Here is a 144179-nt window from a genome sequence, read left to right as displayed (position 1 = left end):
ATCCTCTTTAGAAAATACTTACCTTGGGTATTTTGTTACAGCCACAGGAAACTAATACAGAACTAACATGTTTCTGTCTTACAAGGAAGAAAACTTAGGACCAGAAAAACTGTGAATTGCTCACATTCACACAATAATAAGTGTGCATTCAAATTTAATTCCATCTCCAGCTTGAAGAGCTTAATGAATGTGCTGAGGGCCTATCAATGCATTGAGTTCCAAAGACGTTGAGAGCTTCCTTTCTCTCATGGGTTGAGCCTTACTTTCTACAAGGGAGTGTGAATGGTGACAGTTGGGAATATCAACTTCTTCATCTCATCTTCAAAATCCATTGATCTCTGTTTTGAGCCAATCTCCTGACACTTCCTGCCATCACTCTAATTTCTCTCTTTATTGCTCTGGTTATTGTACTATGAAATGATCACTAATTAAATCTTCCAAGACAGGGAGTGAATAGTGAGGAAATGACTTTCCAGGTGTTGAATGAAACTTCATACGTTGTCAACAGCTGACAAGAGGAAAAAAGGGGTGAATTGATCACTGGGCTTACGAATGCAAACCTTACTCTGCGGTTTGATTTTAAGCCTTTTCTCTCAGCAGAAGCATCTCAAGGATCAACAGTTGGATGCAGAATCCTTACCAAGTTATGCGTGTTGAAGTTATATTGCAACTTGCAGTCTAGAAAACCAAATGCAGAATCTGGAAGATGCCAGTCCTTTGCTGTCTCTGCTGGTGCTCTGCCTCTGTCTACTGACATAAACCCACCCAACCTACCCCAGATGGTAGCCACGGGGTCACTGTTGTTGCTTTTGAACACTTACATATTGCTCTTGATGAAATGTTTGTTGTTTTATCTATAATTGCAGTGAGTACTGTAATTGTCTTATCTCGCTTATTAGACTGTGAGCTCTTGGAAAGCTAGGTCTGTTTCTGAGCCAACTATGTATCTCCAGTGCATAGTACAAGGCCCAGCATTTGGCACCTGCTCCAAAGTTGGGAGACAGGGATTGAATTAGGAAAAACTGTGTTATTACAAGTGCCTAATTGTGCTGATGGATATGCTTTCTCTTCTAGGATCATGCCTTTTCACTCCCTATAGCTTCCCTTTCTATTGACTTTCAGATAAAAGAACAGGTATGCCTAGGAAAAGGAAGATGCCTCCTCAGTGTCTGTTAGTCTCTCTCTTGCTCAGGGGCCCAGACACTTGGGCCATTATCCTCTGTGTTTCCTTGGATGTTAGTACAGAGCTGGATTAGAAGTAGGTTGGCTGGAACGTGAATAGGTGTTCATTCATACTACATTGCTGGTAGTATCTTACATGTTACACCACAATGCCGGCCACTTCCGTGGATTCTTGCTCTGGGAAATATCTCAGAGCTCATCACATGACCTCCAATTAGGTGAAGAAATGCCATAAGTAATTTTATGGCTTTGGGCTAGACTATTTGAAATTTTTAAGATATTATCATGATTCCCAGTGATGTGGTGGACTAAGCGTTTGAGAAAGACTTTGAGTTTCTCCTCCTGTCTTCTTTCCTCAGCTTGGCATCACACTACACCTGTCCCCATAGGCTTGCTGACAGAGAAACTCCATTTAACATGGCTCCGTGGTGTGGTGAAAAATCATGGCCTTTGAAATTAGATTAAGGGCAAACTGTAACTCAGCTACTTAGGAATGTCGCTCTGATCATCAGTTTTACAATCTGTAAAATGGAGGGTAAACTATGGCCTATGGTTATGCAGTGGGTTAATATGTCATAAGTGACTGACAAAATCCAGTTAGTGTTCAGTTGATAAGAGTTTTCTTTCTCCTAATTAGAACTATTATTGTTCATTAGATACAATGTAGTAAATGCATTTTTACAGTTAAATGGTAGAATTTATATGTTCCAGTACAGTGAGAAGGATCTATTTGTGTGTAATGCAAACTCTTTAGAAATTTTAGTTTATCTTATGTAGAGTGTTTTAAATGTTTTATGCACTTGGTTATGGGTGATGTAAACCCAGGAATATGCTGTTTTTTCTTAGATAAAAACCAAGTTCCCTGTTTTAGCATAGTTTAGATTATTTTAAAATATTTTAAAGAATGATGATATTTTTAAAAAATTATTCATCTATTTAATTGCAAAGTCAGATATACAGAGAGGAGGAGAGACAAAGAGGAAGATCTTCTGCACAAAGATTTACTCCCCAAGTGGCTGTAGCAGTTGGAGCTGAGTCAATCCGAAGCCAGGAACCTGGAGCTTCTTCTAGGTTTCCCACACATGTGCAGGGTCCCAAGGCTTTGAGCTGTCATCTACTGCTTTTCCAGGCCACAAGCAGGGAGCTGGATGGGAACCGGGGCTGCTGTGATTAGAATCAGCACCCATTGGGATATTGGCACGTTCAAGGTGAGGACTTTAACCACTAGGCCACCGCGCCGGGCCCAAGGATGATGATCTTTTAAAAATATGTGTTTATTTAAAAGGCAGAATCAATCTCTCTCTCTCTCTCTCTCTCTCTCTCTCACACACACACACACACACACACACACACACACACAGGTCTGATGTCTGCTGGTTCCCTCCTGAATTGGCTGCAACAGCTACCTCTGAGCCAGGCAAAAGCAAAGAGCTAGGAACTTCATCCAGGTCTCCCATATGAATGGCAGCGGTTCAAGTACTTGGGTTGTCTTCTATTGCCTTCTCAGGTGCATCAGCAGGGTACTAGATTGGAAGCAGAGCAGTTGGAACTTGAACCAGCTTAACTCACCGTGCCATAACACCAGGCCCTTTATCATCATTTCTATCTTTTAAGTCTCATTAGTTTGTTTTCCAGATTAGTATGTTCAATCAGTACACCTAACATTTAAGAAGCGTAGTGAAGACCAATGTTTCCGGTAAATGAGTGGAAAAAGTCATCACTTCAGATGCCACATCCCATATTGGAATGTCTGGTTTGAGCAATATCTTCTTCACTTCTAGTCCTGCTTCCTATGATGTGAACCCTGGGAGGAAGCTCAGGTACGTAGGCCCCTGAAATTCACCTGGAAGTTTCAGATTGAATCTTGGACTATTGTCTTTGGCTTGGTCCAGCACTGGTTGTTGCAGGCATTTCAGAAATGATTCAGATGGCAGAAAATATCTGTCTTCCAAATAAAGAGGAAAATAAATAAATATAAAACTGTAGGAATAATGACCCAGCAGGTTAAGCAACTACTGGGTATACCCACCTCTCCTATCAGAGTTCCTGGTTTGAGTTCCAGCTACTACATACTTCTGATCCAGCAGCCTTGTAATGTGTCTGGGAGGCAGTGGATGATGTCTGAAGTCTGAAGAGCCCTGACGTGTGGAAGGCAGCAGATTCCTTGTTATTATTTGCATGTCCAAATACTCCTGATGCTGTTCTCCTTATCCTATGTGCTCCTGGAGCAGATCTCGGAGCTGCATATTCATGGAGAAGTTGTAAGCAGATGAACACTATCTTTAGTTGGCTTCCTGGGCTCAAAACAAAACAAAACAATCGACAAACAAACAAACAACAAACAAACAAAATCTCTCCTTGAGCAGCCAATCAGTATTCTGTGCTGGCCATCGTGACTCGCTCACTGACTTTTGTCCTAGTCTTGTCCTCACTGACAGTGCAGGGCCCTGAATGTTTGCTTATGGAAAAAATTCTCCCGGAAGTGACTCCTGTTACTTTTGGGGCCTTAACTTTGGCTGGTGAGGGAAGAATGTGGAGGTTCTGTACCTCTGAATCCATCATCTTGGAGCCAACCACACTTTCAGGGGCAATTGTAGGAACCCCCCTGGAATTTAGTCGCGGTGGTGACTTTCACTTTTTTTCCCTATGGGGAGCTCAAGGATCTGCATGAATATGGTCATTTCTGTGTGTGTTTCTGATATAGTCCTCGAGCCTGTAGCTGGGAGGGAGGGAGGGAGGGAGTGAGGGATGAAGGCAGGGAGGGTTAAGAACATGAAACAGAACCTGTCACTTTCAATACCCATAGTAATTGAGAGCCAGAGTGCATTTTGTACTTGAGACCCATTTGATATTTGAGAGATTTTGGAATATAAATGATTTCCAGCTCTTTGTCTTGACAGACTGGGATGATTAATGATACGTGATGTCTAAGGAGATAAAGTGAACAGGCTACAAAGTGTGTAGTTTTTCTGACAAGAGAGTGTTAGAGCTGAGAAGCATGACTATGTTTCTTTAACTGACACTTTGGAGTTTTGTCTTTTACCCCGACTGACAAATGGAAGACCTCCTCTTTGCACCTAAGCATTCTCCTGGGGATATACCGATGGCAGGTTTTAATGGCTGTAGATTCAGATTAAGACTCAGTTTCCTTTTCAATCAAGGGGAGCTTTAGTTTCAGTTCTTTCTCTGTGCAAACTGAAAAATTGTGTTTGGAAAAAGATTTTTCCTCTGCTATTTAAATGCCCCCCTTTCCTTAAGAGTTAACCTTATTATTTTGGAAAGAAATGGTTTGTAAGCCTCATAAAAAGAATTCTGATGTCTGCAACTCTGGGACAGACTTACAGGAGATGAGCATCTAATTTGCAGGGAAGGTTCATTAACTGAGGCAGCCATCTTAATAGAAAGTATGTGAGGCACATACTGAGCTTATGTTTGTCAACAAATGTGTTCCTTTTAGGGGATTGTCATCGTCTTAGAGTGTCACCGAAAAGGTGAACAACAGCGCTTGCTAATTTGGGGGTTACCCCCATTACAGACCAGGCTATTGCTCTTGAGTTAGGGAGAGCCTTCTAATGTCCTGTTTTAACTTGATGCCTCTGGGTCGGTGAGATTCTTAAGTCATTGTTTGTCATGTCTTTTGGATATATTAGTTATCTCACTTTGCCCGTTCCCCAATCCCATGAATGCATTTGTGATATTTTTTTTCCCCAGAAAAATTGTGATTTACTTAGTGCTGGGGAAGGAAACGGGAACTAGTCACAGAAATGCTGTTAAATCACTTGCAAAAACAAACCCCCCTCGCAAGCTAGCAGGGGACATTCCTCTGCTGCCGCTAAAGATATCATACTTACATGGCCTTTCATCAATCACTCAATTAATGCTTTTTTGATTGAGTTGACTAGAAAAAATTGAGCTGTCATTGTGTTTGATTCATCCTTGTTTCCGATGTAGAACCTGACTCAGAATGACCAAGCCACACGCCCAGGTTAACACCGACCAAGTCTAAGATTCTGATTCCAAGTCCAGCGTTTCTGCCTTCAAATCAAGTGGCGCTTCCTGATTTTCATATTCCAGATCTGTAACCTGCCTTCACTCACTGGCTTCCCTTGAGGACTTGGACAACCCCTCATATCACCTTCGAAGTTAGGGACTCTGCATTGAGTTAACAAAGAGATCACATTTTCCTTTTGTGGCTTCATAGAGTCTCATTTCCAATACATGACAATTTCCCATTTACATTTTTTTTGATCTTAGATTTTGTTCTAAAATGGAGCTGGCTAGAAGATTGAAAATGTCAGTTTCAGGGCCTGTCAGCCTAGCTACTAAAACCTATTTTAACAGTGTGCAGACATTGTGATTGGGACAGAAGTGTAGAGAGGAAGGGAAGAGCAAGCACTCAAGACTGACTTCACCAACTTTTTCTTTTAATTAAACACTAAGCTAAAATTCTTTCTGGCTTGAAATAAATCTTTTTCTATTTAGTGGTTGTGGCTGAATTCTCCAACTTATTTTTCTTGCAGGCATCATAGACAGATACTAGACTAATGGGTGTGAAATAGAGTTCTGGTGACCAAAAATTTAGGACCATGTTACAGAATATGTGAAGTGTGTTTCCCTAAATGTAGCACCAAAGTCTGCATTTTTAAACACACAAGACAGTTCCAGAAACAATTTGCAGAAATAGAAAGGGGGAAACATTAAATATTCTGATCTCTAAGGCTGTCTCCAGTGGCGCGAAAGCAGAACTTAAAATGAACACATTAAATCCCATACAACCTTTCAATTTGGCAAGTTAACATTATAAGAGCTACTTTTCTTTCATTGTGATAAGAAAGTGATTGGTCAAATGGGAGGATTGGGGTATTCAGGAAATGTTATTGAATTATTGGCTAATCAGGCTGTTGCATCTTTCCATCGTATCTCAGACTGTCCCCACAATCAGGGGTTTGGGTCTGAGTATGCACTTGGAGAAAGGGGCACTACTCCTTGGACAAGGCTCTTCCTTGTTCATTCCACTTCCACTTACCCACTCTGTTCCTCTCCTGTACTCTTTTTTTGGATGTTTCCCAGATGAGCAGAGTGAGCCTGCCCTGGGTAAGGAAGGTGAAGCAAAGGTCAAAGATGGACATGTGCACTCTGACTTTGCAGCCCTGGGAGGAATCCAGCAGGCGAGATCTCAGGAGATGACAGTCACAGCCCAGTGGCCTAGTTTCCCGATAGGTGATGATGCTGAGATCCTGCACAGAAACACTCAGACATGTAACTGTGGACAAAAGTAACAAAGCTGAGAATTTAATTATAATGGACTTCACATAGCACAAATATAGACAAAACTAGATAAACATCAAAAAGTGAGTTATCTCGTGGTAAGTATTCAAGCACTGATTGATTAGATATTTAGATATAGTAGCTTTTGTACCATGTGCACCAGAGAGGACACACTTGTAGAAGCCTTTGAATGTTTAGGAAAGCAGGAATTAGGGAAAAACCTGTTTCTATGGTCCTCACCATCCTTGCCACCACACAAATGTGTGAGTCTCTTAATAACATTGATTCCCAATTTCCTCTGGAGTAGAAGGGGCTGAACTAACTCTAAAAGGCCCTCAGCTCTCATATTCCAAGATTCAAATTTGTTGCGACAGTTCTCTTCACCTCATAAAGAGAAAGATAATAATTCACGTCTTTCCATATTCATGATGATTTATGTCATAACAGTGCTCAGTCTTCACATTCATTCTTCTTATAAATTGCAACCCCAGAACTTGTGCTGTGCTGTATTCATGGAAAAACAAATGACTTTCATGCATAATGAGACTCCTCTCTTGCTAATCTGTCTTGTATAAACTGAGTTCCTAAGGTGTAACAATCATTCTTCTCTACACATTTGTTTAGAATTTTTGACATGAAACTGTAGTCATTTAAAAACAGGGGGCTTATGCTTTTATAATTCTGGAATAAGACATTGATTTCTTCTTATTACTTTTTCGGAAATGATTCCATCTATTTGCAACACCACAGTTGAACTGAATCACCTTACATAATATAAATAGGCACAATGAATGAGGTAAACATTCAACTGGCCCTTAAAGCATGCATTATTTTCTAGTAAATTTATGTTTAGATGCCAGTTAAGATAGAGGTCAAAATTTATTCCATATCTCCCAAAAAGAGCCAAGGAATTGTCAAGCTAGGAGGTTCAAACTGCAAAAGATAAGCTTTGACAACGAAATGCAACTTCCTCCTCACCGTTCCGGTCTCCATTGCACTCTCCATGGGGGAGGAAATGAAAGCCCCGAGTCCCAGCCAGTCCTGTGGAGGCTGCATCACAGGACATTTCTGAGGAGATTTTAACTGTGAGCCGCGAAATTGGATCCATAACAAAGCAGGTCACTGAGGAGGCAGCAAAAATCAGAGATTTATAGAGTGAACTAAAGTGCCTGAAAATGATTCGTGGAGGGAAAAGATTTCACGGGGTTGAATGAAACAAGAAGTAAGAGTGGACCAAGCAAAAAGTCTGAAGTAAGATGCCAGTTAAGATGCTTACATCTTATGTTAAAGAACTTGAATTTGAGTTCCAGGTTTGGTTCTTGATTCCAGCTTCCTGTTCATGGAAGAAGTCAGCTGGCAATGGCTAAAGTACATGGGAGAGCTGAGTTGAGTTCCTGACTCCTGGCTTAATTCAGCCTTGTCCAGCTTCAGCTGTGGGTGTGGGAGTCTGAGAAGTGAAGCAGCAGATATGGGTGCATGCTTTGTGTCTCTCTGCCTTTCAAAAGGACGATAAAAGAAGGCAAAACAAGCAAAAACACAAGTGTACTTAGAAAAGTTGGAAAGGGGATAGCATTGTGGTACAGTTGTTCAAACCACTGCCTGCAAAAGCCCTGGATACTGCACTGCTGTTCCGGCATTTCTGCTAGTGCATCTGGGAAAACAGTGAAAGATGCCCCAGCTTGTTACAGTCTAGGCTGTGGTACATGCTAGTGATTGCCAGGACAGGGGGTCGGCCATGTCAGCTTGTGAAGCAGCACCTGCTGGCACATGTAAGATCTCATGTTGCCAGGAAAGGAGCAGGTTGGGGAACTTGGGGAATTTTCCTGCCAGGCCATAGCTATTTCTGGTGGACATGAGAGCCAGGGTTGGGAGCAGGCCAGACCAGGCTCGGTTATAGCACCTGTTGAGATACATGTGAGCCAGATTTGGGGGCAGGCCATGTAGAGTCAGTCCATAGCACTCACTGGCACAAGTGAGAGCCAGGATGGGGTTCAGGCCAGGCCAGGTTGGACTGCAATACCCACCAGTTCACATGAGGACTAGGGGTGGACTAAGCTGCACAATGTACTACATCCACCTTTAAGAGCTGGCACTGGGGATGGGCTCAGCTAAGTCAGGCTGTAACACCTGTTAGTGATTGCTGAGACTGGGGGTCCACCATCTCAGACTGCCACAGCACTTGTTGGCACACACAAGACTCATGTTAGGAGCTGGCGTGGCCATGGGAGCTTTGGGGACTCTCTTCTACTGTTTCCAATAGTGAGTGTGAGAGCTGGGACTGGGTTAGGCCAGGCAGGGGGTGGACCAATCTGGGCTAGTCTGCTCACCAGCTGGCACGTGTGAGTTCCAGAATGGGAGTAGACCAGCCAAGCTAAGCCTCAGAAGCAGGTGGCAAGCACCAGGACTGGGTGCAAGTATGTCAGGTTAGATCTAGTACCTCTTGGTAGGCAAAACATCCAAGGCTTGGACCATGCTAGGCTGTGCCTATTGCTAGTGAGCATAGGAACCAGGGCTGGAGGTAAGCCAGGCTATTCAAGGCAGTGGCACCTGTTAGCAGATGTGAGGTCTGGGCCTGGGACTAGGTTGGGCTGAGCTAAGCCGCAGCACCCATGAGTGTGCACAGGAGCCAGATGAGATGCAGGTTGGGCTGGGTTAGGCTGCAGTTGAGGCTGGCATGATCAAAAACCAGGGCTGGGGACAGGTATGGCTGGGGTTCCTGGGGGTTGCCCCAACTAGGTTGTGATCCCTGCTGGTGTGCATGAGGACTGGGCCTGTAATCAATTTGTTTTAATGCACTTGGAAGAAATTGTCCTGGGTGGGTCTGACCTAATCAGGTCAGCCCTTTCAAAGAGGTCTTCCCTGGGAGCAGAGCCTCTGATGACCGCTGGACCTGAAATTGCTCTTCCTCCATTCTGGATCCTGGGGCTACAGCCTACCTGTTATCCTTGCTTCCTCTGTCTGGGACCAGGACTCAGCCTGTGCACTGGGGAACCAGCTTGCTCACTTCCTCTCTTTCTGATGATCTGCCTCATGGACCTCAGCCTCCTATTGATTCTGCTTTCCTGGTTGGATTCTGACTCGTAGAGGTGACATCTGATTCCTTCTCTTGTATCCCCAGTGATACTACTTGAGTTCTCCCTAAACCTTGGCTGCAAGATCCCTGCAATCTTTAGCGTCTAAAATGGACTCTACCTGAAGTACAGCCCTGCAGAAAGTTAATGGAGAATCCAATACAAGATGAGTTCATTTTGGCTCAAAAATATTTTTGAAATTCATTCATATGAGGGATTTTAAAATGTTTTTGAATTCCATGAAGAATATTTTCATAAGATATGTTTCAATAGTCTTTTGAAGATCCCTTGTTGGGTACACGGGTTTCCAAACTTTTTTTTTTTTTTTGCACCAAATAAACTAATCTTTTAATTCCATTTTCTATGAACATTTCTAAGTGCACGTGTATAACTTGGATAACCACACAGACTCCGAATAAACCAGTGAACCTTGGGAGTTCAAGATTTTCTTTTTTCATTTCAAATGTTTTTTTTTTCCCCCTTGCTTTAAAAAATGTTTTCACTTTTATTTTGATGAAGGAAAAATAGCTAACACATTTTGAGCATATTTGTTCTAATTTCTCTTTCATGCACCAAAATTCAGTGAGCCAAGAGATTAAAAATGACCCCAGAAAGCACAATTCGGCTGGAGCCCGGCACAGCAGCTACCCAGCCAGTGACAGATGCGCTGGGGTCAAAGGTTGGCCTTAGCAGTGGATACTGAGCTGGGAGGATGTTTGTCACACACTCCCATCTTTAGGGGGTTGTCACTGTTGGCTCCAGCCTGCCCATTTGACTTGTGTGGGCTCAGGAATAGATGGTGTTTATCAAGGTCACTGAACTGGAATGGAGTGAAACATAAGATGCTATGGCCTAAGCTGGAGATATGGAGGAGTTATGACCTGTCTGTCCGCCTTGTTTCCTTCATTTTGCTCTTTTTGCCCCATTTCTCCTTTCCCTGCCTTCTTTTCTCTCCCCTCACACTTATCCCTGTCTTACAGCAGGTATGTTGAGAGAAGTTGGTGAAGAAATGCTTGTCAATGGCCGGGTAGCACAGACTTGTGCAAGGCCAATCAAAGATGGATGGGAATGGGGCTTGGGTTTGACTTGTATTAAAGAATGATTTTGAGGAACAGTGTGCTGGAGAGATTTCAGAGATTAGTAAAAATGTTCTTTGGCTATAGCAGAGGCTTGCAACACTTTAAAATCACTCCCAAGAAAACAAAAGGATGTGTTACCAGGTAGCATTGTGTGAAATACTATCCAGGAGGATATCTTAATATGAATCTATATTTTGCTTCCAGGAACATCAAATGACTAAATGATTGTATTATGCACCCCGAATTTATAGTTTGTCGTAAAAGAGTCACATGCTCCATTGCTCTACAAGAGAAATTTTATTTGAATTATAAGGCATTTCTAAAGCTTTTGAATGATTTGTAAGAGATCTAGTCTTTTGTAACACAAAGGCTGCTGACTAAAATTGCAGTTCCATTAATAGGCATGTAAGTGACATAATTTTATTTCAACAGTCATATCCTAAGGGCAAATGGGTCATAGAGAGTGATTAAACTGAAAACATGAACCTCGTAATAGTCACTATATATGCATCCTCCATGCATGACCTCACTATTTTTTCCTCAGGACTTCGGTGTTCTTAGACGTTTTCCATTATATTAAGATATACTGATAATAATTATAATAAAATGATTGAATATACCATTGAATTTTTTTTTTACTACAAAGTATTTTCAGCATAAGGCAATGCATATTGATATTCTTTTCTAAATTGAAATATTATATAGAGGGCAAAAGGATTAGATAGATGCAGCAAATAATTTGATGGCGAGAAAAATATCATACATCAGCCATGAGGAGCTTCTATATTACACAACGCAGTGGTGATAAAAACAATGCTTTGTAAAGTTATAGGGCATATATTCCAATCCTAACAGCTCTTCAAACAGGAAAAAAAATGGAAATGTTATAAATGCTTATTTAAAGCAGTTATTCTGACCTGATAAGCCTGAACATTTGACAAAATGGAAATAAATGCTTTTACTCATCAAAATTGGCCTCTGCTTCAGGAAATCGTGTATGTTTTCTGTGCACTATAACTCTCAGAAGGCTGCTTATTTCTAACTTTTTTCTTGGACTTCCCTTAGCTTGGGCCACAGTGACATTTTGAATTTTAACAAGGATTTATTCAGACATTCACTGCTCTACATGGCACCCTTCTTGTAGCTGGTTGAGGAAGAACATCTTGCCTGTCAGATTTGGCTGCCTCGTGTGTGTAGGTTTCCCATGTGTTAGAGATGCACTCTGATCATCTAGTGTACATTCTGGGGTCAGCCGGGTTATGGAATGAGGAGGAAGAAGAGCAGGGAGAGGAGCGAATGGAGATACAGATGATCAGATACATGGACGAAAGGCGCGAGATGCCTGGAGTTGAGCAGCAGGGGAGATGCGGCATACCGTAAAGCCAGGGAGCTTTCCTCTGGCCAAGAAGTGCACTGTGCAAGCATTGGCAGAAGTGCCCATTTTACAGGTGCATGTTCAACCTTAGTGGTTTGCTTTTAAGAAATTTACCATTGGGCCCAGCACAGTAGCCTAGTGGCTAAAGTCCTTGCCTTGCATGCGTTGGGATCCCATATGGGTGCTGGTTCTAATCCTGACAGCCCCACTTCTCATCAAGCTCCCTGCTTGTGGCCTGGGAAAGCAGTCGAGGACAGCCCAAATCCTTGGGACCCTGCACCCGCATGGGAGACCTGGAAGAGGCTCTGGGCTTCTGGTTTCAGATCGGCTCAGCAATGGTCATTGCAGCTACTTGGGGAGTGAATCAGCAGATGGAAGATCTTCCTCTCTGTCTCTCCTCCTCTCTGTATATCTTATTTTCCTATAAGAAGAAAATGAATCTTAAAAAAAAAAAATGAAAGAAATATACCATTTCCTAGAGTCTTGTGGTGGCCAAGCAGATGGCTATTGTATTCAAGCTTGACCTAAGCTTTGTTGACTGAGGTTGTTAGGGTCTTCTGAGAACAATCAAGGGGATGTGTGCATAAACGTACTAGTACTCTCACACGAGAGAGAACCTCAACAACTTCATGGAAAAGGAAATGAAAGGTTACGTTTATTAGGGATTAACCCTTGATTATGAAAACCATCCAAGCATGAGGTCTTGCAAAACATTCATGGATATGTAGGTATTTGTGCCAGTGGTTGAGATATCAGTAGAGAATCCTGCCCCCACACCAGAACCTGCCTTTGGCCCTGGACTCCAGCTTCCGGCTGCTGCAGGCCCAGGTGATGACTCAGGTGATGTATATTTCTGTCATCTATGTGGGTGATCTTGATTGAGTTCCTGGCTTTTTCTGGCTGCAGACTCTCCCAGAGCCAGGCTGTCGCAGGCATTTAGGGGAGTCAATCAATGAGCAAATAGGAGTTTCTCTTTCTTCTCTCTCTCAAATAAAGAAGTAGAAATGAAAAATCTTTCAATTAAAAACGAAAATCTTATGGAAAATGTGTTTTAGAAAACACACAGATCTCAATAGTTTTATATCAAAATGAATGTATCTTTAAAATATTTTATTACTTATCTTTCAGAGAGAGGAGAGAAAGAGATAAATAGAGGACTCCCATCTGCTGGGAGATCAAATGCCCGCAGTAGCAGGGTTGAACCAAGCTGAAGCTGAGAGCTGAGGTATCAGTCCAGGTTTCTGATGTGGGGAGGTGGGTACTTGAACTGTCAACAGTATCTGCAATGGTATGTGAGTGGGAAGCTGGAGCTGGGAGGTAGCGTTGGAACTCATGCACTCTGATATGTGACGTTGACATTCCAAGTGGTGTCTTACCTACCGTGCCAAATACCAAACTCTACTTGGAGACCGCTGAGCTGGCACTCACAACACTTGCTGCACACACTCGCGTCATCTGAGTGGTGCCTGCCGCTCTTTTTGACTCTCCCCTCCTTCCCGCGGGAGAATATAGAGCACTCTGGCCCCGCTGCTCGACCCTTTCTCAGAACTTTTCTTCTTCAGATTTGATCAGCCGCTTCCTTGGGTCTATATGCTAAAAGCATTTTGGGTCTTTTTTTTTTATTATTACATTGCATTATGTGACACAGTTTTAGGCACTGGGATTCCCCCACCCTTCCCACAACCCTCTGGTCTATCTTTTTTTAAAAAAACTCATTCTAGACATTTTGTTGCCAGCCTCCTTACATTCTGCACCCAGCCAAGCAGTCACACTTTTATTTTGTCTCTTCTAGATTTCCCGACACCTTTGCTCTTCATGATTCCCACAGATTCTGCCTTGGTTCAGCCCCTTATTATCTGCACATTGGTGTTTGAATCCTTTTCTGACACACCCATGGCCATGTCATTTCCCATCTGAGATACCCAGTGGAAGTGCCTCTAAGAATCGGTCTCTGGCTTCCGAAAGTACCCAGTCCCGCAGGGAGAGGCATGACTTGGCGTTTGAAGATGTTCTGCAAAATGTAGTGCTGAAAAAAACCTTTGAAATTTTCAGTATGTCTTAGGTGCTTTTGACTTGATTCAACCATGACCTAATTATCTTGGTGAGAGCTATTAATATGCGCGAAGAAAGTCCTTCAGGCCCCTTTCTTCCCATAATGAATTTTTAAGGGCAACATTCAAAATCAAGGTTAGAACATGAAGGCATCATTTGACTTTCGGTATCAGAGATCTTAAGCCGATCTGATTCTGAATTTTTTTCTTTTTTTTTTTCATGTAAAAATGAGCTGTAGTTGATTTCCTTTTGAAAGCCCTTGATGATTGTATGACACAAAGAGGTTTAAAGAACCTTTCTCCCCAAAGTACCCAGTAGTTTCCACCATAGGTGTCTGGAATCATGGTCCTGGGGTCCTTTATGGGACTGTTCAAGCTCAGATTAGTTTTCAAAATGTGTTTGTTACAGTGAATCAAAATATTGAATTTCATTGAGTAGAGCTTTTGAGTTAAGTGAATTTTATTGAATTCTAATTTTAAGAATATTGCACACATATACTATACAATATAGTTTAGCAGCTCAGCCAGGTGCCTAAACCTCAAACTTAAAGGCATTACAGAATGTATCTTTTGTGTCTGGCAGAGAGTAGATGTAGGACTTTTAAAACGGGATTTACCAGGGCAGGCACTGTGGTGAAGCAGGTTAAGCTGATGCCTGCAGTGCTGGCCTTCCCTATTGGCACCAGCTCAAGTTCCATTTACTCCATTTCCACTCTAGTCTTCTGATAATGTGCCTACAAAAGTAACTGAAGATGGTCCAAATGCTTGGGGCCCTACACTCATGGGAAGACCTGGAGGAAACTCCTGGCCATCACAGTCATTTTCTTTCCCTGTTAATCTGTCTTTCAGGTAAATAAATCAACTAAAAAAGAAAGATTCATTGTTTAAAAGGCAGGAGGTGGAGAAATATGTAAGTCCAGAGAGAGAAAGAAAGGAGACATATCTTCCATCTGTCGGTTCACTCCCTAAAAGCCTCCACCAGCCAGGGCTGAACCAAGATAAAGCCCAGAACTACATTAGGTTTACCACGTGAGTGACAGGTGCTCAAGTACAAGGATTTTAATAAACAACAACAACAAAAAACAAATGTGGTTTCAATAAGAAATTTCTCCTTAATAAATTGAAGAGTAGTAAAGAAATCAGTTTCATAAAAACGAAGGCTGAAGAGCTCTGAGCAGATGAGGTTAGGTGCCTGCTGGGGCTTGGGCTTAGGTCTGGGAGGCACAGAGGAAGCACGCTGTCTGAAAGCCCTTGAGTACTTGGGTGAAAAGCAACGGGAGGAGGGAGACACCGAGGCCCCTCTGTCCCATGTGTGACCTGCAGAACTATTCTGGTTTTTTCAGAGGGTGAAGATGTGGCTCTCACACCAGCATTGGTGCTGCAGTCTCCGGAAATCTCAAAGGAACACAGCTTCGCAAGGAGAATCCAAGATTTATCTTGCTGTGAACAAGCCACATAGCAAAACCTGATTTTACAAAGTAGGTAAAGAGTTAATAATTTGCTTCATTGATTCACCGAAATCATAGTCTCATTTAAAATGCAAGCTCCCTCAGCGTATTACAAATATGCTGGATTTACATAACAGTAATTCCCCGGGAAGCCTTCTGGAGCAGTTTGCATAGAATGGGAGACTCTCTAGTTGCACATATGAACTTGGTGTGAACTTGCTCTGGGTGATGATGATCTGAATTTAAGGCAGGTACAGAGGAACTTGCCCTCTCCATTTGACAAGCGGTTTAAGACAGCTTTCACAACCTGCAATTTTTGTAGAGGTTGGTTTCTGTTTTCTTGACAGAACCAAACATGACCAAAATCAGGATTCTGTAGCCTTATCCTCTTCCTGTCTCAACCCCCCACTCTTCTTTACATTACCCTCGCCTTCATATCCTTCTCCATCCCTCCCTTCCCCTTTCCTTTATTTCTTTCTCTCTTTCTCTCCCCTCTCTTAACCTCTCCCTCTCCTGCATTCTTAAGTGCTACGTCATTCTGCATCCGTTTCCAGTCCTACGTGACTTTCTACAGAATGGGTTGTAAGCTTCAGATCTCTCCATACAGAAACACATACTACTAACAAATCAGACCTTACAATAAGTTTTTTAAAAATCCAACAAATATGTTTATTTTAACATGGTATTGCAATTTCATTGTTATTTATCTTGTTTGGATGGATGGGTGGAGAGAGAGAGAAAGAGAGAGAGAGTGAGTTTCCATTGGCTGGTTCACAAATGGTTCTCAAGTGTCCACATCAGTTGGCAGTGGGCTGCGTCCACACTGGGAGCTTCAGACTCAATCCCGTTCTCTCACCCGGCACGACAGGGACCCAACTACTTGAGTGCTGCTTCCCAGGTTGTGCATGAATGGGAAGCTGGAAGTGGAAGTAGACCGTGGGCTGGAACAAGAAACTCGGATACAGCATGTGGGTGTTCCATGCCGTGTCTTCATGGCTGTGCCAGGTGCATGCCCCACAAAGTGCTTTTTTCATGGCTTTTCTTGTTCCGGTTATTTGATAACTTGTTGAGAATGCTGATTGCTCTGAGGATGATAATTAGAATGATAATGATGAATAAAAATAAAACAACTCCCCCTGCTCTCTAAGTGTTGGCTCTCCTCTGTGCTGCCATCTTCCTCACGTGTCGTGGGGCTGTGCCATTTGTGCATGACATACCTGGCTCATTAGTGGAGATAGCACACCAATTTCCTCCGTGACTCTAATGGACGTATTTTTTCAACCAGTAGCTTTCTGATGTAGGTATAAATTTTGTTTTCTTCTGGTTTTCTAATTAGGCAGCTTATGCTTTTATCTTTTGATCCCTTATTTTTTGCTCTCCTTGGGTTTGTTTAGTTCTTTCATGCCCGCTTTGGAGTTTACTGTTTACTCTGGGCACCAAAGCAAAGCACAGGCAATGTTATTTGTGCTTCTTCCCAAAGCATCTACTTTCTGAAAGACTGGAAAGGAAAAAAATTACATCTTTGAAACAAGAAGGGTATATTATGAAGACGAGATCTGAATTTACAAATATGTCAATGAAAAGAGAATCTTCAAGAGCGTTAGGAGAAGGTGGAGTGAGCAGGGCAGGGCTGCCGTGGGCTGTGTCCCAGCTTGGGAAGTGGTGGGCGTGCGTCCCTCCTCGCTTCTGTGGGCTTCTGAGTCACAGATTTGAGCTGCTGCAGCAGCCAGTGTATTTCACTTTCAGGGGAAAAGATTCTGGCTGGGCAGACTCGAGCCATAGCCTGCTGCCTCTTGGGGTCTGCAATAGCAAGAAGTTGTAGTCAGGACCTGGAACCGAGCATCAGTCACAGGCACCCTGAGATGGGGCACCAGTATCCTGAATGGCATCTTAACAGTAAAGCTAAGTGCTTCATGTTCCCGTCGGTAGGCTGTCTCCAGGCTCCTGCTCCCGTTTAGCCAATCATCGCTTTGAAGAGAAATATATGCATGTGGTTTTCCTCTGATAATATGTGCTTCTCTTTGAGCCCATTTTACTAGTTGAAGCCTTAGTTTTTGAGGAGGAAAAGTTTGAGAAGCCACATAATGAGTCTATACAAGGAACATCTGTTCCCACAGAACAGGCTAAATCTTAAGATATGCATCACTCAAGTCTGACAGACTTTTGCACTGAAGTACTCTCAGCTCCCCCAGGTAGAGCAGAGTCACCATGTCACATGCCATGCCCTGCCAGTGGGGCCAAAATAGGCAATCCAATGCCTTTCAGTACAGAAATCTTACTTCATTTCCTCAGTCTTTGCTAAAGTACTTAGTGAATGAGGCAGCACATGGCTTCTTGTCTCTTGGTGGGTGAATATCCTGAGAAGGAGAGAGAAAACTCTTAGTCCTTTCTAGGAAAGATGTTGTTTTCAGTGGCCCTTTGAAGAGAGGGATGAAGGTCTCAGGGGGCTAACGGAAAGGAACCCCGGGCACAGGGCACACGGGGGAGGGAAGGAAACTGTGACACTGACTGAAGGCCTGCTGGGTTCCGAGTGCTCTGGTGGCTGGGTACCTGCTCACACGATGCTGTGGTTTGCTTATGGTGCCGTCACACAAGTTTTACAGGCTGGAAGCTTGGTTCAAGTATAACGGTACTGAAGATGGTAGAACAGTTATGAAGCAACAGCTGGTGGCAGGTGACTGGATTAATCCTGCTCTTGAGGAGTGGATTAGTTCTCATGTGATCAAGTTAATTTCCACAGGAACACACTGTTACTTGTGAGTGACCTGACTTCTATTGCTTCCCTGCTCTCTCCTTTCTTGACATATGTTCCTTTTCTTCTCTCTCTCTCTCTTTCATGCTCCCATCATGTGATGCTGTTTAACATGATCTGTCAGCTGAAAGGACATCTTTTCTTCATGCATTAGCTAGCCTCAGGTATTTTATTACAAAAGCAACACAAAACAGACTAACACAGAGCTATTTCAGTTTTTACAATAATCAGCCAGTGTGCAGATTGATGGCAATAATGATGCTCTTTTTTAACTCTTCATCATAAAACTATGTAGAACCCTTTCATTTGACCCTATGGTGAGCCACGTGGCTTGCTTTGGACAACTGAGTGCGAGAAATCGTGGTATAAGAAAAGATTTGAAAAAAAATCTTTCATGATTGGGCTTGAGCCTTCTAAGCATCTTTGTTCTAAAAACAGAATGAACCTAGTGTGTTTGACTTGTTGGTTGAGATGCCAGCATTTTAAATGGGAGTGGCTGGCTTTGTGTCCTGGATATACTCCCAATTACAGCATCCTTAGCAGATGATGGTTCAAGTGGCTTGGTTCCTGCCACTCGTGTGGGAGAGCCACTGAATTCCCATTCTCAGCTGTGACCTCCAGCTCTGGCTGCTGTGGGCATTTGGCAACTGGATTAGCAGATGGAAGTGCGTGCGCTCTCTCTTTCTCTCTCTTACCTATATACATATACGTTTGTCTATATGCTTATCCATATATCTCTTTATTGCTGTTTCTCAAATAATAATAAAATCTGTATATGTATGTGTAGGAAAAGAGACAGAGAAGAGAGAGAAGAGGTACCAATTCTAGAAAATGTTAAAAAAGAGAGAGGGGGAGAGAGCAAAAGCAAGGCAAGCCTTTGCAAAACCAGTCCACAGACACAGCAGACCAGTCAGCAGACAGAGGGACAGGGCAGTGTGCACAGCCATGCCTGAGGGACTCAGCCTCAATCATTTGGACCCTACCGATTCACAAGCTAAATAAATGTTAATTGCTGTCTAACACTGAGATTCCATGGTTATTTATTATATAGCATTACTGAGGCAATAGATAATCAATACTGCAGAGTTGCTGTGATTAATCATCTTTTAATAGATTAAGAAATTGAGGCTTAGAAAGGTTAATTAATGTACCCAAGGTAACTAAAGAAAGTGGGCTGGCCAAGATTTGACCTGAGGTCATCTGATGATCTAGAATTGCATTTGTTGGGGAGGAAAGCCTACAAAGATAACAGAATAAATTTATGACCTTTAAAATAGTAAGCCGGGCCTGGCGTGGTAGCCTAGTGGCTAAAGTCCTCGCCTTGCATGCACCGGGATCCCATATGGGTCCCATCCAGCTCCCAGCTTGTGGTCTGGGAAAGCAGTAGAGGATGGCCCAAAGCCTGGTGACCCTGCAGAGGCTCTGGGCTCCTGGCTTTGGATCTGCTCAGCAATGGCCATTGCAGCCACTTGGGGAGTGAATCAATGAATGAAAGATCTTCCTTCCTCCGTCTCTCCTTCTCTCTGTTTATCTGACTTCCGAATTAAAAAAAAAAAATCTTAACAAAAAATAGTAAGCCTTGGCTTTCTGTGGTCGCAGTGTGAATCCCTTATAAAAACACGACACCAAATGGAAAGCAAAATAATGTACAATAACCAAGAGATGGATGAAGTCATGAAGCAGCTTGGTGACTTTCATGCATTTATATTAAATTTGCTTTTCCTTTTACATATTTTAAGCTGAAACTGCTCGTCACTCATAGCCTCACCTCCTTCTATTTATATGGCATATGTCATGAAGACAATGTAAACACAGAAAAGGAGCTATTATTTTCTTAGATAAAGAAAATAAGATATTATGTAATTTTCTCTGCTGGCATAAATGAGCAGACTCCAGCCTAAATAGAGCATTCAGCATATCTCTGTTTCTCCAACACAAAAATAGTCTGTTTGGCCACTTTCTGGTGTTTTACTATATTTTGTCAACAATATTTTACATATATAAATATCCATACATATATCCATATATATGTATATATATATATGCCTATCTCTGTTCCTTACAGCAGTTTTAAAATCATTTCGCAGCTGAGTGGAACCCTAAACAGAGCTATCTTAGTGTAATGAAGCAGAAAACGTTTGCTTCTTAACAAGACTGGTATTTGGTGACAAGCAGCTCATAACAATCCCATCTGCCACAAAATGGTTCTATTTTAGTTGCCTTTGAATCTAAATAGTATATTTCCAATTTCTTCTCAGAAACAACAGATGAAATACAAAGCCTTTGCGACCCCCAAATTACCCTTTGACGAGAAAAGCACTTGGCCCTTCATGTACTGCTGTAGCTCATTCGTCAGATCACACGCACATGCTGGTGTCTCTTGACTCTGCAGGGATTTTAGCCACCCCTCTTAACTCCATGCCAGGGTCATACAATAACATTTGGGCTATTGGGATGTTTTAATATCAAAGAAGGCTGGTGAGCCACTCAGCTTTAGATTTTATCTGGTAAACACAAGAAAACTCCAGAATTCCCAGAGATAAGAAAACGGGGCCATTTGCAGTCACTCGCGGTGGGAGCCATGGTGCTGTTGCCTTCCGGTTTTAGATTACAGGTCCATGTATCTATTGGTTTTTTTTTTTTGGGGGGGGTGGCTGCTCAATGTTTTCTCATCCCCTACTAATTCCACATGTTTATTTCGATGAGGAGGCTTTCAGCTTTTGAAACACTGAAACTCAGATAACTTGATAAATGTATAAAATAGAAATTGCAGTTTATCTAAAACCATATGCCTTTTGTACAGAAAGTAAATGCACCAGAACTTTGAACAAGTTTTCAAAATGTCATGTATCTATAGGTAATCTAGAATGACTTTTAAAATGCAAATATACATATTACTTTTGTACCAGAAATAAATCAATGTCTTCAAGTAGCATATAAAATTTGATATCTACTGGCTTATTTAAAGGCTTTTTGGCTTTCAGGAGAAGCTGGGAATCATTCTTGGAAAGGGCCATGCAACTGATTTCTAAATACAGTTAGCTTTCTGGTAGAATATTGTGAAGTGTTTTGGTTGTCTTAAGATAATAGTGGTTTTCATGAATTTGCCATGATTCGTTTTCCACCTTACTCTGTACCAGGTAAGTTTTATTTTAAGGGGTAGAGCCCACTGGGGCTCCATTGGTATTATTGTGTCACTGATTCTTGCATAAGCTCACCTAACCTCACAGCAAATCTCTTGGGAGACTCTAGTGTAGTTCCAGAACACTGAGTTGTAGACAGGTAGGCTAGCAGAGACGAAGGCCACACATCTTGTCAGTGACAGAAACAAAGTTGGATTCCAGTGTGATTTCCATTAAACTTAGTTGTCTCAAGGAGAAAATGGAAAAATGAATTCAGGAGAAAGAACACTGAGTTAGCGGTCAACACGCCTGGGCTTTCACCTTGTCTGCCCCAATAACTGATGACTTGGAGCCCGTCATGTCATGCTGCTGAGCGAGCATGACATGGATTGTCATGGATTGTGGATGCTGCTAGGGCTTCTTCCAGTAGGTCTGTGATCCAAGTGGACATTGCTATATAAAAGCATGTTTATAGGAGTGTGTGCTCTACTATTTGTTGTCCATAATGCCATAAATATCACTGTAATGTTTGGAAATTGAAGTGATTTGTATGTCGATTTTTTTTCTGTTAGTGGATATTTTGATCGTTTCTACTTGTTGGCTCTAGTGAATGAAGATGCTAAGAACATGTTTGTGAAAGTGTTCTTGTGGACACATGCATTTTCTCTTGGGTTCATGAATGGGATGATACTTATTTGTTCAAGGCTGTATACTGAGCAACTAGTATGTACCGTGTGCTGTTATAAGCATTAGCAGTTAGCTGGTGAATGTGCTGCTGTCATGAAGCTAACAGTCTATTGGAAGGAGACAGATGAAAAACAATTGTTATGAAGAAAATAACGAGAGTGACGTGATGAGGAAGACGAGGGAGTAGACAGTCGCTATCTAATACAAAATAGTCCAGGAAGTCTGGCTAAGGTGAGACATGGAACTAAGACCTCAAAGCAATGGAGGAACTGGCACTGCAGAGCCCAGGGAGGTGTGTCCAGTTGTCAGGACACTGCAGCCATATGGGATCCTGGTGCGTACAAGGCAAGGACTTTAACCACTACGCTATTGCGCCAGGCCCCATGAGTTCACATCTTAACCACCAGATCCAGTGGTGGTTAACCTGCCAAATCCTGTATCTGGATCACGTCTTCTAGGTTATGTGTCCTACTTAGCAGCGTTTTCCATTTTCTCATGTAATCTTTATAATGCTCATAATGTAGCATTATCTATTTTAATTGCAAAAGACAAAGGCTTGGAGAGGTTTAGGAATTTATCACACCATTTTACCAAATGGTAGAGCTGAATTTGATATTAGGTCTTTTGCATGTTCAAGCTACTAGGCTACCTGGTCTCATAATGTGTTTTTTGTGTTTCTAAATTTGGGGGGCTTTTTACATTATGTGTATCTTACTCAGTGAAAAACGTGTCTGGAAATAAAAAAAGAAATCTTCCATGTGTCCCCTAAATGATTGTCGTGGCTGGAACTGGACTGGTCAGCCAGGAGCTTCTTCTAGTCTCCTGTGAGTGCCCAAGGAGTTGAGCAATTCTCTGCTCTTTCCTAGGCACATTAGCAGAGATTGGAAGTGGAACAGTCAGGTCTTGAATTGGTGTCGATATGAGATGCTGGTTCCACGGGTGGCAGCTTTGCCTACGAGGCCATAGTGTTGGACCCTAAAAAAGACTTTTAAATTGTAGATTTAGCCATTAAAGAGTTAAAAGAAGTCAAATTGTAAAATATGAATGCATTAATTCTGTTTAATATAGTGCATATTTTTGACACAGAACACTGTATAGGCCTTATTACAGTAATTAGACTATAATTTCTGAATTAAATATTGTACACATTGGAAAATGGAGACGAAAGCAAGTTGTTAGATGGCCTCAGTCTGAATCTGGATGGGTGTGTGGGGAGGATTGGTCCGAAAGGGATGCTGAAGAGCAAAAATGCTTACTTTTCCAGGAGTCAGCGTTTATTCACTCAGATAAATCTAGCACTTTCCTATAGCTGATTGTTTCTTATTTTCTTCACATAAATCAAGGTAGATGTTTTCTTTCTATGAAGGCAGATACCGAAAGAGAGACAGAGAGGGAGAGAGAGATGGCTACCACTGCCAGAGCAGGGCAGGCTGAAGCCAGGAGTGGGGACTTCACTTGCACCTCCCTTGTGGATGGTAGGAACCCAAGTGCTTGAACCAACCACTGTGTCCTTCCAGGGTGCTCACTGGCAGCATGCTGGGAAACCAGCAGAGTCAGGGCTTGAACTCACCTGAAACATGTGCATTCTAAGCAGCATGCTAACTGCTGTGCCAAAGGCGCAGCTTAGGGGGACAAATCTTGATCCCCAGAGCTCAACTTCCTGTGAAATATTGTGAAATAGTACTGTTTCTGCTGGAAGAATCGCCTCTCCCTACCCCAACCTAGATTCCAACCTCTATCATCATTAATATGGTGATTAAGATGCACAATATGCTTTGTCTCCCGATGTATTTCAACCTCAGATTTCATTCTGCTTCCCGAGAGTGGACAGCATCAAGGGCCAAGGTTATTGCAAGCGCATTGCAAGACCAGAAGTTCACGTGGCAACCATGTAAGCTGTGAGGGATCACCGGGGCTCAGAAACCGCTCTTCTCTTCCTGCTCCAGGGAATATCTGAGAGCTGGCCCCCCAGGCTTCCTTTCTACTGTCTTTCCAGCCCTAATTCCTCCTTTCCCTCCTCCCTCCTTTTTGGCAATATGAAGGTGTATTGTTCTAATTGCCTTTATAATGAACCAAAAGATTGTACACTATTGAAACCATTCTTTCAAAACACGAAGGAAATCAGATTTTCCTCCCATTTTCACTCTTGTATCTGCTGGCTCCCATTGTAGTCTGAGTCCCTGCCTCATCTGTCATTGGAAATGTCAGATGCATTTGAAATGTTAACTTTCTGTCCGGATCTGTCATTCTTTATGGGTTTCTCTTGTGGCAGAAAGATGAAGAAAAATCATAGTTCGTATTCTACCACTTAACACCTAAGGCATTATGGATGGAAGAAGCCCAACATTGCATCGAATTTCATATTGATCCCTAGTATTATTAATTGCCTTATTATACTGCAATACTCATATGCTGTATTTCTGCCACAATTATGCTAGTAAGCCAGAACAATATTTGGACAAAAGAAGGCATATTTTCTAAGACCAAGGATATGGCTTCCTTGCTTTCTATATATGGCCAGAGGTTTTGCGTAAGTGACAGTAGAGATAGAAAACAACAGCAGGCATTTCTGGTGAGGGAAGAGATGAAAAACAGATCACGCTGAATTAATAAAACAAATTATTGGCTTTGACACTTCTCTGACAGGAGGAAACAGTACTGAATGAATGTAAGTATTTTGACACAAGCAAACAAGGGCTACAGTACTGGCTAAATTCTCTCATCCACATGTCCGAGGGGGTTCTTGGCCTCTGGCTAGGACACCAAGCCCTAATTTGTGGTTCACACACAGTGACTGGAGAGTGAAGTGATTACAAACTTAGAGGAAGAGGGTGGTAAGGAGATTGTAGAAAGCTAAATTTGAACACTTACTCTGGATTTTATAACTGGGCAATGGTTGTCTTAGTGGGAAAAATGGGGGTGGGGAGGAAGAGGAAGGAGAGGAGAAGGAAGAGGGAGAGATCTCCCATCTGCTGATTGATTCACTTCTCAAACACCTGTCATTGGCGGGGGGTTGGGTCAGGCCAAGGACAGGAGCAGGAAACTCAATCCAAATCCCTCATTCGGGGGACAGGATCCCAACATTTACCATTTACCATCACAACTGACTGACAGGAGCCAAGGGAGGGAGGCTTCTTCATTAAGGATCTTGCACGTTATACCCAGTGCAGACATACTCCCCAAACAAAATAGTATAGTGTGGATACTACAAAAAGAAGGAGGGACATATATTCATCAGCCAAAGCAAAATCTGCACAGTTTTGTGCACTTTTGATTTTATGCCACATATTATATGACTTTTAGTCCACAGTCTGTGTTATTTATTAGGAAAAGAGGGCTATAGAGAGAAAGTTTAAAACATATCTTATTGTTGCATATTATACAGCCTGCTTTGGTATGCAGAATCCATCTGGGCACTGGGGATAAACTGGTTAAATGATCAAACATCTGGTCTTCAACAAAGATGTTCAATTTTAATACATAGAAACTATCTCAGCATTGACTTTTGTTTGGTGTAGAATCTGACTTGGATATTTAACTTCTAAAATGATCGGTCTGCCAATTAGAGGATTAACATAAGCTCTCTCCATGGCAAGGGGTGAGATGTAACTCAGAGGCAGCAAACAAGAGATCCTCCTTCCCTTGGCCCCGACAGGAGAGCCTTAACCCCACAAACTCCAGCAAGGACTAGGAACTGCTTCCTGGCCTGTCTGAGTGGAGAACATGTGGGAGATATGGAAAGCCTCTTTGTTACTGCTATTAATAAATGTTGTATACTCACAGCAGCAGCTGTAGAAATTCTTTGTACAGAAAAGTGTTTTGTACAGCAAGTGCTTATTCCCAGACACTAGGCTGTGAATGATCTAGAACGGGCTGGAAAATGACAGAGGTTCACAAAACCGAAACACAATTAAGGGAGAAGAAACGTAAAACATTGCTTCACAGAGTCAGTTTCACTTAGGCAGCTGCACAATAGTTTTCATTGCTAAGGCACAGGAATTTATTATACTAGCACCTCAATGTTATAATATATTGTACTTAGTTTTGTGGGGATTGAAGATCTAATAAACAACTGGAGGTGTTTATTCTACAGTAGTGGTTTATTTTTTCCCAAGCTGGTGTTCTGCTATTTTCAGAGAATTCTAAGAGGATCAAAGAGGAGCATGCCACCTCTTCAAACGAATCCAAGAGGACGCTGAACTGTAATTTAATGGGGGAGAAAAAAGAAAATAGAAATTGCAGCTATAAAAAAGAGCATGTTTGAAGACAGCATGGATATGACAGGGGAAGCACAAGATATGCCACCTCTGGGGTTTTTACACAGTGGGGCTCAATTCCTGGCTTTGTGTCATTTACTAGTCCTGCAAACTTTGGGTAAGTTGCTAAGCATCCATCTTTGAACCCTCCTCATCTGTAGTCAGGTGTGTGAGTGGTTGTCAGTGCCCCTGAATCTGACAAGAATTCAATCCATGTTAACTTTCATTTCATGCAAAGGCAAAATCCTAGTTATTTACAGAGAAAAATAATGGGAAGATAAGTTTTTAGCAAAAACTCTAACTATAGAATTTGAAGGTCCACAGATTACTGATAATGCCCACAATCTGTATAAATCAGCTATGGAAAACACTTTGCTGAATACTTAGTAAACACTTAGTGAGCTCAGTGTCTGACCTGTTTGATTTGTCCGACCCAAACCCTCACACTATGTTACGTTGCAACCATGAAAGAATTATAATGTGGGCACAATGGTATCTTCATTGCCTACTTCCCATTAGATGACATTGTGATATTCAGAGTTGTTTTGGGTCTAGGGCTTATTTTAAGAAGATATTGAACATAACTGAATATGTTGACATAATTATCAGATGGCCTACCTATTCAAGACAAATAAGATTTAAAGGGAGAGGGGATTTGCTGGAGCATTTGAGACTAAAAGGAGACTAAAGGAACAGTTGTTTTCTGTCTTAAAAGACTGAAAGATTGATGGTGATTTATTTACCTGCATGCAGTGGTTAAAAATTGGCTTATGGGACAGTTACCTCTTGCCCTATGTATATATCAGTGCAATTCAAAGTAGCTAAGGTAGGGAAACAATTCAGATGTTCATGAACTGATGACTTGATAAATAAGATGTGGCATATATACATTAGGAAATTCTACTCAGCCTTAAGAAGGAATGAACACTGTCTTTTGCAACCAAATGGATCCAACTGGAAACAATTATGCTCAGTGAAATAAGCCAGGTTCAAAAAGTCTCATACCATATTTTCTCTTATCTATGAGAACTCACACACAGAGTACAAAGAAACATATAATCCAGGGGCATGAGATTGACATCCTAGGATGTGACTATCGCACAACTCTTGTCTATGCTCTTGAAGAATAGTAGGCTTTTTTTTTTTTTTTTGCCCCTACATGCTGAATGGTGATATCCTCACCACATGGAGTGCTAAGCCTGTGATTGCACAGTGAAATGAAAATATACCATTGTAAAAATCCGGGTAAAAAAAGTAAGGAAGGCAGAGTGGGTTGGGAACGTGGTCAGAAGGGAGGGTAGAAACATCACCATGCTTCTAAATCTGTATTGCAAATACATGAAATTTGTTCACTTTATATAAATTAAAAACTAAAGACAATATTTAAAAATTACAAAGAAGTACATTATGGCCTAGTATGAAGAAGCTAATAATTAGAGCATTGTAAGTTCAGTCCCATGTGCCTGTGGACTCACATGTAAACTGTCAATATACATTGACAGACAGTGAGGAGAGCAGTTTTACCTGGAGTTGGAATTGGTAAGATGAGCTTAGTAGGCCATCCCACACTTTTGGCAACACAGCATAATAAATCTACAAGGCCAGAAGGGGAAAAGGAGCAGTCATGAAGCTGTTGAGTTCCCCAGTGTTTCCTAAGATTCATGGAAAAATGTCTGCTGAGGTGGGCTTATTTGCCCTGGATCTGAGGAACTGGCTAGCCTTGACTAAAGAGACTATGTCCAGATATAGAATGGGGTGGTCAAATGGTTAATGGTTTTAAACATTGGGGACTCAAGGTCGAATAAGACCTGCAAAGTAAAATTGGTCGCACTCTTCCTGTTGTATCCTCGTGATGGTGACTCACCTTCGTCCTTATGGATTTTGGAGGTCAGGAGCGTTTGTGATTAAGTTTCTTCATGATGATTGGATATTACCTGGAAAGAAATCTATGAAAGTCATTGAACCTATTTTTTCACTTTCTTAATAACCATCAAGAGTGTTTTGTTTTTAAATGTGATTATAGAATAATTGGGAGAGCATCCTATTTCTATCCTTGACCACCACTCCCTCCCAGAGAGGAAGAAGGAAAGGAATTGAAGAGCAGGAGCCTTTGGGATCAGACACACAAGGCTGTCTGGAGACCAGCTCAGGAGACTCTGTGTCAATGTTTGCTAGAGGCCCTAACTCCTCATCCCTGAAAAGGATTCAGTAACAGTACCCACTTCATTGGCTAATTAAAAGGACTGATGAAGATAATCCATAACAAAATGATAGTATGGTGTGTAGACACTACAATCCGCCCAATGAGTACTTCTTATCATCGTGAACTTTATACTGACCTTTCCTGTTCTGTTATGGTAGAAATAACATAGTCAATATCTTTAACATAACTTTGGATATTTACTATCATTATTAAGCATAGTTTAGTTACACGAGGGAAAATTAACTCAGAATTAGCAAATCTTTATTGGAAGTCTTTGTTAAATTTAAGTCAAGAGTTTTCACCGAGCTCTTCAAGTCCTTGACACCCTTATTAAATGTCAGCACTCCAAATGGTGAAGTGGTAAGCAATATTAATTTGCAGACTTTCCTAGAGTGTAATTCTATGTTTAGAATTAAATCAGACAAGATAATACTTGAGGAACAGTTATAAGCTATTGACTCTACAGTAGGCACAGTTGCCCTGATAATTGGAGACTGAAAGTATAGTGTCGCAAGAAGTTGATGCATTTTTAAACCTTTATCCCACAAGTGAGGAAAGCAAGCACTGGATTTCTTTCTTTTTTCTTGGCAAGAAACTAAACAAGTGTATGCAGAACTTGAAGTCAGATATCCAACAGCAGGACAGTTGGCAAGGCTTCAGAATGTCTGCAATATGTTATTTATTTTTTAATCTAAACAGAAGAGATCCCATGCATTCCATAGGTGCGGCTCCAACATGACAACCCCCCCACCTTGCTCTTTTGCACCAGGTTTCTTTAGTAATTATTGAAAACCTGCATTAAAGTTACAATTGGCAAGGCTAATAGAAAATGAATTTTTGATAATCTATGTTAAAAAGATCATACTTCCTCTCAATAACGCAAATTACTTCCTGTAAATGGTATAAAACAACTGCTCTTTAGCCTTTGACTGTTCTGTAGCCTCCCATGGATTACATAATGTTGCATTTAAAAAATATTCTAATACTGTGCTAATCTTCCACCTAAAAATACTGTTTATATTTAATTGAAACTCATCTGTAATCAAGAAATAGCAAAATTAAGACAAAAATGGACTGCTACTTTGTGTAGACCATTAATATTTATAACCTACCTGTCCTTTGATGTGCATTAATAATGTGTCTTGGGATTACAAGAAGAATAACTCATAAATATTCTGGTAAAGAGAAAGAAGTTATAATTAAATCACAGTAATTAATATGTATATTGACTTATGATCTGAATGAATCACAAATTCTTTCTGTATTCGCTGATACTGACTTTTCCATGAGATCCACAAGGTTGAGATTCAGTGAATAGAAGGTGGTGGAGATAATATGAAGCAATAGCTTTTCCTAAAACCCGTGCTCACAGTAAACATTGTACAGAGGAAGTACAGCATACAACAAAATTATGAACTCACTTGCTAATTTTTTTAAATATCTAAGTCATCTATCATGGAAGACAATGTCAATTTCTTCAGTGAGAATTTAAAAATATTATTCCAACTAAGTTTCACTGCTATTTTGCTTTTAAATTGTTTTTAAAAGTTAAAAACCAACAGATACTGCCTCACCCATTAAGAAATTGAAATAATTTATTTTAATATTTAATGCTTGCAGTGTTTGAACCTCCTTTAATTTTCAGACAAAGCAGTTTTGCTGAGACCAAATTTGTTAGTAATTAAATTTTTCTTCCAAACTTGAGAGGCTTTGTTTTGTGCTGCTGTCACAGAGACTGTATTGAACTACTGGGTTCCCAGTTGACTCTGATCAGCAGCCATGCTGTCAGTGTTAGCTGGAACTTTAACATTTACGTGTTAATTTTGGTCCTCTGTGATATCTCCAGTAGCTTACTCAGGTGACTCCTCAAGCTGCCCTCCTTTCTCTTTTACCTTTTTCAGAGGATGGCTCCAGCATTTGTTTGAGTTGCTCCATCCTGACACCCTGTTTCTTCTTTCATTCCCTCTTGCCCTAACACAAGCACAAAGTCCTTCTACTACTTTGGATCTTCCTGGAAACCCCCATCTGTCTACACATTCCCTACAATGTGGGGCTCCCATCATCTCAGAGGTTTTGGCAGCATCCTTCCTCTAGTGTTGACATCTTCAATCATTGCAGTCTGAGAGATTTCCAAAAGACAAACTCATCACATTGTTCTAGTTTTGTTTTTCAGTATCTTTCTAGAAAAATATCTGTCTTATAAATTGTTAAGACACAGTGACAGAGAAAGACAGAGACAGAAAAAGATCTTCCACTCCCCAATTCACTCCCCAACTGACCATGTGGGCAGGGTTGGCCCAGGATGAAAGCCCAAGTCCTTGGGCCATCTTTCCCTGATTTCCAAGGGATACTAGCAGGGAGCTGGATCAGAAGTGGAGCAGCCAGGGATTTGAGTCAGCGTTTTAAGACCGAGCTGATGTCACTGATGGCTGCTTATCTCGTTGTGCCACAACTCTGGCTTGTTTTTGAGTAACTTTTACATATGTCGGGATTTGGCTTGACAAAATCATCACCATTGTTGATAAACCACCATCCTGTCCTGGGGGTCAACACAAGCCCTATGGGGTTAGCAAATTTGTTAACACGACCTGCCACTCTTACGTGACCCTCTTATCTGAAATGGACTACCTTTGTCTACAAATCTTTCCCTCCTGCCTTGTGGTCCTGAGATCCAAATGTCTTACGGTTGTTGGGGACTTCACTCCTTGTCCTTAACGCCTCTCAGTGAATTTCTCTTAGTATAGTTTTGGGCTTCAATAGTATAGTTTTCATGCTTCAATATTATGGCATCTCCTACCTTCAGAGGCTTATTGTTATATACTGTAGTTCAGTCAGAATACTCTCTAACTTCTGAAACTTCAAACCCTAAATGATACATCCCGTATCTGACCAGTATGTTCCAATCTCTACCTCACCTGCCTAGTCAGTACTTCAAAGAAGCAATTCTTCAAAGACACCAAGTGCTTCAATGCCTTCAGTTCTCTCTTTGTCTTGTCTGCAGTCGCCCTACTGGTGCTCTTTGGATCCTTTTAATGGTCACTGCATCATTTTTACATAACTGAATTATTACAGCTGTACATCCCTGCCAGGTCTAGCCTTGCAGCTTGTATGTGTGTTTTCCCACAGTGCCAAAGCTTACCAGAGAGGAGCCAGACGACAGGCCGGTTAGAGTAAGTGCAAGTCTGTGCTCATAGTCTGCAGAGAGTGTGTCCCTCCAGGACGGATGTAGGAACCTAATACCCTTTGCGGTTGTATTAAGAGGTGGGGCGCTTTGGGAGAGGATCGGTCAATAGGGCAAGAGTCCTCATGAGGGGAATCAGTAGCGACTCTTGTACAGCAGGTCTGAGGAAGCTGGGTTTCCCCTTTTGTCATTCAAGAATACAGCAAGAAAATGTCGTATTTCAAGAAGAGAGTAGGCTGTTACTAGACGCTACTCATTCACAGACACATTTCACTATGTCCCATTTTACAGATTCAAAAAAATTTTTAAACATTCATCTATTTATTTAAAATCAGAAAAAGAATGAGAGAAAGAGAAAGAGCAAGAGAACCAGATCTTCCATCCTCTAGTTCAAATGGCTGGAACAGCAAGAGCTGGTGCAGTCTGAAGCCAGGAGCCAGGAGCTTCTTCTGGGTCACCCCCCCCCCACCACCCCATAGGTGGCAGTGACCAAAGATTTGGGCATTCTTCTACTGCCTTCAGCTATATTTTAAATCAACTCTCTAAATCTCCCATACTGCTTTAGCTGTAAGTCATTTTCTTTTCATAGCCAAATTTCTCTGAAACCTTTTCTATAATACTCTCTGCAGTGCCTCATCTGACATTTAGCATATTTTAAAATTACCAATGAAAGTTAGGTTTTGATTATTGAGAGGCCACACAAAGAGGGAGCTCTTGTAATATTTTACATGTGTTTAGCTAACTTGCAAATAGTTTCATTAGGTGGAAAATAGTATGAATAAACTTGCACAGATGAGGAAACTGAGAAAGTGACAGGGCGAGATATGAACCCAGTCAGTGCAGCTCCGCAGCCTGTACTCTGAACAGTGACATAATTGCCTCTTAAGATATAGAACATTACACATGCTAAGCTCTCTCTACCTACAAACAGCTCCCCTGCCATACCAGGAGGCTACCAGGATCGCTATTTTAGCAAGTAACCTGTCTGTTCATGCTTTGATACTTTAAGGGAATTTATATTCAATTGTGATTGATACACAAGCTTGTTTTATATGTTTCCTATTTACATAATCATCCATATACATACCATACTTATCATCTAACCTCTTGCTTCTGTCACTCGGTGTTCCCTTGTGGAGATCAATTCTTTTAACTCTTCTGTAGTATTCAGTTACACATACATACCACTATTTTTTCATTTTTCTATCTGTGAACATTTAAGCTGTTTGCAGTTTAAATATCCTTGAAAGATATATGATACATGATTTTCCTTTTCTATAAATTTTACCTTAAAGAAACTTCTTGCTAGAAGTTTATCACTGTTCTTATACTCATTTAAAATCTATCTTAATTTTTCCTTTTAGTAGGCAAATCGAATCTATTTACATTAATTGTAATTGATGCTACATTCGCACTCATTCGTGCCCTTCATTTATCATGATTTTAGCTTTTTCTTTCACACAATAGCCCTCCTGTTTTCTGTCTTATGCTCTACAATCCAGAGTTCTTTACTACCCATATCCTCTTTGTTGTTTTACAAGTTACATGTTTTATTTTTGTGTTAATTTCCTTGGAATTTATATTTATCTTTAAATTTATAGTAACTAAAATTAGTTTCTCTATTTTCCTTTGAAACAATTTACAGAAAGTTTTAACTCCGTAGCCTTCCATACAAATTGTATATGAAATTTCAACCTTGTTTTTATGTTATTTGTTTTTTTTTATAAAGATTTATCATTTTTATTGGAAAGTCAGATATACAGAGAGGAGGAGAGACACGGCCAGTGCTGCATCAATCCGAAGCTAGGAGCCAGGAGTTCTTCCAGGTCTCCCACGTGGGTGCAGGGTCCCAAACCTTTTGGGCCGTCCTCGACTGCTTTCCCAGGCCACAGGCAGGGAGCTGGATGGGAAGTGGAGCTGCTGGGATTAGAACCGGTGCCCATATGGGATCCCGGCACGTTCAAGGCAAGGACTTTAGCCACTAGACCATGCCGCCAGGCCCAAGGCTATGTTTTTAAAATTCGAAAATGGTAGTACAGCTTGCCTTTGTCCTGAATCCTATTGTTTTCTGTCAAAATTCTTGAGATGTTCTCATTTGCTTTCAGTGGTTGATAACTTAATTGTGCATCTTTGGTCCAGCTCTTTCTCTTAGCTCTTGATCACAAACTCAACTGCTTACATGACTTACCCAGCTAGTAGATGTTTGAAAGTTCAAATATCCAAAATCAACCTTCCCCTCCTCAGTCTTCCTCCTCCAGTGATGCTTAGTGTAAGTGATGCTTCTAGTCCTTCTATTTCTTCTGTAGATCATTAGAGCAAACCAATTTCTGAGAGTTTATCCTAGATTCTTTTTGCTCCCTTTGTTTCCACAACCAAGTCTTCAGCAAGTTTGCTCTTTAAAAAAAAATGAATCTTTATTACAAAAGTGAGGGAATTATAGATCTATGTGGTTCTCTGATCTGATTAGCAGGAGAGGGTCAGGGTGGGGAAGGTGGACAAGATAAATGGTTCTGTTTTCCTTCCTGTGACCATGAGAGAAGGGGCAAGTTTTAATTTCTAATCTCTCTCCTCTTTCATCAGGCCATTTTCATTTGCAGATGGCTCCCGAGTTTTCTCCCCCTGTTCTCTCTTGCCCCTCACAAGGCATCCTTAGCACATTCATCAGAGAAATTCTTTTTTATTTTTAAAGATTTATTTTTTATTTGAAAGGCAGATTTTACAGAGAGGAGATATAGAGAGAAGGCCTTCCATCCACTGGTTCATTCCCTACATGGCCATAACAGCCAGAGTTGAGCTGACTTCCAGATCTGAAGCTGGAAGCCAAGAGCTTCTTCTGGATCTCCCACATAGCTGCAGGGTTCATAGAATTTGAGCCATCCTCTGCTGCTTTCCCAGTACATAAGCAAAGAGCTGGAATGGAAGTAGAGCAGGTGGAACATTAACTGACACCCAAATGGGATGCCGGTGCCACAAGGCAGACAAATAGCCTGCTGCTCTGCCATGCTGACCCTGTATCAGAGGGACTTACTTAAAAGTTGTTTCAATTTCTGTAAGCTGAATCATATCAGTAAGTTGGCTTCCATGGTTTCCACCTGAACTGCTCTTGAAATAGAACTCTAATTCTATCAAAATCCTTTGGCCTTCGGGGTACTGTGTGATCATCTGTCTCTTGCCCTTGATTGTATGTTCTTACTTTCCTTTTGCTGTTCCAGCACACTCCTGCCTTGTGAGGGCTTCTACTTGCTTTCTTTCTTCCCTGAAATGTGCTTTCCAGGTGGCTGCCCAATGTCATCTTCTCAGCTTTCAAGCCGCTGAAAATGCCCCCCCGTGTCTTCCTTACTCAGTCCGTGGGAATAGATCCTCCTCCAGATCTTGTCTACATTGTGTTCCCCCCTATCTAAGCAGACTGTTTTCTGCTCAGAACCTGACATTTTGCAATTCCTTATTTACTTGTTACTGTCTCTCACCACAGATTTCAAGTCCCACAAGAGCAAAGCATGGCATATTTTTTTTTTCCCACCACTACACATCCTGTGTCTAACAAACATTGTGTCTGAAAACTTGACATCCATTTGTACAACATATGTTCACGTAATGTCTACAATTAGATGGCTAGAAGTTGCAGATATAAGTGTGAACCAAGTCAAATAAGGTTGATGTCCTTGCAGAGTTGACAGTCTTGTGAGGCAAACAAGTAACTACAAGGTTGACCCAAGAAAGTATGAGGTGCTGGAAACCTAGGCTACTTTCTGTATTGGGAAGAGGAAGTAGAGAGGGCATCTTAGAAGAAATATTGAAGATGAGGTCTGATGAACCAGCAAACAAAATATGGAGGAAGAATTGCAGTTGTAGTATGCACAAAGATATAGAAGTTTGGGAAATCAAGAATTTAAGTAGTTTGGAGCATAAAGTACAAGGTGAGAAGTGAAGAGAAGTATGTTTGGAAAAGTCCAGTCATGAAGTACTTTTGAACCATGTTAACAACTATGGACATTTTTTTTTATTTTTTTAAAGATTTAGTTTTATTATTGTTTATTGGAAAGGCAGATATACAGAGAGGAGAGACAGAGAGGAAGATCTTCTGTCCAATGATTCACTCCCCAAGTGAGCGCAACGGCCGATACTATGCCGATCTGAAGCCAGGAGCCTCTTCCGGGTCTCCCACACGCAGGTGCAGGGTCCCAAAGCTTTGGGCCGTCCTCGACTGCTTTCCCAGGCCACAGGCAGGGAGCTGGAAGGGAAGCGGGGCTGCCGAGATTAGAACTGGCGCCCATATGGGATCCCGGGCATGCAAGGTGAGGACCTTTAACCACTGCGCCACCGCGCCGGGCCCAACTATGGACATTTTTAAAGTGTAGTAAAGAGTAGTGAAAATGGTTTTAGGTAGTGATTGATGTGATTGTATTTATTCAAATATTAAAAATATCTAAGGATAAAGTGGCAAAGGAGAGAAAGATGGGCTTTCTATATGCTACCACAGATGAGAATAATTAAGAGAACATGATTCCTGGAAGAATTATACAGCTTTAACACATGCTTATTTCATAATGTTATTATACTAGTTTTACAGTGTAGAAGTAATAGAATCATTCAAAATTCAATTCTATCATCATGCATTTGGTCACTATGAGTAATACAGAAACGGAGAAGGAGATATAAAAGTAGACATTTAGAATTTGATAATATAAGAGATGGACATTTAGAATTTATAAAAAAATATGAAACATCTGAAATGTGTAAATAAATCTATATTTAATTGCCTGAATAAATAAAATGGGTTCCATCAACCTGTTGCAATGTGCAGGCAGGTCATCTGTGTTAGGAGTCTCCTCACTAATCCTCTGCATCCAGTAATTCTTGGCCCTGTTCCAGAACACCCTGGTTGTGTTTGGATAGTGATGTGCAGATCCTGGGGGTGTTGGTGAACGGGCCACTCACCTGTGGGAAGGCGTCTGCTGACAGTGGTAAAGAGTGGTGATGATGGTGTTCACATGGACACAGCAGACAGACACTGTTCTTGATGCACTGAAATGGGAACAAACATCTGGCATTAGTTTAACAGTTACACAGTGCTTTATAGTGTGAAAGTCGGTTTTACTGATGACTTGGTTAAATGTTACAGCAACATTCTAACAGAATTATTGCCATTTCACTGGCAAGATAAATAAGATTTCCACATATAACCAACTTACTGCTGTCACACAGTTGTGAATGGGGTATAAGGTTTAAGTCACTCATTACTCTTCATTTTTTTATCCCATTGTAATTTTTTTAAAAATTAATTTTGTTTATTTTAAAAGGAGAGATGTGAGAGAGAGGGGAGTCTTCTTCCACTGACTCACTCCCCAAATGCTCACAATGGCCAGAGCTGGACCAAGCTATTGTATCAGTTCAGGTTTCCTACATGGGTATCAGGGATCTAGGTCCTTGAGCCATTACCTGTTGCCTCCAAGAGTGAGCATTAGCAAGAAGATGGAACCAGGAGGGGGTTTTTAGGGATGGAATGGAAGGGAAGGGCAGATCCAGATATTCTATTTCATGTCTTAACCTCAGAACCAAACACCCACCTCTCTATTTAAATTAAAAACAACAACAAAAAAGCCAACAACAACATCAACAACAAACCAATGTGGACTCGGCACATAGCTGAGTGGCTAAAGTCCTCACCTTGCACGCTCTGGAATTTCACATGGGTGCCGGTTCATCCTGGTGGTCCCGCTTCCCATCCTAGCTCCCTGCTTGTGGCCTGGGAAAGCGGTCGAGGATGGCCCAAAGCCTTGGGACCCTGCACCTGCGTGGGAGACCCAGAAGAAGCTCCTGGCTCCTGGCTTTGGATTGGCTCAGCTCCAACCATTGCGGCCACTAGGGGAGTGAATTAGTGGACAGAAGTTCTTCCTCGCTGTCTCTCCTCTCTGTATATCTGACTTTTCCAATAAAAGTAAATAAATCTTTTTTAAAAACCCAATGCTAATAGTCTACTCAGATTAACTGTAGTTTATGAAATGATCCTGAAAGGAAAACAGAAAGAAAATCGCTTTATAGTAAAAAGCTTCATTGTAGACAAATGAGGCATTCTGCTGAAGCTAATCGTCCAAATTAACAGCATTAAAAATTCTCTTAATGGAAAATTTCCAAACATGCATTTTATCATTTTCTGGTTAATTTATCCTTTTATCTGTTGGAGCAGAGTGCCTCTCAGATAGAAGTTTCTTGGTGAGTGTGTCTGAGTTGTCACCATAAACAACTTCTATTCCACATGAAGGCCTCTCTGATGCCTGCAATTCTCTTTGTAGCAGTAACTGTGGTTTGTTTCTCTCTTCCTCTATCTTTGATGAATTATTTTTATGCTCACCCTTGCTGTTAGACTGTCACCTGTTCCACCTTTACATTTAAAGTAGGATTCCTCATTCCCCAGCTAATTTGCTATTTCTAATCATCTGTGGTCTGGGAAACACATATTCAATCTATTTGAATTCAGGTAGCTTATTTTGTTTCTTCTGTTTTTACTGTGACTGCATTTATAACACTGAAAGGGAGAGTTTAATTTGTTTGCATGGGTGTTAGGACATGGAGGTACAGTAACAGATGTGCTCAAATTGGATCGTGGTAGGCAGACTCCCTGATGGATGCTTTTAAGGCTGGGTCTAGTGTCTCTTGGGGGTTAAAGCTATGTCACCAGAAGATAAGATAAACTTAACCCTGAATTAAATGATGTCTGTGTGTTTTAATCAGAAGCCCCAAATCCCTGCAGACTCTGCCTCTGCGAGTCACTGGTTTTGAACTCTGTCGTTGTGTCTGATTGCTCATACAATATTAAATCCTAGTTGAGCCTTACTTTTGGAAGAATATGAACCAAACTGTGTAAGTGGCAATTTTAAGAACTATGCAAAGTAGTTTCTTTTGGCTGTTGAAAAATGTAAATAGTGAAGAGAAATGTGATTCTATTTCCGAGAGGGGAGAGTGATTGTTTCCATTTTCTGATCCATTGCCCCAAACACTTCCAAGTCAATGACTTGAGCCTTGCCCACTATCTCCCAGGCTCTCCATTGACAGGAAGCTGGAGTTGGAGCCAGGAGCATAACCTAGGTACCGTGATGTGGGATGCAGTTGTTTTAACTTCCCTGTAAGTTGGCTACTTACAATAGTTTTCATGTTTTAAAAATGGTTAGGAATCATTAGTGATCAGTGGGTCACTGTGTTACACACTCCATTTCATTCCATAACCTTTCCAGTTAGATGTCTCAGGAGGGACATCTCAAAAATGATCACAAAACTGTACTCTTAATTTTATCCTTCACTTACATTCAGTAGGATCAACAGCAGCCTCCCATTGATCAAGCCCCAACTTTAGACATTATTTTCTACCTTCTCTGTAAACAATCTACCAGCAAGCTCTCTTGCTTCAATTTCAAAACAAAAGCAAACTTTTGAGTGTTGTTTCTTTCTTTCTTTTTCAAAATCTTTTACCACAACCTTGGAATAAGCACTCCAATTTTCCTCCCTCTCATTGTTCTTGCCTCCTAGACCATCAGGTTTGGAGTATGTACTTCTCAGTACCGTAGCTTGCTGTCTTTTGTCTGTACCACGAGGACCCTTTGGTGTGTGGAGACCTCAGGGAGACTGAAGAACTCCACTGTGATGGAAAACCAAAAGCATGAGGAGCACTGGCATGCTTGCTTGTGCAATTTTTCTTCCTCGGGTGTACCAAAGCAGAAATGGTGACCTTGGCTGATTGGTGTGATCCAGGATGGAGCTTTTGTGACAAGGATGTGACTCAGGCAAAAGGAGACAGGATAGTTATAAAAGCTCCCGGGGAATGACTGAAATAATACATCATGGAGCAGGAAGGAAGGACTTGAAGCCAAGGAGACTGAAAGGCTGTGAGAACATGAAATGATCAAGGAGTGTCAGAGTTATTGGTAGAAGTGAAAGTAAAATTAGAGGAGCAGAGGGTGGCTGACGTGTACGAGGTAGTGATTAGAGATGATTTTGGAATTCATCATGTTCAGTATTGTGGATGTGGGAAAATGCTTTAAGAAATGCATGTTAAAAAGCAAGATTTGTAGATTGCACGCAGCATGGAACTAACTGGCTAGTCAATCAGTATGTGCTTGTTGAGTACCTAGAGTGTATCCACACATGTGTCAAATTCTGTGGGTGTTAAAGTCAATGAAATTATTCCTTCTTCCATGAAAGGCTCTATCATGTGATTTTTTAGTTTATCAATGGATTTTTCATTTTGCACAAGAATCCATCATGTATTATGTGAAATAATAAATAGCTTTCCATATGGGCATATGATAATGGAGTCTGACATTTTATACACCAGTTAACAGATACACTGTGCTGAAAAAATGAGAGTCCTTCCATTTTCCCAGTTTGGAGAATAGCTCAGAAAACTGATAGAAAAGTGTTGGCAACTGTGCAGGCACCATCAGGAGTTTGATAGACATGCAGGCTTCAGGTGCCAGCCCGGGTCTTTTGGGTCAGAAACTCTGTGCTTTAATAAACCTCTTCCTTGACTTTTGTGCCTGTGTGTGTTTGGGAACTGGCATCAAAGATTTCAAAACAGCAGATCAACACCAAAAAGTGGCACAAGAGTCCTTTTCCCCTTTGGGTTTCAGATTTTTACCTCAGAATTGCTGACCAAAGCTGTTTTAGACTTTGCCACAGACAGCTCAGTGAAAACAAAATACTCTTTCAATGTTGCTGTTACTTACTGATATAGCCAAAAACCTTTGTAGCCAGTTATTTTTAACTATCTTATTTAGAATTTTTTTTAGCTAAAATTTCATGGTATAAAGTTCATCCTATTCTACAAAGTGTTGTTTTCTACATAAGTCACATTGATAATAGTTGAAATTAAGATTTAGGGTTTTATTCCTAGATAATGGATTTATTATTCCATTGTCCATATGCAAATTACTTACCCAAGCGTTGTCCCTAAGACATAGTTCAACAACAACATAGAAAACACAGTCTATTGTTAACTACTCACTGATAGTAGCAACTATTGGAGTGTATTTCTCAATATACTATTCTTGGTTATGCTATTTTTCTTAAAACCTTATATAAATTTTTCCTAAATTTGTTTTCTAAAACACAAGAACACTTAATTCAGCAATATTGAAGCAGTATGTATTTATTGTAAATTATTTCTTAACTTATATTTTTGTGTTTTTGACTATCGGTTTTTAGATTTTTTATAAAATTGAGAGCTTGAATAGGTAATTAGAGTGTAATTTTTCACTATTGTAGCTGTCTTAAATACATTTTGTAATCTTCTTTTATTGTAACCAAATAGATTTTAATTGTCTACTATTTTCATGAACTGTAGTGGGTGGGAAGATGGATAAAAGTTGAATGAATTATGTCCTTGGCTCTTGAGGGATTTGTATTGTAACGGAAAGGTTGATTACAAACATAAGTAACTCTACTCCATGTCTGAATTTAAGACATGTTCCCAAGGATCATTGGCAGTCTTAATTTCATTTTTACTCTTACTAACAAATTTCATTTATGCTTGCTGGGATTCAGTTGGTTTTGTGTGACAGAACGCCAATAAATGCTGATCTAAGTGTAAAGAGGCTTTGCTACTTATGAAAGAGAAGGTCCAGAGACAGGGCTGGCTCCAGCCACAACTGGAATCACAGACCAAACAACCTCTGTTCACCTAGGCTCTGCCATCTGGTGTGCTAGCCTTGTATAGCTGCAACTGTGTGGTGAATCCAAGCTTATGACCTCTTGGATTTAGGCCGGAGGGGGAAGAACAAATGGCTCATCACAGAAGTCCCGAAGTCCCATGGGAGGAGAGACCCCACTTGTGTTACTGCCTTTGATGGGGTAACGTGTGCTGTTGAGGGTAGGCCTGGGTGATGGGATCTTCTGATGCAAAAAACCGCATAGGCTGAAAATATGGCAGAAGGGAGATTGTTGTTGAGAAGCAATCGGAGGTTGGAGGGATTGTGAGAGTGAACTTACTGTGATGAGGCATTTGCCAAGTCTATATTCTTAGAGCTCACCAGTTTCTATGTGGCCAGACGTGTTTCCTTCTGCTCATAGTCACGTAATTTCTAGTGTTTGCACTCTTCAAGTCTCATCTCACCATAAAAGTTCCGTAAAGTCCTGAGAACCTGCATAACAGCCATTTAAAATGCATCCAGTCATCTTGACATTTTAAATGGTCTGGTATTTGGTGGTCTAGAGGTGAGTTTTTATGAAGTTTTAAAAAGCTCAATAAATTAAATAGCAATAATTGTGTCTATGGAAATTCTGCCTATAGTGCTTTGAACTCCTTACCATGCATTTTACATGTGAATATTCCTGATCGAGAGTCCCTCTCCCTCACATATTTTTGGTAAGTGCATTACTTGGCAATGTTCCCACTGCAGCGTTGTACTACAAAGTGCGTAATTAGAGCTCTATAGTAGCTGTGCTGAATGTATTTGCTGAATGTCAACTGTTCATACCACCGAGCTTGAAGGGTTACATTTGGTTTTTCACAGGTGGCATTTCTCTGTAAATTATCTTCTACCTAAATGCTTTAAAAGACCCCAGCCCTGCTTTTCTGTCTGGCTTCAATATCACCCCCTGATACTAATATTAACTCGAGATAACCTAATCTTCTTGAACTTACCCCAAATAATCTACAGAACTTTTTATTTTTCACAGATTTGCATGATTAGTAAAGACCTGTTAGACCTCAAATGGAAATGCTAAATGCCATGCTTCAGGGAAGCTAGGAAAAACCAAATTTGAACCCCTTTATCACTAAAGAAAATGAACCTTATTCTAGGGAAGGGATGAGCAGATATTGTCAGTGGTGAGGTTAGAGTGAAATGAACTATGGAATTAGAATTTAAAATTCACAGCATGGATCTCAATATAAGAGAATAACTCATATATTGACCCTTCTGATGTTTAACAGAGAGAAGCATTCAATTTGCATTTCATTAAGTAGTAGGAATCTGGCAGGGGAGCCAGAATTTTTCGTTATTATAAAAACCGCAGAAGATTACCTTTCAGTTTTATACTTTAAGTTCCAGTACATCCTCCAAATGTTTAATATAATATCTTATGCTTCTTGTTTACAAAGACTCTGGAAATTGAGGATTATAAAGGCTCAGTAGTAACTAGTTTGGTCTTAAAATTATCCAACTTTCATCAATGCTGATAGAAATATTTTACTTCATCTTTCTCTTATGAACGAACATGGAGGATTCGTGAGGTACATTTCTTATTTAAATATACATTTAAAAATTTTTATTTATTTTTTGTTGGAAAGGCAGATATACAGAGAGGAAGAGAGACAGAGGAATATCTTCTGTTCATTGATTCACTCCCCAAGTGACTGCAACGGCCAGAGCTGAGCTAATTTGAAGCCAGGAGCCAGGAGCCAGGAGCTTCTTCTGTGTCTCCCATGTGGGCACAGTAGAAAATTCTCTGTTTCTGTCTCTCCCCCATCTTCAAATAAAATAAATAAAACCTTTTGAAAACATAGAAATGTATATATGTTAGTATTATCTATAATTATTCCATTATGCAATAAAATAAAAAGTTCTTACTCCTATCTAAATTCAAAACCCATTAACTAACCTCTCCACTTCCCTCCTCAGCTTCTAATAACCACTGTGGTATTTTTAACTTCTATGAGATAATCTATTTATTATAGACTCCACATTTGAGTGAGATCGTATGCTAGTTGTCTTCTTGTGCTTGGTTTATTTCACTGTTTTGCTTAACATAATGATGTTCAGTTCTAGCCATGGTTTGCAAATGACAGTTTCATCCTTTTTAATAGGTAAATAATTTTTCATTGTATCCATATACTAAATTTATTAATTTTTAATTTTTTACTATAATTTTTTTCTTAAATTTTAAAACAAAAATCGAATGCTTCTATAAGTAAGAGGTTCAATAAATAAAACAGTCCACTTTTTTTTAAAAAAGGATTTGAGCTCCCACATGGAGCGGAGAGCATACAGATTTTCTTTTTGTTGTTAGCTTATTAAACACGGTGTAATTTCATCCATTCACAATCATTTGCTGCAGTTAATAGAATCTTTTTTACCTAAAATATAAAATTTATATATTAACAATAAAATATTGTTTTTATATCTAAACAATATTCCATTGTGTGTGTTTGTGTGTATTATATGTATGCCATATTTTCTTTGTTCATTCATTTGATGATGGATGCCTTGGTTGATTCTGAATTTTAGCTTCTGTGAACAGTGCTGCATTAAATATGGCGGAGCAGATATCTTTGCGGTACAATAAAGTTCATGCCATGTGGCTATATACCCAGTAGTAGGATTGATGGATCATGTGACTAGTCTCTTGCAGGTTTTTAAAGAGATCTCCATACTGTTTTCCACAGTTTTTGGCCTAATTCACATTCACACTAACAATAGATGAGAGTTCCCCTGTCTCCACATTCTCACCAGCGTTTGTGTCTCCTTGTCTTTTGGATAAATAGTCATTTTGACAAGGTGAAATTTCATGGTGACTTTGATTCGCATTTCCCTTTTGGCTAGTGGTATTGGACAATTTTTCATATATTTTTGTCCATTTGTATTTTTCTTGGGAGAACTATCTGTTCATTTTCTTTTGCACCTTTTTTTAACTGAAGGAGTTGATTTTGCATTGCTGAGTATTTTGAGTTGCTGATAAGTTTTGGATATTAATTCCTTTGCTGGATAAGTAGCTTGTAAATATTTTTTCTTATTCTGTCATATTGTTTATTTGTTTGTTCAGAAGCTTCTGTGCTTGTTATAATCCCATTTGTTTAGTTTTGCTTTTGTTTCCTATGCTTTGCAGATCTTATCTGAAGAGTTATCTGCTGTGCCAATGTATTAAAAGTATTTTTCCTCCATTTTTTTCTAACAATTCTAGTGTCTCAGATCATAGATGCATCTACAGTTGATTTTTATGTATAGTGAGAAGTATTGCCAGCACTGTGCATTGAGGAGACGATCCTCCTGCTTCTACTCCACTCATTAGAGGGTAGACACATAGTTCTTTCCATTTCTTGGCCATTGTGAATACTGCTGCAATAAACATGGCAGTGTGGAGGTCTCTTGGACAACTGGATTTCATTTCTTGGGCAAATGCCCAGAATGGAATTGCTGGATCATATTGTATCATAGGTCAGTCACCAAACCTTCTGACCAATGATGGAGATGGAGGGAGTTGGGCAAATTAATTAGATATCTTCACACATCAATATTAGCGAAAATACTCCCCCAAATACTCTTTCCTTTATCATGCTAGGATGAATTAAACTATCTTAAAGTCATGAAAGTCTCTTAAATTCCCAGGATATGGGGCAGTATTTAGTAGAAAATAAAAATAAATAAAGGTGTTTTAAAAATGTATTATTGGAGTCAATACAAATTTGGGTCTTCTCATTACTGAAGTGAAGAACATTAAATTATTGTGCGCAATTTCATGGCAGTATCTAAAAGTCATGACATTTTTGTTTGATGTGCTGGCCCTAATTTATATGTAAATATGTGCTCTTTCATATTACCTGGACATTTAAGCGCTGTCCTAATGGCTTGTGTAGTGAAACCAGTGCACAGCTCTGATGCAACATTGTGCTGGAAAGAACTCAGTCAAGGAAACTTGAATATATGTATTTTGAAAAATAAAAAGAAGCACAGTGATTTTTGAAAACACTCTGGTTGAAGTCTGTGCTAACACTGGCGGGGCTGTGTAATTATAATTAATTTTTAGTAAAGTTGCTTTTGTACCAACTTTGGAGTGTTACAGGAGAATTGGTAGCTGAAAGAAACATATCGAAGAATTTTATAGTGATATGGAGGAGAATGTATTGACATAAAAGATATTTATTTGTTTGAAAGGCAGTGAGAGAGACAGAGAGAGACAGAGAGAGAAAGATTACATCAAATGGTCACAACAGCTAGGACTGTGGGGCCAGGTAAGAGTCAGGAACTCCATTTTAATTTCCCAGATAGTTGGTAAGGCCCAAGCAGTTGGGCCATCTTCTCCTGCTTTTGCCAGGACATTAGAAGTAATGCTGGATTGGAAGTAGAATATCCAATACTTTACCAGAAGCAATGTGGGTGGCTGCTTGCAAATGGTGGCTTACTCTACTGGGCAACAATACTAGTTTGACATGGAGAAGTTCTGAAGTCTTCCATGTGATGGGGTACAAGACATGCTACCTCGAAATATGTTGCGTTGGCATGCTGAGCGTTTTAACTGCAGGAAACTGAGAAACAATTTCTTTAACTTTCTCTGTAAGATTTTCATCTGACAGTGTACTACTCTTTACTTGGAATGAAGGAATTTTCCAGAAAGTGATCAAGGATAAACCTAAACAAATAGGCTTTACTTGATCTTTCTAAGTTTATTACCATTATGTCATAGCTTCTTTTGTCCAATCATACTTTCATTTTATTGTCAAAAGTTTAAGCCTAAAAATACAGTTTTGCCTGAGTTTTTGGGTTTTCCTTTCTGAAGGCTCCCATGTCATGTAAAATTTTGAGTGCATAAATTTATATTGTTTTTATCTTGCTTTGTGTTCTAGAGGTGTCAGCCGTGAGTCTTGGAATAGCTGAGGAAATAGTTTTTCTTTCCCAAGCATATAGAGAATCCAACGATTCTATATCCTTTGTCCAAAACCTCAGACATGCAGTTGAATTCTGACCAACATACGACACAAAGACATAAAAATGGAATAACAGTATCTTTGGTGGCAGCCAGCTTTTCTCAAGTCTTTTTCCCTGATGGAGTGATTAATTATAGTTCAGAAAGATGAAAGCAGGAACGATAGAGCACAGTGCATGGAGCTACATTCCACGACTGGGCTTTTCCAATATGGCAACCTCTTTCTGATTTCAGGTGTTTATCATTAAAGCTCACAGATGCTTGGCTGGTGATGTGGCCATGATGCTCTTGATTGACACTTGTGATTGGACTTCGGAGAGTTCCATAGTTTTTGGCTTTCTGTGCACGTGGTTATAATTCTAGCCTTTTCTGGTTGGGCTGAGTTCCAGTTTTATCAGAGCGTTTTCACTACAAGTTAAACCACAATGTGGGTGGCGTTGGGTTGTTCTGGCAAAGAGTAAGGCCTTCTGCTGCACCCCTGAATGTGTGATTGTGGCCCCATTCTAGTTGCACATGCCTAGTAACCGGCCTGACAACAAAAGTGGTCAGCTGTGATCCCTTGAGCGGATCCTGCCAAATGTCAAGACACAGAGACATCTTTGTGGTGTGGACAATTTGATTTAGTTCAATGTTTCTGGACCATTTTTATCATGTGCTTATCCTGTAGGCCCACTAGTGTTCTGAAAATCTCATTTTTTATCACGGCCGGGAGTTAGTGTACCCTCATTCCTACTCCTGCCCCACATCAGTACCTGTTTTGTGCAATAACACAATGACCACAAAAGGGGACTTTTGGGTAACAGAAATCATCACTTAGCTGAGGGTGGTTATGAAAGAGCCTGGAAAGAAAAAAAAAATCATTGTTTTCTATACACAAATCTCAGAAACACAATTCTATGCTAATGGGCAGGTGATTTGTATCTTTAAGAAGCAAGTCATGATGTTAGTTGCAAATCTTTATTCCGGTAACCCTATCATGCATAAAGGCATCTGCATACATTGAGATGCCACATAGAAAGTTGAAATGGAAGTTGTCCTGGTGTAGTGAAGGAATCTAAACCTGGGGATAAGAACGACACCTGTGCCCTACACATCACTTATATACAAAGGAGTAAGTTTTAGAAGTAGAGGGCTAAAGGCACATATTTCAAAAGTCAAGTTTGACTGAAAATAGGAAAAGCCAGAGGGACAGCGTGACCCTGGGTTGTTGTAATTAACACATAGAACCTTCTATGGTGGCCTCTAAAAATTGTCTTTTTAATCTGTGGGCTGCAGGCTGAAAGGCAGACAGCTAGGAATTTAGATCTAATCTTCAAGCTTGTATTTTCGGGGATGACTGAGATGTTAATATTCTAGAATTTTGGTTGCCAAGTGTGGGTTAACCAGGATTGTACTTGCTGTCACACTCCCATGTGACATTCTGCTGTTTTTCTTGGAAAACTGGAAGTGGGAAATCACTACGGAAATTTCATTCTCCATTAAATGTTTACTTAGGGCTGCAGCAGCTTAAAAAATTCCAGATGTAGCAGGTAGAAAACTTAGGGTTGGCTATATATTTTTTTGAAGATTCATTTATTTTACTGGAAAGAGTTACAGAGAGACTGGGGGCAACAGAAAGAGAGAATCTTCTATCTGCTAGTTCACTTCCCAAATTGGCCAGAGCTAGACTAGTCTGAAGCTTCTTTTAGGTCTCTCACATGGGTGCAGGGCCCCAAGGACCTGGGCCAATCTCCATTGCTTTCCTAAGGCACAAAGGGGGGGCTGACCAGCGAAGTAGAGCAGCTAGAACAGGGACTGGAGCTCATGTGAGTGTTATAAGGCAGGGGATTAACCTGTTATGCCACCGTGCCAGCCCCAGGGCTAGTTATTATTAACAGATATGAGGACCCTCGAGTTCTGAAACAATTTATCAGAGAGACGAAGGGAGATATGGCAAAAACTAAACCATTAGGAATGTTTTCCCATGATGATCCATTGGAGAAAAAAGCAAAATACAGCATAAATTAGGCAGGAGGATCAGATTTGACACCTGCCTGATTCCCAGGAATTGTTTGTGAAGTTGAGCCACTCCTATAGGCATGGAGAAGAAAGGAGAGGAGAGCAAAGGAGAGGAGATATAAGGGAGGGGACAAGAGGAGGATTACTTTACTAATCACATGGTGTTATTATATGGTCCATTTCTTTGGCTAATGTGTCCACAATGATGGCATTATTGTTGTTCAGATTTTACTTTCCTTGCTTGAACTATTTTGGGCTGATGGCTGTTTTATTTTATTTTCTATTTATTTGAGAGACAGAGTGCAGAGGGGGGTGGGTAGGAGAGAGAGAGAGAAATTCCATCCATTGGATCGCTTCCCAAATGCCTATAACAGCTGAGGCTGGACTGGCAATCTAGGAACTCAGTGCAGTTATCCTGTGTGATTGTAACAAGCCCCAGAATTTAAGCCATCACTGCTGCATTAGAAGATCGCGGGGATCAGGAGTGAAACTGAGCATCACATCCAGGTACTCTGTGAGATGTAAACATCTTAACTCACACGTTAAATCTCTATCCTGGGTTAATTTGCTTTTAGAGTGTTTATTTATTTTTATATACTTGAAAGGGGAGAGAGACAAGGGGAGAGAAAAGACGGAGAAGCCGTGCATCTGTTGGTTTACTTCCCAAATGCTCACAGCATCCAGGGAAGGGTCAGGCTATTAGCACCTCCATCCGGGTCTCCCATATGGGTGGCAAGGATCCAAGCACTTTGACGTCATCTGCTGCTTTCCTTGGTGCACATTAGTAAGAAACTGGATTAGAAGCAGAGTGTCTGTGACACCCAAATTACCGTTCCAATATGGGATGCAGGCCTTGCTAGTGGCAGCCTAAGGCACTGGGCCACAATGCCCACTCCTGCTTGGCTATTTTAAGTTGTTTTTCATAAAAATGTGCTAAATGTGACTAGTTCGTTTGGTTGCCCAAATGATATTTAGTTAGTAAATTCTAAGATATCACAGCTAACTTCTCTTGACAGACCTGAAATGGAAAATATGTACATACATATATATATCTCCATATATAAATATATATATCTGATAAAATTTTAACAGTAATCAAATAAGCAAATCTTTAAATTTAATGTGTATTTACTTTTTCTTGAGGGCTTCTTCACCCCTCTTATTTGAGGGCAAATGATGATCAATGCTATTTTTTTGTTGTTTTGAGGGGGAAAGGACTGGTAAGTATAGATTTTTTTAAACTCGAAAGTGTCCAAGATTAGCAAAAGTTAGAGAAATTCGAGTTCACTGTCTCATTCCATTTGTGAAGTGAGCATAAAAAAATTCCTCATGCAAAAACACAAAATACAAGATTATATATTATACAAAAAATAAATACAATGCAAAGATAGAAATTTCCATGCATTTCTCTTTCCTTTGCAAATATTGAAACAATAGGAACATTTAGAATGTGTTCTAATTTGAACAAATTCTCCTGACTACGTGAATGCCTTTTGCAAGCCTTCTTTCCTTTCATCTATAGATAGTAAAGTGGGTTTTGCATACTTGGTTCTGAAACTGGTCTTTGTTTATAGTAAAGAGTATAGGAAATTTAACATATGAGTGATTCTTTGAAGCATGCTATGGGTTGGAAAGATAAAAATCTTGTTTCTCATTCAACATAAGCTTTCTCCATTTGTTATTGATTCATTTTATTTGTATGTATTTGGAAGGCAGAGTTGCAGAGAGAGATAAGAGATAGAGATAGAGAGAGAGAGAGAGAGATCTACCATCTTCTGGTTTATACACTAAAAAGCTGCAACAACTGGGACTGGGCCGGGCTGAAGTTAGGAGTCTGGAACTGCATCTGGGTCTCCCACATGGGTGGGAGGGACCCGAGTCCTTAAGCCTGCTTCTGCTGCTTTTCCAGGCTCCTTAACAGGGACCTAGGATCAGAAGCAGAAGCAGCCAAAACTCAGATTGGTGCTGATATGCGATGTTGGCATTGCATTGGCAGTTTAACCTATTGTGCCACAATTCCAGCCTTCTTGCTCTTCTTTCTTTTTTAAAGCTGATTTTCTTCTTTACAACATCGCTTTTACTACTGTTTGCAGATTACTATAGGACTTGTAACACAGAAGTAAGCTCTTTTTTTTTTTTAAAGATTTATTTTTATTATTTTTTTATTGGAAAGGCGGATATACAGAGAGGAGAGACAGAGAGGAAGATCCTCCGTCCGATGATTCACTCCCCAAGTGTGCACAACGGGTCGATACCATGCCGATCCGAAGCCAGGAGCCTCTTCCGGGTCTCCCACGCGGGTGCAGGGTCCCAAAGCTTTGGGCCGTCCTCGACTGCTTTCCCAGGCCACAGGCAGGGAGCTGGAAGGGAAGCAGGGCTGCCGGGATTAGAACCGGCGCCCATATGGGATCCCGGGCGTGCAAGGCGAGGACCTTTAACCACTTGCGCCACCGCGCCGGGCCCAAGCTCTTTCTTTTTCATCAGACCCATTGAGGCTTATGTGCTCTGAACAGTGGGAACAGAATCAATGTCTTGGATGGTACAAGACAAAGTCCTATCCCAATAGACAACATTAAGATGATGGGACTAAGTATTGTTTCAGCATTTTCCAAGCATACAGAGCTGTTTTTTAAAGTTATATTTGGGGCTTTATAGTAAGAGTGTTCTGTCTTACTGTTTCCAGAGCTGGAACTGTTATGCATGTTCATCATGTTAAATAACAGACTGGAGTGAATATTGAAGCACGGTGTTTCTGGGTGCTGGGGCAGCACTGTATGTTAAGTATTGCTTCAGGAAAAATGTATTTACACACATGCTGACAGTTCTTTTCCAGGTGGGAGCCCTCGTCCTCCCTGCACACTGCAGCTTCAATCTTCCCACTGTGAAATTTTAGACAGCTTGTCTGCAGAGGCTGTGCCAGATCTATTAATATTTATACATTCCATTCACACTGCAGTCAGAGCGTCTAAGTTGCAGATCTTTCTGATTTGGAAGCTATTAAGATTCATGACCCCTTTAGCTATTTACTTCTTGTGGTCTGGGAGCCTTTGCAATCAGCTTACACTGAGGAAGAAAGCACAAATCATTACTGCTTAAATATTGTCCTGTAGTGGGATCATTTGTAGTCCATCAGAGGAGTGTTATGAACTTGAATGCGTTCATTTCTCTCCAGACAGAGGTCATTACAAGAAGTATTCTTCTTCTTGGAAAGGGATAGAACAAAAGTGTTACTTAACACCCCAATTTTTTTTTTAATTCCAAGTTAGTGACTCTGACTGAAGCTTCATAGATTATTAAGAAATAATAGCTAATCAATACTTTTTTTTCTTCTTGAAGGCAAGCATTGATTGAACAAATGATGGGGTGATGTGATACATCCAAAAACCAATCAAATGTTAGGGTGTGCATTACTCTGCCTCTGATGAATCTCTTCTCTTAACTGTTGTTCTTTGATGTCTCTAGTTTATAAAGATTTGTCAACTTGAAGCTGGCTCTCATTTTTAAATAATATATAAGGTTTTTGATATCTTTTAACAAAAAGTCTCTAAGACATTTTGCTGGATTCTATCAAAATAGTCTTATACCATTGACAGCAAAAAAAGAGACAGGAGAAGAGGGTGAAGGGAAGGGAGAGCGGATAAGTATTCACTGCTAACAATGACCTGCAAGTTGTACACGTCCTCAATTATTTTAAGCCTTACAACAATCTGTAAGTAGGTATTATTATTCCTATTGGCTGGCCAGCAATGAAACTATGAAGGAATCAAATAGCTTCTTTAAGAGCACACAACTAGTAAATAAAATTTCAATCCCGAGAACATTGTGCTATTTACAATATTCTATTCTTTAGTTGACATTTTAGCTGCATTTCTCAAAGAAATATTAGGTCTGGCTCCTGAATGACCATATACTGGTTAGTCTTACTTCCCTATGTGGACTGTTTCTAATATAAAGTGTAAGATTCATGAATTCTGAAGTAACCTACTGGTTAGTTCTGTTAGTTTGCTTTTTATCTGTCTTCTATTTTCTGAGATGCAAATAAAAGGAAACAGAGCAACAAAGGTAACTCCTTTATCAAAACCCTGAATCATCTCCATCATCACCTGCTTTTCCATATCCACCTTACCACATTGAGGGTGAATTACTGAATTACATTTCACTGACGTAGACATTATTTTCTATCCTTGAACTGTCAAAGAAAATGTGTCATGTTTTGTAATTGAAGGCCAAACGTCCTTGCAGGTGGCATCTGACAATCTGCAAAAAATGTTTGGAGGATTTTTTTTATACAACACACCATATTTCAAACTATTATTTAACATAATGGGCTGGTGCCATGGAGGAGTAGGTTAAGCCCGTGCCTGCTATGCCAGCATCCCATATTGGCACTGGTTCCAGATGTGGATGCTACACTCTGATCCAGTTCCCTGCTGACATGCCTGGGAAAGCAGTGAAAGATGGACCAAGTCTTTAGGTCCCTGCACCCATGTGGGAAGAAGTCCTAAAGAAGCTCCACACCCCAGGGTTTGAAGTAGCCCAGCTCTGGCTGTTGGAACACTTTAGAGAATGAATCAGTCCGTAGAACATCTTTCTCTCTTCCTTTCCTTCACTCTCTGCAAATCTTCCTTTCAAATAAAAATAATAAAAAGAAATAAAATCAAATGCTTAATTGATATATTTTTGAAGGTTTATTTATTTGAAAGGTATTAGGGGAGAGAGGGAGGGAAGGAGAGGGGTTGTATATAGAGAAAAATCCATTGAATCACTTCTCAAATGGCCACAACGGCTAGGGCTGGGAGCGAGGAGCGAGGAGCCTGGAGCTCCATCTAGGGCTCCCATGTTGGTGGCAGGGTCCAAGTACTAGAACCATCTTTCAGTGCTTTCTCAGGTGTATCAGTAGGGGCCTGGAAAGGGAGTGGAGCAGTCAGGACCTGAATTGGTGCCTCTGTAGGATGCCTGTATTGCAGTCAGGAAGTTGACACATTGTGCAACGACACTGGTCCCTAACTGACGTTACTTCAACTCGCTTGAAGATGAGTCATATTCAAGTATGTAATCTCTTTATATCTAGATTTCCTCTGTGTTAATAAAAACAGTGGATTTTCACACTCAGCTCTCTCACTCTCACACTCTCCATCTTTCCAATACAAAACGTAAGTACTAATTAAAATATTCAAATCAGTGTTTAGTCAACTTTGCAACATATTAAAATGGTTGAACTAAACCTGAAGGAGAAAAACAGCTTCAGAAAGGAAACAAAACAAATGCTTTTGCCTTACAAATAAACAACAAAACAAGAACAAAAAAAAAGCAAAGGTGAGCATCATCATGTACCAGAATCAGAACAGGCTTTGAAATGCTGTTTCTTTGAGGAAAAAGATACGTTTTTGATTCCGTGCTGCTTTGGGTGATGGCTGTTTTAGCCTATCAGGTTTTCTGAAGAGCCAGCAGAGGAGGAAGGACAAAAACGAAATGCCTTCTTAGAGCCTTAGTTTTGTTTCCATTTCTTTGCTTTCTCTGGCACGATGGACGGATGAAAAGTAGGTGTTTGTGTTTGAGGAGGAGCTTTATTCCTGAGATCCACTCTGTCTCCTTCAAGGATTAGGTTCAAAGACAAGATGCTCCTGTTTTATTCAAATGCTGGCAGCCTTCGAGTTCACCACCAAAGGGCTTGGTGGTGATAAAGAACAACCACCCAGGTTTTGTGCTCTGCTTGCAGCAAATTTAATTTGGCCCTGACTGTAATTTCCTCTCAGTTTCCTGTTGGCTGGAGGTCAGAGAGGGTAGATGTTTAATCTCTGTTTAATCCTTAAACTATATGCCAAAAAGGGATTTCACATGATAGTCAAAATAGCTTTTCCATGCATATTTTCACCAGAAAAAGGTTTAAGTGGGATTTTGAATTCTCTTCAGTGATCCTTTTAGTCACCTCAGTAGTTCTCATATCAACAATGCTGTTTGCACCTTGTCAGGAATATATAGGGACAGAGGCACTCTAATTGGAAATTTGAAAGTATAAGGGATGAGATTGGTTTGTTTCTCAACTAGGCTATAAGTGTGATTTAAGGAGCTGATCGCTAGTACCATCATTGTGGCATTACAGGTCAAGTAATCACCTATAATACTTGTATCCATATTATGTGGGTGCTGGTTTGTGTCCTGGCTGCTCCACTTGCTACCCAGCGCCCTGAAAAATGGACTTGGAAAAGTAGCATAAGACAGCACAAGAATTTGGGCCCCTGCCACCCATGTTGGAGACTGAGCTTAGCTACTGGCTTCAGACTGTCTCTGCCCTGGCAGAGGAGTAAACCAGCAGATGGAGGACCTTTCTCTGTCTCTGTAGTTCTGACTTTCAAACAAATAAACATATCATTTTTAAAAAGAAGCCAATGGTATTTCAGAAAATAAAGACAAATATCTAATACATTATTATTTAACATTATTATAATATGATTTTTAAAAGGTTTATTTCTAAGGTAGAACAACAAAAAGAGAGACAGAAAGAGAGGGAGTAGGAGAAGGGAGGGAGAAGAAGGGAGCACAGAGAGAGAGAGAGAGAGAGAGAGAGAGAGAGAGAGAGAGAGAGTGCTGGTTCAATCTCCAAATCACAAAGCCAGGTCTTGACCAGGCTAAGCCCAGGGACTGAATTCTTTCCTACAATTTTCATTTATTTCTTTTAATTTTATTTGAAAGGTTGAAAGAGTTGTGGGTATCTTCCATTTGCTAGTTCACTCTTCAAATAACTACAGTTTCTGGTACTGGATCAGGCTGAAGCTGAGAACTCAATTCTGGTCTTCCATGTGGGTGGCAGAGATTCAAATACTTCATTCACCTCCCAGAATGGATTTCTGCAGGAAGCTGGAATCAGACGGAGGGAGCCTGGACTTGAACAAGGCTGCCTGACAAGGGATGTATGCCTCTGAAGCAGCAGTGTAACCACTGGATCAAATGTTCTCCTTGTGAGCTGCTTATTCACCATTATATTTTATTGTTTCATTGACTCTCCTCCTCTACCTGTCTCTGCCCCTTGTCACTGCATTTCCCTGTTACAGAACACCTGTTCTGATTTGTAATTCACTGTATATGTAATGGTCTCATGCACTGGACTGTCACCTTGAGGAAAAGGGTCAGTGCCTTATACAAGGGCTGCTCAAAGACTTCATGGAAAATATGTATTATGTATTATGAAAAGATATAAATAGACTTCAATTTTTTTTGCATCAAAATAAGCTTATCTTTGAATTCTGTCTTCCACAAACTGCTTGAAGTAATCTACTGCATTATTATTTTATTTTATGGCATTCATTAGTTTCCATTAGCTGCAGTGCATTGTCATTTTTACATAAACATTGGTTTGGTAAATGATTACTCTCCTGAATAATTACTGTGTTTCCACTTTATATTCTAATGTGTTCAGAAGCTTCAGAAACAGAATCAAGATCTTTAATAATTTCCAAGCTTCACACAGAAAGAAGAGACACAAGAAAGGAGTCCATTTTTGAAAAGGACATTGCAGACCCTCTCTAACCATCATGAAACGTAGGAATAGCAATGGCTCATTGCTAACATGAGGTGAACCTGTAGTTTATATGATACTTACTGCCACAAAAGAATCACAGCTTGAAGTGAAAATATTTTTGATATCCAGGTTGGCGCTGTGCCAATTATATCAGGATCAGGTCAACATTTTTATTGAATTTGCTTTTCAGAAAATACACACATTGCTTTCATTGCAGGTTCCTTTGTTATCTCTAAATCAATAGTTCTGTTAGACTCCACATTACATTAATCTGTCAAACAAACAAACAAACAAAAACCAAGCACCCAAACAAAACAAAGCAAAACAAAACAAAAAAGTTGTTCTTGCACACCCAGATTTTCACTTGCTTCTGTCAAAACTATTTAAATTGCTAGTGACCAAGGAGTGATTATTTGATGTCTTAGTTGGTATTCTGTTGTTATGATGGGACACTTGAATTTGAGTAGCATGTAAAGAATAGGAGGCTGGATGGTCGTAGAGCAGGGTATTAGAATTTGGTCAAGGACTTTTCGTGTTGTAATTTGGTGAAGGGCACCACTTGATTTGGAAGCCAGGAGTGTACAAGCCAAGGCCTCTCTGTTTCTTCTTAAGCCATCGATCCCTTCATCAGAGCCCAACTTCCTAATCTCCATCTAACCCCAATGACTTCTCCCAGGTCTCTCCTCCAGTTAGCCTTAGGATGTGAATTTGGGGATTAAGTTTCCAGAAAATCTGTCTGTGATGTAGTCACTTTTCAGTGTTTCACCTGCCTTGGTTTTAGAAACACTGGGGTCCAATTTTCAGGTTGACTGAATTCTAAGGGGTGGTTATATTTCATCAGATTGACTATCCCATAGTAACAGGTAACTGTAATATAAAAGTACTTCAAAAACAAATCAAAAGATGTTTTTTATTGGTGCAAATTTTTTTGAAACCCATACATAAATTTCTCATAATATGCATTTTCCATATAGTTTTTGAAGGTCCTTGTATTTGTGAATTTTACTTTTTTTTTTTCGAGATAAACTCATCTTTCCATACATTGTATGAATACTGAATCTGTGAAAAGCCTTTCTTCTCTGTAATCTCAACTAGGAATGTCTGTTCTTTAAAAGTTTTCTGAGCAGTCTTTTTCTAGAAAAATCTGATTTTAAGAAATTCCAGTGGGGAGTGCTTTTAAGCCGAGCCATTGAGACCTGCATAACTCATACCAGCATGCCTGGCTTTGGCATTCTGGCTCTGGCTGCACTTTGCAGTTTACTGTCATTGTTGACACCCATAGGCCATGGTGATGGCTCCAGTAGTAGAATTCCTGTGTTGAGTTCTTAGCTCCTGGCTTTGGCTTAGCTTGCTCCCAGATACTGTGGTCTTTAGGGAGCAAACCATGATTAGGAGTCTTGTCTGTGTCTCTTCATCTTTCTAAAAAAAGACACCCAAATTACCAGAATAAAAAATATGAGAATTTATGTCTTTTGGATGATTAGAAACAGAAAAACTTTAGCTCGGTGGTGTGAGAAAAAAAAAAAGGATTGAGGGGATGTATTTGTGAAGTCCCAAGGTCTACAATTATTTTGTGCTTTTTCCCCCGTTTCATTTTTTCAAATTGCTGCTATCTACAATAGTAACTTAAAAAACATTTCTCCTAGGCTTAATCATCATTCTATTAACTGTATCCTGTAGGTATGGGCAATGGCAGAGAGTCCAGCATCCTATTGTCAAGATACATTCAACAGTTTCATTGGGAGTCCAACTTTGATTTGGAAGTAGAGGTGCACACTGCATTGTATCTTCACATCCGGATGTGATAGTCTCTACTGCACAGTTACTATACATCTGCTTAAATGTAAATCCATAAAACAAAATCAACAACAAAAAGGAAAAGAGAAAATTTACAACACCATGAAGTTAAATAACATGCTGCTGAATGACCAATGTGTTGCTGAAGAAATGAAAAAGAAAATAAAAGACATTCTTGAATTAAACAATGCTATTGTATGACCTATGAGTCAGTGAGGAAGTTAATAAGAAAAACAAACACTGTTTTTGAATGAATGAAAGTTAAAAACAAAAATACCAACTCCCCTGAGATGTAGCAAAAACCATATTTAAGGGGCCATTGATCTTGTATTTCCCATGAAGGTTGCCTTATATTAGTGGGCACATATATTTGTCATTTGTGGATTGACCTGTTTCACTGAGCATAATGGTCTCTAACTGGGACCATTTGGATGCAAATGGTAGCATTTCATTATTTTTAATAACTGAGTAGTATTCCACAGAGAAGATGTACCACAGTTTCTTTATCTACTTCTCATTTGACGGGCATCTGGGATGTTTCCATGTCTTTGCTATTGTAGATTGTGCTGCTACAGATACAGGATTACAGATCCTTTCATACAAGAGCTGATCATGAGACAAAGAAATGTGAGTCAGTGATGTGTGGGATCTTAGAAACTCATTCCTCAAGGGAGAAGCGTGCCATTAATCCTCACTATTTTTTTTTTTGTCTCAGTGTTCAGAATGTGGGTTAAGATGGGCTCCCTGAAACCAGGTGGCTGAGAGCAGAAGTCCAGGGTTGATACAGCAACAGGAAAAAGGGATCTTTGGTCTTTTGATGACCTTGTGGGACTGGGCTGCCCTCCTAGCTTTCCACCATTCAAACTCGGAGAGATGTAAAATGTCTGTCTTATTTCAGATGCTGCTGTTTGCCACCTATGAAACATGTGAAAAACAAAAACCCTCTAAATTCCCTCATATTAATGCATAGCAAGTGGGAGAAGATTTTTAGTTTGGGCAGTATTTGAAATAAAATAATGATAAAATGGAATCAGAAAATTATCATGTCCATAAACCAAATATTCTATGATCGCTAAACTTACAATGGCTGAGTATGTGTGGATGGCTCTATGGGTCAGGGTTTATTACACAACCACACAGAAGGCATTAGGTATTCAAGTCTTTTACAATCATTTCATTCAGATCAGGTCTATATTTCAAGCGAAGGGCATTAGTGATAGACTGTTTTATCAGGATAACAACAATCTAATTTATCTTGCTTTTGAGAGAACTTTTGCCAATAATAGGCAATGCTACCTTTTCAATGAGATTTTCAGAAGGAAGATCTGACTTGTTAATAGTTTGGAAAGATTTTAAGCCCACTTCAAGTTGAAGTAAATCCAAAACCTTATTATTCAAATTAAATACATAGTCATGCATCGCTTTTGTCTTGGGTTAGATAGAATAGTTTAGGGAAAGAAAACTATGTGCAAGTCTAATGTCCACAAAGAAGGACTGGTCATTTAAGAGGGAGAAGTCATGAGGTAGGTACTTGTAAAGCACAATAAACTGGAGTTGACCAAGTAGAATGTCGCGAGTTTTTGAGGGTACTCCAGCACGATCACTAGGCTAACTGAATGGTATCTTATTAGAGTATGTCAATCATATAGGCCATGGGACATGCGACAGAAGCAAACTTTATTTTGTGCCTTTCCAAAAGTAGCATTTGAATTATTTCCCAGTCTGTATGGTGGCTTGGAAACTAAACTAAACTAAACTAAACTAAACTAAACTAAACTAAACTAAACTAAACTAAACTAAACTAAACTAAATGTAATATTAAATGCATTTTCAACTTCATTAGATTTTCAGTTAAGGTGTGTTTGTTGGTATGTAATCTTATCACAAATCAAGGAGTGTTTCTACTCACTTTCTCAAACATTTCAATGGAATTATTGGCTTACATTATATTAATTTAGTATATATTAGAACTGAATGCATATTTCATAAATCACATTACATGAACAATGAGTTAGGACCCCACATGAATCATCGTTGTTGGGTGTAAAATGTTCAGCAGAGAACTGTGTAGGTTTGTTGGCTAGTGAAAGAGTAAGCGAATAGAGAAAGGAAGGTGATTCATTTTTCTTGGTACATTTAGTCACATGTGTGATGGAGAAGAGATATTTAAGATAATTAAAAGATACTTTTTGTAACCCCTCCAAATTTTTCCATAATTATCTGCATTATTAAAAAGTTAAAAAAAAAAGAGTTTTTCTTTTGTAGTTTTCACAGAAAAAAAAAGTTTTCAGAATTCTGCTTAGGTTCCATTCAATAGTTATAATTGCCTCAAGTCTATTTTTTTGTTGATTTCCCAGATTATGTTTAAGTATTCCTTCAACCAGAAGTAACAGCAGCAGGAAGGACAAGGAGCGGGGGACAAGAGCAAAAGAATCACTGCCTTTTATGCACTTCTGCAAATGTATTCTTAAGTATCATCGTCATTATTTTTGAACCTGTATGAAAGCTACAATCTAAGACCTCTGCTGATTTCTTACTCTTAGTTGCATTTGGCAAAGCCAAAACCGTGAGCGTCAACATCAAGCTTACAGCTCCAATGTGAATGATTCTTTAAGATGCTAGTCACAGTACATCCCAGAGCAGTTGTCAAACACATCAGGGTCAATTTGGCAAATATGCCTTAGAATTGTCCAAATTTTTTATGTTGGAAGATTATATCATGAAGAATGAACACCTTTTCTTTCTACCATGAGCAACAGTTGAGTTTAACTGAAGAGATTTTGTCAGGGAGTTTTTGAGAAGGCAGTGCCTCCTCCATACCTAGGCTTAGAAAATCTCTTGAGTAGATTTATGCAGGAAATGCAGGCTTGCTAATGAGGTGGAACCGCAAGACACACTCAACAGAAACACAGAATTTCGGAGCTAATTGTTACCAGCCTGACCTAAGTAAGATAACTGGGAAGCATTGTAGTTATTTTTTTACCCTGAAAAATCCTGTTTGCTCTTTGTAGTCATGCCAAAGTCATGCAATTACAAATTAATTCTTTTTAAAATTGTATTTGAGAGGCAAAAGGGGGAAAAGGAAAGCCGGGGGGCGGGCGGGGTAAGAGAGACAGAGTGATTGATTCTTCCTCCACTGATTTACTTTTCCAGTGCTCTCAGCAACCAGGACTGAGTCAGGCCAAAGGTGGGAGTCTGGAATTCAATCCAGGTTACCCATATGGGTGGTTGGAACCCAAACTACTTAATCCCTGCTGTCTTCCAGGGTCTGTACTAGCAGAAATGAACTGGAAGTAAAACTGATATGAGGCTGGTGTCCTGACAGCTTAGTTGTTGGGCCAAACAATCTCAGTTTTAAAAAATTTCAAACTTTAGTTGTGTGTAGGATTCCGCGGGAGAAAGTGTATTAACTAGGATTATCTTTTATGGGATGGGTGTTCGGCTTAGTGGGTGAGATGCCTGCATTCCATATTTGAGTGCCTGGCTTTGCTAACCTGGCTCTGGCTCCTGACTTAAGCTTCCTGCTGGTGTGGACCTCAGGAGAGAGAGCAAAGGTAAGTCACATAGTTGGGTTCCTGCCATTCATGTAGGAGAACAGAATTATGTTCATGTTTCCCAGCTTCAGCCTGGTTCGGTCCTTGTTGCACGCATTTGGGAAGCAGATCAGTAGGAGTTATTTCCCCCTTTCTTTCTCAATTAAATAATTTAAAATAATAATTTTACTTCAGATCCTATTTTAATGCTTTATCCAATAGTAAATAAATCAACTTGCAGCAAGATTAGATTCTTATTCAGTTTTTGAATGAAAAGGTATGATATGCTCCATGGAAGAGAGTAACAGTTATGTACATAGCTATGTGTCAGGCACACTCCAAGATGAGTCATACTTTTGCATAATCCTCACCTCTTGAGTATGGGTCGACCCTGTCTTCCTCCTATGCAGAAGAATGTGGCAAAGGTAACGGAATATCATCTCCATGGTCATCCTTAGTGATGTAAAACATTCAAAGTAGACTGGGGGAAAAAGTTTGCCCATCTTGAAGTGTCAGAATCCATTTTATGAGCTGTGTATTAAGAAGGTCATGTGGTAGGGCATCAGGACTGGCGGTTGTCCTTTCATTCCTGTATTTGTTCAGCTTCCCCTTTCTCTTACACAAAGCACTTAGTAATTCTACATCTAATGTAGTTGCTATAACTATCCTCGTATATTCTTTACTATATCCTTAACATTACAAAAACCAAGACTCCATTGCCCAATAGGGTTCCCTCTGGCTCCGAATACTCCATAAATGCCTTCAAAGACGGTACATGCTGTTAGGCAAAAGAAAAGAGCTGCTTCCAGACTAGGCCATAGGATTTAAATTCTGCTTTCTATGTGGTTGGTTCAAATACAGCACAATGGCTATGCTCACTGGTTTTGGGTGAGCTGGATTAAAGCATGTGAGACTTTTTAAAAGTATGTTATGAAATCATTTTAAGGTAGTTAAAATATCAGCTAACACATTTTAAGACTTTGGGAAAGATTCACACTAATATAATTTATAACAACTAATAGGAGTTTTATTATCCATTATGAAATTATTTGACACCATTACCAATCTAAAGGCAGGAAAAGGTTACTTCTGAAATGTGATTAACCTATTTTCACTTGGGAAGAATGGGAAGTTAAAAATAAAGTTATGATCCTCATCTGTATCTTTGGGCAGATTTCACATCATGAATGAGCAGAAATTCTGTAGAACAATGAAGACTGCTACTCTGCTGATGTTCTAGTGGAGCTGTTCCAAGGTAGGTGTTCTTTAATAATGGAATCTAGAGTTCATGTATGATTTTAAAGTTATTATTTTGACTAAACTTCATTAAGTATATTTAAGTTGATTATGTGCATTTTTTTAAAAAAATATTTATTTGGAAAGTATAGTGATGAGAAAGAGACAGAGAGGGAGAGAGAGGAGGAAAGGAGAGAGACAGAAAGAAGGAGAAAGAGAGAGAGAGCATATATTATATATTCTGGTCCACTCCTCAAATGGCTGCAAGAGCTAAGGCTTGGCTAAGCCAAAGCCAGCAGTCTGGAGCTCCATCTGGGCATTCTGCATGAGTTGCAGGGAAGCAAAGATGTTGGCTATCTTCTGCATTAGCAGGGAGCTGGATCAGAAGTGAAGCATCCAGGATTTGAGCCAGTGCTCATAGAGGACGCTGACATCACATCAAGTGGCTTAACCTACTCTGCCACTACACAGTCCCCTCTTTTTTTCTTTAATAGATATATTTAAAAGATTTATTTATTTAGAAAGCAAAGCAACAGAGAGAGAGAGAGAGAGAGAGAGAGAGAGAGAGAAAAGGGGAAAGAGAGGGAGGGAGGGGAAGAGAGGGAGAAAGAGATCTTCCATTTGCTGCTCAATCCCTCAAATGGCCACAGAAGTCAGGTTTGCGCCAGGATGAAGTCATGAGCCAGGAGCTTCATCTGGATCTCCCACATGGGTGGTGGAGACCCAAGTACTTGAACAATCATTTACTACTTTCCCAGGCACACTATTAAAGATCTGGATTGTAAGCAGAGCAGCCAAGACTTGAGTGAATTTTTAAATATGGGATGCCTTAATGGCAGGCAGTGACTTAATTTTCTGTGTTACAATGCCAGCCCAACCAGATTCTTGATTTTAGTTCCTGCAGTACGTTATGTACTTTCCTTGAGGCCAGGAATGCCTCTGGTACATAGAAGACATGAACAAAACCTTTGGAAGAGAGGGGAGCATGTCATGTCAAGAAGCCACTGGTTTTTTAGATGCGTGTACATGAAATTTGTGTCTAAGGAGTGTGTTTCTAATGTATGCATATGAAAACATTGAGTCAAACAAGAAGATATTAGAGAACCGCTTGGAAGCCAGCATAGTCTAAGTCCTGTGTGAGGGGCGCAAAAAGGCAGAGGCAGAACCTAGCTGGACTCCCCTGAGTTCCTGAGTAAGAAAGAAGTCATGATTATGCAGAAAAAAAAACACACATGCTATCATTGGGTATGTGCTTCGTGTTGAGCTCTGGGGACTACATCATGATAAACACTACCAACAACATGAAAAAGCTCCAGTCGTCATAAATGTCTATATAATCACTTAAAATAATAAAATTGTGATCTGGATGTTGTAAAAATAGAAACATATTATACAATCTGATTGTATTTGAGGCTGTAATACAACAACAGAACACACTTAAAAATAGAATACCCTTCTACTATAAATATTGAAAAGTTACATTTTAACCTTGACGGATATTTAACATTTGATTAGCAGTGATTTTCTATAGCATCTAGGGGCTTCCAAAAGCTTGATTGGAATTCTTTGGGTGGGTCAGGCTTTTTTAGGCACCATGCAAGGACACCTTCTTTTTTTCCTTGCCTGAATTTTTCCATAGCAAGCAGAGGCTTTGGAAATAATTGTCCTCCCTCAAATTGTAGTGATTGGGACTTAGTGGAAGATTATGTGATAATAAGGCTGTAGTTTGTCCTACTGTAAAACATTTGAGAAAAGGTTACAGTGAGCTATTGAACTCTGTGTTTTACCCGTTCCCACTGCTTATTCAAACTAATATCCAGACTTAATTAAATTAATTGGCCAGCCATGCAAGCTGACACCAGGGAGGAGGCATGGGAGCACTGTCCTTACCTGCAGCTTCTATTCTTTCTTCCTGCCATGTGGAGAACCCACAGCGTACTTCCAGAAGCCAAAATCGTCATCTTTCTTTTGAGACTTCCCTTTCCATTCATGTATCCATCTAGCAAATGTCCATCAAGTGTTTAGTGGATGAGTGAAAGAAATCGAAAATGATTTGCCAGGTTGGGGCTGGCATTGTGGCTTGCGGGAAGGCACCAGAAGGTGGCCAAGTTCTTGGGCTCCTGCCACCCATGTGAATGACCAGGTTGGAGTTATAGACTCCTGTATTTGACCCGGGCCAGATCTGGCTGTTGTGGCATTTTGAGAAATGAACAAGTGGGTGAGAGATCTCTCTCTATTGCTCTGCCTTTCAAATAAACACATAAATAAATTTTTGAAATATGTCAGCTGACATTATGAATGTATGAATTTTGTGAATGAGGTTTTATGCTTGGTACAGGGCATTAGGGTGTGTAAATATTTTTTGAATCCTTATATGCCATTTAGTAGAGTGCCCCTTATATCTGTTATATATAATTACATCAGTTATATATAATTTAGGGATCTTACATCTGGAATTTAACTTATCCAGAATTTATAAAATAAGGTATATATGTATAAACTTATGTAATATATATACATATATGTAATTACGTATGTATTATTTACATTTAAAGATAATTTCTTGAATGTGTTTGGCAAGGAAGAGACCAAAGTGAATGTATTTATTTAGGTTTTAATTAACTTACAAGTGGAAATATTAGAAGAAGATTTGGGACACTTATTTGACAGATTAAAAATAGGTGGGAGGAAATGAATTCCATTGGTTTTAGGCATGTGGAAGTCTCCTAACTTCTTTGTTAGGCAGGAAAAGATCTCCTTTCCTTATTTAGAGTTGAAGAACTAAGAGACAGAGTGATTGCCATTGTCACCCTCATAAACTGAGTAGGAGACATGCCTGTGGCCAGAATAGGTATCTTTTGGTTTCAACCATATCCAGGGGAAGATTCCTGTCTCTATACAAATAGTCTGTGTTTCCCTGAGCTCTGAGGTCTGCTGTTGACATGAGGCAGATATAAACTCAGAATTGCCACAGTTCAGCAGAAAATGATCAGTAGTTCTTTTGGGTTATCAACTCTGTGTTTTCCTTTTGTCACCCATGCATTGGTTATTCAGTGGCATGTATTTTCGACTCCATGTGCTGTAATTTTGGTGGTGTTGTTATTCTTGTTGCCAGATCGGGTGGCCTGGGGCTCCAATTGTGCCAGGAGAAGCCCACAGGCAGCCCAGTGACATGTTTGTGGGGGCTTGGTGTGTGGGCTTGAAGGGGTCTGGGGGATTATACAGATAGGGATGTGCAAGGACATGAGGACTCACATCCAGGATTGGTGGTCTGAGCATAGAGGACATTAGTCAGAACTAGGCCTCCTCAGTAGAAAAGATGGTGCACTGGATGGTTGGCACAGATGCACATGGAGGACATGGCAGCCCATTGAAGCCTACAGAAGACATCTGCTACCATAGCAGAGGAAGGAGGGTGGAACAAATAGGACAACTACCCCAAAGATGTGATGATAGCCAATATCTGGGCAAATGGAGACTCTAAGGTTGACCATGTCAGCCAATGAATCTTGGAAAAAGTTCCTCATTCTTGGATCAGCAGAATTGACAGCATTTCAGAACTATCAAAACCACTTAAGCAGAACCCTCAGAACATGCTCCAAAATGAGGGCCCTGGGTTGATATTACGTGGCTGTTCCCCATTCGTGGGTGCTGGAGCATTTGGGAGACAGGGTGTGGCTTTTCCTCTTATCTCCCTTCTCAAAAATACAGGAAGAAGAAAAAGAAAATTTGGAAGCAATATCCTCTCCCACTTTTCCTTAGCCCTCGATCCTTGCCGCCCTGATCAACTATGTAAACATCATCAAAAATAAAAAATTGAAAACAATTTTAGTTTGCTGTGAAGAGATTGTTCCAACAATTTGGTCAAAGATGAATTTAAAGAGATTTTTGGAAGAGGAGCTAAATATAGAGACTGGGCGATTTCTGAATTGTCAAATTTCTTAGGAGAGGCAAGGATTTATTATTATTTTTTTAATTGGAAGGGCAGATATACAAAGAGGAGGAGAGACATTTGATGATTCACTCCCCAAGTGACCGCAATGGCTGAAGTTGGCCAGGAGCCAGGAACTTCTGCTGGGTCTCTCATGGGAGTGCAGGGTCCCAAGGCTTGGGCCGTCCTCGACTACCTCCCCAGGCCACAAGCAGGGAGCCGGATGGGAAGCGGGCCTGCTGGGATTAGAACTGGCACCCATGGGCAAGTCTTTTAGATACTAAAATGCTGTATGTTAATAACACATCCCCATTTTGGAACTAGTCAAAGTAATATTTTACTTAGTTAGCTAAATCTATCGGTAAATTTTAGTAGCAGTGCAAAAAGAGAGAGTTTTTAATACCTATAAGCAATATTGAGAGTATATCAACAAATTACCAAGAAGAGTTGCAAATTAAATTCTGCAGTGATTCTACCAGAGGATTCCTAATTTTATTTTCTTTTAAAGTGTATCTCTTTTAACGTTTTATTTGAAATGAAAATGTCATTCTCAAGTTACTAATTTGACTTCTGAAATAAACATTTCTGCAGAAGACCAAACATTGAATAATGAAATTCTATAGGCTCGATTAAGCCAAAGGTCATGAAGGAGTAAGGTTCTGAACCTGAACAGTTTCCATGGAAACTGAATCAGAGAAGCTTTATGTCTCTAGCCTCCCCTGTACTAGACTGGCAGATTCAGATCCTTCCACCTGGTACCTTCTAATTTATCATGTCCCAAAGTGAACTTCTTTAAAAAAATTTATATATTTATTTGAAAGTCAGAGTTACAATAAGAAAGGGAGAAGCAGGAAAGGGGAGTTTCCATGTGCTGGTTCACTCCCCAGATGACTGCAATGTGCAGGGATAGGTTAAGCTGAAGGCAGGAGCCTGGAACTCCAAATGGGTCTTCCATATGAGTGGCAGGGGCTCAAGCACTTTGGTCATCTCCTGCAGCTCTCCCAGGCAAATTAGCAGGAAACTGGGTCATAAACTGAGCAGCCAGGAGTGGAAACATTTCTTACAGGGCGTGCTGGCATTGCATATTATTGTGTGATAACACTGGCTCTGAAAACTGAACTTCTGCTCCTCTATTCCACACTTGCTTTTCTATTAGTCTTATGTGTTTCAGATCATTCTTGTAGCTATTTAATTTAAAAACCTTGAAAATGTCAATTGCTTTCTTTTATACCATATATCCAATTTACCTGCCAGTCTTTTTGGTTCTATGTGCCAATATATCCATGACTCATCATTTTTTGCCATCACTATTACTATTTCACAGGTCTGAGCCTCCATCACTTGTAGCTCCCTTACTGGTCTCCACTCATCTTGCCTCAGCTCTCCATTTGTGTATATTTCCAACATAACATGCAGAATAATTCTATACAGTCAGGGCATGGCACTCCTCTGTTAAAGACTTTCCCGAGGCTACTCTATTTAGCCAAGTCCTTGCTTGGTATGCTCTACGGGTGCTTTGTGTTTTCTCACCATCTTCACCACCTCTCCTGTTTTCTGCCCACCCCCATCATCTGTCCCAGCTACACTGGCCTCCCTGTAATTCCTCAAATGTGAAAGACAGTCTCCTGTCTTAGAATCTTTGAACTTGGTCTGTCTGCTGTCCCACAGAGTTGCCTGTAATTTCATCAACTACAGGTTTTGGATGTCTTATTTAAATTGCAACTTGGACTTCTTATTTAAATTGCAACTTGTTCCAAATTTTGACTTCCCTCTTTCCTGACTTATTTTTTTGCACAGTATTTTTACTCTCTAAAATACTATATATATACTCACTTGCCTGTCCTTTTATTCATTGATGATGTGCCTGTAGTACCTCAGAACATGGTCTGACTCAGAGTAGATTTTCAGCAAATATTTTCAAGCAAATGAGTAAAATGCCACTGCTATTTCTTGATTTGGTTTGGAAGTCATGAGATTGGACTTTGTCATTCTTCTTGTTCTCTGGATCTGGACAGCTCAATTGGAGACCTGAAACTCCATTTCTCCCACTGCAGGTGTCCTTGTCCTCATTTATTTAAACTGTTTAGGAGGAGTATTTGCTGTGAGGAAAGTAAATTTTTCTTTGAAATTTGTTGCCTGAGTTCCCAAGTGAGGAATTTACCCCACGGGAAGATGCTTTTCTTTTCTGCCTGTTTCTCATGCTGGCATCAGCCCTGACTTGAGTAGAGTTCCCTGAAGGTGTCTTTGGAATTCTGACTGCCATGAAAGGCTGGGCTATAGCTGGAAGGGAGACAGAATGCCTCTGGGATGAAGATGTCATATCCAGAAATTCAGTTTTGTGTGAAGGGAGTGGACAAATGTGTGTCAGTCATTCATCTCATCCACTGTATGAGAAAGGAAGGTAGATAGCAAAGACATTCTCTCCTTCCCTCCTCTGCTCCAGAGCACTTATAATATTTTCCCCTGAGCTTCTGTCTCTTTCAACTGGAAATCACAGATGGAAATCACAGGTGGATGAGTCCATGATCCATCAGTCCCTTGTTCCTGTGAGTTAGGAGTCTGGTTCCATCCTCTGTAATTAGTGTCCAAGGAGATGGATACAATTGAAAACCCCATGGTTTTTTGTTTTGCTTTTTGGAAATGTTTTACTGTTTGACTTTAAATTTGCAACAGATCCTCTTATTCTAAATACCAAAATTTTCACATATCTTGTTGAAATTTTTGACATACTATGAATTGCTGGGTCAGGCAAAATCAGCAGAAATCATACATAGTCAGTAGCAAACATAATGTTTGTGAGATGAACAGGGCTGTCGTTATATTGGTACCGCGTCAAATGATTATCATCATGGAAACTAATATGGTGTCTGGAAATATTGAAGCTAAATTGGGTATTCCATAGAATTTCAATGATATGGAAAACATGAACATTTCTAGAGTTGTTTTTCTTTTTTGCTATTTGATTGAGTGTATGGATGTTTCTATACTGTTGTGATCATAGGCCATGGATGAAATCTCCTCTGGCATTAGCCCTAAGGAGACTTGTCTTGGCAGCTGGCTTCAGTCTTTAATCATAGGTCCCTCTTGGGGAAAACTAAAGATCCTGACAAGCATGGTTTGGTGGAGGGTGGAATCCAAGGACTTGAAAATATCACACAAGAGAACTTCCTTGGTGTTGTAGTTTTATAATTCTTTTATGTTTAAGCCTAATGTCTCAAACTTAGCTTATCCAGGGTCTTGGACAAACCAGTCTTTAGTCTTCAAGCTCTCTTCTCAGACCTCATTTTAAAAGCAAGTGGGCTGGATTAATTTTCGCTTTTGTCCTTTGTAGTTACAAATGCCAGGCTATTACTGCCTAATAGTAATGACTGTGCACCTTTCTTAATCACCTTGATAACGTTAATGTCTTTGATTTGAATAATGCCAGATCCATGGTGAACATCCACAGAGACCTCTGCAGTTGCTTTAGCTCCGAATCCTTCAGCACCTCTAGAGATAAATCTCCCCTTTTCAGGGAGTGGAGTTGAGGAAAGCTTTACAAATGAAACGATTCCCGAGCAAGTGTTTGCAGGATATTTATAAAGAGAAAGCAAGAAAGAAAGCAAGGGGAAAAGGCAAACTGTTGTACTTCAACAAATAATGAAAATCAGTTTGTTTACATACTTCCTTACATTCCTAACACTTTAAAAACGCTTTGTTGCTTAAACTGTAATTTCACAGTCAATTAATCCACCACATATTGTATGCCTTTTTTTTTGTAGACTGCTGTTCCAGGCTTCTACATCTTACAAACTGCAAATATTTCCTACCTTGTCAGAGTGATTGAAATGCAACCACTGACAGTGGCCACCTGATTTGTTAGGTGGGAAAAAAAAAAAAGAGTTTAAAAATGGAATCTTGGAACAGTGGAGGTTGGTGTCATTGGTCACTCTGGCTGGTCAATCTGGGCTGTCAGAATGTGGAGTTTTCTTTCCTTTGCTGCCGTTTTTAAAGTGGGGAGAGATACTGGTATGTTTTAGAGAAACCAGCACAAAAAAAAAACCCACAAAATTTTCACAGAATCTGTAGGAAAACAAGCAAATGGAACTTCGATGAGCTGAGTGGCTTTGGAAAGAGACCAGAGAGAATGAGAACCAGCCTGGGATGGGGCCATCATACTCCAGTTCCAGTTCTGTTATTTGGTGTCATGATGTTGGGTGAAGCGTCTCACCTGGTTGGCTGAACGGGCTGCCTGATTGGTGCACCCTCCTCCCTTCTCATGCAGTTGAGTGTTTTAACAAATTCTGATTGTTACTCAAGAAGCATCAGAGAGGGAGCATGAAAATGGACACAGCTGGGGGTGGGCGCCGTAGCACAGTGGGTAACCTGTTGCTTGGGAGACCTGCATCCCTTCTTGGAATGCCTGGTTTGGTCCCAGGTACTCTCCTTACTATCCAGCTTCATACTACACACACCCTGGGAAGCAGCAGAAGAGAACTCAATTTTCTGGGTCTCTGCTACCCTTGGGAGAGCTCTGGATTGAGTTCCAGACTTTGACCTGACCCAGCCTTGGCTGTTAGAGATATTGGGAGAAGTGACCTGGTGAATAGGAGACATTCCTTCTGTCTTTTTATCTCATTCTACCTTTCATATACATTTTTAAAAGCTTTAAAAAGTAAGTACATTTGCATTTACAATTATTTCAAAATGTGCAAACAACACAGGTTAAAAAAAAAGTTGGCGAATAGTTATTGTCTCTAACAAGGTTTTCCACGGAGGCTGAAGTCTGGGTGGGTGTGTGGAATGTTAATCCCTTGTGTGACCAGTGCTCGGGCCTTCTCCAATCATTTTGGCTCCAAAAATTTTGAGAGGTCATCATCCAGTGTTTTAGTTTATGTCTGGAAGAGACTGCAAACTTCACAGGACAGGAAGTCTGTCTTTTGTGCTTTATGTTCCATAAAGTACCATATACATTTAAACAGCTCCATAAATTATACTAAAAATAAGTGCTGATCCAACACATTCATCCACTCAATATTCAGCAGATTGCAGTGATGTTTTCAATTTTTTATCCTCAGATATTTTACCGTGTTTGGAATTTTTATGATGGTCTTTTGGAGACAGACTTTAAGCTTACATTTTGCCTTTTGGAGACATAACTCCAAAAGCTTCTTCCGGGGCCCATTCTTTAGTGATTGAAAAGCTCAATGACTGACTTACCCCAGGGGCCTTATTAAGGCCATTTTCTGTTGCATTACTAGGCTCATTCTGGGTGACATCCAGCAGTTTCCACTGCTATGTACACTTTTTCCAATTTTATACAATTTATGGGCAGCTCTTTTCAGACAAATCTTAAAACTGACTTCATCATGCTATTTTCTTGCTTAAAAATGTGCAGTGTTTCTAAAATCAAAGTCTTCACCTCTCAGCTTGCAGCTCAAGGTCTTCCATCAGTGGAAAAACATGTTCTGGAATCTTCCACTTGAAAAGCAAGGATGCAAGCCAATAGATAAAAGCTTCCTTTGGAGGCACAGGTCCCCTGTCCCTGCCTTGTCTCTTGGTTTACTTCTCCTTCGACAAGCTGTCTGTACTTAGTTCTGGCCTTCTTACCTTCTAGGCTGTTCACAGCCCACTTTGTCACTCTCCTAAAACTACTCATCCTGGTCACTGACAGTATCTTCATTGCCAAGTCCAGTTGTCACGTTTCAGCTCTGCATCCCGGACCTCTCACCAGTCTGCTGTACATCCTTCTGCTTTCATGTCTGCCTCTTTGCTCCTTTCCAGCTTTTTTTGCCATGCCCTCTACTGCATCTTGGAACAGTGGAATATTTCCAAGGTCTTTCTGGTACCTTCTTTTTCAGTGTTTTTCAAGTTTTTGGTTGAATTTTTAAATTGATAGACAAGAAATGGCACACATTTATGGGGTACAGTGTGAAATTTTGGCTTATTTTGTGTAATGATCAACTCAGGGCATCAATATTATCTGTCATTTCAAACATTTTCACTCTTTGTGATGAAAACATTTGAAATACTCCTCTTCTAGCACTTTCCCTACCTTTTACCTAATTTCAAGTCCTGTGACTTTAAATATCCATTTCAAGTTCATAACTAATTTTTATGTCTGTAAATACTGTCTTGGAGTCCGGGTTGCTAAAATATTCTCCTTTCAATATCTACTCAGATATTAGCATACGTAGCTGACCACCTTCCCAATGTTCGTTTCCTCACTGTAACTTTGATATTATTGGGGGTAGCTAAGGGCAATAATTTTCAGACTTCTTGCAGTGATGAAGAGCCATGGGAGATGTCAAGAAAATCTTCTGGAACCTTTTGGGAAATATACAACCTTGAAATAGACACACACCCTTGCTCATTCTGTTTCCTACTTATTCTTGCCTGAAACATGGGCCGGAAGTTGGAGATGCTACACAGATTGTAATCATAGGAAAACTGTAAGAATGCAAGTGATTTCTTTTTATTTGGTGCTTGAAGCAGGAAGATAAAGGGAACATTGATTGATTATCATTTCCAAACTGGTCACCCCTTTGTGGGGTCCTTGTCATATGAGAAAAACAAAAGCTTATAGCTTAGGTCCTTGACCCTTCAGAGACCTAGACAGAGAACAGGAATAAACAGAATCATATCTAAAGACACTTTTGGCTGTACTCTTTCCCTGATCGAATTGTTCTTATCAAGAATTCCCCATTTTAGCCCAAGAGCCGACTTACTCAGCCCCTGACTGTTCTGCCCGAGTCCCCAGGCACCTGCCACGTTGGCCTTCTTTCTGTCTTTAGATGTGAATGTAAGCTCATGATTTTTCTCCTTAAGGGCAGATGTGTTTGCTGCTTCCTCTGGCCGATGCCTGCATGCTGAGGCTTTCTCATAACTTAGGTCTCAGCTCTAACTCCATTTCCTTCGAGGGGTCATCCTTGGCAAACTGATGAAGCACGCCGCTTCCTCTGGGCCAGACTCTCGCCTGGACTGCGTATCCCCTTCTTTACCCCAAGTCTACTGCAGGCTACTGCCTTCCTCAGAGATCCTTCTGTCTTTTGATCCCCGAAAGGATCATCCACAAGTAAGACTTCCTGCAGCCTGCTGCTGCTCTCAGGTTGTTTGCTATGCATTTTCATTGTCCTAGGCAAATCTTTAAAAATGACAAGTTGTACAATTTCTTTAATACCTTCGGGGTCTGGCACATGGTGGGGGTATAAAAATATCTAATAATTTAATAACATCCAGATTTTCTGTAAATGGTACCTTTATAGTCATTTTCTGCTCCCCCTCCCCCAAGATCTACTATTAGTAATAGCGTTTGAGAAGTAGAGAGAGGGAGAGAGAAAGACATCTTCCTTCTGCTACTTCACTTCTCAAATGACAGTAGTGGCCGGGTTGCACTAGCTTGAAGCCAGGAGCCAGGAGGTAGCCATGTAGGTCTCCCATGTGGGTGGCAAGGCCCCAAACCCTTGGATGGTCTTCCACTCCCTTCCCAGGCACATTACCAGGGAGCTGGATCGGAAGGGAAGTAACTGGCACTCAGGTGTTTTATATGAGATGCAAGTATTGCATATGATGGCTTAATCCACTGTGCCCCCAGTGCGGGCCTCATGTCATCTGTTTTCATCTTAATTACCTGTTATGCTTTTAGTCTCTCTTTTTGTCTGTCTGGTGAACATTTTATAATACAAAATAATATAATAAGAACATATGACATAATACAGTGTATTTCGCAGTCCTTTTCTTTTGGTGGGATTCAAAGCTGCGAGTGGAGAGAATGAGGGTACCAACTGACGCTGCGTTCTCCTGTGGATATGCACACATACCGAGACATAGCCCAAAGCATGACCGTGAACTTCAGCCATTACAAGTTTTGTTGCAATGTGGGGAACAGTGCACTTTCTTGTATTCCAGAGAAGGCCATGGATCATTTTCAGTGGGACCTGAACTTCTGTTTTCAGAAGTGATTAGTGATTACAAATTTGTACAGATCTGCCCATATTTTTTTTCTGGTATCCATGGCAACTAAAAAAAAAAGGTTACCTCTTTGAGAGGCTTAACGGGAGCAATCAAGGGATTGTCTTGGTCGCAAGCAAGCTGGACCCTCTGAGGTCCAGTTCTCCATCAAAGGTCTCATCGGAACCTAGTCATCACCGAGCAGAAGGAACCCATGAAATGAACAATTCCCTCCCCGTCCCCACTTTTCTTGGTTGAGGATTTTGCAGGAGTGATAATAACATGGTTAAATTCAGTCAGGATTTAATAAACCTAGACCTAACCTGCTCCTGGTGATTTGTTAATTACTTTTGTGCTGTTTAGTGCTTGTTTAGATCAATCTCACCATTTAGAAAAGTTCAGCTAAAATTTAAATCAAATCTGTAGTGTATTAGATGAATTTTTAATACCATGAAAGAGCAAAATTCAAGAAAATTTAAATTTAAATTGGGGTTATCACAGAATGCTCTTTCTCTAACACAGTTACTGTAATTTTAAGGAGATTATAAAAATTCTCCGTATGTTAACAATAAAGATATAATGAGTAGTAATCTCAAAGCAGGCACTTGGACTCATGTGCTAAATTTAATACCACTCTTTACCAGAAAAAAAAAAGCTTTAATATAAACATTTGAAAATTATCAAGGGGATATGTACATTGTAGATCAACAAAAACTGGGCTAAAATGATATTCTAGTTCTATTTCCTTTTAGCATTTCAGCATTGCTTTCTTCTGTAGAGAACCGACCCAGAGTCCTGTCTGCGGGACGTAGCATCTCTTTGCTCTGGTGTGTTCTGAGTCTGGGCAGCGTCAGGTACACGTCAGCACGAAGGTCATGAGCTGCTAGCAGATCTTTGCCAAACTTCTGCTGGGGCTCACTGCTTAAGCAGTGGACGATTAGAAGACAGTGTACATGTATGTGCTGGCGTGGATAGTTTTCCATGAACAGATGGCAAAATGATAAAGTAAAAACATACACAGTGCGTTGTTAACACTTCCTCCTGAGAAGAGGGAGGGTGTGTAGAGCCTTCAGCACCGTCTAACCCTTGAAAATGAAGACCCAGGCAGGAGGAGGTTTACATATTTATTTTTCAAAAACCAGAAGTAAATTCTTCCATGTGAGATAGAGAGAGGAGGAAAAGCAGTGAGGAAGATCTTCCATCCATTGATTCACATCCCAAGTGGCCGCTGTGACTGGAGCTGTGTTGATCCGAAGGCAGGAGCTTCTTTGGGGTTTCCCACATGAGTGCAGGGGCCCAAGGCTTTGGGCCGTTCTGGATGGCTTTCCCAGGCCAGAAGCAGGGAGCTGGATGAGAAGCGGAGCAGCTGGGATTAGAACCAGCACCCAGATGGGATCCCGGCATGTGCACTGCGAAGATATTAGCCACTAGGTTATCGGACCAGTAACTTATTTTATTGCACCTCAGTAACTTATTTTTCTGTCCCTTCTCAAAAAAAAAAAATGCTGAGTTCTTCATTCCAGGCTGCTTTGGTGGTTCTGAGAGTAGACCTTTCCTGAAAGACAGTAGGCTGAAGTAAACTCAAGAAAATCTTGAGATCCATGGACCTTGCCTTCCATTTTTTTTCCCCCCTGATAAAAACTTCACAAAATAACGAAAGAAATGGGTCAGGTTAAGAAGTGTGATTTCCCCGGACAGCAGACAAAATCGGAAGGCCACTTCCTCCCAGAGGAACGGGCCTTGCTCCTGGTTCCTTTTCAGCCCTGGGTCCCCAAAGACCACACCAGTCAGTTCTGCGTCCGTTTGCACAGCATCCCTTTGGGAAGGTGCCACCTCCAAGTCATCACAACTTTCCTGTGGACCAACGAGAGCTTTGTGTCCCTGTGACAAGCCCCATCAGGGAAAAGGGGCAGCCAGCTGTTGTAGGCTCCCATAAGAACAGCTGGCAGGTGATTCCACAGGGCACAGTGCTTCTGTAACACGCCCTGAAGAACAGCTGATGGGCCAGGATGAAAATAAAGCAAGTAAAAAAGAAGTCATGGCTAGGAGGAAAGAGGCAACTCAGCAACCATGATGGTTGCTGACACCCTCTAGGGCAACTGAGCACAGCGGGGGGCTTCTCTTCCAGTCCTCTGGCACCCAGCATGGTGGGTGTGGATGCAGGGAGAGGTCCCAGAGCCACTTGAAAATTCCAAGAAAACAACTTCTAAAACACCTGTGGACATTATAGAATGGCTGTGAGATTACAAGAAAAGAAAAAAAAGTAGGAAGCACAGAGAGCTCTCTCCACATGTCCTATTTCGGCTAACATGTTGTCTTGGTGTGGGGTTGTATGTGCCACACATTATTGTTAATGAAAATGCATGGGTCACGTTAGAGGCTACTCCATGCTGTAAAGTTGTATTGATTCAGTAAGAAGCATAATGATTCCTGCCCATCACGGCAGTATCAACACCACCGTGTCAGAGCCCTGCAGACACACCGTGCAGTTCCTGTCCATCCTGCCACCCCTCTGCCTGCCAGTCCCTGGCAACTGATGCTATTTTTTCCTCTGTGATTTTGCCTGTTTCAGAGTGCCATCAGCCTTTCAGACCGACTTCTTTTATAATAGCAATATTTGTTTTGTAGCTTGTTAGCCTGCTTTTTTTTTTCTCACTCTGAATAATATTCAAGCACGAATGTGAACTAGTTGGTTTCTATATTCACCTATGGAAGACCAACATTTTTGCTTGCAATTTTTTTTGGCAGCTATGAATAAAGCTGCTGTAAATGATTGTGTGCAGGTTTTTTTTTTTTGGTGAATGCATATTTTCTTTTGTGATTGTTTTATCTTTATTTCTATTTATTCTGCAAGTCAGAGTTACATACAGAGAGATTGAGAGGGACAGAAAAAAGGGGTCTTCCAGCAGCTGATTCACTGTCAGATGGCCACAATAGCCAGGGATGGCACAGGCTAAACTCACTCCTTGGGGTCTCCCATGTGGTGCCAGGCACTCAAGCACCTGGGCCGTCTTTGACCGCCCTTTCTAACCATAGTTGGACTGCTGGTGGAGAGCCAGCACAGGAACTGGCAACTAGCCATGGCAACTTTACCAGATCTGCCTGTGGATTTTCAACTTATTTGGGTAAATACCGTGGAGTGCATCAGCTAGATCAAGTAGTTAAGCGAGGAAACTGTGGCGTGGGGAGTGTGGAAGGGTTTAGGAATAATAGGTACAACTGTAAGAAACCCAGAGGCTACAATTCTAGCTCTGTATCCTCAGGAACGCAGTCTTGAGTGAAAGGCACTATTGCATTTTCTCTGGATGCAAACATTTCCTTCTTATTTTCTTATTTATTTATTTATTAGATTAAAAAAAGTTTACCGGAAAGGCGGATTTACAGAGAAAATGAGGTACAAAGAGAAAAGTTCATTCCCCAAGTGGTTGCAACTGCTGGATCTGAGTCAACTAGAGCCAGAAGCCAGGAGCTTCTTCTGGGTCTCCCAAGTGGGTTCAGAGTCCCAAGGCTTTGGACCATCTTCTATTGCTTTTCCAGGGCACAAGCAGGGAGTTGGATGGGAAATAAAGCATCCAGGACATTGGCTGGTGCCTATGTGGGATCCTGGCACGTGCAAGGTGAGGATTTAGCCCCTGAGCCATTGTGCCAGACCCATCTTTCTTTATTTCTAAGAAGATGAATAGATTAGACATTATTTCCAGGGTTAAGGTTTTCTCCCTTGAGAAAATACACTCACTAAGGGACAAGTGCTTGAATTCTTGCCTTGTCCCCTTTCTGGCCCGGATCACTTGCTTGTTGCCTCTCAGCTGCTTCTTGCTACCATAAGGGCAAGGTTGCGGTGAGTCAGTGACACAAGGTGTTCATCACCTGGCAGATCATGGTCATGGATGCTGCTCTGCATGGATTCTTTCCATTCTTCCCCTTGTACGAACCACAGCACTCTCTCTAAGCCTCTGCTGGAGCCGTCTACTCACCATCCAAGCTTCTGCCTGTGTAATTTCTACTATTCACTCTTTCCTGGGTACATCTTTCCTCTTCAATGATACAACTAGCAGACAGCTTGGCTCCTTGCTTTTTCTAGAGGGTTATGGTGGTTGCTGCCTCTCCCAGTCCTCATGGTTTTTAGTACCTACTGCATACACTGCTCTTGTGCAAGTGCCTTTAATCACCTTGGGCACATCCCTCCAGCATCACTTCTGTTGGCTCTTTCACCGTGCCTGTCTCACAGCGGCAGTTTGACAATGGTAGATGTTCATGGAAAAATCAGCATTTGTCTTACTTATGTCTCTGCTTCCAAGGACCCTCGTGACTTCACAATGCTTTGCTAATTCTACTTGGATTCCTTTGCAAAGTTTTCATTTCCCTTCGAATGTTGTTGATTCTTTTAGTTTCCTGAAACATGAAATGACCAAATAAAATTGCAGTGTAGCATAAAGGATGTTTATGAGAGATTTGTAAGAGCCCAGGGAAATTCCTCTGTTGTCAGATCAAAAGTAAATTCAGAGCATACAAAATTGCTCATACAGCATGAATACATGTACATACGTATAGTTTTAAGAAAGCATCGTGGAACTGTCAGCTGCTGAGGGAATCATGTCTGGGCATGATTGCAATTTGGTTTTTTTTCTTTCTTTTTTTCTTTCTTTTTCTTTTTTCTCTTTTACCTAATGCTTTTTGTTCACAAGTGCTCTGGCTAGATTTGCAGTGCATGGAGATCAAGTCTGATTTCTTCCACTAGGGGTCACTGTGGCTCTTTATTATTATGATTATTTTATCTATTTGGCATCCGTTTTAGTAGAAGGAAGAGCATTCAGTCATGGTTATTATTTTTAGCAAAGTTAAGAGAAATGTTAAAATGATAGCTCCCTTTTTTAAATACAAAGAAACATCTTCCAGAACGATTGCGCTTCTTTTTAGATTTTGCCATCATTTATCAGGAACGTTTCTGTTTTACATTGGCCACCCACATTTAATTTATTGTTGTGGAATATTAGCGCGATACCATTTATTTTGTTATTGAGGCAGAATTGCACCGTGTTTTCTATGGCATGAAAAGAGCAGAACTAACCCTTTCTGTTTCTGCTCCAGTTTTTAGCAACCTTTTCAAAAGGTTTCTTCTCAGCAATACAGAAACATATCTTCTAAGAGAACTCTTGAATATTGAAGAATTAAATCTAACTAATGACACACAAGATGTGCGCCACGGAGAGCATCTTTAAGGCAGAGACAGGAGATCTAACACGTTCTGTCAGTGCTGTGTCTTTAAAAAAAAATTCTTTCCAGTAAATCCAGCAGGGATACAGGTGGTGTTCTTCTGCTTGAAAAATGATCAAATATTAAGAATTTTAAAAAGGAAATATAGCCCTCCAACATTAATAAGATGCACTCGGAGAATAACATCATGCCAAATGCCTAAGCAGTGGTGATAAGCAAGGTCCTTATTTTTCCTCCTGGAGTCTTAAATTCATTTCACTATAAACCAAGAAGCTCTAAATTTTATATTGCTTTGAAAACCTCATCTTTTCCTCTCATCCTCTTTTTACTATTCGCAGCCTTGAAAAATGGTGTCCCAGTCACCTCATAAGATCGTATTTATTTTTCACAACCTGGGTGATTTCATGTCTGGCATATTCTTCCTATAGCATCATCATTGAATTTACAGACATTTCCCACAGGTCAAACTGTCTCTCAGTGAATTTCCAAATCAGTTATCTGTTATTGATCAAGGGTCCTAGCTGGATTATAGCGATTAGGATAGGGGTTGCATTCTGCAACTCCCTCTGACTGCTCTACTCATCTACCATATGCCGGTGTTTGCTCCCACCTTCTGACAAAAAAGCACAGCCCCAGGTCCCTAGTGTTGCTGAAAGCTTTGAGGCCAGATGTAAGCAGCAGGCAAGCCCAGCCGCCTGCGGTGGTGGGGGGAGTCCTGCTGGGCGGGGAAGCCTTTCTCTCTCCGGGAGTCACTTTGCCTGGGTTTCAGTCTCCACCCTTGCTTTAAGTCCACCTTCACAATCCGGTCTCTCCAAAGTGGAGTGATTAAGGATTCTCTTGATGCAACGAATGCAGGATAACTGGGTGATTAAAAAACATTTTTTAAAGTGCTTCCTTTCCCTTCTTTTCTCTAATTCCAAATCCTCCACATCGATTTCATGTCCTATCCTTGGGGTTCTCCGTGGTGGTAATTTTTGCAATTGACTCCAGTGTCTCTCAAGCTTTTGAAATAGGGACACTTTGGCAGGGCAGGGAGTGTGTCATGGTCACTTGGAGTCGGAGATATATCCGAAGCTGAGGCTTATTTCTGCCACCCACCAGACGTGTGGCTTTCAGACTCTCTAAGCTCATTCAGTGAACTTTGGGGTTCTCTAAAAATGAGGAAAGTGACAATGGCCGACGGGGTCATGTCTATCAAATAAATAGTATTGTGTCTGGCACGTGATAGGCAGTCGTCATGGGATAGGAACTATTGCCAGTCGCTCTTCCAGTTCCACCACCCCAGTGTCAGCAGTGCCTCTCAGATTCACGCCTGTGTCGTGGTTCTGATCAGACCCTGCTCCCTTCAGCCCGGAGAGGTGCTGCCTTCTCTTTCTTCTCTTCCTGTTATCCACACTGCTTATGCCAGCAGCATGTTCTGCTATAAAACCCAGATCTGAATAGGCCACATGTCTGTCTCAATAACTCCAGATGGTTTCTTCTTGGTAAGTGAGCAAATATGGAGACGTTTGTTGTAGCGTGCTCTAAATCTCATCTGACTTTTTCAGCAGCATACATTCCTATTCATTCTGTTTGATGAGCCACTCCTCATCCTTTAATAATGTCATGAACTTTATCTGCTCTCAAACCTTCAGTCATCTCCTCCCCGTCCAAGTTCAACTGGACACGCCAGCTTTGTGAAGTTGTCCTTGACCCCAACACCTGAGAGGGCTGCTGCCTGGGAAATCTGCAGGCACTTGGCTTGTATGGTTCCTGTGATGTTTGTTTTCTGATCTTCTATTAAAGTTACGTGTTTACTCATCAGTATCTCTTCCTTCACACTTGGAACTGATACGATAAACTCCTACAGATCTTGAGTTAGAGTTCACTCCGGTTTATTTTCTTCAAGGGTCCAAATACTACCTTTAAAACCACATCCACACATGAAACAAAACATGAAAGTGGGGTGAGTGTCACTAACGAGAGGCAAACCAAGGGGCAGGCCCTTGTCATCTGGGTGGTCAGCGGAGGTGGCTCCGCTGGATGAAGCACAGGTGATTCCTACAACAATGTTGCGTTGGCCAACATCAATCTGCATAGCACAAGGAAATGTCAGCACGAGGAAATGAGCACAGCTTTTCCATTTTATTGGACCAGAGTACAATTCCAGCTCTGTTATTTGGTACTTTGATCTTGTTAGCTTATTAATCAATAGATTATTAAGGGGATTAAAGCAAATAGCATATGTAAACTATTTAATATTAGCTAACTTTGATGAAAGGTTATGATTAACCCATCTAATCCTCATCGTATTCGATGAGAGAAGCACCGCTCATGTTGGCAGGGTGACATAAGACATAAGGCAACACATGCCTGGCCTTTGGTACCCTGCCTCTCCTGTAAGAAGTGACTGACAAGTGATGGCAATCATTTTCTTGTTACTTATTACAAGTCAGCCAATAATTAACAATCAAATATCATCTCAAGGTGATTGGCCAGTGTTTTTTTTCTCTCTAGTAAAACTATGAGATAAATTTAAAGTACGAACTTGTGCATCTGTGTATGGGAATCAGGGGCAAAGGTTTTGTTTGAATTTCTGCTCATGTTGATGTCTTCGTTAAAGGTTGAATAAGGAAATTCACCAAATGCCCTTATTCTGCATTGGCCAATCTCATCTTCTCTTAATTCAGACTATGTGATTCAAAAAGTTGCTATTTATTACTTTTGTATTATCAAAATAAGTTTGATTATTAGAGAACTGGTTACACTAAGATGAAGGGAACATTCTATTTTGGGAGAAGATGTACTGATTTTATTGATTTTATTGACTGCTGTAAACTCCGGAGCTGAGACTACACTAGCCTTCGCAAACTCCACAGGTAGTCTGAAAAAAAATGAACTTGGTGAACTTATCAACATGTGTTTTTTCAACTTGTAATTATTAAAAACAAGATAAAATAAAATAAAATAATAATAAAAATGTATTGGCTGTCACATATTTATGTGGCTTATTGCCATAATGGCATTGAATCAAGTATTTTGTGCTTGTAGAAAAATTTAAACGTAAGCAACTAATTTTGTTCTAGGTATAATTTGACATATTGAATTTTCCTAAATGTGAAGGTAGAACTATGTTATGGACTAGAAAGTAGAATTCACATTCTAGAGTATTTAACAATGTATGTGGAAGCACCAAATGAAGAGAGAAATTCAAAATGCTAACGTTGCATAAGCAACTTTTAAAAAATTCTGTGCATTGTCTTTCCATTGTCTACATTTTTCTTTTTTAGAATATTTATTTATTTGAAAGGCAACATTAGAGAGAGAAAGAGGAAGGGAAAGAGAGATCTTCCATCTGCCAGTAACACTCCCCAAATATTTGCAATGGCTGAAGCTAGGACCCTGGAACTCCATCTGGTCTCCCATGTGCTTTCCCAGGTACATCATCAAGGAGCTGGAAGTGGAGTAGTCAGCACTGGAACCAGCACTCCTATAGCATGGGTCCTGCTGTGTCACAACGTTTCCCCCATTATATACATTTTTCCATGAACTATTTGAGGATCCTTCAAATGTACAGCTTTTAAAACTTTGTAGCAAAATAAACTTATCCTTTAATTCTGTTCTCATGTACTTTTGGAAGTATCCTCCTACATGTTTAAAGTTAAAAGTAAAACCAAAACAGATCTTAAAATTATACTTTGGGTGTTCCATTTTGGTAGTCACTGAAAGATTGTGTTTGATCTTTTCATTCTTCATAAGCAAATTCTTTTAGAAACAACGTAGATGTTAAGATATTATTAATAACAAACACCATAGCTTATGTGTATCAGGAATGGAAAGACATGGAACTGAAAGGTTGGAAAAGCAGGCCTGGGAACTGGGCAACTCCATGGAAGCTCCCAGCAGCCAGAGACTCAGAATCCAGTATTGGGAGTCAATACAGGATGTCCAGGACTCAAGACTTAGCCTGAAGCTTGGCTATGTTCTCATCACACTGTTTCTTACCCATGAAAGGCCCTCCTGTGACTGCTGAGTGAGCCGGGATCACCTTTCTCCCCTTGTTTTTTTCTCCTTCCCTCCTAATCTACTTTCCTACAACTGGACAATTAGGAGGAGGCTGCCCACTCCATTATTGGCTGCTGGATCCAGGTCCCAGTTTGGACAGATTTTCATGGAATCTTTGTCATGCCCTGATTTAGCTTCCTTATTGTTTGCATGTGATCACGCTGAGCAATCAGGGTCAATGCCATGTGCACATGGCTCTCATGTTCACCAGTGGTAGCAGTGGCCCAGCAGTGGACCCCACAGTTCCCCAACTGGACTCTGCCCCTTTCCTCCTTCCCAAGTCTCGTATGTGCTGGTGGGTGCCGTAGCCCAGTCTGTCATGCCTGCCCCCAGATCTGACACGCACTTATGCTGGTGGGTACTGTAACTTGGCTTTGTTTGGGCTACTCCCAGCCTTGGTTCTTGTGCTCACCTGCAGGGACTGCCTCCTGACGAAGGAGTTCCCCAAGCTCCTCTATCAGGATTCCTCCCCATGACAGATCTTGTGCACACCAGTGAGTCCTTGGCCAAGACTGATGTAGCCTATCTCCTGCCTTAGCAGGAACAGTGGCCCTGCCCAACCAACCCACACCCATTCCAGTTCTTACTGTTTGGTGTTACAGCCCAGTCACACCTGTCCACACCTCAACACAGCTCTCACATGGCTCAGAAGGAGCCGGGACTTAACCCAGCCTGTCCTAAACCCACCCTGACTCTCACAAGCACCAGTGGGTGCTAGAGTCTAGCCTGGCCTGGCACACTCCAGACCCAGTCCATACCCATGCTAAGGGATACTGCAGTCATGTCTAGTTCTGATTGCTGCCCTCATTCTGGCTCTTACAGCATCAGTTGTGAGACCAGCACCCAGGCCTGAATTACATACTCACCAGCAGGAGCAATGGCCCACCAGGAGAGTTTCCCAAGTTCTTCCATTAGGCTCACCTCTGAACCCAGATCTCTTATGTGTCAGCAGGTGCCAGGCCCCCACCCAGTGTAGTCTGCCTCCTTTATTCTAGCCTTTGTATGAGCTGGTGAATGTTGTGGCCTAGCCTGCCCCACATCTGGTTCTTGGGTAAGACTGTGAGTGCTGCAGCCCAGATCAGCCTGGCCTGTTCCCAACCTAGTGCCCATGAGTATCAAAGAGTTACATGATCATGCCTAGCTCAGCCTGTCACTACCCCCAGTTCTTAAGAATATCAATGAAAATTGCAGTTCCATGGGGTTGGGCCCACATATCTCCCACAGAATTTGCCCCCAGACCTTGTTCTGTCACATGCTGATTCGTGTCATGGCTCCATCAGCAGTTTTCCTTCCCACACATCCCCTTGCTGTAGTCAATCCATGGTCCCTGTGCCCAGGAGCCCATGGGCTTCCTAAGCCCAATCCCCCTGTGATGTGGTATGCTGGCCAAGAGCTCTGTAAGCTCACCTGTAGGAGACCCCAGGTCCCCACACACCCCAAAGGCTCCACCCCCAGGCCAACTGCAAGCCCACATCCCCAGATCCCCATGAACCCACTGCCCTCCAGTGTGAACACAGAATCTGTCTAGTTTTTGAACAAGAGGCTGCACACTTACATTTTCTACTGGGCCCCCAAACTTCCTGGCCCAATAAACCATATTGGCCACACTAATGTGCTTGTGACATAATAATTACAAAATTACATGATTTGTAAGAGAAAATCTTAGAGAGTGTGGAAAAGTTGAGCGATGGAAGAGGTCGAAGGTCAGTAGGAGAGGGAATCTGGGGGTAGGGGTGGGGAGCATCCACATTCCTGGGAATATTCACAACACCATGAGCACCGTGGACTTGTCCCACTTGCAGATTCCAACAGCTCTGCCTTTCGAGTAATTCCTTCTTGTCTTTAGGGTCAATCTCCATGTTTGCTCTTGAAACCTATTCCCTTTTGTTCTCTTTTCTCTGCAGTTGCTGACAACTGGCCATTATCTCCTTTGTACTTAATGGCCATTATGGTCACCCCTCAACACTTTTCCAGGCTAATAGATCCCAATTCTTTTATCTATCAACTTGAATGCTCCCGCTCTCCTTTCATTGATGCTTCTGCAAAGGAGAAGAGCTAGTGCAGGTAGCATTGTTAAAATCAGGCCACAGTTGATTTCTCATTGAGCTACAATATTGCCAAAGAAAGGAACAAAGAGAGATGGCACCAATGAAAATCACATTTTGGAATTAAGCTAAAATTAGCTAAACATTTTGTAATTGCAAAGTAATTTCAAAAATCAAACACTTGGACTAAAACATTGACCAGAAAGAGGATGATGGGAAAGAAAAGGACAGAAAAATTAATTGAAAACCACCACCCTAGCAGATCAGAGGTGATTTGGAGAGAATGTAGATTGCTGTTAAGGGAAATACCATGGCTCGTTATTTAGGCAAAGGCTTTGCGAAGAGAAAAGGTGGGCTTATAAAGGCAAGAGGACGAAGTTCTACGCAAAGAAAGTTCTACCTCTGTCTAGTTGAGCTGTTTCTCTACACATGGTCAGAAGGAAATGTAAGAGACTTATGATATTTAATATTCCAATTATAGTGTTCAAATGCTGAATACAAATAGCATGATTGGGTAACCAAATGGGTAAGAACACTGAAGTGGTAGCAGGATTTGCTGTCATTTCATGTATGGCTCCAATGTTTCACTTGGGAGAGACAGTTGACCTGATTTCCACAAAGCAATGGCCTGAGTACATTCAGGGGTGATGCTTCAGAAAGGCTTTGTTTTTATGTTTTCAAATAGTTGCCTTGGCATGTGTCTCTGACAGTCTGGTGGCCATTGAGCACAGGCAAGGGGCCGGATGCCATGTGGCCCAACAGCCCCTTCCCAAGCTGCCTACCAGGGGACCCTTGGGTCACATGTATACTGAGACGAGAAGCAGGAACCTATGGCTTGCCAAAGCCTAGTTATCCTTTCTTTGGCAGGTAATTTAACTTTCGTGTTTCTTGATTTTCTTAGGAACTTAAAAAGAAGCACTGGAAGTATTAATATGCTTTAGCATGGCTGTGAAAATAAAATGAATAAAAATATAAGACAGTATTTAGAAAAGTTATAATACACTGCCTTTAGGCTTGAACAGCATGCCATAAATAGTAAGAACACGAAGTGGGAAATTCTTTTATTGGGAGGATGGGCACTCCGGGTGGTCATGTGCTCTGGGCTGTGGGATCTACAAAGGAAACTGTGCTGGTGTTTGCCCCCAGAGGGCCCACAGGCTGCTTGAAGAATATAGGTAGTTTGGAGAAATACCAGAGACCAGCTCTGGCTGACTCGAGAGCTTGCGAAGGATGTGTGGATTGGTGAGGAGACAAGAAGAGAAAGAAGGCATGAACCACTATGGCATGATGCTCATAATGGACAACTCAGAAAAGTTGCCTTCTTTATTTATGCATAAATCCTCACCAGCTTTTGCACAACATCCAATTGTTTCATTTTTACTTCATTATAAAAGAATGCTTACAAAAACAATCCTAAAAACGTAATTATTATTTTACTTCAGAGAAAATATTTTCAGAAGTTATTACTCATTTAAACCTGTAGCAACCTGGCAAAAGCCAGGAACTCCATGGTTGGCAGCACATGCAGTTACATAGTGACAAGTGGTTTACTTACATTCAAAATTAATTTTCACTAAACATAAATTAATATTACTTAAAATATTAAGAACACAGGATTAAAAGAAAAGTTCATAAATGAAAGGAATTTATAAAAGCACATAACATAGATTCTTTGCTAAATCTTGTAATCAAATCATGCATTAATTACCGTCACTTTCACCTAGTGCTGATTCAATTGTTTTTTGTTCTTTTGTTAAAGGGCAGTGAAAGGGATCAGGGCAACTCAATCTTTCTATAAACAGAGGACCTTTACAAGAAACTTCTTTTTATCTTTATAAACTGTTTTCTTTCCCTAAATATGAGTGCCAATATAAGGTAGAAGTTTTAAGTCATTTTTTTGGGGGGGGTGGAGTTCACATTTGTCTTCCTTTAGAAGATGCCCCATATACTTTCTGCTTTCTGTGGTGAGAAACCGAAGTGTGTCATTCCATGTGTTGTAACAGTTGGAGGCACATGGCAAACAAACTCTCTGTACCTCCGTGATTGCCATCTGGTCCAAGGTACTATCAAACCATTTTTAAGGAAAACATTACTTATATCAGGGCAAGCTCCAGGACAAAGGTGGGCACATAATAGGATGTTTGGAGACATTGTGGGCTCAATTGTGTTATTGTATGCTTTTAGCTGTGTGTCATTGCCTTAAGTTGCTAAAGACGCTTTCACCATAATATGATTGATCAGTTTGAGGTGTTATATCAATTACAGGAATCATTTCACATTTGCAGAAAAACAACAACACCCTCAGGAGAATTCTATGAAACATCAGAGAGGTGACTGAGTGTCCATACAATGGGGTGAGGCAGCAATGAGGTGACCAGAAACATTCTGCCGGCCCTTGCACACCAGCCATGTGTACGTGAAAGGGACGGCTCATAAGCTCTGAAGTGCAGTAGTCTGGATTTGAATTCTCTTCCACAGATGAAAAAGTGACACTCAGGGAAGGTCAAATATTTCACCTCAATTTTTTTTTTCTATTGACTAGGATTTGAGCAGCTCTTTATAGGGTACTTGTGTGGAGATGGAGATTAATTGGAACCACTCACATAAAGCTAATTACTGGCATAGACCCTTAATAGGAGTTAGCCACCCTTGGGGCAACAGGGTCAGTTGGTGCTTTAGCAGGACCAAAGGTGCCATCTGAAATGTGTCTAGGGACCATTTGTCCAGAAGATGCATATAGCCAGTGGCTGCTGTCCAGTGTTGGTGAGAGGTTTGTGCATGGGGGTTGTTAACTCTCCCTTATACTCAGGTTGCAGGTGCCTGCACAGGGCAGTCCTGGGAAGGAAATCAAAAGCTGATGGCTGGAAGCTAAGACAAATGCTGAAAAGCACACCTGCGGGGGTCGATGCAGCTCTGTGTTAGAGGTTGGGCTAAGAGAAAGGTCGGCCTAAGGGAGTCCGAAATGAGCCTACAGACCAGGCTCTTTGCTGGGCTTTGATTTTCTCTACATACCTTTCAAGAACTGGTGTGTGGAACTGAATAAACTTCTCTTTCTTGTCTGGGGAATATGTTAGGGCAAACTGGAAGTGGAAAATTAGGGCTGGAATAAACTGAATTGAGATAAACATGTCACAAGTGTTGGAACACATGCTCTTCTGCATTCTCCAGGAGCTGGAGGGTGGGAGTATCCTCATGAATGAGGAATCGTGTTGGTCTTAAGGAGGGTCAAACCCCGTTGGGGAAGCAGAAATCACAAACAAAATGTTATGAGCTCTGGGTGTGATGCTTGGGAAGGAGGAATAACCACAACTTGTTTTTAGAGAGGACATGGGACCCGCAGTGGCTTTCGAGGTAGCCTAGCTCCTCATCCTATGACCTAGATGGAGAGGCAGATGGCAACAAGGATGTTACTGTTCCCAGTTGGAAGCACCACCTGAATTGCTTGAAGAATCTAACTGCCCAGGAATTCCTGACTGTAAGTCAGCTACAAAACCACTAGACATTCCTTATGCTAGAAACTGCATTCAATGCATTTCATTTTAAGCAAGTATTCCTAGCTTAGAAATTGCAGCCTTTTTCTTATGTGGGTATCAGAGATTTTTAAGCCACTGTTTCATCTCTTAGGAATCCTGTCTTTCCCATATGAATTCCTGATTCATATTTCTCTCTTCTACTAAAAGAGACCTTGATTGTGAAAGGTTAAATTGAAGATGAAGTAGGTTTTTTCTTCTTCTTCTTCTTCTCTTGGCAAGAACACCACAGAGCTTTTGTAAACAAAAGCCTGAATACAGACAGTCTGGGAGTAGTTTCAGCTGAAAAAAAAGTTGCACACTTTTTCCCCCCTGCCTTCAAACATGGTGAATTGGAGAATAGTTTAGGAAAATAAGGAGCAGGTGGTCTTTGCAGCCTGCAGGGCAGGGGGCTGGTGTAAAGAGAGAGCATCTCCTAAGCAGGAAGCTCAGGGGCTACACATGGCCTTACCTAGCATGTTAGCCCATGGAGAGCGTGGAGAGGGGGGCAGTGCTGTGCCTCTGTGTCCATTGCCCCCCACCCCCTGAGGCGTGGACCAGCATATGGCAAGGATTTAGAGACAAGGGAGAAGCCCAGAAATCAAATGCTGAGATGAAATTACATGGCACACAGCTGGAATTCATGAACCAGCGTATTAAATGCAGGATTGATAGCGGGAAATCTGAAACAGCCTTTCCTCACAGAAAGACAAATTAATGGCTTGAGGACAAAGAAGACTTCCCCAGATTCCTGGCCTCTTTGTAGCTGTAACTGTCATGTGCATGTTTGTTTTGATAAAGAATAGCGATGGTTGTTTTTGGTACACATTCAGGATTGTTGAATTCCAGAATGAACATGGTGAGCGACATGAGCGAAGTGTCAGTAAATGAATTTGAATGGCACCACGTGCTCATTTGTACTTCTAAGCCTTTCTTACTATGGGATGTTCATCTTCAGTGAAAATATTTGTGAGAATTTGTCTCTGAGGTGTCTTATTTAGTTCTCCCTCTTTATGCCAATAAATACACATTTATAACCTCCATTTGCTTAATGGAAAATGGAAATTCAAACAGATTTCACCCTACAGTGGTAACAGGCAAGAACTTAAGCCTGGTGTTTTGCTCCCATAGATGCTGGTGTAGCCAAAGCTCTGGGAGCCCTAAGCTGGTATGAGCCTCAGCCCTGGAGCTTGTTAACTTTGTTGATTCCTGGAATGGGTTCTGGAATCCATGATTACAAAAATATCTGATGTGATTGTGATGAGCAACCTGGCTTGGGACCCACTGTATTAAGTTAAATGAGACATCTTTTTTTCATGCCAATCAATACAAATTCTTCTTCACCCTGGGGATATAGGCAAGTGGCTATTCCACAAGCTAGCAGAGCCACACCTGGAAGGCATTAGGGTCCATCCAACCATGTAGCCTGAAACAATTTAGGATTAGCTGACTCAGTTTATTATTATCATCTGGAGGCATACAATGAGGGGATGCTGGATCACAATTGCATCATATTCCCCAAGCTTTTCCAAGGCCAGGATATACTTGCAAAAGTGCTGGGACACATGAAGTGTCTGTCAATGCCAGAAATAGAGAGCCACAGGCTACATGGGTTTTCTTCCACCAGCAAACAGATTCAGATTGAAACTTAAGGAACCAAAGGGGCCACTATCGAAATCCAAGCAGGATGGGATGACTTCTCAGCCTAGTGGTCAAGACGCCTATGTCCTGCATTGTGGTACCTGGGTTTGATTCCTGACTCTGGTTTTTGACTCCAGCTTCCTGCTAATGTAGATCCTGAAAGGCAGCAGGTAATTAAATCCCTACCACTCAAGTGAGATAGTTTAGGTTAAGTTCCCAAGAGGGCTGAGCTGTGGACATTGGGGAAGTGAACCAGCAGATGGACATCCTCTTTCTGACTCTGCTCCTCAAATAAGTAAATAAAATTGAAAACAGAAAGCTTTTTTTTTTTTTTTTTAAATCACTGTATCTGTGACATTTGTGTTTCTGGATAACTTCAGAAGCACATTAAATGTGGAGATATGCCGATCTCCTATCTGTCGGTAGCCAAGTTAGCATATTTCTGGTGTTTGTGAGCACAGGGAGTGATGTGCATGCTTTGCTGTCTGGTGGACCAATGTTTGAATCATAGCCATACCTTTCTTAAGTCACTTCTTCGACCTTCAATTTTGTGCGAAATGTATTTGTACAAAATAACATATAAAATTAACAATTTCCCATTAATAGCAAGAACTGTGTTAACTGCAGCATTACTTTCAAATGAGCTATAATGATATCTTCTGCAAATTTAGGGTTCACATTCCTAAAAATTAACTTCAGTCAAAACCAAGGAAAGTGCATAATACATGAGGCCCATTGTTAGTTCGGTTGCCAGTTTTTGGATCCATGAGGGATACAGCCGCAGATCGTGGCAAGGACTAGCATTTAGACATCAAAAACAAAATCTCCACTGTAGGGTGAAAGGGTGATGTGCTCAAGAATTTGGAAACCAGGAAAGTAAAAGTGTGTCCTCTCTACCTAACAGCTAGGACAAATACATGAAAGTCATTTTGGAGAAAGATTTTTGAATGGAGTCAGCAAGACTGGACTGTAACCTGATTAACTCTATTAACATATCTAAAAGAACTTATCATTCAGAGCTGCTGTTGGGCACCAGTGGAAAGCAGAAAAAAGACAAAGGCAAATGTTAGAAAGTGTCTTCCCAGAATTAACTGGGGGAGAAGGAGCCTGAAGTGAATTTTGAATATTCCTTACTCATCAATGAGGTCATCCACCCCTGTGAGATGTCAGGTTGTCTCAGCCCGATGTCATTCCATATTCAAGCCATGTAACTAATTCTTCTGTTTAGATTCTATACTTTTCATGAAATATTGTCATTTATCTCCCTATATAAGGTATTTCAGAAAATAAGGAGATATCAAACCAAAGGTGCTAATGTTAGATCTTTGTTTTGTGTTGTTCCAATAAAAGATCACAGATGAGGTAATATACAAAGAAAAGAAATTAACTCATCACAGTTTTGGAGGCTGGGAAATCTAAGGTTGAAGGGTTCCCATTTGGTGAGGACCTGCTTGTCGCATCATCCCATACTGGAAGGTAGAAGACAGGATGAGAGAATGAGAGAGGGCTAAGCTTGCCTTTTGAACAAACCTACAATAATGAAGCCACACCTCAAATCCTTACGGGAAGCTGTTGATGATTGCAGAACTCTCAGGACCAAATCACCTCTTACAGTCAGTATGTGGGTCCCAGGTTTTGTCCTAACCGTTAGTCTGCATGCCTGCCTTGGGAACCACTTTTTAAACAAAGGACTCCAAAGCTGAGAAATGAAAATATCCAGACTTAGTGATTTCTAAAGTTCCCTTAGGCCATAGAAATGTCTTTCTAAGATTATAGTTTTACACACTGATGGATCTATTTTATTCTACAAACACAAGGTTATATTTGGCCTCTGTTCTTCACTATGCTTACCTCTTTACCCTAGAGATTTTCAACCATTCATGTATCTTAGAATTCTTTGTAGATTTTGTTTAAAAAAAAAATCACAGATGTGGCTATCCCCCAGGCCTTTTATTACAATTTGGAGAAACTGGAATACAGGCTTGAGAATTTTGACAGAACTTTACAATTAATTTTGGTGTCAAAAGTTGAAAACTATAGTTCTACTCTCTTCTTGGCATGTTAAGAATTGAAGAAGGGAAAAACAGTATTTTTAATATCAGTGTAGTCATTGACTGAGATGTTGCATCTTGATCCTACATCCAAGGCTAAAGGAGATAAGTTGGCTACAGGGAAAACATCCTATGTTTTACATGACTTTGGCTAGGCTGACAGCTATGAGGATCAATTTGATAGGCAACAGAATTGTGTATGTAGGTTGCATGTCTGTGTGGGTGTCATTACCCCTAGGAGAAAATCAGGCCTCAGGAAATTCAAACAAATTATCTATGATCAAACAAAATAGGCCTACCTACTCTAACCCTCCGTGTGTTTTTTACGTTGCTTGTGGTGGACCAGGACAGATAGATAAATGACCTTGTGGTAGACACAAACCCACAGATCAGTTATCTGAACCTGGTTGCAGAGTAACCCAAAAGTGGTGATGCCTGATTACTGTTTCATATATTAGAGCTACTTCACAACACAAGACAGCTTCAAAAGTTTATGGGGAAGAAAGGTTTTTTTTTTTTTTTTTTTTTTTCTGAATCTAAGTTTTTGATGAAGTCTTTGAAGTTCCTTCCCATGGTGTTAGGTGCTATAACAAGAAATGTTGCCAGGATCCCACGCTTAAGTTGGAGACATGTGGCTCACAAATATTAATTTTAGAAAGCAAATGAGAGTGCTGCGCTGATCCGAAGCCAGGAGCCAGGAACTTCTGGGTCTTCCACGCGGGTGCAGGATAGCAAGACTTTGGAACATATTCAATTGATTTCCCAGGCCACAAGCAGGGAGCTGGATGGGAAGTGGGGCTGCTTGGATTAGAACCAGCGTCCACATGGGATCCCAGCACATTCAAGATGAGGATCTTAGCCACCAAGCCACTGGACTGGGCCCTTGTAAATTAACTTTTGCAAAATATTTTATTTCCACTGATTACTTTTACTTAACTTTAAAAGAAGGCAGAAGATCCTTAACATTTTTAGGGTTATATTTCTTAAATATATAATTGTATACTGTTATACCTTTAGTACCCAGAACTATACCTGGGACATAGTAAATGTATAATTCATACTTGTTGGATGAAAAGATTAAAGAGGAGTTGAGGCAGAGTCTGATTTTGAATTCACATTTCTAAACCCATGATGTTTGCATGACGTTTCTTGCTTTTTTAAAAAAATAAATATAGACTATGTGGTCAGAATTTCCAAAGACATTGAGAATCGTAATTCTGGGCAGTTAATCTAAAAAAAAAAAATCATGCTTTTTCTAGTATTAAGATACTTTCTCCATTATCCCTAATGATTTATTTTGTCAGCCCTGAACAATAATAATACTGTCTCAAATACCTGTGAGGTCGTATATATGCAAAGAAGAAAATATTGTAGAATGGAGAGGTGATGCTCAGGGGTGTATGATTTGCTTTATGGTAAGTGGAAAGGTCAGGGAAACCTTTAGAGAGATGGAAAAGTCTGATAACACGCCTTTCTCCTTTTGTTCAAGCTGGGGATCTATACAGAATAAATGATAACTTGAATGCTGGGTAGAATTTAAGCAGGGTCACAATTTCTAAACCCCTGTAAGCCATGAAAGAACTAGATGCTTCCTTATGTTACAAGCAATATTTCAATGCATTTTTAAAAACAAATATCCCTGGTTGACCCATTGCAGTCTTTTCCTTATGCATATATTTGAGTTTTTAAAGTCATTTCTCTGTCTTGAGAGTTTTTTTGTCCACAAATCACTTTTCCATGTTGTTCTACTATTCTAAAAAAAGAATTGGTTGCAAAAGTTTAAACTAAAATGAGGTGGAGCAGACCAGCTAGGCATGTTGCTTGTTGTTGTGGAAATGCTGACTCAGCTGCCTGAACTGTCCCTTGGAACGTGCAGAGTCTGGTACCCACAGCTTGGACGTGTTCCCAGTGGCTCTGGTCCCATATTGGTTTATGACCAATGACTAATGTTTCATCCATGAGTCATTAAGCACATTCTGCACTTTCCTGGGTCCCTAATTTCCTTGGAATTCATCCTTGTATCCAATGGCCCAATGCTCTGGCTTGGTATTTGGATGAATGAGTGAACAAAAATGGCAATAAAAATGTATGTGATGAAATAGTTCAAAATACAGTTCCTTCCCTTTAGAGAAGATATCTGAGCAAATACAATTTCTTCCAAACCATTTCAAATTCTTTGAAATATTTGAAGCATTTCACAGTGTTATTTGCACCTTCATGAGAGGTCAACAAACACAATGAGAGAATCTGCTAGCTCTGCACACACGGACTTTGCCATAAAATTCAGACTTCACAAGATAGCTCTATTTTTTGGCTCTCATGATTAACTATACTAATGGAAGAAGGCAGAAGCATGGCTAATCTAATTTAAGATAGTAAATGATGGGATATATGTGTGATGCTCTACCACTTGAAACAGTGAAGAATCATTGATGAATAAATCTAAAATAAAAAGATATCCAACTTTTTTGGCTACTATTCATTTCCCCCAAGTTCATATAATTTTCAGAGCAGTTATTTTCACAGGAGAACTTAGGAATGGCCTGATGACTATGCCAAGAATGAGACAGACTCCTGGGAGAGAGATGGCTTGGAATAGGGAAGGAAGCAGATATAAATAAGTCATGGAAATGTTTTGGTGAAGGTAGGTATATAATTAGCTATTAGGACCAACTGATATTTAACTTTATCCAGCTAAAAACAAGATCCAAAAGGTAACTCTCAGGCTACTTCAAACTCAAGTTAACTGATGAGTATTCTATAGGGAAACAGGTAAAACCCGTTGGTGGAAAATCTAATCACATATCATACTCGGGTGTTTGACAGGTAGTGTCCAATCATTCACTTCTCGATTGACAGTATAGAGAGTGGGCTGACTGTATGGCAAGGTCTAAGAGTGAGTAGGGCATAATAGAAAATTGGGTTAGGAGAATATTGTGTCAGATAAGAGAGTACAAAGTAGCCACAAGTGGTGATGCTGATACTGGGAATCTGGATCTGAAGCCAAATGAATCAAAGTGAGCCATACACCACATAATGACAGTCAACAACAGACCTCATAAACAGTGGTGGTCCCATCAGATTGTAATAGAGTAAAAAAAAATTCCTATTGCCTAGTGATGCCTTAGCCATCATAATATCCTAGACGATGTTCTACTCAGGTAGATGCTGATGTCAATAAACCTATTATGCTGACAGTTGTAGGAAAGTACAGAACGTAAGATTATGTACAGTAGAAAAACTTGGTAATGATAACACATGGCTATTGCTGTCTTATGTATTCTTTATGCTGTTTTAGAGTGTCTTCCTCCTGCTTCTAAGAAAGTGTAACAGCAATGTGGCCTCGGTCAGGTCATTCTGGAGATATTTGGAAAAAGGTGCTGTCACGGGAGGTGACAGATCTGCTTGTTGTTTACCCAAGAACTACGCAAGGCAAAGACGGTGATGCCTGACCCTGTGAAGACCCAGGCTAATGTGTGCTCATGTGTTAGTTTTTAGCAGAAAAGCCTAAAAAATAAAAAAAAAGCTTAAAATAGATGAAAGCTGAGAGAATAAGGGTATACAGATAATATTTTTGTTCCCCTGTACAAATATTTGTTTTTAGTATCATGACACGTGAAGAAATTAGAAGCAGTATGAAGTTTATACAATACAAAACTAGCTGTAAAAGGTAAGGTTAGTATATGACTAAGCAAAGAAAGTTAAAAATAAGTTTAGGGTAGTCTCAGCACTATAAAATCCACCATGGTGTTGTAAGTCTTCATGTTCACTCACTGCTTGTCTGGTGATTCCCATGGCAAAACTTCCAGTCCTGAAGCTCCATTCACGTTGCATGTCCTGTGCAAGTGGAACTTTTAAAAACATCTTTTACATCATACTTTTATTGTACATTTTCCATAAGTAGGTTAATTTAATGCATAAGCAATTGCCATTGTGCTACAATTGCCTATAGTATTTGGTACAGCTAAATACCTTGGTAGCCTGGGAGCAATAGGTTATACCACATACAGCAATGATTTCACATTCTCCCCATCCCATAACACAGGGCGAAAACTGTACAGCTTGTTTCTGGATCAAAGCCACAGTTTCTGCAGTTTGAAGCATTTCACTTCTATTAGTTTTTTTTAATCTTCTTAAGAAAAAATGTCCTAAGCTGTCAAATCATCAATCTGGCATTCAGTGGCTGGGCATAAAAATTCTACACTTGTCTCAGTAGTGTCTGAAAGGAGAGAAACAGTGCAGGAGCCCTTGCTTTGGTATGGAGAGTCAGGGTCCTTCCACCCAAACTGAGACCATGAAGAGCCATGCTGGTGCTTCTCTTGGGATAAACTCAGCTGTAGGAAGTTTCACCCCTGTGAAAGTGGAACTTGATGGCATCGAGTTTATGCAGGACATAGTGCATGTCTTTTTTGCTAAGATATTCAACCATCCCCATCCTGTCCTTCACAATTGCATAACAGATACCCCTAGGTTCTTGCATATGATTTTTAGGTCCTGCCAGATTAGGTTACACCACAGCCTAGATATGTAGCAGACTATACTATCCAGGTTTGTGTAGGCATCTTCTATAATGTTGGAACAATGATGAAATAACCTGATGATGCATTTCCCAGAATGTATCCTCACTGGTTTTTAAAGCAATTTTTATTTATCTATTTTCAGTTTTATTTCAAAGGCAGAGAGATAAAGAGAGATTTTCCATTGGTTAGTTCACTTCTCCCATGTCCATCATAGCCATAAATGGACCAGGAGCTTGAAAGTCGATCTCAGTGTATTGAAGCGGTGGCAGGGAATCAAGTACTAGATTATCGTATGCTCCTCCCAGGGTGCACATCAGCAAGGAAGCTGGTTTGGAAATGGAACCAGAAACTGAGCCAGGCACTCTATGAGGAGATGCTGGCATGCCTAGTGACATCTTAACCTCTGCATCTTGTCCTGTTTGTGTCCTCATTGTTAAATGATGCGTTAAGTGTGTATAAAAGTGAAGAGCCATGGCCTTAGAGTAGTTGGGGGACTTCCTGATGGCTGATTGGCTTGAATATACTCTTTTGGAGTAACAGCGTGGGCCTCCAGTAATAATTAAAGGGTAGATGATACAGAGTGATAAGTGACTGTTACCAGCAAAATTTGTCTTAAAGTTTCAAGATACTATTTAGTACATCCAAATGATGCTGCCCAAGCAAAAATTCCAGAAGGTGAAAGCTTGGGATTGGAGAGGACATAGCTTGTGATTAGATAGATACAACTTTGGTTCCATCCTTTCTCGTCAGTTTGAGATGGGGATGGGTAACAGTGGGCCTGAATGGAAAACAGCAATGGACGAACTTGCCAGGACAAGTGCCTGAGCAGACAATCAGATAGGCAAATTTTATCTGTATCTTTTCAGTGGTCAAAATAGGATACATATTCTAAGCAGTGTTCTGCACAGAAAAATCAGTTGTTTAGTCACAGATTTTGTTCTTTCTGAAATGTACCAATAGAAAAATTTACCCTTCAGTATTTTTTTGCTATGTGACACTGCAGAAAGTCTGGAAAAAAGCACATTATTTTGAACATCAAAACATTATCTTAAATTTTCCAAACTTTAAAAAAAAAGATTTATTTTATTTTTCATTGAAAGGAGGAGTTACAGAGAGAGGGGGAGAGAGCGAGAGAGCGCGCGCGAGAGAGAAAGAGAATCTTCTATTTGCTTATTCACTCTCCAAATGGCTACAATGGCCGGAGCCAAGTCTCTCTGAAGGAGCTTATTGCAGGTGTCCTATGTGGGTGCTTGTCCCAAGCTCTTGGGTCATCCTACCCTGCTTTCCCAGGCCATAAGCAGGTTGCTGGATTGGAAGTGGAGCATCTGGGTCTTTAACTGGTGCCTCTATGGGATTCCAGGGCTGAAATCAGAAGCTTAGACTACTGTGCCATGGCACTGGCCTCTTCCAAACTTTTTAAAGTACATTTGTACTTGAACTACACTGTAATTGCTAGAAGGTATTATGGTTCTTTTATTTGGTGAATCTTGGTCTTCAAATATTTTCTTCCCATTTTCTAAGTGTAAATTAAATAATAGAATTTTATCCTTCATAAGTCAGTTTTTGAGAGGTGGCTTTAGGTTGCTGCTTCAGAGGCATGATTGAGAGAAATTTCACACATTTGGGATCACAAAACCTAAAAGTTACTTGATGAAGTCTGCTTTGAGACAATGCCAATATTGAAGCAAGACAGTTTAATCACTGTTTACTGATTCCAGCCATGAAGAAACTAGCTTTTCAGGGATTAATGTTAAAATGTGTAAATCATGAGGATGCACCTGTAAAAGTATGCAATTTTCTTCCTTCCTTTTTTTTGGAGATTAAAGTTGTCTGGGTGTCGGCAGTCACGAGTAGTTGAGGGCATGACTCTGGTTTTGTGAGTTCAGCAGTGATGTCTCTTGCTAAATTTCTGAAAGTCAAATCTCTTCCACCGGATCGTGATCAGTGATCTTGAGCTTCCAGAACCACGTTTGGAAGGAGTAGAGTTCACACTTGGGGAAACCATTGCTCTGTTCTTTACCCACAGTTCTTTTTCCTAGTGATTTCTCACCAGCACATGGCTGGCCACTAATCTCTTTCCATCAAAATCTTAGTTTCACAAGTGCATAAAAAGATCAATTTGGGGTATTGATTACTGAGCAACTGCTAACTGCTGTAGCTTTGAATTTAATACTGAACAGGAAGAGGCCTGTTTGTTCTGTTTCTGCTATATCTAATTTTGGAAGATATATGCCTTTTTAAAAATTAGCTATTCTTTTAAATATATAATCTGTAGGCAAAACCTTGTGAAAATGCTGTGATTTGTTGGCATTAAAGCTGAGATTGCCTGCAAGATGCATTAACTTACGTATTCTTAAATATGGATGATCTGGAAGAAAGACACTGCAGGATCTTAGGGGGAGATGAGTCATTGTGATTGGGTCACAAGGACTGGAATATAGGAGTTGTAGCTTTCATGATGGTTATATTTCAAAGGAATGGTTCCCTAGGTTCTTGAAAAAGGCATTCCTAAGTTGTAGAAGATTCACATTGCAAAGGTAAATGTAGAGATTTATAATTGCATGTTTTCTAAGTTAAATCCTGGAAGAGATCAGGTCTTGTAGTCTACAAGAACTTTGACTAAAGTTTGGCCGACCTTGGGAGAATATTAAGGTTGGTCAGGTCTCTGCCATGAAATGTGCTCATTTTTGCTACAGTGTTACTTTTTAATGCTAGTTTCTTAGAAGTCTTTTCCAACTCATAATATAATTTTCAGCCTAAATTTGTAGAATCTGAGTAGATGAGTTTACCCACGATGAAGGGACACAAGAGGGCTGGGAATCCAGCTGGCTGCAGCTCCCCAGCCTTGCTGCCATATTGTAGGAGAATCCTGTGGGCCTTATGCCTCTCCAGAGTCAGGGAACAGAAAGTTTTGGGTACTCAGAGCAATTCCAGGTCCCTTTCATCAGGCATGAGGAACCTCCTCACTGTGTGTGCCTATGAATGGGCTGCCCAGGTTTCCTGACTCTGCCCATTCTCCACTGAAGATTGAACAGTTCAGGTGCTGCATGATTTGAGTCTGTTTTCTTCTCCCTAGAGGTGACAAGCTCTAATTTTATTTTATTCTTTGCAAAGTTGAAAATGAAAGGTCCTGTGTGGGCTGTGCGGGAAATGCAGTGTGTGCCTCTGCATTCAAGGTGAGCAGCACATAAACGTTTTCTTAATGTGTTTCAGACACGTTCAGAGACGTAAGGGAGGGAATAGACCTAGCACGTTACTGTGCCCGTCTCCCTTGTTTGCATTGATTGAAACTGTCTTACTTGAGCATGCCTTTTGGAATCTTCAGCAAACTAATTTTCTATATCCCCAGGAGCTGAAACTTGCCACAATTCCATTTCAGAGAAATTTTTGTCTAGCACAGGAGACCACATTGTCAAGATACTTCTCTGCATCAGTTCTATCTCTCTCTCTCTTTTTTTTTTTTGGCTAACCAGACCAGCCCATGAGATCAGACCCCATCACAGAGATAAGAACAAGTCCAAAGGATAACTGGGTCGCATTGGGATTTTATTTTAAAATGTTGTACTTCAAGAGATGTGATTTGATATGTTTCCAAACTCATGCAATGAGTTAAACTGGATTTTTGACTGCCTTTATTAATATTTTTGCTTTTGATAGGTTAGTGTTTTCCCACTAGAGTCTCTTTAATATTTTGATTACTCTCTTTCATACACTTTACTATTTCCTGTATTTCTCATGTAAAATATATCCCCAAATATATGTGTGTGTATATATATATATATGTATATATATACATAAAATTGCTATTATTATTATTTTACTTGGGTACCATAGAAATTCCTGCCTTTAGAGAGTTCATGATGGAAGAATACTTTGAGTTAATTTAATATTGCACAAGAACTGCTCAATGTATTACAGGATAAGTTTCCACCAAAAGGCTGAATGGTACAGTAAATCACTTAAATATCAACACTGAAATGGTTACACAAACTCCTGGGTGGCTAATTCAGAGAGAAGGAATATTTTATGGGTTCACAGAGGAGATTTGGTGGTTATATTTCCATCCAAAAGGGAATAGTATTTTCTGCCCAGAAAATTGTTTTGTTATCAAAAACATCCGGCTATAGAACCCCGTCCTCTGTTATGCTGAGGGAACTTAGTCAGAAGGAAGGTTGAGAACAATGCTACAAGAACAAGCAAATGGAGCAAAAAAAAAAAAAAAAAACACGCTCAGGGATATAAATAGAACACATTTGGAATTTTGGAAATTATTTAATGAAAGAATCACTCTTTGCAAGTGCCATTGACAAGAGCTGCAATGGTTGTGCACATTGAACAAGCATAGAAGGAGAAACATATATATTTTCCGTTACTCCTAACAAAGGCTCTGAACCACTAAACAGAAAATATCTCTGAACAGAATAACATGAGATGTGCGGAAAAAGATGTGCAGAACCTGAGGAGGACAGAAGATAGCTAGATCACCAGAGGGAGATTAGCTAATAAATAGACCCTTTCCCCAGTGAAGAGTTAGAAATCCATTGGAACAAGGGAAATGGGAAAAATAATTTCTGGCAAACTATTAATTATTCCTGTGTGTAAATGTTTAACTGGGAAGTAAGCTGTCTCTAACGTTTACTAAGTTGTTTATTTACTTATTACTTTCGTGTAATATTTATTTACTGGTTCATCCATTTATTTCCTTATTCATTCAGTGATTGAAAACTGCAATGTGAGGTCAGTCATCTCTGTCCTTTCCTTGCTTTCATAGAAACAGAAGTTTTGTTTATTATTTTAAATTTTTTTTTATTGTTTGCTTTTTTCTTGGAGATCTACACTGGGAAGACCTCACTCGATGATTCAAATGAAGATTGTTGCCAAAAAATTCACAAACAGGGAAGGTGACACCTCTTAAAGAATGCTGGCTTACCAAATAGTGTAAGACAGTCAAGATAACAAGCAAATGTGGACTGCAAATAATTTTATTAATTTCTAATAATCTGATCTGTGACCAGTGAAAAACTTGACAATGATGCCTGCCTCTACAAAACTCTATTCACACTCTAGAATTATTTTAGTATTTTAAAACTTTTAATTGATTTCAGAGAGAAAGTGAGAGTTCCCATCCATTGGGCTATTTCCCAAATAACTGCAAAATGGCCAGACTGGGCGAGGTCCAAGTCCTAGAGTGGGTATAAATCAAAGTCTCTCCATGTGGATGACATCAACCCAATTACTTGAGCCATCATCTCTGTCTTTCGGGGTGAATGTTGGCAGGAAACTGGAGTCAAGAGTCAGACCTGGGTGTTGAATCCACATACATTGATATGGGATGTGTGTATTTCAACCACTAGACACTAGAATTTTTACAAACAATTGGCCACAGGGCATGGAAAGGTTTTAGTATAAGGAATTTAATTCAGTGTGTTCTGAATAATGAAAAATTTACAGCAGGCAAAGGCTAGGAAATAGTTTGCCAGAATGCAAATGACAATGTCAGTTTTGTGTAAAAAGGGAGAAAGTTCGTGTTCACTCAGATAATTACAGAAACTAGTCCACTTGTTAATTGGCTTGTTAATTGGTTTCTCTAGCCAAACAATTTTAACACAATATCCCTTGGTATCTCCTATTAGGTAAAATTCTGAGTTGCTCAGAGTGGAGTGAAAATGACCTTTTCACAATGTGCTAAGAATGAATCAACTCAGTTCATTTAGCATATCAAAAACAGGAAGCACATTAATTCATGGAACTTTCACATTCTCACCATATTTTGATTTGGCTGAGCTTTCAGAGGAGTAACTATCCATTATTGTTCTCTGACTTTCCATAGTTCTCATTTCAGTTTCCTGGAGCAGATCGTTGCTCCCACCAGCCATAAGGAAGCCTAAGGAATGGCTGACCTATTGAGGCAGCTCAGAACTCTGACCCTGCAGTGGATTGTGGCTGGGAGTTGCCTGAGAAGAGGCATCCTGGCAATTTTTTCAGTGTGATAGGAAGAAGCATGTAGTTGACATGACAGGAGTAGACAAGCCTACATTTGTGCACATCAAGACATACCCCATTGGTTAGCATTTGCCTATATTTTGTACCAATCTTGATCACTTTTATAATTATACATTTGGAATTCTTTATTTTGTAAAGAATTTGAAAGGTAAAGAAAAACGTAAGGAAGAAACTGCTATTAAACCTTCAAATAGATGTATTTTTAATCTCAATATATTAAAATAACTTTCCCTCATATATTCTTTAATTTTTCTCTTACCTTCTACCATTGTTTTCTAGATCTCCTTGATATGACCCAGTATCATGTGATCGTGTTTTTAAATATCGCATATTTTGGCCTTATGACTTGTATTTAAAGAAATGCTTTTGAAAAAATGGATTGCATTTTAAAACATTGCTATCGATGGTTATTTTATATTTCAATGACTTAAAATTGTAATTTCAAAATTGATTTGCTTATTTCATTTATATGAGAGGTAGAGAATAGAGAAAAACAGATAAAACTCCCATCTGCTCATTCAACTTTCCAAATGCTCCCAGCAGTCAGCACTGAGTAGGCTGAAACCTGGAGCCAACAGTTCAATCTGTCTCCCACGTGGGTGGCTTTATTCACTGCTTTCTGGAATGTACCTTAGGGGGAGCTGGAACTGAGGGTGGAGCCAGCTGAACCCAGGTACTCTACTAAGAGCAAAGGCATCCCAACTGGTGTCTTAACCAAGTAGGTTAAAAGCCTATCCCTGTAATTTTTGTAATACTACAACTCAACAATTTTTGAGATCTTTGTTTTTATTTTTGAAGCAATTAATTTTGCAAAGAGTTCATAAATGGTATACATTTGGTGCTTTTTATGTGTGAGGATGTCTTTCTTCTCACCTTGAGCGCATACAGAAGTGATCTACCAAAAGTTCATGGAAAAATGTGTTTATGAATAAACTATTCCTAGACTTCATTTTTTTGTACCTGAATAAGCTTTCTTTTAATTCTATATTTTTCCATGAACTTTCAAAATACCTCCATAGATTTAACTTTGGTCAAATTATTTTTCTCTACATACTTTGCAGTATAGATGGGAAACTTAACTAGATTAATCCTGTTATCTGATACAGTATTTGTTTGTTTTTTTTTTTTATCCTTAAAATGAAAAGAAATGAGCAAGCAGCATTTTGGTTTGGTAATCTGTGATGGTTCCGTTGTGTCTTCCCCCGTGTTCTGTGCTCAAATCCCAGTCCCCAGAACCTCACTATATGACAGCATGTGACTGCAAACACAGACTTGAAGGATGTGATATTATTAACATGAGGTTATTAGGATGGGCCCTAATTCAATCACACTGAATTAGAAAGTCTTTATGAAGTCTTTATGAGAGAATCTAGACACTGAAAGAGACTACAGGGACATGCTCATTCAAGGGAAAGCCAGAGGGAAGGTGGCCACCTGACGGTCAAAAAGGGAGATTTCGGAAGAAGCCAAAACTACCAGCATCTTGATACTGGACTTTCAGGCTTCAAAGCGGTGAGAAATACATTTCTTAGTTTTTAAGCACACAGTCTGTGGTATTGTGTTAGGACAGTACCCTAGCAAACTCATACAGAACCTCTGAACAAATGATGCCTAGTAGTTAGTAAGTCCTGGAGGTCCGTTTGGAGACCTTATTGTAGTATTTACATGTCTAGCAACCGTCTTCCTTGTCTGTCTTCTTGACTTGACAATGTCTCTTTGTTCACTTTTTTTTATGAAGTAGCAGGTTGATTATTCATCTATCTCCCTTATTGCCCTCAGTTTGGACTGCTTGGTTTTCACTGCTGGAGGTCTCATGACCTCAGAGACGTCCTCATCAGGACCATGTGTGCAAGCCTCTTAGCAATCTCATTCCTTTGAATATTGTTATGGATGCAAGTTGTGGGTTGGTAAAGTCTTCCTTAAGAGTTTCAGGTTCATTTGCTTTTAGCTTCTTACTCTGGTGCCCTCTGACCTTTTGGGTTACTTCACACAGCCTGCTGTTTATCCTCTTTGAGAGTAGTTTGTGTTATCAGGATTAAGGGTTCTTATTGGGCCTGTGCTGTGGTGGAGCAGATTAAGTTGTGGTTTGTAGCACTGGCTTCCCGTATGGGCACCAGTTCAAGTCCTAGCTATCCCACTTCTGATCCAGATCCCTGATAATGTGCCTGAAAATGCAGTGGAAATGTTATATTTACTTTATTCTGTCCAATACTTCTTCTTAGCTATTTACTTGTGTGCTGTCTTATATTAGATTGTAAAATCATTGGGGTGGGGGGGTTAGAATTGTTTACTATGTAATTCCATATTATTCCAACAGTGTTTAGCTAGGATAATACTATATTAAATTTATTAGTTTAAGTATTTGCCCATTAAATAAGAATAACTGTTTCTTTTCCTATCTTACTTTCTTCTCTGGAGTGTGGGCAATTGTTTATTATATTCCAGCCATTCTCGTCTTCTTACCAATCCCGCTATTTCTGTTGGAGCACCTGTTCTTCCTCCTGTTGACTGCGTGTTTCTGAAGACAATCCCATTCACAGCTTCTGGAGCAGGCCCTCCTTGGTCAATCCACTGTTCATCTGGTGAGGTGTGTCCTTAGGAAATGAAGAAGACACAGCCTGGACAGTGACAGTGAATCCTGGCACACTTGTCCCAAAGCCTGAGCTAGAATAACCCTCTGGATATGGACACTATGTGGAATTTGTTGGTAATCAGGCAGCCCCAGGTGGGTGCACCTGTAGGAATGGATAGACATTATGGAAGTCAGGAGAAAGATTCATAGTTGGACTTCCTTATGGGCATTTTTATGATGCTGGCACAGATTTAAACTTCAAATCAGTGTTATCCTGTCCTTTCCAGGAAATGGAACCAATCAATTTATTTATTGTTTTAGCTGGATTTCTCTTATTTGCAACCAAAATTTGCATGATATTTGCACTGTATTTTCAGTCTATTTGATCAAAGAAATGTTTTGGCAGCCTGCTGCTTTGATTTTTCTACTTGGCTTATTCATGCCCACGTTTCTGTACTTTTTTCCAAGTTTCCACTTTTTTTTTTGCTAGTGATGGACAAATGGCTCCACCTTATAGGGCCATAAAATGATCAGAGATTTATAGATAATAAACCTGAACTCTAATGGGAGTGCATGATGCACCCAAGCTCACACATAGGTCTTATAATTTAATCATTATCAACCTTAATTGATAGATGTTCTTGTGCGAAGCAGAGGGTTGATTTCTAGTGCAGACTTTTTGCTCTATACTAGCGGAAGTATTTTTCCTGATAGATGTCCACTTGTCTTTTTCTATTAGATGTCATTTTTTGCTGCTGCTGCTTTTGGGTAGTCTTTGATCACTCTTATTGCCTCTAATCTTGTGTCCACTGTGTGATAGGAAAGGAATGCGAGTCCGGAAGGCTAATTCTACTTCGAAGTTGATAATCTCGCTTTATGCACAATGCTGAATTCTGTAGTTGCTTCAGAGTGACTTCGTAGCTACAGTTCAACAAAGTCCACTGAATTTGTTTTCACTGATGTTCTTTAGTCTTTTTCACTTGCTTCTGGCAGTTCCTTCTTTCTTTTAAAGTTGCTTGCTTGTTGTTGGTTATAATTTTCATTTATTTTGGAGACAGTGATTTCTTAGGAGAGACATGGCTGGAGTAAAGGTTGTATTTATAAAAAATATTTTTTAAAAAAATTTTATTTGGGAAGGTAGATTTAGAGAGATAAAGAGAGAACGAAAACGATCTTCCATCTGTTGGTTTACTCCTCAGATAGCCACAATGTCTAGAGCTAAGCCAATCTAAAATCAGGAGCCAGGAGCTTGTTCAGGGTCTCTTCTGTGGCTTTGGGCTATTTCTGCTGCTTTTTCAGGCCATAAGTAGGGAGCTAGATGAGAAGTGGAGTAACTGGGATGTAAAATTGGACTTATATGGGATGTTGGCACTTGCAGGAGGAGGAGGATTATCCAGTTGAACTTATCCAGTTGAACCATTGCACTGACCCCTTGCAGGTTTCTGTACAAGAGAAAGTGTTAAAAGAAAAAGACAAAAGTGAGAGTTAATTCTCTCACTATATTTTTTCTTTTTTATGTGAAGGGCAGAGAGACAGAGAGAGAGAGAGACAAATGGAGAAAGAGAAAAAATATCTTCTGTCTGTTGGTTTAATTTCCCAGTGCCTACAGCTACTGGGGCTAGGGCAGGCCAGAACAAGGAGCCCAGAACATGTCACATGAACAGCAGGCACCTACGTGCTTGAGCCATCCACTTGCTGCGTTCCAAGTTGTGCATTAGCAGGGAACTGGACTGGAAACACAGCTAGGATTTGAGCCAGGAGCTCCTCTGGGGTGCTGTCTTACCTGCTGCACCACATGCCTGCTCCGCTTGTCATTTTGGGAGGATCATTCTAGTGAGACCTTAGTAAGCCTTGTTTAGTGAGTAAAACTGTTGAAACTTGATTAGAAGACATGTTTGAGAAATTGTGATTCTGGTTAGTTAAATTATACAACTTTTCTGGAGGGATACTATTAAAAATCTTCCTTGTTAAGCTCGTTCCATAATATATGAGTTATTGTAGTTCGCTTTCCTAATAATTTGAATGCATGGAATAAAATACTTTGTACCTTGCTAGTTAAAATCTTTCAGCGCCTCTCCCTGAATGATACTGGGTGAAGAATGGAAGGGCAATGGTTCTGAGCCATGCTGTGGTTCGATAGTCCTGCTTGGCTAACGCAGACTAGTCCAGCCAATAGCTGTCTTACTTCATTCTTCCTGGTGGGTGCAGGGAGAGACTGTACTTCTGCCCCTTCACATTGGCCGTGGCTGTGTACTTTCTCTGGTCCAGGTATCAGAAACTGATGTATGTCACTCTTGGTGGAAATCTTTAATTGCTAGGCTTATTTATCTAACTCACTTTTATGGCTATGGCAGAAACATGCATAAAGGTGAAGCCTTGCCATCCGGCTGGCTAAGATAAACGTTTGCAATTTCAGATCACTGAGATCTGGGGGTTCTTGATACCATAGCATATTATAGCCTTACCTTGCCTTTTCATCAGGCAGTAGTGACAGAATTCTGGAGTTAAGATCTTCTCCTCTCCCACATTTCCTCATAACTAGAATAGTGCCCTTTCTCTATTTTATTGAGAAAAATAAAAACTCATTCCATCACTTCAACAAGATTAAAAACCATCTGAGTAAAATTTGGCCTTCGTGTGCAATGAACACTAGGACTTAGTGGATTTTAAAAGGTTTGCTCTTTGAGTATTCTAGTGATTGACTTGTCTTTTATAAGAAAAATGCAGAAAAGGTTTAATTAATTGAGGATTTCAGTATATTCTGCTTTTCCCTAGTGGTGTGCCCAAGCTGGACCTAGCAATTGATATGTCTAGCGATTGCAAATAGTTTCAGGAAATTAGTCTCATTGGTTGATAATACATATTATAAAGAATGGTATTGACACATGTTAATATTTAGAAGATATGATTTAATATTATTTTGTCATTTAAAACCTCAATCAGTGCTGACATTGTCTTTCATCCAGGGCTGGCATTCAGCATGCTGAGATACTTGAACTGCAGAATGCTGTTTGAGGGAATATGAAGATTCTTCACAGATGGACTTTTGGGACAGTCATGTTTTTATAAAATAAACCCCAAAAAGAAATTAAAACAGGCATAGAATTCACTATTAGAACACTTGAGTTTTTTCTTTATGACTTGACATAAAATTCCTGAAAATAGAATCTACATGTGTGTTAACTTTTGTTTAAAAATGCACAAACTCGTTTTCAGATATAAGCAATTTTAAGCACTCAAATGAAGGGGAAAAGATGCATGGATTATGCACCAAAATGGATATTGCTCAAACCACTTACACAGTAATACAATGATCAACAAAAATGTGTTCAGTAGGAAACTCTTAAAACTTTGGCTGAATGAGTAATTTGAAAACAGATACTTTTACTTTGAAAGCATTAAAATTACTTTTTGACTTAGCCAGTAACATTTCATAACTCATATTAAAACTTTTTTGGAAGAATGAAGATCTTGTATTACTGTGTTTATCATTAATCTGAACATGAATGATGGAGATTGGGATGAGGTTGTACATCCCAAAATATACTTCCTGATGTGTTTGCTTTAACAACCAGACTTCTTCTCTGAGAGGGCTTACTGTTTTTATGTTTAAAGTGATTGTTGGATAGTTAGTGGGATCAAGAACTAGAAGAAAATTGGCTAAGTGAGAGATTCATTCAGTTGGGTTTTGGTCAAATTAAGTTTTATATTACCTGTTTCTATGGCGCTGATGCAAATGTCTTCCCTTTCCTTATTCCAATTTGGCTCAATGACCAAGTTGCCCTTCATGTCAAAAACTTAGGTTGGACAATGGTGGGAAGGAAAAGTCAATGGAGCAATTATTTGTATGTTAATAGGTTATGCCTTTTAGTGGACATAGTAAATGTGGGCATTTGATCTATCGTTTCAGACATCAGTTGGGATTATTGAATCCCACATTGGAGTGCCTGTATTTCATACCCAGCTCTGGTTTCTGACTCCAATTCCTTGCTATTGCGGATCCTGGGAAGCAGCAGTGATGGCTCCAGTAGTTGGGTTCTTGTCACCTCTTTAGAACATTTGGGTTGAGTTGCTGGCTCTCAGTTTTATTCCCTGTCCAGCTTGATGCCATTACAGACTTTGATAAATGAAGTAGCAGCAGATGGAGAGCTCATGGATCTGGTCCCCAAAGAAAGACTTTAATGAAATTATGTAGTGAAGGATTGTAAAATGATTTTTTTCCCTATTATGGTCACATGAGTGATCATGGACTTGAACTGTAATTTTGATTCATTGTCATTGTTATTATGACTCATTTAGTTCTAAGCACCTGACAAGGACTTTTCTACAGTCATGTTGCCTTATTGAAACCAGTGGAGACTGAATCTGTGTACTTTGTCTCTTGGTTCTATTTTATTCTGAATTTTGGCCTCAGCCTACAGGTCTTACATACTACAAATGCACTTTTTGAGTGAATTTATCAGTTCCGACAGGATCTATGTTTTTGATTTACGTATTTCCAGATGGCTTTAAATTTAATAGTGAGAAATGTTGGCATCACATTATGGTTATTATATTGACAAGCAAATTTCCCTGAGTAGTCAGTCATGGAAGTGGAGAGATTACTCATTTTCAGAAATGTATGATGGTTATAAAGAGGACTATGTAGGTAATGGAAAAAAACTGTAGATGGATGATCACGATTCTTACAATGACAGAAGATCATTAATTATATACCTTTTTACATGTGTTCCTGTACTAATCTCCAGAGAGAGGGAAATACTTAGAGTTTTTGTCCTTTGCAAACTATAGTATTCAAATAGGGATGAAAATATGTATGTATTTCAGGATCAAATATAATTAAATTTGTCTGTATGTTGAAAAATAATTACATAGTACTCAAGAGTTTATTTGAGGGTATGCAAGAAATTAGAGGATCGTAAATGGCAGGAAAAGGGAAGAATTACTGTCCTTGGTCAACAAATTGTGGGGAAAATGTTTAAGGGTTAATAAGGAAGACATGGAATTTTGAAAAAATGAATGAAATGAAACAAGGGATGTGTAAGGAAGCATGGTGAGTCCATGCTATAAGGACTGTTCCTGTGTGAAGTTTGGATTCAGGTATTCATGTTGCTCTTTGGCTGGCAATTAGACCTGAAGTGATTAGATGGAAAGAAAAATACATTCCATGACTCATTGATTCCGTTTCCCATGGGAGAAAGTGGGGCCCTGGAGTCAGCAGGAGGAACTCAGCAGTTCTTGTAGAGGAGAGATTACTCTCTGGTTTGGAGCAGATCCAAGGAGCGAAGGAAGAGCAGAAGGTGGGCTTTCACATTGCTCCACAGCACTGTCATTGCACTCTGCTCAGAACAGAGTGCAAGAGGTGATCACGCACTGTTAGACACTTAGTGAAAGTACCCCTCTGGAGGGAGGACCTTGAAGAGGGTTGGAGGAAATCTGCATGGCTCCTCAGGAACAGCCACAGACAACCCAGCAGTCTCCAGATGCAAGTGAGCACAGAACCGAGAGCTTTGTCCTTCAGAAAAAGACAGGCAAGATTGAATTATACTCCACAGCGATTAAAATCAATTGATATTAATATGCTAAGCGTAGGAAACATACCCTGCTTATTCTGTTTCTTGAAGCTTCCCTTCAGATGTTAAGCTGTCATGATGGTAGGTAATTAGTTTTCTATTCCTACAGATTTACCATTACATATTGAATTATATTTAAATTAGTAAATAGGAAGTGTCTTCTAGCTGATCCTAGTGCTCTGTAAATTGCTGCTTGCTCCTAGTTTTTGTTGAGAGGGCTGGAGACGAATCCAGGTTTTGTGACTGCTCACTTCTTGAAGAGGGAGTAGAGTGGAATGAGAGGAGGCTTTAGGGCCAACTCTGCTGCTGGGGACTCTTGTCCCCCTGAAAGGATGGATGGAACGGAGGGGAGAGCAGAGAGGCCCCCCAGCTCAAATGAAGGAGTAGTATATCTAGGTTTATGTCTTCCAGGGAAGAGGAAAAGATATTTCTCTGTTTTTTTCCCAGAAAAAAATTATATTTGAAAGGCAGAGTTATAGACATAAGGATGGACACACACACACGGGGGGGGGGGGGAAGAGAAAGAGAGAGAGAGAGAATGAGAGGCAAGATGAGAGAGAGAACCATTTACTGATTCAGTCTTTACTTTCCTGCAATGGCTAGGCAGGCAGAGCTCAATTCAGGTCTTGCAATTGGGAGACAGTAACTTAGTCACTAGAGCCATCACTCTTCCTCCTAAGGTTTGCATTAACAAAAGTGTAGAGTTAGGAGACAGAGGAGGATAACAGACCAGTTGCCCCAGTGTACACCATGGATTCTTAACCACTAGATCAAATGCAATTCCAAACTCTCTAGTTACTTTTTATCTTATGTCTTGTATAGATGGATTTTTTAGGTTATGTTTTTGTTGCTATTGTGGTTTTCGTTACTTTTTTGTTCCACTGAATCCAGGGAAGCAATTCAAGTTTGCAGATGAGTGGATAAGAAGTAGTTAACATTAGGGCCGACACTGTGCTGATAGCAGACTAATCTTTGTAAAGCCGACATTTCATATGGGCACCAGTTTGAGTCCCATCTGCTCCACTTCTGATTCATCTCTCTGCTTATCACCTGAGAAAACAGTGGAGGATGCCTTGAGTTTTTGGTCTCCTGTACCCATTTGGGAGACCTGGTAGAAGCTTCTGTCTCCTGGTTTCAGATTGGTTCAGCTCTGGCCATTGTGACTACTTGAGGAGTGAACAAGCAGGTGAAAGATTCTCTGTGTTCTGTCTCTTCTCTCTATAAGGCTGCCTTTCAAGTAAAAAATACCTACATTTTTTTTTTAAGAATAGTAGTTGATGATTTAACTCCGGTTCCCTCTTTAACTCTTTAAGAGCAGGTATTCATTTACCTGGAGTACATGTTATAATGAGAACTAATCTTAATGACCACATAACCTGGTTTAAGTAGTTAAAGTGTATTCCTCTTGAGGCTTTTTAAAAAAATCATTTTCTTATATTTATTGCAAAGTTTGAGGTCCAGAGAGGAGGAGAGACAGAGAGGAAAATCTTCTGTCCGTTGATTCACTCTCCAAGGGGTCGCAACAACTGGAGCTGATACGAAGCCAGGAGCTTTATCCGGGTCTTCCGTGTGGGTACAGAGTCCCAAGGCTTTGGGCCATCCTCGACTGCTTTCCCAGGCCACAGGCAGGGAGCTGGATGGGATGCAGGGCAGCCAGAAGATGAACTGGCACCCATATGGGATCCTGGTGCGTGCAAGGTGAGGACTTCAGTCACTAGGTTCTTGTGCCAGACCTGGCTTTTTGTTATTTTCACAAAATAATGTATCTAATCTTACTTGTTTAGGCATATTTAATTAGAGTTATCTAAGATTGTGGTGTTCCACATACCCGTAGTTTCTATTTAACATCTGAAGTTTTGTCTGCACCCTTAAGTCCCTGCAGTGTTCCAAAGTTTCTGACATGTTCAAATGTAAAAGAGTGGTGAAGGTAGAGTTTACAGTTTTAGAGGAGTTTCTCCTTTGTTGACAATATGAAATTGAGACTGAACCAATGATGTAAACTGCTGAGATCAAAGGAAGAATTTTGCATGGATCTCTTCAGCTTGTCATTTGTTGCTAGAAATATCTGATCCAAGAGTAAGCATACTTGGTAGTATACAAACAGGGTTATGAATTATGTAATGAATTTGGTAGACTGAGATTGACATGGGGATATATATATATTCACCAGATGTTAGGAAGTAAAAGATTAAGAAGAATGTGGACTAGATTTTCAGTAACTGAAGGATGAGGTTTTAGCTTGCTTATATCCCTGGATCTCCCTTACTCATGCTTCATTTTAGAGCTGGTGTCTTCTTCACCTGAACTTCATGTATATGAAGAATAAGAGAATGGGTGTGTGTGTGTGTGTGTGTGTGTGTGTGTGTACCTGTGTTACACAATACCATAAGATTGTGTAATGCATGGTATACACATAAGATTACATAACAGTGAAGTATTTATCTTTGTGTCAGAACTGCTCTCTTTTCTATGGATGCTTATTTTATCTGTTTCATGTTACTTATATAATCCACAGAGAAAAAGGCTATATATGAGTTAGGGCTGAAAATAGTAAAATCTGACTTCATCACCATGTGCAAAGTTATTTCTGATAACAACTTCAGTAGAGAGGCCCAATTGATGGGCCTAAATGTACTTTAATTTTTGTGTGATGAATGAATCCTAAACTGGCTATGCAAATCAATTTGCTAAAATTCCACTGCCTAGTTGAATTTCAAGGAGGAAAACTTAAGCCTGAAACTCACTCAAGAGGTTTTGAATTTGTGTATATTTGAGGGTAGGAGATTATTTCTCCCTGCTTCTCTGGGGAACAAATCATCACTTTTTCCCAGTGTATATTTATGAAACCAGAATGCTAGATCCAAAGTTTCTAAAACAGTAGGGCAGGCTTGTAATGAAAACTGGAATCTTTTAAAAGGGGGTTTTAGGTACGCTCCTTTCTATGAATAAAAGATTCCCCTTAAGCCTTTGTGGCCGAAGATAAGGCATCTTATTCCAATAATACCATTCTTGTTCTTTCTTTTTAAAAGTGCTTTTAAAGAGCAATTTGAAAGGACTTCACTTAAATGTGATTAACAGGTTGATTTTATGCATTTCATTAATGCAGTTAGGTTTTGACACTTACCCCGGATGAGCATTTAGTGCAGTGGTTAAGCTGCTTTGTGGGACACCTGCATATTGCTGAACATTTCATGCAGGCATGAATGGCTTGTGCCTCGGCCCCAATCCCAGTTCTTGCTTCCTATTAACGTGCATTTTGGAAGTCAGCAGATGATGGCTCAAGTACTAAGACCCCTTCATTCATTTGTGAGACTCAGATTGAATTGCAAGCTCCTGCCTTCCACCAGGCACAGCCCTTTCTTTGCAAGCATTTGGGGAGTGAACAAGTGGATGAAGGATCTTTGGATTTCAAATAAATAAAGTAAATAAAAAATGAAAAGAAGAATTACAAAATAATCGTTTAGCCTAGTGGCTAAGATGCCAGGTAGGGTTCCCATTACCAATATCAGAATGACGGAGCTCACTGAGTTCAATGCCCACCAGCTCAGGCTCTTGACTCCAGCTTCCTGCTAATGCAGATCCGGGAAGTAGCAGAAATGGTTCAAGTGATTGGGTTCCTGCCACCCATGTAGGAGACCTGAGCTGAGGTCTCAGCTTCTGGCTTTAACCTCAGCCCAATTCCAACCACAGCGAGCACTTGGGGAATGAACTGGCAAATGGGAGCTTTCTTCCTATTCTTTATCTCTGAGATGTAGAAAGTGCCAAGAAACTGCAGTGAAAGAAAACCTGGAGAGCGGATCAAGCAGCAGAGAAAGCAGTGACATGGAAGTCAATGGATGGAGTTTGAATATCAATTTACTGCAACCACGTTGGAGACCAGGAAGAGGCTTCTGGCTCCTGGCTTCTAGCTTCAGATTGGCTCAGCCCAGGTTGTTACAGTCACTTGGGGAGTGTACCAGTGGATGGAAGAACTATCTTTCTGTCTTCTTTCTGTAAATCTAAATTTCCAGTAAGAGTAAATAAATCTTAAAAGAAATGCTAAAACTAGAAGAAGAAATAACTTGTTTAGGAAAGTGAAAATTTAAGAAGAAAATTCAACGTCATATTGGTTGACACAAGCAACACAAAAAATATATACATACATATATAGTATACCTTTAGAACTGAAAAACCACTAACTCAGGCAATGAATCTGTCAAGTATACCAGACAGAATATTTCATATAACTGTTTGTAATTAGTGATTGCTTTAAATCACTAATAGCTGTTTTAAGATATAGTCTGCTTGCTTCTTTCTTCATCTGAATAATGTAAAATATATAAATGGTGCATTTAGGATCACTAGTGTAGGAAAAGAGAGCTTTTGTTGGTATATGACAAGGACAATGTCAAAGATTAATCTGATACATTTGACAAAAGCTTTAGCTGTGTCTTTCATATGCTCAAGGACAGTAAACCACTAAAATAATTCCATTATGCCCCCAAGTAATGTTTCCCTCCAAATAACATGAAGGCCATTTCTGTTTCTGAGATGAGAGGGAAAAGCTGGTGCCATGACTTCTACTGGTTCCCAAAGAAGGATTCCTGGCATCTCCCTTTCCTATGCTCCCTTGAGACCTGCCTACCAATCTTTGCAGGGATTTAAAAATACAGTTGGCATAATATTTCTTAAATATTATGCATTATTATTTCTTTTTATGCATTACTGACCAGTAGAGCAACCCATTAAATTTGCATCTAGTGTTTTATCAGTCAGTTCTTTATACTCTTTGCAAAAGGCTTAGGCATTATTGGCTATTTTAATAAAGCAAGTAGTTTTGTTCCCATATATTTTGAATACAACTAATTTTTGTACACATAAATTTCCCAATGATCACAAAGTAAGATTGGACAAAAAACCTGACTTATTGAGGTTTAGAGATTCATCAAGTAGTTGCATTAGAATAGATGGTAGGAATATTGATTGTCTGAAGTGGTGGACCATGGACTGACTCTAAGTTACATACAGAAAGTTGTACACTAGGAGCAAATTAATGCAGAGTTTGAGGACTCAAGGTCTGGTGGGTCTAAATAGCAGGAAAACGGATAGACAAAAGAGGTTTAAATGTGCGGGGCTTGGAGTAAAGATTTTAGAGAAATGTACATGTACAAGGTTCTTTAAAATTCTGGTAGAAAATTGAATTAAAATCCATTTATTTTGGTGTAAATTTTTTTGAGATCTACATGCAAAGAGTCTTCAGAAAGTTCAAGGAAAAACTGTAAGTATTTAATTTCTTTTTTGCACCAAAGTAAATAGATTTTAATTAAATTTTTTAAAGAACTATTTTAAGTCCTCTCATATTAGTTCTCATTTGCCATGTGGCAGTTTAAACACAATTTAATGGCCTAAAACAGCACGAGTCTAATACCTTATAATGAATTGGGTGATGAACATGGCTCAGCAGGGCCCACTTTTTAAGGACATTCAAAACTGTATCCAGGGCGTTCATTATATTGGTTTTTCACATGACGCCATGGCTGGGGAGCAAAACCACTTCTAGATGTATTCAGATTTCCTTTCCTTGCAGCAGCAGAACTGAGGGACCCTGTTTTTAGTGGATGTCAGCAGGGCGACACTCTCAGCTCCTAGAAGCAGCCCACAGTCCCTAGGTCTTGGCCACTCTTAAATGCTAGATGTCTCTGCCCCATGGACTCGCCCAAGAGGGCATTTTCTTCTTTGAGCCAACAAACAGTGACTACAGCAAGTCTGCCAGCAAATAGAGTCCTCCATAAATCAAGATACTCCAGGAAGTAGTGTTGCATCATCTTGGCCACTTTCTCTTGGTTCAGTGAGTCATAAGTCCTGGCTGTTCTCTGGAGAGTAGACCACACAGGACATTGAGCAATCCAGCCTGGCCAGTCAAAGAGTGGAAATACTTTAGGTTGAGTGATTTCTTTGTCCTTGTCCAGACATGAGTGCCACTTAGGGCCTGGAGTGTCAGGTTAGTTTTTAGTACCTGGAAACTACTAGAACTTCCAGAGCTAGGAATACACTGCGGAGAGCTGGAGATAAGAGCAGAGGGGAAGGACAACACTGATTTGAAAGTCTTAGACTGGAGTGCAGTTATTCTCATTAAAATTTGTTGGAAAAGGAGCATACATTTGTGCATCTTTAACCCTGTATTGACTGTTTTGGAGATGAATTTTAATTAAAAAAAAGTTGTATGCATGTGTTAGTGGGGTGCTTATCGTGTTTGTATGCATTTGTGTGTGTGCTCCGTGACTGAGAGGATGAGAGCATTTGATTTGGAATAGAACATAAAATGTTTAGTTTTGTAATCTTGCTTTTAACAGCATAATAAAATGCAGGGAAAGTGACATGGCAGGCTTTAGAATCTGATTCTGCAAAGTGAATTTTATGGCTGAACAGTGTGTTTCAGATTTGAGAAAAAAAATTTCATATGAACATTTCAAATGCTCTTTTCAATTTTTTTTATTCCCAAGGTCTGAAATACACTCAAATCTATTTACAAGCTATTTGCTCTAAAGAGTCCTAAGAAAAGTGTGTCGTTTATTGCTTGCCACACTTTCCCTTTTTGCATAATAAAAAATATCGTCCTCAGATGAATCAGTGTGACAGCATCTGAAAGAAATCCAGCTTCAATGTATGTTTGTTGTTTTAAAATCAAGTATTTAAGTGAGTCTTGGTAAAGGTTTTCTGTGTTTATTCTCCTGCTGGTCCCCTGTGTAAACTTCCAGACCATTATTCTTCCATCCTTACAGGTGCACCTTGTTCCTGCCCAAGGGGAGACCCTGGGTTGATGTGAAGAGCGTGACTCTGACCAGACCTACTGAACACATGATTGCCTCATGTGCTTGAACTCTGAAGTCACCTCTTACTTCTACTTGGATCTGGTGCACCTCAGGCACCTCACATGTAAAGTAGGTTGCTGTAAATTTAAAATATGATCAGTATATTATAAATTAAATAATTAATGTCATCTTTCATGATTGTACTCTTTTATTTGCTATGGGCTTATTTTCTGATAATTCTGTATGTAGTGGAAATGTTGACTTTTGGCTTATGTTTCTTTGTTCACCTATTACAATTATCTGTCACAATCTCAATGACAAACACATGTAGCTCATATAGTTGCAGGGCCAAAATGTTGGCTCTCTCCAATTCTGGCAACATCAAGAATCATCAAAAGTCAGATATTCATGCTGTACACCTACCATCAAGCTCATTGTCGCCTGGAACTTGACTCATCAAAAGCTCTTAAGTTTCGGTATTTGATTTGCAGGGTGCAACCTTCAGCTTCCATCTTACTTTGGACCTCCTTCTTATACACATGATTTGGCTTCAGTTTTTGAATTTTTCTTTCTTTTTCTTTCATGGATATTTCCTGACCAGGGTTCAATGTGTATCTCTGCATCAGTTGAACAACTCCTTTCACTGATTTCTCTACTGCACTATGACTTGCATTTGCATAGATGTGGATTTGGGTTCAAGGCCACAACATGCCTTTATTATTCCTTCACTGGTGCTGCTCCACGCTGCCAAAGAAATAGTGTCTGACCTCCAGTTCCCTTGGTCTGCAACCTCTCTAAGACCTTGATAATTAGTTCCCTCCTCTGTGCTAGTCTTCAGACAATACGATCACGCTGAATAGACCAATTCATAGATCTACCCATATCACCTCTCTGTAATTGTGCCTTTTACCACTTCAGCAAGAGCATCAGGGTAATCAGTTCTGAATCCTTTGAACTTTTCCCCAGCCACTAACTTAATTGCTTCTGCTCATGTGCCTCCCTTCTTTCTGTTCATACTCAGAAGATAATGCATTACTCCTTCAATGCGTGGTCAGTAGCATCTCTCCTTTCATAGCAGTATCAACGCGCTTCTGGGAGTACAAGCTCAAGTGTATGATGTACTACACAAACATACATATGCTTGCTTTTAATCCCTTCCCTTATTCCCCATAACACCATGGGATTAGCCATTCTCTTTATTCCCTGTGTTGCTGCTACTGTTCTCCATTTCGTAACCCATACTAAATAGTGTGTGTAGACTCATCCAGGCACTTAAAGAGAGTTCAGTGGTGCAGATGTGACATAGCAGTTTAATTCACAGCTTGAGATACTAGCATCCCATGTTGAGACATGGTTTGTGTCCCAGCTATTTTGCTTTGGATCCAGTTCCCTGCTAATGTGCCTGGGAAAGCAGCAGAAGATGGACCAAGTTCCTGTGCCCCAGCTGGATGGAGTTCCTGATTCACACCACCATAGGCATTGCTGTCATTTGAGGAGTGACCCAGCAGATGGAAGCTCTATTTCCCACTGTCTATCTCTCTTTGTTATTTTGCTTTCCAAATAAAACAAATCTTAAAAAATAAAGTCAGTGCAGTGTTGTTAGAGAGAGAGAGAGAGAGAGGCTGCATACAGAAGATAAAAGCCCAGGCCAGATGGGAAGATAGAAACTGTATGGTGCAATGAGAGGCGGACAGAATATAAGAGGACATCTTTTAAAGAGCAAATTCTAGAAGATGTAACGGAAATGGTCCATTTTGGATTGAGAAACTGCCTCAAAACCTCATTGTGGGGTGGCAGATGTTTTGGCTCAGTGGGTTAAGAGAGTCTCTCCAATAATCCTGGTATACAAGAACTGCTTTAAGTTCCTACTGCCTCACTCTGGTCCAGCCCCCTCCTAATGCACCTGTGAAGGAAGCAGAAGATGGCCTGCCTCCTGTACTCAAGAGGGAGACCTGGATGCAGTTTCAGAGTTTCAGGCTCTGCCTTCTGTCTGGCCGTTGTGGTCCCTAGGGCAGAACTAGCAAATGGAAGTTTCTTCTTTTTTCAGTCTCTCCATCTCTTTCTGTACTTCTGACTTTATAAATAAATAAAGCGGACTCTCATTTTTTTTAAAAAAAGGATTTATTTATTTTTATTTGAAAGGCACGTTTACCATTGAGAAGGGGAGATAGAGAAGATCTTCCATCTACTGCTTCACTCTCCAAATGATTGCAATGGCCAGAGCTGTTCAGCTAATTCAAAACCAGGAACCTCTTCCAGGTCTCTCATTTGGGTGTAGAGGCCCAATGGCTGGGGCCGTTCTTTGTTGCTTTCCCAGGCCGTAAGCAGGCAGTTGGGTGGGAAGTGGAGCAACTGCAACGCAAGCCAAGATTTATACAACCTCCCACGTTTGACATCACCTCATCCAATAGTGTAATAATATGAATATGAGACTCAAGTGTGCGTAAAGTGGAGAGAAGCACAATAAGAAAGCAACACAGTCACAGACTTCAATATTCTGCCCTAATAATTTTCCAAGTGTTTTTGAGGGCTTCCAGAATCATCTGTTACTGGCATATAAACTTTCCATAACCCCTGTTAAGAGCAAAAATCTTAGAAAAGTTTAATGAGCAAAAATTGATACATGAATCAGGCAACCCTTAGAATCATTTACTAACCATACTACATTTCGTCTGTTGAATGTTGAAACACTATGTAATTTCCTCATTGTTATGTGGCAAAGTGGACCACCTTCACCTCTTTGAGCTATGGAAACTTACTTCTGCAGTATCAATTAGTTGTAAATGGAATTAAACTGTTAGGGAGATTCAGGTACCATGGATTATATTTAAATCACAGACCTTACCATTTGTATGAGTTTGAATCTTCACTTAGTGAAAGTAACATGGCTGGAAGACTTTCCCTTTCCATACCCTCAGAGTTAATGTTTTTGAGTCTCATGATACAGGGCTGACTAGTTTCCGAAAAGAAAAAAAGAATAAACCTGTATTAGTAATTTATCATTCTTGACACTTTCCTTTCGGTTTAATTACTGAGCAACAGAACTGACACTTCATAAAAGTAAGAAGCAGTTTCAAAAATGCTGAAGGAAAATCACCTTATAAGAGAACTGGGAAGCTGTAAGACACACCTGGCCACACCCATCATTTTATTCGGTTGCTGAATTTCAAAGCATATCATCATGAAACTTTAAAAGGAATGGGACTAAAGAAGAGTAATGTTCTGATAGCCAGTAAGACGTCTGTTTCAGAGACCCCAAAATAGCTTTAATATTAAAGGTAATTTCCGTCCTGTTCACATTGGGGTCATAAGCTACAATGTGGCCAAAAATTCAGAGGAACGCTGTGCTGTTTTCCAGTAATTCATCTAATTTCAAATATTCCAAAGTCAAGTTTTTGTTCTCTTTTTGCCTAATCTAAGAATGAGCCCAGAGCACAAGAGCTTGGATGAGCAGAATCCGTTGCACAATACAGAGCTGATAGGACCAGGAGCTACCCCTTGGCCCCTGAATCTGTCATCTGTTCTGATGCTCCCAACTCATTTCTTCTATTAATTTTTTTAAAAAAAGAAGTTCTGAGTCTCCAGCTAACAGGCTCCTATTAAAGCATCATTAACTAGTCTGATAACAAGGTCCTCTGAGTGTAGGGCAAGAATAGGATTAGAGGATTCTTCAGAAAGATGATTAAGGGATAATGAACCTTATTTAACCTTCTGTCACATAGTGGGTGCCTTTCCTGGGACTTCTGCGAGCATTTTTTTTGTACAAATATTTCAGAATTCTGTGACTTGGGTACAAATGAGGCAACTAAAGCACAGAGAGGTGTAGTGATCTACCTAAAGACACACGGCTATTAACAACAGGTTAAGAGTGACAAGGTGTCTCTCTGACCACATAGCAGTACTAAGCCCCATGTTATATAGTGAGAAAATCTTAGATCATTTTAATGAATGATAACAGCAATACTCCCTTTAAAGGCCTGGAGAATTTAAACATTTATTGAATGAGATAGTAATGATTTAACATGATTTTCTGGTAAAAAATAAAAGTGAAGATCCCATTGAAATAAAATGGAGCATTTCAGATTAAATACCCCTGGAAAGATAACAAAACAATATTCTTGAAGAGTAAGAAATAAAAGTATTGTTTACTAAATTAACACTAGGAATGACTGCATCAAAAACCTATGGACCCAACAACAAAGGATGTGGCTTAGATGTGGCAAGAAAATGACACTCAGGAGACAGAAATCAATTTCCATTAATCAAATTTTATGGATTAAAAAAATAAGCACACTAGATAAAAGGTAGAAGTTAATGGGATTTTGAAGCAGTTTGATAGCTATTTAAAAGCATTCAAGGTACACAAAGGCAAAACAGTGGTACGATTTAGGAAAACAATCAAAAGCATAATGATTACTAGAATTGAAGGCTGTGGAACTAAGCATCAGTTAAACAATGAAGGCATTTATTAATGTCTGTTTAAATGCTCACCATTTTGATATCTTTTGACACTAACCCCCTTCAAAAATATACCAAGAAGTGCACATGTGTGCAATGCACTGGGAGGTTGGGTTTTGTGCAACAGGCAGAGGTAGAAGGAAAAATCACCAATCCTCTCCTTGGGACTACAAAACCTGTTGAAGCAATAGATACATATGAGAGCAATTCAAAAAATATATGTAAAATGAAGCGAAAAGAAACATTTATGTTGATGCAAAAATGTTTGAAGTACATTTATGGGAGGACTTTCCAAAATATTCAAGGAAAATATGAAATCCATCCCCCCCAAAATTACTGCACAATAATTTCTTTTTTTTTTGCACCAAAGTATTTATCTTTTTGAAAAGGTTTATTTTATTATTGCAAAGGCAGATATACAGAGAGCAGCAGATACAGAGAAAAAGATTTTTTGTCTGCTGGTTTATTCCCCAAGAGGCCACAATGTCTAAAACTGAGCTGATCCAAAGCCAGTAGCCAGGAGCCAAGAGCCAGGAACCAAGAGCCATGAGTGTTTCCTGGGTCTTCCACATGGGTGCAAGGTCCCAAGGCTTTGGGTAATCCTTTACTGCTTTCCCAGGCCACAAGCAAGGGACTGGATGGGAAGTGGGACAGCTGGGACATGAACCCGCACATACATGGGCTCCTGGGAGATGCAAGGTGAGGATTTAGCCACTAGGCTATCATGCTGTGTCTTAAATTATGTTTTAATTCTGTTTTCTCCAAAAAAGAAAAAAAAAAAACACAGGCCCAGCGGCGTGGCCTAGTGGCTAAAGTCCTCACCTTGAACGCCCGGGATCCCATGTGGGCACCGGTTCTAATCTTGGCAGCTCCACTTCCCATCCAGGTCCCTGCCTGTGGCCTGGGAAAGCAGTCGAGGACGGCCCAAAGCCTTGGGACCCTGCACCCGTGTGGGATACCCGGAAGAAGTTCCTGGATCCTGGCTTGGGATCGGCATAGCATCGGCCATTGCGCTCACTTGGGGAGTGAATCATCGGGTGGAAGATCTTCCTGATTGTCTCTCCTCCTCTCTGTATATCTGACTTTCCAATAAATAAATAAATCTTTAAAAAAAAGAAAAGAAAAAGAATAGAAACATTTGGAATACCTTTGTATACTTCTGTATCCGATGTCAAGTAGAGGGAAGCACCTGTTTCCAGGTAGTTGTAGATTTCCTGTTGTGATAGATATCATTAGTTATGCGACTTGAAGTTTCCTGGAGCATGTTTCGAAGGCGAAACTATAACACTGAAACACTGATTCCGAGTCAAGCAGACTTGCTTTGTCTGTGGGGAGACAGCTTGAATCCAAAACAAAGCAGCTCACTGCATATTTACCCTCCATTTCTTCTCCCTGTAAGATAGTGAGGCTGTCTCAGCATTACAGCATCTACTTCCATTTCAATGACAAAAGGTCATGATGATTTGTCTGGAGACAACACTTGTTTTGGTATGTTTGTTTCTCTTCAGTGTTTGGGTGGAGGTTGACTATCTACCAGACATTTAGGATTACCTTGGGCAAAACCAGCTGTAACTGCTCAGAAGAAGAAAACAATATAGGAATACTTACTTGCAAACAAAAGAAAATAAGACCAAGCAATCCTATAAAAAACACAGATGTTATCAGCCAAAAGCATACAGCAGGATGCTGTTGACCTTTCATCAGAACTGTTAGTGAATTGTCTCCCGGGTTGTGGTACTGTGCCATGAATCTTCTGTGTTCTATTCCTTTGATTTGCATGTTTTATGCAGGTAGGTTTGTCTTGCTATCTGAGCTGGAGAAATTTCTGAGCATCAGGTACCACAAGAGAATACGAGATCTGTCTGTTCCCACTCTTGGACATCTTACTCTTCCCTTCCCTGAGTGATCACCCTATGTCGAGTCAGTCCCAGGAATGGAGGAAGCAACTCTGGACAAGACAGAGCTGCTGCCTTCATGAGAGTTATGGTGGAATCAGGGGGAGAATGGTGTTAACAGGTAAATGAGAGCATTATATATGGCTAGTGATGGATGAGGCAAATTGAAGGGCAGAGTAGATGCCAACTCCCTAATCTGAAAGTGATCTCTAAGCTGTGTGATAAAGGACAAAACAGGAGTTAGCTAAGTTGAGGACAGGAATGGAGTGAAGGAATATTGTAGGGAGAGGAGCTGCACAAATGGAATAACGAGGTTAGACAGAGAGAGGCCTAATGTGGACCCTGAAATTAGATCCTGAAATCAGAGTGGTGCCAAAGAGAGCTGTAGTAGGTGGAAACAGGGAGGTGTGTGATCCGCATCCCCACAGGACCAGGTTTCTTCAGTGAACTGTCCTGATTTGTTTCCCATTTCTGTCATCTCTGTACAAGCAGGAGAAGAGAGATCACAGAACTGTAGACAGATAAGAGTGATCCTTGACTCTTGCCATGTAATGTTCTGTGCCACTCGGGGACTTGGGCAACAAAAAGGCTTCCACCTGTGGACAATGTCCCTTCTGAACTGCAAGCCAGAATCAACTCCCTTTCTTGATATAGTTAGTTTGTCTCAGGCTTTTTTGCTAGTACAACCAAAGGCAGACTAATAAGAGCTATGGGCATGAAGCACACGTGTGTGCACCTGGCTGGTGTGGGAAGAGCTTGTCAGAGAATATTTCAGCTAGCAGGAAAGCAGTGTGCACGGGTGAAGATTCCTTACACAGACTTCCCTATGTAGGAAGACCAAAGCTCAACTACCTTCTTGATATGTAGGGCAATGACAAAGATATTTATCCACTTTGTTCTGTTGGCCTGGAGATATTTGCTACAAGGGGAGAGAAGCAGCTTTTCTTGACTGGGAATGAGACTCTTTGGTTGTTTTCAGAGTATCTTTTTCCAAGGTGAATAGCTGTTGCTGACCTGGTTGCAGATCTACTTTTACCATACAAAAGGCTGAAATACAGTTGAGCTTTAAGCCTCCATTGAAATACTTGGTAAAAACTTAATGATTCAGGTCGGGGACTTAGATAAGAAATCCTGAATGCCACTTCGTCCAGTTTTAGGTTGTGTGCAATGCCAGGACAGAGTGTACACTCCTCCTAACCATTAATTCTTTTGCTTTATTTGATGAGTTTTGGAGGTGGGGACCATCTGTCTAGCTAAAAAAAAAACAAAAAAAAACAAAAAAAAACAGTCTGCCTATTTCCAAATCTCCCTTGAATCCAGGGGAGGCCTTGTGAAACAGTGTTGGGCAATGGTGTATAAACTGCAATATGAGATTTCTGGAAACACTTTTGTTTTCCTTTTGCATATGCTGTGCTTCTGGCTTTGCTTAGAATCTGTAATACAGTCATAATGTTTGGACACTGATGACAGTGAAGAAGAGACCAAGAACACAGGAGCCTTGGTCTTGAAGCCTTTGAGTTGCTGACCCAGTGATAGCAGCTGCTACCTTGAGATATTTTGCTAGTTGGTGAGAACAAACTCAAATAGGTTTAAAGCACAAAAACTGATCCCTGTCACTTGCAGACAGACCCACGTTTTACCTGACCGTGCATCCAGGGAGGCAGGAGGTCATTGGTAGATGATTCATTTTGGGTGTGAAGTCCCAGAGACCGTGTGTGTGTGTGTGTGTGAGTGTGAGAGAGAGACAGACAGAGAGAGAGAGAGAGAGAGAGAGAGATGAGCCTGTAGAGATCTGTGACTTGACCTTGGGCCTTGGGGGTCTTTGCTCAGGGAAAACTGGCATGGTGAGATCATTATTTGGCTGACTGCTCAGTCTGTCCACATGTCCATATGTGCCTTGTTGCTTTTCCTGTTGTAATCCAATGGTACATCTTTCTCTGACTTAGTTGGTTAAACTGCAGTTGACCATTAAATGGTGATGTTGTTTCTAAGAGACCTTGGCTTCATTTGCTTTCTTGTTGTAATGAACCAAGTAAGAGAAGAGTGAGGGTGGATATGTCATGTTTTTTGATTACTCAACATTTATCCCGCTAAGCAATCATTTGTCTACTAAGAACCACGGCATGAACTTGAGCAGAGCAGTGTCTGCTTTCTGTTCTAGACTTGGAACAATGGCTTTACCATATTAAATACCTGGTATAAGCCAGCTATTGTATTAGACATATCATATACATCATTTTATATTATCTTAATGATAGATCTGTTAGGTAACTATTATGCCTGTCTAAAGATGTAAAAATTAAAGCAATGATCAGAGTTTACTGTGACTAGCAGGTGGAATTTGGTCTTCCTGAGCTCTAATGCTAGCCAACTTGGAAATACCCAGTGTCTCTGTTTCTATCAGGGCATATGTGAATCCCACATTTCTCAGTAATGGATTAATGAATGTTAGAAATAGAAATAAAGGTAGGTGTTGCTGTGGTTTGGAGTTGGATTGAGTCTGTCCACCAAAGATTCATGTGCTGAAAGCGCCAAGGTTCAGGTGCTGAAAGTTTGGTCCCTAATGTAACCAAGTTGTAAAGGATAGAAACGACAATGCAGAGCCTGGTGGCAGATGATTAGCTCTGCAAGAAAGCTTAGTGCTTTTCTGGAGGGAGTATATTGTTGCTCGTAGGAAGAGTGCTGTAAAAGCTGGTGACCTGATACCTCCCCTGAGCCTTTGGCTTGCTTGCTTGTTTGCACAGGTACCTCTTCCCTTCCCTCATCTCCATTGCATTTTGATGTAGTCAGGGAGTCTTTGCCAAGAAACCATAATCAAGCTGCTTGGCTTCTCCAGCCACCAGAATCAGCAGCCAAATAAACATGTTTGTTTTACAAGCTATCAGCTCTCAGGTATGTGCTCAAGGCTCTTGGCCCAGCTTCAGCGAGGCTGCTGCAACCTCCTGTGGCCATGGCTTCCTGGCCTGGCTGGGAATAACACTTCTGTCTTTGGTGCTTGAGGATACTACATCAACTGAACTGATGTGTTTAGCATGGGCACCACAGCGGAATCACTATGAGAGTTCTGCTGGCACTCAGACACAAGAATGTGCTTTATCTTCTTTGTGATTGGTTCCTCTGGGTGGCTGTTGTCTCCCTTTGGCTTTTAAAGGGAAGAACACCTCTCACCATTGTGATGTGTTGATGCCATAGACTGACCTAAATAAAGCAGCTGCTGCACCCCAACAAGGGTACTGGAAAGAGTGACTATGTGTTCTTTGTGATCCCCTAAAAATGAATGAGGGCTTCTTTTGGTAACGGAGCTAAACTTCTACAAACTCAAACTGAAACATCAGCTGTAAGATCTTTTCCCCCACAGAGACCCTGAAGAGCATTCTCTTGGGGAATAGCCTGTTACATCTTAATCTGCTTGTCATCCATCTTCTATTTTACAGAAAAATCTCTAGATAACTTAAAAAAACAAAACTGCTTCTAGCTCTTTTCCTTTTATGTAGACTTACATTGCGATAGTAAATTTCTGTCAGGTTTGGAAACGACTATCATTTATCTCCAGATGTTTTGAGATAATGACCTCTCTTTTCTCATTTCTTAAATTCTTTCAATAAATATTTCCTTTTATTCTTGCATAATTTGACAAATTCAATTGCATCTTCTCTTATAGTTCCTCTTTCCAGTTTAAATTTTGGCTGTCTCTTTACAAAATCTCCTTCCAATGTCTTCTTAGTGGTTTTGAAATCTTAGCAGCAATTCATGTTACATTCTCATATAACATTAAGGCATGTACAAATGTTTCAAGGACACAAGATGTTTTGTGGACTATTTTTAAATATGCCCTAACTTTCCTGATTTCTGCTTATAAAGAATTTAAAATATAATCTTCCATTCCTGTAAGGTTTAGAAAATGCTGATTTAACACTACTGTTCCAAACATTTACTTCTATTAGGAGTAAAATGTTGAGTCATTTCTTTTTTAACTTGAACATATCCAAATACTTCTTATGTTTTCAACCCAAATCGGTTTGGCCACACTTTATTCTTTCTACCATTTTAGAGATGTCATATCAATGCTTACTGGAGAACAGATTGCTTCTCTATTATGTGAATGTATTACTTTTGTTATAAAATGCTGATAGTTCTGATGGAAACTTTCTAGAGAAAAGTTTTTCAAAGGATGGTTTTATTAAGTTCATCAAACATTTACTAAGCACAGACCATATTCTTGGCTTTCGGAAAGGGAATCAAAGATGAAGACGACTACAGTCTTTTTCTGAAACTGATAATGTATAACCAGAGTAAGATATTAACTATGAGAAAATACTGAATGGAGGTGAAACTTTACAATGCTTAATTGATTACTTCTCATGTTTTATAAAACGGGATTTTCAAGTATGAATATAAATGAATTAAAAGGAAAATATTGAAAAAAATCATGAACAGTGCACAATAAAATATTTTTGCTAGATAAATAATGGGAGATTGGTCTGCGGCTAACCCTAATGAAAGAGGTGTTTTGTAAGCATTCGTTTTACAAAAGCTTGTATTCTCTTGGAAATCACATGAAAGAAACCAGAATATGCTACATGCCCTGTGCCCTGCATGCTCCCCTTCCAGTTAGTACATGTTCTGGCCTTTGGGACACCCCAGGCCCTAGAGCAGCTGAGGACCCCCGCATCATGGCTCCAGCATTCAGGTGCAGGTGCAGGTGTGGTTTGGGTGGTGGCAGGGTGGGTGTGGCATGGACAGGAGGAATGGCTGGAAGCAGTTGAAGGTGTTCAGCAGAGACATCCTGCTCACCAGTGTGGGTGCTGACATGACCTTCAACAAGCTGTGTGAGAAAGGGAGAGTCATGCAGCCTGCACCAGCACCACCCGCTCACCCTCAGGGTGGACAGTGATGGGAGATCTTTGCATTGTCCAGCTGCAAAAGACCCTCTGCCTGGCGTGCCAGTGTGGGATGACCGGCTCCTCACTCACATATTGCTGGAGTTCTCCAAGGAGCCTTTTATTGGCTCAGAGAGGACAGATCCATGTACTGCCTTGGGGCCAGAAGATGGGAAGCTGTATTATGGCAAAAGGCATCTCTCAAAGCCAAGCATTTTACCAGGAAAGCATACTGTGGTCAGGGCAGCAAAAGGATATGGGGTCTCCCTGCATGATAGGCCAATGGCTAAATCCTCACCTTGCATCCATTGTAATCCCAAATGGGGACCACCAGTTCATGTTCTGGCTGCTCCACTACCCTTCTAGCTTCTTGCTTGTGGCCGGGGAAAGCAGTAAAGGATGTCCCAAAGCCTTGGGACCTTGTGTCCAAGTTGGAGACTTGGAAGAAGCTCCTGGTTCCTGGCTTTGGATTGGCTAAGTATTGGCTGTTGTGGCCACTTTGGAAGTGAACCAGCTGACAGAACATCTTTCTGTCTCTCCTCTCTGTAAAGATGGCTTTTCAATAAAATAAAATAAACCTTAAAAAAAAATACGGGGTCTTGGAAGAAATCAATCATCAGCTTCTAGGCCCATGGATGTTTATTCCCTGATCGTTCTAATTTGCAGAAGGCATATGACTTTTGTCAGGATCCTCTTTAGATGGCAACAATATTAACAGAGACCATCCTTCCGAGGATACCCATGGAATGGCTTGTATTTCTTCAACTCGGAAACAGAATAATGTGAAAGATGTTTCTGAGGACTTTGCATTGATTGACAATGACATATATTTGATTTGGGCTGCAGTACTTTGATTTCATCAGGTGTTCTTGGTGCTATTAAAGAGGAATGATTTAGCCATAAAAACAGTGAAGAAGTTGCTGGTCCATTATGAAGATACCCACTGGGTGCAGACAGAAAAACACACATTTGTACAGACATCTAGAAGCCCCTCTTAGGAGGTTGACACACTTCCAGACAGCAAGTAGAAGATTGCTGACCACAGAAGGAATGAAGGAAGCGCCCAGAGCTGCAGGTCACATTCTATCCTTCACGGACGAGAGAGGGACAGTCTGCTGAGAACTGAATCTGGGAAGCTTCCTCCTCAGTGTTGATGGCCACAGCAAACTCATCCACCACCTGGTGTGCAAGGAAGGCCTGGGCCCTGGTGGCAGTCATCACTTTAGTGGAATCCTCATATCACTGTGGAAATTCTGCAGGGGGAACAGTACAGGAACAGTACAGGTTCAGTGTCCACTGGTGGGTACTGTGCGTCCTTATGGTTGAGAGGATGTCAAATGCTCCTTTTTGGTCACAACCCCAATTGGAACACAAGGGCCATCTTTTCCATCATTCTAGAAAAAATCCATCTGGTTACTCTGTTTCTTGTCCATCAATGCTCTCCCCACTCCCCTATCTTGAAAGAGTTTTTAAAATAAAGGCCTCAAAGAGAAGCTTGGCTATAGGCAAGATTCACACATTTGTCCACAGCATAGACTGGGACTTCCTGGAGAAGGAGCAAGCTGTCCCTCTGTTCTAGCTTCAGATCCTGGGAGCTCTCTGCTTGGATGACTTCAGTTTGTTGTTTATCTATGAGCTGGTAGCTTTGATTCCAGCGGATGACAGTGGACCAATATGGACGACTAGTTTGAGTCTGAAGGCTTTGTGTACGATTAGTCCACCTCTGCTCCCTACTCAGGGGTCTGTGTGAGGTCCCGTAGGTCTCTGTCATAGATATGCCTTTGAACGATCTTTTAGCTTTAGCCTTAAACAGAACATGTACCTGTTAGCTGGATATAAAACTCCAGGTGCAGCAAGGCAGGGGCACTTATTGCTGAGACCACAGAATCTGCTGTTTGAGTCTTGAAAAGCCAGCTCCATACGGAGGATCTGCTGCTTTGACTGGCGTTGCAGGCATGGGGGACCCTATTCAATGTGGGATGGTTACAGAATTCCAAAAGCGAACATTTTATGCAGAAAAGGGAATCAGTGCATTGACCAGCTCCACCAGGAATAAAATGCACTAACGATATTTGGAAAAGATGGGATAAAGAAGAAAATCACATAGTAAATCAAAAATTTTGAAAGACTTACCTTTGAGTACAGCTTAACAGAAGGAATAGACAGCAATAAGAAAGAATCATTTCTGTTTTCCCAGAGGACCTCAAATGTAAAAATTTATTCTAAACAAGATAGAATATTCATTTGTGCTATTGAATGATATTTCATGAGAAAATCTCTCATCAAAAGCCAATTTCTTGCTAACACAGATTCTTATCTGCCATCAACATTTCTTAGGGCAGTGTTTGGTCTAGTTCTCATTTAACCTGTGGAAAACATCCCATTGCTTTACGTACAAGAGCTCTCAACGATATTTTAGCAGTTTCCATCAAGAGCAGAAATATTCCAGTGAAGAATTGGCTCAGTATATGCACAGTTGTAGCAAAGAGATTATGAATATTTTTGCTGAGTGTTTAGGCTAACTATTCATTAATGCATTCGTAATATACATTAAAGCTTTTGATTTCTAATTATCCAATTATTTCCCTTCCTAGAATGTGATTAAGAATGGATTATTGCAGATGCAATAAATCTAGGGAGAGATTGTAACCCTTTCAACATCTAGCAACGTTAAAGTGATAGATCAAGATGTGGAGCATTCCAAAGAATGAACAGAATGGTCACCAGTAGCTCTGTATTCATTAGATGTTGATCTGCTTGCAACAGAGACAAAATAAGATTAAATAGAACAGTTATTTCTATTCTGTAAGATGCTGGGGGACAGGCTGGAGGCCAGGGTTGGCAGGTAAGGTGATTAGCAATCTTTGCCACAGGTTTTAATGGCTTTAACAGTCATTTCTATGCCACTTAAGGAGCTACTCATTCATTGTGCTTTTTCAAAGCCAGCCTGGGGTTCCTGTGTTAATTGTGGCATGACCTAAAATTACTTCAGAAACGAAGGCAAGCAGCAAAGAAAGCATCACATTCGGGGTCAGTAGGGTTTGCTCACTGTTGCTTATCTGTTTTTCTACCACACTACATAAATGGGGGACTTCTTAAATACCTAGTGACAAGTTAATTAATGAAGCTCAATAAGACATGGGGCCAAATTAGCATTCTTGATTTCAATGGAGCTCAAGACACTAATTATGAGAAATTGAATCATAATGAAACCACTGACATCCATAAACCTTTAAATTGTGTTATTAAATCACATGATAACTATATTATAGAATATCCTCCCCCCAACAAAGAACTGGGTGGAATTATTGCTATTGAATCCCTAGTACTATGCTGCTTATCTGATATTCAATAAGCCAATTATTGGCACTGGGTTGATAGGAGAAAGCAGATATTTCGATACAGAGCAGAGCAAGGAGTTGGGCAGGCACTGCTTAAGTTTGACTCCCCGACGAGTTAAAGGTAAATCAGAGCATGTTCAGCTCATGCCCAAGTTCCTGATTGTTCTGTGGTTCTTGTGGCCCACCTGTGATTGCTTTGTGATATCATGTTGTTTAGGGAATTTTGATGATAGTGAAATGGGTTCTAGTATGTCTGGGGTAACATGCATATTGTAGTTAGTTACTCCTTGTGCTGAACTGGGGTTCCTGAAAAAGAAATCCCTTGAGGTGGGACCAAATGTTAATACATTACCTGTAGGGGGGCAATGTCCTCATGAGTGTATTGCTCTGATGTTCCAGGACACAGCAGGGTCAACTGCTCCATTCAGGGTGTTCATTTTAATAAAACTATAGCAAGGAAACTTTAAGGAAAGCTTGGAGAGGAGACCAGGATTCTCTGGAATCTAGTGTCTGTATCTAGGACATGGTGTTTGTTCTCTCTGTTTTAGATTTAGAAGTTTTAGATTTATCCTTTCTATCTTAAGTAGAGTGGAGTGGGTGAAAAGTTTTAAATGTAAAATTAAAACTTTGATAATCAAGTGACATTTTGGGGAAATACAGAGCACGTATTTCAAGAGCAGTTACTTAAGACAGACTAGGGTTTAGACACAGATTATAAAAGTTCATTTGGATTACAGCTTTTATTTTTTCTTTGCTTAAGAAACATAAATCATCCACAAGCAATAATTGGCAATCATCAAAATCACATGTGGGACATTTTTTAAAAATAAAGATTCAGAGACTCTGATACTGTCATCCTGAGGTGAGGCTTAGGAACTTCCCTTTTTAATTTGATTCTTATTTTTAAATACTTTTGTTTGAGGTGGAGAGAGAGGGAGAGCAGTGCCACCTGCTGGTTCATTCCCTAAATACCTGCAGTAGCTGGTGCTGGGCCAGATGAAAGTCTACCTTGAGTGGCAGGAACCCAAGTTCTTGGGCAGTCACTGATGCCTCCCAGGATCCGCATCAGCAGGAACCTGGAGTCTGGAGCCTGCGCTGCTTTCAACACAAATAATTGGATCTTTGGGGACCTTAACAGGCATGTTAACTGCTAGAGTAGATGCCTGTTCTAGGAATTTTTATTTCTAAAAAGCCTTCCTTCCAGATGCCAGAAATATTTGGCTTCTGTGACTGACAAAGGAGCACAGGTTTGTGTAAGAATGACCTGTCACATATAAGATGAATGTTAGACACTCTAGAAATTATTGCTAGATTATTTTGTCTATATTAAAAATAATTCTGACATAATTTGCATTTTAGCAAGAAAGGTTCTTCTTGCTTTTTAATGATGCTATGAATCTACTGGCTACAATATATTTCTTAGAAAATCTATCCAGAACCCAAATAATTTCTCATACCTTAAATTTTGCATCTTTCGGAGAAGAGCTCTTTTTAAATTTCTTGATGTCGGAGATCATGGTTTTCACTGACTTGGCTATTTTCTTGAAATTTTTTTTAATCTTTTTTTTAAATTTATTTTTATTACAAAGTCAGATATACAGAGAGGAGGAGAGACAGAGAGGAAGATCTTCCATCCAATGGTTCACTCCCCAAGTGAGCGCAATGGCCTGTGCTGTGCTGATCCAAAGCTGGGAACCAGGAACTTCCTCCAGGTCTCCCACATGGTTGCAGGGTCCCAAAACTTTGGGCCGTCCTTGACTTCTTTCCCGGGCCACAGGCAGGGACCTGGATAGGAAGTGGAGCTGCCAGGATTAGAACTGGCGCCCATATGGAATCCTAGGCGCGTTCAAGGTGAGGACTTCAGCCACTAGGCCACGCCACCGGACCCTATTTTCTTGAAATATTTTAAGAACATGATTGAATGCAATTTTGCGCAAGGATTCAGGAATGTAGTGTTACCACTGAAGTTAGTCCACCATTCATGGAAAAACAGTCCTGGCAGGTTTCCAAATTGAGTAATTGAGTAATTGAGTAATTGACATTGTTAGGCCAATGAGCAGTGTCCAAAATGGTTTCCAGTTCTCTCTCCAAGGTTAAATGTTGAACCTGTTGCCATGGAGACCCACCTTTGCCAGGTGAGCATACTTGCCATTTGACCCTGGGGAGTGACTGGGTGACCTGCCTGTAGTTGATGCTCTTGAAGTATCATCATCAATTTGCACAGGCACTGTGACTTCTAATGCATTTTTTTCCTTTTGAAGCTGCGCCATGGCATTCTCTAGAGCATGACTCAACAGTCATCACAGTTACTCTGAGCTGGAAGGGGCTTCAGCTGGAGGATTTACAGCCTGAGCAAACACAGGGCACATTTCTTTGTTTCCTTTCAGGAGTGATTCATTTTCAGTAAACAAAGGGAGGATTACCAACATGTTTACTAGTCTGGAATTCAGCTTCCACTCAATGCAGTGCCTTCCATTTCTAGCAAAGGCATTGTGCATTTCAAACAGTTATCTTTCTTCTTTAATCCACCTTCTTTCTTCCTAGCATGAAAAGATATATAATTTAGCTTTCACTCAAATCCAAACGAGATGACTTTCAAAGGCCATTCAGGCCCTAGTGTTTGTCCTTTGCAAGAACAAGCAACTGTGATTCTGAAGAATTTAAATGCAGATATTGTTGGCAGCCAGCAATGTTTTCCGAGACTGGAATGCAAAAGAAAATTTCCCTTTACAACTGCACTGTGCCGTTGCTGACATTGATGGGTCCTGTATTTACCAGAGGGGGGAAAATTAAAATATCTTACCTGTCTGCACAACATCCGTGGTGGTTATATAACAATGAAATATTCAACAGTCTGATAAATTTACTGTTAACACTGACAGACCAAGTTGAAACTACTTGAGAATGCGTACAGAGTATCATGTCCCTACTTCCTATAGACTAGCTTTCTATCATATTGTCTGCATTCAGTGGGGGCTCCTCTTGTCTCGGCTGTATAGCCAAATCCAAGTCATTAGCACCATAGGTTGCTTCAGCAAATCTGAAAGAGTCTTAACTGTTGACAAAAGATTTTCTTTTTTACTGAGTTCTAGAGTAAAACCACGATAATGCAATCACTTTTCAGAGCTTCAGCATTTATACGGTCCCAGAAAATCATTATAATTTCCAGGAATGATCCCCCAATGGTTCACCGTAAGCAGTTTTCAAGTCAGTGCGAATTGAAGAACAAGCTGATGGTCTCCTATTCATTTATTTATCAGAAATAGGTCACAGATAGCCAATTTTTGATACAGATCTTCTTCTTTTTTTTTTCAATGGAATGTTAGAAATAGCCCAGTTAATGTACCATGAAAGTTCAATTCAGGTTTTTACAATGAACCTAAAAGGCCCATTAACAAATGAACCCATTGCTTTTTGTGCCCCTAAAATAAGATTTTTGTTTCCTCTTGTTTACTTATCGCACAGATCTCTTTACAGGAACTCTATATCTCTGAGAGAAATTCTTTCCGAATTGAATACTTTAAATTGTATGTCATTTATTCATGGTGCAGGAGAGAGGAAAACTTTGTTTTAAATTTACTCTTTGTGCTTTAGTTGAGATGGAGTCTTGTCAGAAAAGGCTGATTAATAGGAGAATAATGGACAGATGTTTATTTACATACTTTATGCATGTTGAGGAGACACCCAGAGAGACCAGTCTATGAGGTGGATTAAACTCACTACCTATTATTTTGTGCTAAAACAAGAAGTAGTGTGAGGAAGGTTTGCTGTTGGGAGGCAGACAGGTGTTCGAGTTGCTAGTGACAGTGAGAAAGAGAGAGAAAATCTTGCAAATGAAAATTCCCCTTACACATGTAAACGCTCCTTGCAACAGGACTGCTCCCCCTCTGTTTTCAGAGCTTTTCCCATTGCAGCTTCCCAAAAGGATAGGCTTAAATAGTTCTTATGCCAAGGAGGTATATTTGGGGATGACATGTTCTGGTTTCATACAGTGGCTAGAGATCAAAAAGATTCGGTATGGAAAGGAAACTTTCACCTTAGAATTTACAGACTTTCAAATAGCTAGCTGCATTAGAATAAGAAAGGTGAGTGTAGAGAATAAAAAAAAATTATTTTTAATTGTAAAATCTAGATATTCCTATCCATTCACACAAGGTCCAATTTCGTTTTGCCCAATAATAGAATAGGTCTTTAGACACGTAAGAACATGGGGTTATCCACGCTTTTTCTTATCTTCTAGTAAGATCTCTGTGCTCTGACAGCAGCCCCAGAACGAGAGAGGTTTATTTGTATTTATTGTATAAGGATCACTTAGCTGGAGTTTCTTAATTGTTTTTCCAACTGTGGTTCATGATGAATGTCCCCATCTTGTTTCCTCAACTTAACCAGAGCTGGGAATATTGATATGAATATTCCTATACTGACATTTTAGTAATTAGCATTTGAATTTTTGTAATGTAGGATCGGGGCAGATTTCTCTTCTTTGCCTTTGAAGGGTCACTGAAGTCAGTTGACATCAGGCAGATTAACAGGAGAAAAGGCTTCCTGCACAAAATTAGGCAGGGTCGCGATTTCTCACTAACCCACTGAGCTCCAAAAGCCTTGTACTACTTTCCATGTGGGGAACATGAGGGCATATAGGCATTTTTGAGATCTAGTAACTAATTTTCCAGGGAAATGAAATAGGTGGTAGTTTGTAGACAAGCCTCTCTGAGAGTTGACTTGACCGAGGAAAAGACAACAGCTTATCATAAAGCCCGTTGTGTTACAGTGACGCTCCTCACCCTTCCTTCCTGCCATGTGGAGTTTAGTCTTCCTCAGTTAATGGGATTTCAAGGAGGGGATCCAAAGCAGTTGTGCTCCTTTTGCTCTGGAGCTCTTCTGTAAGTACACTGAGCAATCTCTGAAGAAAGACCCTCCCTGGGCTTAGGGAATGTGTGTGGAGAGAAATAACAGAGGGTGAGAGAGACCTAGATTCTGTGGCAGCTTCTAAATGCTTCTAACTTCCATTAATTGAAATCTGTCCACATGTTATAGCATCAGACTTTGGGGTTTTGCTTTCTGAGCCCCAATATTAATGAATCTGAAGCTATTTTGTTTGGGGGGAAATGCTGTATTGATCCAGAGAGTTCAAGTGTTCACAGTAGTTCTGATTTTCTATAGTTTAGGCTTAATCAAGTTTCTGCCATTGCTATGATATCTCTCAAAAAAGAAATCTATTTATTGTTTACTTGTTAATAGAATTAATATTGAAAATGGGGCTGTATTCTCTCTCAGTTTATGAAAAAAAACCTTAATTTTTTTTTAATCATATCTAGGAAAAACGGAGTACAATAACAATTGGGGAAAGCAAAAGTCTGTTTTAACCCTGGTAATCATCTGTCAATCTATTTGTCGGAAGAATGCCATTTCATCTAACACTTTCTAGAGGGAAATGATTTGAAAATATTCTTTGAGCTATTTAGTCGCAAGTTCCTTCTCGGTTGTCAGTTCTGAGAAATGATGGCCTGCGTCTTCAAAGATAGCACAGCTCACTGAGGAGCAGTTCCTGCTGAGGGTCACTCAGGACTCCCAGGAAGTGATGATACAGGAAGAAGTGCTGCGTTCCTTGGGAGTTTCACGTTTTCAGCCGTAGTTTTTGTGCGGTGAAAGAAGAGCATTAGTGTCGATCATGTCAACAACAACATCAGCACCATCCTCTGACTTGTGCATTCACCTATGGCTTACAACGTTCTTTCGCATATAAAAGCCTTTTCTAACATCTCCCAGATGGAATATCTAACCTACTTCTACCTATTTTACAGATTAAGAACTTAAAGTTTCCAAGAGGTTAAGCAACTTACTGAATTTCAGAAAGTTCACAAAGGGCATCCAACGTCAGGGTGTAAGATTTTCGGGTTCAAACAAGTCCAGGAGGCCAGTTAAAGTAGGGAAGAGTGAAAGCTTTTATTTCTGGGGGTTGAGCCTGCCCCAGCAGGGGACAGAAGGTTTCAAGGCAGGCATCATTCCTCTTGAGCAGGTGGACTCCTTTCTTAGCTGTTTATTGGGGCAAGTACAGAGTGCCACATGGAACCTGATGAGCTGTGCAGGAGATGTGAAGAAAAGTAGAGTATGCACTACGTAGTCTTAGCAGTTTTTAATGTCCCAGTTGTGGGACTCTTGAAGAATAAACATCCCACTAGCTTCTGGATTACCTCTGTGCACCCAGTTTCATCGGGTTTTGAGGGTTGAGGACACATTGGCCTAACAGGTTCTCATAACTACAACCCAGGCCCGTAATTCTGTTGCCCTCAAAAGTAGTCGCATTTAAGATAGTTTTGCCTGATAAGTATTAGCTGCTCATTAAAATTAGTTCTGATTCTTTTATGCATTTTTCCTTTTTTTTTATAACTTAAAATGCTAAAGAAATAGGACTGGTTTATATGAAATGTTCTTTTTATTTTCTCTAAAGCAAAAGTTATCACTGCATGTGTAAAAGTCAGTATATAGTATGTGAATTAAAATATGAACTAAAAATAAAATGATGCTTGTGGAGTAATCAAGAGGCATAGAAGGAGAATGCAGAGGAGAGAAGTTACATTCTTTTACCCTCTCTGCTCAGGGCTTTGGTGTTTGTAAAAAAAAAAAAGACAAACATACATATTTACTTGTATTTAATGTAAGTTTTATGGACAGGGGAGCCTTTGCAAGGAAATGAAGACCTGAAGAAGCGACCTGACATAAGTTTGAGTGTTTTCTGCAGAAATTTGAGGGAGAGAGGGTCCTAGAGAAATATAGTAGGGCACAGTATGATCTAAGTCTAGTAAACTGAGGAAAGTGCAAGACCTGTTCATTCAAATTTCTCATCTCCATGGCAGCTCTTTCATAACGTACTTCAGAGGAAAGATTTTGGGACGGTCAAAGACATCTTCCTATGCTGTTCTCGAACTCCTACTCCCAGCTTAAGTGTATCCGGGCTGTTATTTCTGTCTTTGATAGACACTCCTGCAGGGAGACTCTTAGCTTTAACAGCTCCATGGAAAAATTCCATTGCGTATCTTGCCAGCAGCCATTGAGCAGCTCTCATGCAGCCACTGCTATCTGCAAATCGTAGTCCTTCCAGTAGAGTGTACTGGGGCTTCAATTCAGAGCAATCACATGTTTGGGGGTCCTGAGACAACAGCAGCAATGTGGCAGGACTCAGATTCTGACATGGCGTTAGTGGGAGTCTTGGAGTATTCTGCAACAAGGCTAGACATTGCTACACTTGACCACCAGTCAGCCAATGGTGTCTTTTTGTTTCCAGAACATTTGCTGCCTACTCTGAGGTTCAGATAGTTAAGAGTGATCCCACAATGCAATCCTCCTTGGGACACAGTATCCAGCTGTTTGGAAAAAAAAAATATGTCACCACTCATTTTATTGGTCTTAAGATTTGATTTAGAAGCATTTATGCAATTTTTTGCCTTTTGTATACACACAAGTCAATGCACTTTTCTAGATTAGGTAGTCCTACATGGGCCATTCCACAGAGCTCTTTTAATATTTTAAAGGACTGAATTACATCAATCATCCCATTTCAAAGTGTTAGTTCCCTCTCCTTTTTTTTTAAGGTTTACTTTTTTATTTTTTAAATTGGAAAGTCAGATTTATGGAGGGTAGGAGAGACAAAGAGAAAGATCTTCCATCTGCTGGCTTAATCCCTGCGTGGCTGCAATGGTCGGAGCCGAGCTGATCCAAAGCCAGAAACCAAGAGCTTTTATTCATCTCTCCATGCGTTGCAGGGTTCCAAGGCTTTGGTCTGTCCTCAACTGCTTTCCCAGGCCATAAGCAGGGAGCTGGAAGGGAAGTGGAGCAGTGAGATACGAACCAGCACCCATATGGGATCCTGGCACATGCAAGATGAGGACTTCAGCCACTAGGTTCTTGTGCCAGACCAAGTTCCCTCTCCTTTTAAACATGTCACAGAGTGATTTTGCTATGAGCCCCAATTGACTGCCCAAATTTGCTAAAAGCTGGTCATTCCTAGGAATCCCCATAACTACTCTTAGGTTTGGGGCAAGCCAAGTTACAGGCTGCCAACTGTAATCTATGCTGACTCCAAATATGTCTTCTCCATGATCCATGCTCCCAAGGCCATCTGCAAAGGGATTCTAAATGCTAACAACAAAGGAATTGAATATGGCAAAGAAATTCTAAAGCTTCAGAGAATCCTGAACAAGGAGTCAAAGGGGGTGTAGATACCGCATAGAGGTAATGCATTCTGTATTGGAGTGGCTGAGTTCTATTCCTGGCTCCTGACTGCAGCTTCCTTGTCATGCACAGCCTGGGAGGGAGTAACGGTGTTCCCGGGAAACCTAGAGCAAGTTTCCGGTGCCTAGTCTCAGCCTGGCTCTGCCTTAGCTGCTGTGGTCAGTGGGGAGTAATCTAGTGGATGGAAGATCTCGGCCAGCCCGTCTTTCTCATCCGCCTTTGTGATCTCACAGACCCACTTTGGCCTTCACTTGGTAGATCCTTGGCAGATCAGGACACACTATAACAAGTCATGCTACCTTTCTTTTACAATACTAGAAGAAACTTGAGAAACTTGAGAAAACAGTAGAATCAGAAAGTTATCTATGAGCTCCTCACACCTTATCCTCTGAAACAGATCAAATTGGCTGATGTAGCTAGTTTGATATGACAATTTTATTGGAAATGTATTATTTGAATTTTTTGTTTCTGTAGATAAAATGCATGTAACTTTAACCCTATTGGTACATTAGTACATGGCATTTAGTACATAATTTTAACCATGTTAGCAGATATTAATATGTATTAGTACATGGCATTTAGTACATTCATGATATTAAGCAACCACATCCATAGCAAGTTTGGAAACATTTTATTTATCCCAAAGAAAGCTTCATAACCACTAAAAAGGCACTCTCTCTATTTTTCTTTTTTCTGAACTCTGAAAGCCACCAGTCTGTTTTCTGTCTTTGTGTATTTATCTATGTTGGATGTTTCAAATAGTAGAATTATGAAATATGTGACCTTTTGTGCTTGGCCTCCTGCTTTCAGCCCTAGTTTTATTCACGCACATTCATGTTATAATACGCAACACTGCTTCCTTTATTTTTGTGGTCGAATCATATGCCATTGTATACCTTGTATGCCGTGTTGTTTGTCAATGCATTTGTTGACAAATATTTGGGTTGTTTTTATGTTTTGAGTTGTGAAGAGTTCTCAGACAGTACTCTTATGAGCGACCACATACAAGAGTTTTAGTCCTTGTTTTAATTCATCTGGTAGATTTGTCTGCTGAGATGTAGAATGGCTGGATAGTATGACACCTGTGCATTTCAAAGTCGAACTGCCAAGAGGTTTTCCGTAGTAGCATACTACTCAGTATTGCTATCAACAATACGCAAAGATTCTAATTTTTCCACGTCTTCACTAGAACTTATAAAATCTATAGTTTTCCTTTCCCAAATACAAATTTTCAGTATCTGTTCATGTGATTGTTGGCTATTTTACATTTTCTTTAATCCTCCTTTGGACATTTATTTCTTTATTTGAAAGGAGAAAGAGAGAGAGAGAGAGGGTTTCCATATGCTGATTCACTCCCTAAATGGCCACAATGGGACAGGGACAGGCAGAAGTTGGGTGTTAGTGGCTTCTTCCAAGTCTTTTACACGAGCAGCAGGATCCCAAATACTTGGATTAGAAGTGGAGCAGCAGGGATAGATATAGGAGGCCATCTGGGATCCGTGGCTTGCAGGTGGTTACTCACTACACCAAACCACATCACACCAAACCACACCACACCAAACCATATCACACCAAACCACACCACACCAAACCATATCACACCACACCAAACCATATCACACCACATCACTAGTCCCTATTTGATATATTTTTTCTATTTTATTTTTAATTTTATGGTATAGTCCCATAGGCTCTGGGAATACCCTAATGCCTCTCCAAATTCCTTCCCTCCAACTGATTTCCCCCGTATTGCTATAATAGTATAGTCCTTCATAAGCAGTCATAAGTCCATAATTCTGCAATTTAAGTGTGTCCTGACATTACTAGTACAGACAATGGCAGACAGTCCGTTATGCTATTGTTAAGATATACCCAACAGTTTCTTTGAGAGCTCATCTTTGATTTGAAAGTAGAGATGCACACTGCATTGTTTCTTCACAACTGGATGTGATAGTCTCTGTTGTGCAGTTACTCTGCATTCCTTTAAATGAGAAGTCATGAAACAAAGTCAACAGAGGGAATAAAGTTAAAACAGACTTATAAGACTCATTACACCATGGACTTAAGTAACATGTTACTGAATAAACAATATGTTGATGAAAAAATGAAAGCACTAAAAATTTCTTGGAAAAAATGAAGCTACTGTGTGATCTATGAGTCAGTGAAGAATTTAATAAAAGGAAGGAAACTATTTTGAAGAAATGAAAATAGAAACAATTCCAAACCCCATGTGCTGTAATATAAAGAGTATTGAAAGGGTTATTGACTTTATAATTTGCATTAAGGTTGTTTTATATCAGAGAGAACATATGACATTGATAGCTTGTCTTTTGGGATTGACTTGTTGGGATCATTTGGTTGCAAATTATATAATTCCATCCTTTTTAATGACTGAGTAATATCCCATGGAGTAGGTGTACCATAGTTTCTTTAACCACGCCTCTTTGGACGGACATCTGGATTGTTTCCATGTCTCTGCTATTGTAGATTGTGCTGCTGTAAATATAGGATTAAAGTTCCCTTTCTCACATGCAGATTTCATTTCCTTTGGATATTTACTTATGAGCAAGATTGCCAGGTCATTCTACTTGGCTCCTTTTCTCATTTTAAAAATTGATAGCTTGTCTTTTTGTTTTTGGGTTGTAAGAGTTATTTCTTTATTCTATGTAATTTACAAGTGTTTTCTACCATTCCATATCTTGTGTTTTCATTTTCATAATTTTTTTTTAGATTTATTTTTATTGCAAAGTCAGATATACAGAGAGGAGGAGAGAAGAGACAGAGAGGAAGATCTTCCATCCGATGATTCACTCCCCAAGTGACTGCAACAGCCGGTGCTGTGCTGATCTGAAGCCAGGAGCAGGAGTTCTTCCGGGTCTCCCACATGGGTACAAGGCCTTGGGACATCCTCAACTGCTTTCCCAGGCCACAAGCAGGGAGCTGGATGGGAAATGGAGCTGCCAGGATTAGAACCACTGCCCATATAGGATCCTGGTGCGTTCAAGACGAGAAATTTAGCCAGTAGGCCATGCCACTGGGCCCTTTCATAATTGTTTAATGCACAGAGATTTTTGCTGTTGAGAGGTCCGATTTATCTGGTTCTTTTTTTTTTTTTTTTTTTGGTTGTTGTTTTCTTTTTTTGCTTGTAATTTTTGTGA

General features: G+C 40.3%; 1 long non-coding RNA gene across 1 annotated transcript; it reads left to right on the top strand.

Moving 5' to 3' along the window:
• Nucleotides 1-58079: 58079 nt before the first annotated feature.
• Nucleotides 58080-118260, top strand: LOC121162910. The gene is made up of 3 exons (XR_005884863.1): nucleotides 58080-58250; nucleotides 62330-62411; nucleotides 118186-118260. It is a non-coding gene; the product is annotated as an uncharacterized LOC121162910 (long non-coding RNA).
• Nucleotides 118261-144179: the final 25919 nt, after the last annotated feature.

Source organism: Ochotona curzoniae, unplaced genomic scaffold (assembly GCF_017591425.1).
Source record: "Ochotona curzoniae isolate NIBS_2020 unplaced genomic scaffold, NIBS_Ocur_1.0 contig_1014, whole genome shotgun sequence".
Lineage (NCBI taxonomy): Eukaryota > Metazoa > Chordata > Mammalia > Lagomorpha > Ochotonidae > Ochotona > Ochotona curzoniae.
The sequence above is the reverse complement of the archived record's forward strand: the minus strand, read 5'-3'. Positions and strand labels throughout refer to the sequence as shown.